The following is a 115564-nucleotide window of genomic DNA, read 5'->3' as shown; positions in this document are numbered from 1 at the left end:
GCTGGGTTCTGGTTTGCTTTGTGACATGGCGTTTGAAGGCTGCAAATGGTCTGGCTGGGATTCTTGTCCGGGGGAAAATATTTCAAGAAATGGGCTATTTTAGTGATGATCTTTCGAATACACAGGCACCAAAGCCCCTCAGCAACACATCTCCTGGGACAACCATACCTTTGGAGCTATCAGTTATCAACTGTCTATGCAACAGTGTTTCTGTCCATCCTAGATAGCAATCGGTTCAACCTAAAACCTTTTGGCACACCTCTAACCAAGACAAAAGCATGTACACGCTATGTGTTCTTTTGCAGGTGGCTATACAGTACATGCATGTGTGCACATAGATATGCAGTCCCAGTCTGGGAATCAGGTTAGCTGCCTGCTGGCAACTGTCCTTAATACAACCAAACATAGGGAGCCCAGCTGGGAAATAATGGAACCTTTATACTTAGACTTGGATGCTGGAGTTTTCCCTTGTTCCCTCGAGAGCATCCTCAGACCCTTAATGGAGCCGCAGATATCAGCTTAAGAACTTTGCTCTTCTTTTTTACACTCTCATGTTGAAATCATCACCCCGTCAGCTCAGCCTGAGATGAAACATCCCTCATACTCCAGCGACACCAGAGTAGCAACCACTGGGAGGAGTGGCTGCTGGATTGTGTGACGTGGTGCTGTGGCTGCCTGAACTACCTCTTCTAAGACTCCTGTGCTCCTCCCAACCTGGAAAATGAGAATAGACACCTAATGCCAGACAGCACTACTCAGAAATGAGCTGCTTTACCCTCTTCTAGAGCAGAGGTCCCCACGCTGTGGGGGGCACCTCACATTCAGGGCGTGCTAAACTGGGACTTGGGCCAACACACGTTGGAACAGGGAGGGAGCACTGTCCAGCTCTGCTTCCATCCCTGCCTCCAGTGATGGCTCAGCCTAGGCCCCCTTTCCCTGTCCACATACCTCTTGGCGCTATGGTCCCGCTCCTGGTGCTGGGCAGCAAGGGTGTGCAGAGAGGGGTTGGGAGACCGTCACTCTGGTGGCTGCTGCACTGAGCCCGGCTGGCCTTGCTACATGCTCTCCTGGTGTCTCAAGTGTTTCTCCAGCCAGTCTGCTGAGTGTTTGGTCACCAACCAGCAAGGCACACTAACCCACAACAGGCTCCAATTTGCCGCCTGCATGGCAGCTAAAACAAGGGGATGGCTTGGACAACTGTAGGGACAAGCCAAGGGCTCCACTTGTGGGGTTTTTTTCCTGCTGAAAACACCCCCACCCTGTAAAGGTTACAGCAGGGTTTAGTCTCCTTCATTTTGTTGATTTCCTGTACAGAAAAAAAACACAGCCCCAAGCGGGGAGGAGAGAGAACGAGCGAGCCAGCCAGCCAGGGAGGCTGAAAAGGATGAGACACCAATCCGCCAAAGAAGAGGCCTCCACTCCAGCCCATGAACAGCAGCCCAGCAGTAACATTTCAGAGAGGCACCAACAATAAGAGCTTGTGAAAAACAGGTGTTGGTGTGTAAACATAGTGTGTTGTGTGTTCAATGTATATCGAGGTATTGGCAGGGATTTACCCTATGGGCTCCACTCCCTTGCCCTGCAGAGTTAGACATTACTGGTACCAAGCCACACCTCAGCAGTGTCTCAGTGGGCAACTGAAGGACTCCAAACCTGGGCCCCAAGCCAGTCTTGTGTTTTTTTCCCCCTCTAACCACCAATATTCCTTCATCCCCCCCAGTAAGGCCGAACTGATTTCCCATATACAACCTCAGCCAGGACCTTACCTGGCACTCTCCAAGAGGGATGTCCTTGCTGTGTAATTGGTTTCCTGGAGACACAAACAGTCCCTTTAAAAAGTTGCAATAACAGACAACTGTCCTGGTATCAAGGGCCCTCGTGTCTTCTACTAGAGAGAGTGACAAAAGGGGTGACAAGTGGCTGGCTGCCACCTGCCATGAGAGGTTGGTGTGATTAAATCCATCCTGTCCCAATTAGGAAACCAGCCACTGTAATTTCATCCTTAGGGAGTACTTGTTTATTCTTTTGATCTCTGTACTTCCTCTCTTGCCCCTTAGAAACCACTCCTCCACAGTGAGAGCAGTTTGCTGTCTATGGTGCTGTTTATACCAAGAACCCTGTCCATACGGGATGGAGGAAGCCAGGGCTGGTGGATTTTCTTTTTTTGTTTTGTTTTTTAAACAATGCCCTCTGTTCAGCAAAGTTTTGAAGGAAACATGGCTGGCTCGTAACAGGAAACAGGAGACACACCAAAACAACTTCATTTTAACCTTCGTTATTCCTCCCAGAGGGACGTGAGGTTTACTGAGAGACAAAGCCATATACTTGTACCAGACCTCTTGTCTGCATTTAGGGTAAGATTAAACACGAGCACCTGTCCTCCTGCCCTGGATACCACCATCCATGAACAATCTCCACCACCCCGAGAGACAACACCCGACCTCCTCACCACACCTGGACCTACAGAATATCATTTCCATTATTTCGTCATAGGCAGGTTTCCTTTTTTATTTAACACTGTTGCTTTCTTGTGTTCCTATTTATAAGCCCAAGCTCCAAGGGGGGAAATAAATGAAGTGCAACAGCTAGTGCCACTTGCCATCTTTATTTTACTATACCTTTGTCAGTCACTCTAGTAATGGTCTTGGGGAACATCAAGTGCATGACACCCCTTTCACTACAGCAAAGCCGACCGTTCCAACCTGTCCAAACCTCTGCTACTAAACTCATTGACTTTCCAGTCGTCTCTCCCCTTCTTGGCTATGCAGTTTGTGCCTTGTGTTTCGTTATTCAAAATTAAGAGGGCAATGCTCAGAACATTCCCAGAAGTGTGGGTATCCAGGCAGGCTGCACACCTGTCATAAGTGGCCATCTGGCTAACTGAAATCATGCTGGATTATGAATATTGCCAGATCTACATACACACTTCTCATGTAATATAGACAGATGCAATAGGAGGTTGGTTGATATAACTTGCCCTGAAACCTGAAAAAGATGAGTTAAACATATACACCATGAGTGGGTGCCCTTCTGTGGGAGAAACACAAATATTTCAGGGGCAACATACCAAAGAAAGACAATATTTAGACCGGTGCAAGGGGGTACTGACAGGCAGAAAGTCATACCAGAAAAATGTGTAGTGAATTCCAGGAAACGGACATTTAAAATTAACATAGTCAGACGTGGCATGGACTACTGTAGGTAGTAATCCTGAACTGTCAGGGTACAGACAGACTCGGTGACCTAACAGGGCTTTTTGCCATCTCCAAAGGATATGAGGGTGTTAATGAATTCTAGGCACACCGCCAGACTGATCTCTCCTTGTTGCTCTGTCTGCGCTTCCCTTTTAGTCTCAGTATATCCTCCTCTTGCACCTTTCCATTCCCTTGTTCATATTAACATGGGCCCAGTCCTGCTGTCTTCACTCAAGAGAGAGCTCCCTAAGCAAAGTTATCATTGTGTTTACAGGGAGACTGCAGGACTGGGTCTAATACGGTTACCTTTATTCTCTCTCTCTCTCTCTCTCTCTCTCTCTCACACACACACACACTCTCCTTCCTTTCTCGTGCTCCATGCGTGTTTTGAGCTCTCTCTCCTCCAGTTATCCCTATCCCTTCTGTCCTTCCCCTTTCATACTGAAAATGCTCTGAATTGCTTTAAAAAGCATCCTTGTGGATCTGCTACCACAAAGTTCTGTCCTCTGCCACGAAGCCCAGTCATTCACCAGGGGGAGATATCGCTGCTGACTGTGCTGAACTAGAAGCAAGAAGGAGACGGGCGTATGAATCGCTGAAAGAGCAGCTACAGCAAGAGGGGTTGAAAACAACGGATACATCTGTAAGCAGCACTTTCTAGAACGCAGCCACACTTCTAGGTGGACCACAAAAAATAAGGCTCCTCTGTCAGCTGAAGCAAAAAAGCACAGTCTACCTACGCTCCTTCCAAAAATGGCATGGCCAAGGTTAAACCCCTCTGGTTACAATATACTCCTGAAGTTTCCCTTCTTTTAGTTATACAGCTTGACAGGCTCATCCACTCATGACTTGTGGGGTGACACCTCTAAAAGAGAGCAGATTTAAACAGCTTCAAGTACCATTGCTTCAATGAGCAGAGTACCTCAGAACTGATCTTTGATGGATGATGCATTTTTTTAATGTGAACTCTGGAGTGGGTCGGCAGTGTTTTACAGGCAAAGCCCTTCTTCATCAGGTTCCAACCCAGGGGCTTGTGGGTGCAGACTCACCTGCCACCTGCATGGCAGGGATCCACCCATAATACACCGAGCCATTTAGCTGTTCTAACACCATTTTCCCCCTATAGTCACCAGGTCTCTTCCTACCTGAGCCTATTGAGCCTGCAGTCCAGTAGTCTCTGACCCCATGCAACATCCTTTCTCTGGCTGCCTAGATCTGTGGCTGATCTCCAGGTGTTGGAGTGCAAGCAGTCCACTTGCTAGAGGTTGCAGTGCACCTCCTCATCCTCCAGCAGTCAGCCCACATACCTGCCTCTGGAATTTCCATTCCTTGCCTCTGACAAAGTGGGTCTTCACTCACAAAAGCTTATGATCCAAAAACTCTGAGGCCGTGTCTACACTAGCCCCAAACTTCGAAATGGCCACGCAAATGGCCATTTTGAAGTTTACTAATGAAGCGCTGAAATGCATATTCGGCGCTTCATTAGCATGCGGGAGGCCGTAGCACTTTGAAATTGACGCGCCTCGCCGCTGCGTGGCTCATCCCCATGGGGCTCCTTTTCGAAAGGACCCCGCCTACTTCGAAGACCCCTTACTCCCATGAGGTGATGGGAATAAGGGGACTTCGAAGTTGGCGGGGTCCTTTCGAAAAGGAGCCCTGTCGGTACCAGCTGCGCGGCGGCGAGCCCCGTCAATTTCAAAGTGCCACGGCTGCCCGCATGCTAATGAAGTGCTGAATATGCATTTCAGCGCTTCATTAGTAAACTTCAAAATGGCCATTTGCGTGGCCATTTCGAAGTTTGGGGCTAGTGTAGATGTAGCCTGTTAGTCTATTAGGTGCCACAGGATTTCTCTTTGTTTTAGCCCAGACCGAGCACATCTCAGGCTTTTTATACTCTGGTTCCAACTGGAGCATGCCCAGCAGAGCAGGAGGGGCGTGCTACCTTGTGCTAGCAAAGATGGGTTAACCCTGGTGTTCCAATTTCAGGCTGATAGAATCATACAGTCACTGGGGGATTGAAAACCAAGTGCCCCTCCATTGTGAGGTGTAAAGCACTCAACTCCTCGATCCTGCCTGTCAGTGGTAGGGGCCCAGGCAGAGACAGGTGCATCCTAGAGGTGAATGCCTGGCTTCGAAGATAGTGTCACCAGGAAGGTTTTGGATTCCTCAACCACGGGATGCTATTCCACAAAGAACTGCCAGGTAAAGATGGTGTTCACCTTTTGAGGAGGGGAAAGACCGTATTTGGACACAGACTGGCTAACCTAGTGAGGAGGGCTTTAAACTAGGTTGGGGGGGGGCAGGGGAGCAAAGCCCACAGGCAAGTGGAGAACATGGAAACCTGGGAGATAGGTCAGAAATGGAAGGCAGCATGGACAACAATGTCAGAGTAAAAAGAGGGTGAGGGTAAAACAGGGAGGCAAGATCAAATCAATATCTTAGATGCTTATATACAATGCAAGAAGTATGGGTAATAAGCAGGAAGAGCTGGAAGTGCTAATAAATAAATACAATTATGACATTGTCGGCATCATGGAAGCTTGGTGGGATAATACACATGATTGGAATGTTGGTATTGAAGGGTACAGCCTGCTTAGGAAGGATAGACAGGGAAGAAAGGGGGAAGGTGTTGCCTTATATATTAAAAATGTACACATTTGGACTGAAGTGGAGATGGACATAGGAGATGGATGTGTTGAGAGGCTCTGGGTTAGACTAAGGGGGTAAAAAACAAGGGTGATGTCCTGCTAGGAGTCTACTACAGGCCACCTACCCAGGTGGAAGAGGTGGATGAGGCTTTTTTTAAACAACTAAAGTCATGCAGGGCCCCGGATTTGGTGGTGATGGGGGACTTCAACTATCCAGATATATGTTGGGAAACTAATACAGCAGGGCACAGACTATCCAGTAAGTTCTTGGATTGTATTGGAAACAATTTTTTATTCCAAAAGTTTGAAAAAGCTACCGGGGGAAGCTGTTCTAGATTTGATTTTAACAAATAGGGAGGAATTGGTAGAGAACTTGAAAGCGGAAGGCAGCTTGGGTGAAAGTGATCATGAAATCATAGAGCTCACAATTCTAAGGAAGGGTAGAACGGAAAACAGCAAAATAGAGATAATGGATTTCAGGAGGGCAGATTTTGGTAAACTCAGAGAGCTGGTAGGTAAGGTCCCATGGGAAGCAAAACTGAGGCAAAAAACAGCTGAGGAGACTTGGCAGTTTTTCAAAGGGACATTATTAAGGACCCAAAAGCAAGCTATCCCGCTGCGTAGAAAAGATAGAAAATATGGCAAAAGACCGCCTTGGCTTAACCAGGAGATCTTGCATGATCTCAAAATAAAAAAGGAATCATATAAAAAATGGAAACAAGGACAAATTACAAAGGATGAATATAGGCAAACAACACAAGCATGCAGGAGCAAGATTAGAAGGGCTAAGGCACAAAATGAGCTCAAACTAGCTAAGGGCATAAAGGGAAACAAGAAGGCTTTTGGTAAATATATTAGAAACAAGAGGAAGACCAGGGACAGGGTAGGGCCATTGCTCAGTGAGGAGGGAGAAACAGTAACAGGGAACTTGGAAATGGCAGAGATGCTTAATAATTCTTTGTTTCGGTCTTCACTGAGAAGTCTGATGAAGGAATGCCCAACACAGTGAATGCTAGTAGGAAAGGGGTAGGGTTAGAAATTGAAATAAAAAAAGAACAAGTTAAAAATCACTTAGGAAAATTAGATGTCTGTAAGTCACCAGGGCCAGATGAAATGCATCCTAGAATACTCAAGGAGCTGATTGAGGAGGTATCTGAGCCTTTATCTATCATCTTTGAAAAATCATGGGAGATGCAAGAGATTCCAGAAGACTAGAAAAGGGCAAATATAGTGCCCATCTATAAAAAGGGGAATAAGAATAACCCAGGAAGCTACAGGCTAGTCAGCTTAACTTCTGTGCCAGGAAAGATAACGGAGCAGGTAATTAAAGAAATAATCTGCAGGCATTTGGAAGGTGGTAAGGTGATAGGGAACAGCCAGCATGAATTTGTAAAGAACAAACCATGTCAAACTAATCTGATAGCTTTCTTTGATAGGGTAACGAGCCTTGGGGATAAGGGAGAAGCAGTGGATGTGGTATACCTAGACTTCAGTAAAGCATTTAACACGGTCTCACATAATATACTTATCAATAAACTATGCAAATACAACTTAGATGGGGCTACTATAAGGTGGGTGAACAACTGGCTGGATAACCGTACCCAGAGAGTAGTTATTAATGGTTTTCAATCCTGCTGGAAAAGTATAACTAGTGGGGTTCCGCAGGTGTCTGTTTTAGGACCGGTTCTGTTCAATATCTTCATTAACAATTTAGATATTGACATAGAAAGTACACTTAAGTTTGCAGATGACACCAAGCTGGGAGGGGTTGCAACTTCTTTGGAGGATAGGGTCATAATTCAAAAGGATCTGGATAAATTGGAGAAATGGACTGAGATAAACAGGATGAAGTTTAATAAGGACAAATGCAAAGTGCTCCACTTAGGAAGGAACAATCAGTGTCACACGTACAGAATGGGAAAGCACTGCCTAGGAATGAGTGCAGCAGAAAGGGATCTAGGGGTTATAGTGGACCACAAGCTAAATACGAGTCAACAGTGTGATGCTGTTGCAAAAGAAGCAAAACATGATTCTAGGATGCATTAACAGGTGTGTTGTGAACAAGACACGAGAAGTCATTCTCAGGCTTTACTCTGCGCTGGTTAGGCCTCAGCTGGAGTATTGTGTCCAGTTCTGGGCACCGCAGTTCAGGAAGGATGTGGAGAAACTGGAGAGGGTCCAGAGGAGAGCAACGAGAATGATCAAAGGTCTAGAGAACATGACCTATGAAGAAAGGCTGAAAGAACTGGGCTTGTTTAGTTTGGAAAAGAGAAGATTGAGGAGGGACATGATAGCAGTCTTCAGGTATCTAAAAGGGTGTCATAAGGCAGAGGAAGGGAACTTGTTCTTCCTTGCCTCTGAGGATAGAACAAGAGGCAATGAACTTAAATTGCAGCAGGGGAGTTTCAGGTTGGACATTAGGAAAAACAAGTGGGGTTCTGCAGGGATCTGTGTTAGGACCGGTTCCGTTCAATGTCTCCATCAATGATTTACATATTGGCATAGAAAGTACGCTTATTAAGTTTGAAGATGATTCCAAGCTGGGAGGGGTTGCAACTGCTTTGGAGGATAGGGTCATAATTCAAAATAATCTGGATAAATTGGAGAAATGGTCTGAGGTAAACAGGATGAAGTTTAATAAGGACAAATGCAAAGTGCTCCACTTGGGAAGGAACAAATCAGTTTCACACATACAGAATGGGGAGAGGCTATCTAGGAATGACTACAGCAGAAGGGGATCTAGGGGTTATAGTGGCCAACAAGCTAAATATGAGTCAACAGTGTGATGCTGTTGCAAAAAAAAAAAGCAAACATGATTCTAGGATGCATTAACAGGTGTGTTGTGAACAAGACATGAGAAGTCATTCTTCCGCTCTACTCTTCGCTGGTTAGGCCTCAGCTGGAGTGTTGTGTCCAGTTCTGGGCACCGCAGTTCAAGAAAGGTGTGGAGAAATTAGAGAGGGTCCAGAAAAGAACAAGAAGAATGATTAAAGGTCTAGAGAATGCAACCTATGAAGAAAGGCTGAAAGAATTGGGCTTGTTTAGTTTGGAAAAGAGAAGATTGAGGGGAGACATGATAACAGTTTTCAGGTATCTAAAAGGGTGTCATAAGGAGGAGGGAGAAAACTTGTTCTTCTTGGCCCCTGAGGATAGAACGAGAGGCAATGGACTTAAACTGCAGCAAGGGAGGTTTAGGTTGGGCATTAGGAAAAAGTTCCTAACTGTCAGGGTGGTCACACAGTGGAATAAATTGCCTGGGGAGGTTGTGGAATCTCCATCGCTGGAGATATTTAAGAACAAGTTAGATAGATGTCTATCAGGGATGATTTAGACAGTACTTGGGTCCTGCCATTGGGGCAAGGAGCTGGACTCAATGGCCTCTCGAGGTCCCTTCCAGTCCTAGTGTTCTATGATTCTATGTTCTAACTGATACATGCTGAGTGATCCCTGATGCTTCAAGGACAGGAGGCAGTCCAAGAAGAGTGGAATCCTACAGACACTGGAGCAGGGCCATTTGGTAAGGGCCAGGAGGTGAAACACTCGCCTTTGGCTTTGCCAGCACATCTCATGGACTCCTTCCTGCTGCTTGACAGACCGTCTCATGCCACTGATGAGCATTCCCATGCTAACCAAGATGCCCCTCTAAAAACCAGGCTCTCTGGTGAAGTGTCTGTGAATTAAGGTGTCTGATCCTACCATCGTGTTGTGTGAGCAGCTCTGGGAATGTCAGTGCTGAGACTAGAGGGTGCTTCAGCAGGTGGAGAAGAGGAGGAAGCAGAAGTGATGAGGCTCAAACAGGGTGATCAGAATGGACATTGCCGTCTCTGGCCAGACTTTGTGAAGGACACAGGAAGGTGTGGGAGGGGAGAAAAAGCATAACTGATCAACTCTGAGCTGCTGGTCAGGAGGATGGTGTCCTGGGAGCTGGCTCCAAACCCAGCCCTGCATCCATATGGAGTTGGTGTGAAGCAAAGGGATCCCTGACTGAAGTCTCCCAATGGTGGGAAATGTCTGTGACTGGAATCATGGAGTTTCTGCTTGTGTTAGCCTCAGATTTCCCACTGAGAGCATGTGCAACCATTTGAGTCCTCAGGAGATAAGCTGCTGATGTTAGGACACATGCAAACTGCTTCTGCACAAAGCGCTCCTGGCCCTGTGACCTTTGCTTGTCTATAGAGTGAACTGTAGTGTTTTTGTCTCACATAAGAACATGGATATATTACCTGGAAATTTAGCATTATCAGTGCCTGCCTGTCACCCGCTTAATACTGTCTTCTTGGGATACGGATTTCCAGGATAGCTAAGGATATACTTCAAGGACAGAGATATAATTCTGAAAGTGATTGATACAGGCAGCATTCTTTCAAAAGCAAAGTATCTTTTTTGTTAATGTAACTAATTGTCCTTCTACAAAGTCATCTAAACTATAGAAATCAGTCACAAATAACCTGTTGCAAATGAAAGAGAATGTAAAGCATAGCACCCAGTTTAAATGATTGTAAGTGAGGTGGCGCTGCTTCAAATGGCCACTTTGTACAAATCACTGCCAGCAGTTCCTAACTTAGAGGTGTAAGTTTTATAGAGAGATACAGACTTCAAACATACTCTTGCATACTACACTACGTGGCATAGGCACTAACTCCTTGGCTGCTCCAGCCCTGGAACACCCACAGGGAAAGAATGATGGGCACTGTGCACTTACCAGCAGCCCCCTTATCTATTTCCCCATTCCCCAGTGCCTCCCACTCACTGGATGGCCCTGCTAATCAGTTACCTATATCAATCAATGGTAACTTCACCAAGTGCTAGCCACAGCTCAGTTGTAGGCTGTTGACATGCATCCTGCAGTTGAGAGTGGTCCAAGTTTCTTGTGTCACATGTTTTCGTTACATCGACACCTCATCTATAACTATATAAAACCCTAAGTCAACTTATACATTTCTTAAACACTATTTCTGAGGGCAGGAAGAACCATTCGAGAGTCCTCCCAACAGAGACTAACTCTGGTGAATCAAGTCCATAGTTTCAACTGCAGTTTTGTCTCATGGGTCTGCCACAAATTGTAAAAACAATGAGACGTCCCATGACACTTTCTAGGTGCATCTGATCAAGTGTCTCTTTGCCCATGAAAGCTTATGCTCCATTAAATGTTAGCTTAACAGGTTCCACAAGACTTCCCATTGTTTCTGTGGATACAGACTGACGCGGCTGCCCCTCTGATATTGCAATTTGTGGCAGGTATCTTCCAATCAAAGTTAATAGATTTGCAAGTGTTTAGGTCAGTCTCTCCTCTACCAACAGCAAAGAAGGTGGTATTTTACCACATTAGCTAATGTGGCAATTTACACATAGTAAAATCTTAATCCGGACAAGGAAGTGGTAAATTTTATCAAATGTTGGCCGGCTCTCTCCTACTGTTCACTTTGACCTGCTAATTCAACTGCCTTGTCCATATCAAGTGATGGGTCACACATCTTAAGCTTGCATGTTTTGCCTAGTAAAGATAAGGCCTGGTCTACTCTAGGGATCAAAGTTGATCACAGATACGCAATTCTAGCTACATCATTGAAGTAGCTAGAATCAACCTGTCAGGACAGACTTTCTTCTCTGGCGAGCATCGATGGACTTGTGCTAACATCTCTTACTCTACACGTCCGTGTGGAGGACCAGGGTCAATGGCCAAAACCAGAGACATCGATTTTGCTGCGTCTTCACATGTGGCAAAATTGATCCCTGAAAGATGGATTGAAGCATGGCAACCCCTACCAGCAAGTAGAGGTATACCCTAAAATTAGAGAAAAACTGACCTTCAATCCATAATATGCTCCTTTTATTGCTACTTTGTGGTGTAGAATGGCAGATTGGTTATTTGTTTTTCAAACTTTTATTTATTCTGTATGCTGAAAAGATCAGCTCCTGACCCTTTCTAACAGAATTGCAGCAATATTAGGAATGGGAAAAGGACATCACAGGAAACCAAACAGTGAGCTGCAGACCTCTGCAGGTGCAGCATTCTTTCAAAAGCAAAATGTCTTTTTTGTTAATGTAACTAATAGTCTTTCTACAAAGTCATCGAAACTATAGAAGTCAGTCACAAATAACCTAGCCACACTAGGAAAAACAGTAACTTCCCATGGTAACTAATAGGGCATATTAGTTATATATTAGCTGGTAAATCAGAGAGGGAGCCAATTCAAGATGCTATATAGCCTGAGACCACAAATTTAGGAGACATAGGTAAAATAAGATTAGCAGAAAAGCAAGAATCTTAATATCACCTCTACACTGAAAGTTCTTTATCTTACCCAGCAGCAATTCTCCATTAGGAATTTTTGGCCACTTAAAATATTCCCAGATTCGGTCACAGGAACATCCAAGAGGCCAGATTAGATTGCAGTAGTCTCTTCTTGACAATCTTTGTGTTCTTTGGAGGAAGGAGGTGGTGCTCAAATGAGTTCGTCAGGATTTAGATATTTGGACTTTGTTGAGTTTTTTGGACTTTGTAGTTTTTACTTTGCACCTGTCATTTGTAAGAAAAAATGGTTGTAGGGATTTTTCATGTGCATTCGAGCTCCTGTGATTAACATATTCCAATATAGTTAAAGAGTAAATCCCTGTAAAAGCTCAGATTCCCATCCTGAGAAGGCAATGTAAATATGCCCAACTCCTTGCCAAATAACTGTAACTTGGATAAGTACGTGGAAGAGTATAAAAGGAGCTTTGCTTTTTTCAGGGGACTGAACGGCAAAAGAGTTTAAGGATTTTCCCCTCAAGATTCCTCCATGAGTGAGGCTGCAGTGGCATGGTGAATCCCAGATGCTTGACTGACTTGCCCTTGTGAATACTTCTTATACCTCACCTTGCATAGGGCCTAACTCCAATTACTGTCTCTCTGCAAAACGAGAGTTCATGGGCTGGGAGAAGTTGAGGCAGAGTGCCATCTTCTTAGCCTCCTCTGTCATCAAAGTGGATGGAGAAATTCAAAGTAGCAGCATGTGGGCAAAGTCCTGAAATTTTTTAAGTTAAAGGAGGGAAAGAAAAACAATGTTTGCTCTTACTCCAAAATAAGTCTGTGGTATGGGGGTAAGGATGCAATCCCAATCTGTTTTTAAGATCAGATCCAGAAACTCTGTTTGACTCCAAACATTTTCAGATGTGTGTTTCCAAATAAACAAACCAAGGAGGTTGTTTTTAACACTCATGCTGCACATGTAAATAAAAAAAGCAGCAGTAGACTTTTCCTGCACAGTTAAGATTAGTTTTCTTCAGAGACAAACTCGTTGTAAGTCAAAGAGTGATCCAAAGAAGAGGTCAAACTGTGTAAAAGGACCCTGAGGTTTCAATGAGACCACTCACATGAGAAAAGATTGCTGGATCAACTTCAATATTTATATCTAGTTATACCAAACAATCAATAAAATTGGTGCCAGTTACTCCACTGGCCAGCTACCTAGAATTTTATTTTGAAGTCTCAACCCCCTGCTCTGAATTAGTGAGAGATCAATTCATATTTAAAACCACATGGATAAAATAACTTCAAATACAGGCAAAACAAAACAAAGTTTATTCTTTAATTAGAATGAAGCCAATCAACAATGGCCCAGTGAACAAGTGCTAGCTATCAAACTACACGACCAAAGTGACTCCATGTATATGAGTTGCCTGAAAAAACATAGCTCCAGAACAGTGCAACAGGATCAGCTTTAAGTATTTGGGTTTTATATAGCTGTTTGAAGATCTCTCTCAAAGCAGGAGATTTTTCAACATTGTTCACTGCCACAAACACTGTTTGGAAAGACGTTATTACTGGCAGTTATTTTAATGACCCATTACAGTGAAGATGTTCAGTTTGTGTACTGTAAAGCAAAAACTTCAAGCAAGTAATACCACTTATAATAAAGCATACAATGCAATAGTACAATTTAAAGCTTTCAAATAGATCAGAGGATTCAGGCTCTTTTGGAAACATCTGCAGCTCATGAGTGTGATAGCCTGTTTGCACAATACCAGTTATTGTGCTGAAATACAGAATAAAACTTTTTGACAGACACATGGTGTGGCATACACAGTAGTTTTCAAACACTGCACTGTACTTCACTAAATTTTGAGTACTATCTTGCAAATGGTTAGGAGTTGCTGATGCCAGCCTCTTTAAAAGATAAATGAAAGCCACTGGTCTCCTGCTATTAACCCTTTAGTTTGGCGGCATCCAGAACTACAGAAAATACCACTCATGTGGCACACAGAATGGTATATGAACATAAACAAAATTTGAAAGAATAAAAAAGTTGCTCTAACAAAATACAAAGTTACATGGTTTATTTGTAACACAGCAGCTCACTCGTACACAGCAACAGAGTTGTCTTAGCTTAGCTATATAAAAGACACATTTACGGACCAAAGTGATGTATTAAATGAACTTTTACAGACCAGTGGGTCTGTTAATATAAAACAAACATAATATCAAAGGCATAACAAAACGCGAAAATATAAAAAGCCTCTGTTGCCTATGGGAAGAATGCGCATGAGAAGTTTATACGTACAACACGACGTGCAGCATGCTAAAATAGATTTTCCTTTTTCAATGCCCACAAACTTCACGCACAGGAAATCCTGTCACTTTTTAAACCAAGACAAAAATACTAGTGATCCTATCCATTGAAAGAAGTAGTTCAGTGTAATAAAAACGGTAAATAAATGAAGAGTAGTAACACCTGATCAACGTAAAAAGATGGGATTAAAAGTTTTAATAAAATGGGATGAACTATATGACAACATACTACAAACATAAAGACCCTTGCCTATTTAATTAGATTAAATGTTCGACTGTATGAAATTTATTCCAATGACTTAGATCAGGGGGTTTTCAACTGTTTGACCCCATTTTAATAGAGCTGCCAGGCTGGTGTCGGCTCTGGGCTCCAGCAAGTCTGAAGCCTGAATTAGCTCCCTTCCCCTGCTGTCTAGGGCTAAGGTTACAGGATGTCCTGCTCAGAACATGAGTCACTGGGCTTCATCTTTGTCCCCTCCCACCCAGGATAGCGGCCTCGGTAGGCTCAGTCTTCACTACTCCTCTTGGGATAGTGTGGTAATTTTTGTTGTCCGAAGGGAGTCCTGACGCAATGAAGTTTGAAAACAGACAACTTAGATTAAGAGCAAAGGAAAAGAAAGTATTGGCAGCTATCAAAATTAAGTGTTTTGCCTTGGTAAGCTTCATGCCAGCAGAAGCAAATGAGGTGCATCTAGCCTCAGAACAAGAGACCCATAAAAAGAATGTGTGTGAATGAGAGATCCTAGACCAGGTTTTATCAAAAGCAGACAAGGAACAGTCTACTAATAAATAGCTTAAAATGAGTCACTGGCCCAGCTAGTGCTCTTCAGCAGAAATGTGCAATTGATTTAATTTATTAATTAATTTCATTTTATACGAGTTTGAGAAATCAGTACAACCTTAACAAAACTGAACAGCCCCAATGGCAGAACACTGAATGCAGACAAATCTGACTACATTTAATTTTTCTTTTAAGAAAATTCTTCAGACAAACAGTGTAGAAAGCATATAAAAACTGATTACTGTTGTAAATTCCTCTATAGAGAACATGTCCCTGGCCATGGGCTGTGAGGTTTGTGTGTGCCTTCCACTACCCTTTACCAGATAGCCTCGAGATGTCAAGCAGTTTTAAATTAAAGATAGGATTTTTATGGACTTGACAGTCTTCCCCACTAATCTGTGTAGGAATAAAATTAAAGTGAACAATGATTTATTTACAAAAAACAGTGTTTAAGTAACCATATAACTCAGGTAAATGCAAGGTATAGGGAGTGACCGTTAGGGTTGCCCGTTGCCTATGCATATTCATAAGCTAATTGCCTATTCATGAGCATCGGTTTGAATTCAGATGCACGGATTGGACCATTTATGATGCTCATGAATATGTAAACGGAATGTGCATCCTGGTTGCCGGGGCAACGCAGGTGCGGACCTGACACCTGTGAGTGTTCAACCAGGTCCGCCCCAGCTCTATAAATTCTGGAGCGCAGCCCGGCTTCGCCAGTCCGTCGGGGAGCAGCGGAGAAGAGGACAACGGACCCAGAAGAGCAAAAAGGACTGAGTTTAGAGCTGGACTCAGCCTTGGCTGAAGATTCGACGAGAAACGCTGAAGCAGACCCGCGTGTCAATCTACGCACCCCAGCCACCGTGGGACGCAGAAGCTTTTTCGAAGAGCTCCGGCTAAGAAGCCTTTTTGAAGAGCTCCAGTGAGGAAGAACTGAGCTGAACTCACTAAAGTCCTCAGATTTTACCTGAGGCAGGCTCGCCAGGCAGACCGCGCCGGCAGGTGCCCTGCCTGGGGAGCCGCACAAGCGGCGGCCTCTGCTGGCCGGCGGCGGAGCCGCTGCCGCTTTTAGCCAGGGGTTTTTGTTAACCAAGCTGGCCTTTTCCCCTGGCCTCCTCTTCTTTTTCCTCTCTATCCTATCTGCCTGCCGCGGCTGCCAGTAAAAAGTGCGCCGTGAGGGCTTCACTTCCTAGGTTCCTGTGGAGACCCTCGGGCCCGGCGCCCGGACTGACAGATCAGGAGGAGGATAGGTATTTAATAACTGCTCTCCACAAATATTAGGGATATTAGCTCAAATCGCTAAAGTTAGGGTTTACATATTGTTAGCATTAGTAATACTAATCCCTTGTTGTTACTATACACAAGGTAGAGTAAATAATAATACGGTTTTAATCGTCTTAAATTGTGGAACCCTGTTCCCAGGGTTCTCATTTGTAAAGCACAGGAGGCGGTCTACTGACCTAGCCGCTTTACCTTTTGCATACATAATATAAGATTAGATAGGGGTTCTAATCTAAAGGGAACCAGAACTGACTGCTCCCCCGCTGGGTAGAGCTCACCCAAGCGGGGGTTGAAACATAGGGGGATAACCCGGTAAAGGGAGAACCCCAATTAGGATTCCACATGTAGTATTAAAATAGAAGAGTAATTAGAAGGGACATCCCATTAAGGGGGTACCCATATTAAGTAAATCCCTACAGGGTTACATTAGACCTCAGACGTTGTTAATGAGTCTTGAGGCGGCCATAGGAGGCAGGTATCCTATTAATATTTATTAATTGTATACATATAAGAAGTCCTAGGGTAGTGGCTATAGCTATTTTTGGAGGCCCCATCTGCCTGGCCAGCAGGGGGAACCTCACCTAGGCAGTAAAAGCATAACAGCTGTTCCCTTGGGTCGCTGGGGGACCTAGGGTCGAACATCACCGGCCATTTTCCTAGAAGGAGAAAAGTGCTCTGAAGGGGGCGGGTGCCCCGAGTAAGAGGAATATAATATTGTATAGTTCCTCCCGAGGCAGGGCAGTAAAGGGGCTCCCTTACTAGGGGGCCCGACATAGGCAGCTCTCGGGAGGCGTCGTATTATAGTCCCTTTAAGCCCAAAAACTACCCATAATTGAGCGTTTGGGACGCTGAGGCGAAGGGAAGCCAGCGCAGTCTTATTTTATTGCGCTGGGGTCTTTTCGGGCAAAAATATCCCATAAATCTGGAAGCCCGTTACCAGACTAAATAACCTGGCATATTATATGTATACATAGAAATTCTGGAAGCCCGTTACCAGACTAAACAACCTGGCATAATTAAATATGTAGAAACGTATTAATATATAACATAAAGAGAAACATAAAGATATATACATATTTAAATGAATACACAAGTACATATATAGCAGAGTAATTATTATCAGTTCTGGTTTATTTCTTTTCCCTTATAGCACACGCACGGAAGAGCACCAAGTTGTGTGTGCCAGTGGAGCCAACGGTAAGTCTAAGAAGGGTACAGTTTAAACGTTGTAACTACAAAAAATACAACAAAGGGGCTATTAGTCAACTAGTCCCAAATCCTGTGCTGAGACTCAGGGAACAGGGAAGGATATAGTTGTAGCTTCTAGAGATATTAAATAGATACATAGTAAAATAAAGTGTGGTAACATAGTAAATAAATAGGAAAGAGAAAACGCTACATTGTAAAAACCTAGCTCTTGTCAGAATAAAAAGAAACTTAGTTGTGGACAGTTGACCCCTTGTCTGTCATCTTTTCTGGGGAACAAACGGGCTCTGTCGCACACCCTGTAAACCCCTTTGGATCAGACACCGTTGACATCGATCCAGGTAGCGGGGTAAAACCTGGGCTGGTGCTTGGTGGCTGGTGGAAAATCTTAGGCAGCCTTATTGGACCCTTGGTTGCCTCTGTATTGGCCACTGGAGCTTGACCTGTGCCAGCCTCTGTAGATCGTTAATTACTATTTAAGACTTCTGATTATACTGGCAGGAAAAAAATCCATGTACTAAATAACCACACTGAATTGCATTAAAGAAGCCTGCAAAATAAAAGAATGGTGCAATCGGAGATTAGTGTAAGCATAATAAATTGGGTCTTTGAAGTAACCCTGTGCCCTGGAGCTACATACCCTCAGTATACTGCTGCTGCCACTTGTAGCTCTGTATTCTAAAGAGTTACTGTCAGACCTCATGGCTACGTCTACGCTAGCCCCAAACTTCGAAATGGCCATGCAAATGGCCATTTTGAAGTTTACTAATGAAGCGCTGAAATGCATATTCAGCGCTTCATTAGCATGCGGGCGGCCGTGGCACTTCGAAATTGACGCGCCTCGCCGCCGTGCGGCTCGTCCCGATGGGGCTCCTTTTTGAAAGGACCCCACCTACTTTGAAGTCCTCTTATTCCCATCAGCTGATGGGAATAAGGAGACTTTGAAGTAGGCGGGGTCCTTTCAAAAAGGAGCCCCGTCGGGGCGAGCCGCACGGCGGCGAGGCGCGTCAATTTCGAAGTGCCACGGCCGCCCGCATGCTAATGAAGCGCTGAATATGCATTTCAGCGCTTCATTAGTAAACTTCGAAATAGCCATTTGCATGGCCATTTCGAAGTTTGGGGCTAGTGTAGACATGGCCTATATAGTATATACTGACAGATTTTGCTATTTCTATACTATGTGACTAACCACTTCCTACCTCCAGTATCAAAGATGCCAAAGGGCAAGCAGTGAGGAGATGTATTGTGGATTTTCTTACAGATAATAAAAGTATTTCTTCAGGAAAAAAGAAAGAGACCTCAGACTCAGCAATATTTTTCTCACTGTAATTTAGCTGAGTGGTTAGAGTAAGGGACCAATAATCAGGGAATCTGGGTTTCTATCCCTTTATCTGCCCCAGAACAGTTAGGTAAATGAGCTCCTTTGTGCCTCCACTTTTCCCTCCATAAAATAAGGAAAAGCATACAATACTTACCTGGCTTTGCAAAGAGGTCCGAGAATTTCAATATGAAAAGCATCTGGTGTTATTTTAACAGTTCAAATACCCAGTGTTATCCAAAAACATTTAAAGCCAAAAGGATGCATGCACAAAAACAAACAACAACTCAGGAAAAAAAAACCTGTTTAATTATGGAAAAATGTGGTGACAAGACAAACTATCCAGACATACATATAAAGACTGCACATTGGAATTTTAAATATTTTGCAAGGTTTTTTTCCCCCCTAAAATGTAAGTAACATTTTCCAAGACAACAAACAATGCTTCTCCACGCAAATCCAATCTTCAACATTAAAATAATTTAGGTATGAAAAATAATCCACTACATTCTCATAACAGTTAACCTCCCTGCGGTTATGCTTAATATTTGTCATCCTTATTATTACTTAACAGGAGTGCTTAATAAAAATTAGGTAGAAAATATTACACTCTATAGCTGAAAATTATTCTGAATTACAATATCTGATAAAAGTCTAGCTACATCTAAGTAAAGTGGATTAGCATATCTCTGAAAAGGATTAACACAAGAAAAAAAAAGGCATGTTGCAAATTCAGTGTCATTTCACTGTTTGATTCTTAGCGATGACAGTATCAAAAATCCAAAGTTAGTAAATCCTAACATTTAAGATACACGTGTAATAGAAGCAGTGTGCAGACTCAAATCACTCTCAGCTATTATAGGTTTCTATTGCACATAGTAGAGACGAGAAAGGATTAGAGTTCTATGCAAGCTGCTAGTTACAATAGACACACCAAGGTCAGTTACCTGTCTTTTTCAGCTGCAGACCTTCAACAGAGCTTTTACAGTTTATAGGTTATGAAGCCCACAGCTTCACAAGGCAAAATTCAAGCTTCTGGACAGCTCAAGTGCAGGACTTGACTGGCAAGGGATCACTTTATTCCAACAAAACACATGGAAAGTAGCCTACAATGAATACTGGCACTACATCCATTCAACCAAGAGAGAACGCTAATATGGACACTCATATGACCACATGAAACATACTGTTATTTCTCTTAAATGGCTGCAGGATCTGAAATTTTTGTAGCACCTTTAATTGCAGAAGCCTTGAAGATGGCGCTAATACAATGGTGGATGCACAAAACACCTAGAAAGGAAAGCTCTACAGCCTCACCTGCAAATGTCTCATTACATTAGCAAATCCCCAAAACTGTTTGTGAACGTTAACAGTTTAATTATTGCTAGGGAAAAAGATCCTTGAGCAAAATGTCATCTCGTAAAGCATCTGAAGTGATTGTATGGGTTCTTCTCAAATGCCAAAGCACAGCTGCTCTGTCAATATGTTCATGGGACCCATAGGACCACCACAGTTTGCTCAGGAGAGCAATCGTTTTAGCAACACAAGTATCTACCCTTCTTTCAGTCAGCAACTGGCATGCCAGATCCCAGTGAATTCAAAGCTCATCATTTTTATGGAGCTTGAACCAGACTGGGATGTACAGGAATTAGGCGAACAGAAAGACACTTGAGTTGTATGATTCCGCTTTTCACTGGGAGTCACTTATCTTCATACATAAGACTGGTGAGACCAGTCTTTTCCTGATCAAAGGGCCATGTCATCTCTACCAACAAGTTTCCACAGACTTGGAAGAGTCAAAGATACATTGGAAAAATGAAATTGTACAGCAAGGAATTCATCAGTTGAGTTAGCAACTATGAAATAATGTGTTACAAGAAAAAAAGTATGGCTTTGATCATGGTACACCCACAATCACCCAAATTTCAAACTCTACAGAGCCAAGGGTCTGGATATACATTTGCATAGTCACCCAACATGAGGGCCCCCATCCTCACAGGGCTTCCGGGTAATAAATATAAAATAAAAACGTTCAACATTTTTGTGACCAGTGATTTGAGCCACTTTAAAAGCCTGACATTCAGTGACATGCCTCTTTTCCTGGAAGTCAAGCTGGTAACAGGGCAAGGGATCTGCAGTATCAGAGGCTATGTGCACATACAGAGATCTTTTGAAAGAAGCCCTGCCGGAAAATCTCTTCCAAAAGAACTTCTTTCCAAAGAGTGCATCTGCACACAAAAAAGCAGATCAAAAGAGTGATCTGCTCTTACAAAAGACAGTGTCCACACAGCCCCTGCTCTCTGGAAAGAATGGGCCAGGGATAGAAAAATCAGGCCCCATGAGGACGCTCTTTCGAAAGAAGGGCCCTGCAGAGCGTCTACACACGTTCTCTTTTGAAAGAAGCTTCCGAAAGATAGCATTCTTCCTGAAACAGGAGTGCAAGAGCGCTTTTGAAAGGTGTGCCACATTCATTCAATTCACTTTCCAAAGAATGCTTTTTGTGTGCAGATGCTCCATGGGATCTTTCCAAAGAGCCCTCTTCTTTCAAAAATTCTTTCATGAGAACTTGCTAGTGTAGATGCAGCCCAAGTAACTTAAGAGGCCCAGCTGATCACATGACTCTCTAGGGGTATGAAAGGAAGGGGAAGCTGAGTCAAAAATGAAAATAAAGGGAAGAGTGTGCGCATTCTCCCCACTCCTGGCTGGCTAAGGCAGGCAAAGCCTCTGGAGATTATTGGCCCAATGTTTTTCAGATGACCTGCTTGTTTCTGTTTTGTGAAGATTATGCCTAAAGGGCCTCAAAAATGTCATGATTTATTTCCAATCCCTTTCTGGAGAAACTCCACATATGCTTACAAACTCCTAGTTGTCTCCAATTAGGCACCCAAAGTCCAGTAACAAACAAATAGCAAGATAAAAGTCAAATAAACTACAGCAATCTTTGAACAAAACACATTGGACATCAAGTTTAGAGTGTTTACCCCATGTACAACTAGTGAAGCTCTGTCAGTCTTCATGTTCTTCAATATAAATCTCATTAATGCTTTTGATGCACATGTCTACTAGGACCGCTTTTTTCTGTTACCCAACCCCAGAGTTTTGCTGTGGTCTCTGGCTATTTCAAAAGAGCACTTCATGTTTAGAAACTGTCACAATGACCAACTGACTGGTAAGTGGCAACTTACCTTATTTAAATTTATAACAGGACCCTTTAGGCTAAAAACAAGTACCACAGCTCAATCCACATAAATCAAGGTGAGCGTAGGAAGCACCTGTTAAGTTATATTGCACTCTAGACAGTTATTTCCCAATTACTAGTCACAAGACCTGGGACTCTCACTCACCTGCGAATATGCTGAGGGGACAAGCAATTAAATTTGATTCAGGAAATACGAGTCCACCACATATAAAAAACAAGAAAGAGAGTTGTGATAAAAAATCATAATCTGTTGAGTTTAAATTATAAATAAAAAGAGGAAACCAAGTTTTATTCTAGGGTCACCTGGGAAAGCAGATTTACAAAGGCATCAGATGAATGTGTGACCACACTTTTTCAAAATGGAGGACCAAGGATGGTTTGTGAAGTCATCAATAAAGCATTTATTAAACCCCACAAAAGTGCCAAACTCATGCTGCCTGAATTGTCATACTGTTTAGTAAGCAATTATCTTTTGACTTCTGATTCACAACTCTGCCTACTTACGTTTCAAAATCCTTCTCAAACCAAAACATGTTGTTCAATTTTGCGTGTGTGTGTGTGTGCTTTTAACAGAAGTGTTGCTGGACTGTAGGTTCTTGCTATGGCGCCCTTATTAAAAGCTGTGTAATGTAGAACTTGCTAGCATGAGGCTCTAACATACTTAAAATTAATTATTTCAACTATCACAAAAACCATCAGAAGATTTAATTTTAAATTTCCTTAAGATTGACAAAAATAAGGCTTTGTTATCACAGTAAATTGTTTGAGAGCTTGTAAGCTTAGAGTTCTGTTCAGAAGTATCCTAGAAAGTAAGAACTTAGATCATATTTGACAGGAATGCAACATAAATACATATGTGCTTGAACGGTTTAAAAATTTCCAGCTTAAAAATCAATTCAGATTACCTTATAAACTACAGAATAAATAACCTCAAAGACTACTGACAAGTCAAGGTACTAGAGTAACTTTTTAAGGAAACAGGTGTATTGATTATGTGCAGATCAGTGATATGATTAAACATAAACCAGAAACTACATGTTAGCATTAATTAAACGTTTGGGTGGGGCAGGGGGAAATCCACTTGCAACTCCCAAATCTCTGCATCCAGAACAGTCCAGCAAAAAGTAAAAACAGCTAGCAGTAAAGACAGTAGTCTAACAAAAACTCAGTTATATAAATACTGATTTTGTAACACATATTTGCCCTGGCCTTGATAAAGAAGTATTTTTCACATCAAAAGGAAAGTCCACATCAAATTTGAAGAAACTAGTGGCAAGTTTACAGTTTCCTTGCTAAAATTGTCTAATGTCTCAATTCAGCAACAACCTGCTTAACTTTAATGCAGTCAGAGAATTTAACACATGCTTGTACCTAAGTATGTTGCTGAACAAGGCCATAAATAAGCTCATAAGCCCCCTCTAACTAATATAAATCTACATAGTTGATTAGTTCCCTCAAGACTTCACTACCATGTAATCTTTTTACTCTCTTTGGTAGGAATGAAAAGGAAAAAAAGGATGGAAGATTGAGAGTAGACAAAGAACACAATTATACACACATTACCAGATTAGAAACAATTCCAACACAAACAAAACTCATCTCCTTGGAATCTCTTGAAAAAGCTGACTGCCCATCTCCATGCACACTTAAATAGCCAAACTACTTCAAGCTAGTTATTTGCTACCATTAAAAACTATGCCACTTCAATGGATTAACAATACAGAAAAAGCACCTTTGCTCTCAAGCAAGTCAATTCTAACATGTTCTGGGTAAGCAGCATCTCAAAGCAGCTACCATTATGAATGCTCTTCAGTGACCTATTCCAAGTGATTCTGCCAGACTGGTATTTTACACCAAAACCCCCAAAACAGTGGACAACTTTCATTTACGTTGGCAGTTTCAACAGAGACAGCCAGGAAGAAATGGGCACTGGGTTTCCCAGCTGAAAAAGTATGAAGCACAGTAGCAGGGCACAGTGGGGAAACTTGCACAGCCACTTAACAGAGTTTGTAGATGAAGGACTTTAATTTCCAGGATTGTTAAACTGGCACCTTTCAGGGGTATTCAATTCAAAGGAAATTTTCAAATAAATGAAAGAAACATTAAGGGTATGTGATAGCAGCAAGTGGCATGAATCAAAGTATCCTGTAAAAAATATAGTCTTACCGATATAACCTAAACTATTTTGAATTGTAGAAGAACAGAACAAATTTCATTATGTCAATCTGAACTCGTTTGAGGCATCTTTATAAATTAAATTAAAACAAGATAATAAAAATTAAGTCCATATAAAAATATTTTATGGAATGCCACAAATGAAGATTATTTCAAAGACTATTGATAATTTAGGTCCTGATCCTGCAATCGTATTGACTAGACTAGGGTAAGTTTCATGAGTAGTTATATAAATTCAGCGGCTGTAGGACTGAGCCCTTACGTTGCCATATTCTTAAAACATTGTGTTTTATTATCTTTGCTAAACTCTTCTTCCTATTAAATACTGAAATAAATCATCCCCAGTGTAAACTTCCTTGAAGATTCTTTTATTGCTAAAGTGCATTACAGTATTTTCATTCCTAAGCAGGTGTGAATCCAGAAAGAAAAGAAGAGCTGGTACAAAACCATACTAATAGCCAACTTGGCCTGGATATTATCAAGCAAAAAGTATCCTTGAGCCTGAAATTTAGGGTTCTTTTTACACAAACCTCAATCAAGCCAACTTCACAATTTATAGCACCTTTGATGGAAACATCTAAAAGGGTGAAATCATGGGCATTTTGCCACTGATTTCTATGTGGCCTGGATTTCACCCAAATGTTTTATCTGGATTGTGAGAATACTTGAAGTGATTTCTGAGATCAAGCCCCTGAAATTCAGTCACCTTTAGGCTGGAAGGCAACAGCTGTTTCATAGTGAACATGAACTCTATGTGACACTTAAGGCCAATAAAAATATAATATAATAAATATAAAAATTTGGCAAGGACACCAAGATTTACATCATTAAAATAAAAGAACAGTTACAATGAGTCAGACCAATGGTCCACCTATTTCCAGTAGCCTGCCTTACAACAGTGACCTGCATAAAGAGATTCAAAGGGAGTGAACATGAAAATTTGAGTAATCCATCCCGTTATTCAGTCCCAGCTTCTGACAGTCGAGAGATTTAGGAATACCCACACATAGGATTACATCCCTGACCATTTTTACTGACAGTTATTTATGGACCTAACCTCCATGAACTTATCCAATTCTTTTTTGAATTTACTTATATATTTGGTCTCAACAAATTCCCCTGGCAAGGAGTTCCATGGGTTGATGGTGTTTTGTGTGAAGAACTTCTGTTTGTTTAAAATCTGCTGCCTATTAATTTCATTGGATGACACCTGCTTCTTGTGTTATGTGAAGGGGTAAATAACACTTCTTGTTCACTCTCTCCACACCATTCATGATTTCATAGATCTCTATCATATACCTCCTCACTTGTCTCTTTTCTAAGATGAGAAGTCCCAGTCTCATTAATCTCTCCTCATATGGCAGACGTTCTATACCTCTAATAATTTTTTCCCTTTTATGAACCTATTTCAATTCAAATATATATATTTTTGAGATGAGGTGACCACACTTGCATGCAACATTTGAGATCTGGGCATACCATGGATTTATATAGAGGAAATAAATTTTGTGTCTTATCTGTTTCTTTCCAAATGGTTCCTAATATTATCAGGTTTTTTTGATTGTGTTGTATACTGTGTAAATGTTCTCAGAGAACAATCCAAAGTGACACCATGATCTCTTCTTTCTTTAGACCCTATCAATTTGTATGTCTACTTGGGATCACTTCTCCAATGTGAGTAACTTTTGATGTATGATGTGAGCACCACAGGTCTCAGTACAGATCTTTGGGGTACCCCCTACTTACCTCTCAATTAGGAAAACAGACCATTTATTCCTACCTTTTGTATTCTCTCTTTTAGCCAGTTACTGATCCATGACAGCACATATTTCTTCAAAATGTATGACGGGAACTACAAAAATAATATTAGGACAGGATCTCTCCTTTAAGTAGTCTCCAAAAGGTAACACAAACTGCACAGCATCAGATTCCCATGCTACTATGCTGAGTCACTGAAGCAAATGCTCAGATGAAGAAAGCACCATCTACTTAAGTTCCAGATAAGACTTAATTGAGCATTCAGGTAGTCCTTCAAAGTTTTTAATCTCAAAGTACGGACCCTAAGAAGCCACTGAGATTGTGAAATTTAATAGAATGAAGGAACACAAAATTTTAGGATTAACTTTAAAAAAAATATTCATTAAGTATCTATCAACATTACATACTTGGGCTACAAATTAACAGACTAAATTCAAGATAAGAAGATGTACACCAGAACAAAAAAGTTAACAACTCTAATTCCATTAGCCTGAGAGTCAGGTGTAAGTTTTCAAGAAAAATTTAGGAGATAGTATGTATAGCACATTCTCTCTGTCATTGTTAATGACCTAGTGCTGTAGATGTCTGTTCGGCTGCACGCTGCACGAAACTCGAGGCAAGGGGATACAATAAAGTTAGAGGGCTGTAAATCAGAAATGGATAAAAGGAAAACTTATACGACACAATTTAACTTCTAATGCACTGCCACAGGATATTGAGGCAAATGGCCCTATAGATTCAAAATACGATTTGACACTTCTAAAAAAGAGCAGAATATGTAAATACACTAGCTAGAATCAACAATACAACTATCAATCTTAATTTGTCAGGATGTAAGGGAATTTTGACTCTCTGAGAAAGTCTGCTCTCTACTGAATTCCCTCTCGCTGACAAGTCCTCTCCACTGCCTCAGGCTAACCTGCTGCAGAGGGAAATTACTTGAGTTGGGGAGGTCAAGCCTGGGCCAGAACTGAGCTCTGGGCAGGTAAGTAGGCTGGCAGCTTAGGTAAGGCAGAGCGAAACCAACCACTGAAGTGGGGTCTGCCTACGCTTACCCAGAGTAACTAAGGGATGACAGGCAAACAGAGGAAGTAGGAGTGAATGGTGGAAGGAGAAGAGAGATGAAACTGCTCTCATTTCCCTTCTATGAATCATCAGGACATGCTCAAGATTTAAAGAACAAATTGCTTATTGTGGCCATTTCAGAGGACATTAGTTTTCAAGTACTGAAACAGGATGCAAAAAAATGTATATGAAACCAACTCTTCTTCCCCAGAGCACTCATGAGCATCTGGTGGACAATCTGCATGTGACACAACCTTTTTTGTTTGAAGAGGGCCAATAAATTCACTCTCTTCAGCAGTCAAACTAACCCAGAACACCAGTTAAAGTAGTGACTCAGCCAATATAGTAATACTTGCCCTTCATATCTTCACTTCTCACTCACTGGCTTCTGCATATTTAATGTACTTCTGCTACACTAAAGGGAATTTCTACTTTATATTTGTCTGCAGTTGTCATTCTAACACATTTTAATTTATGAACAGACAGCCAAGATTTCCCCAAACAGAAGCACTGTAGACCTAAAAGTCACCTGATGCATTGTAACATGACTTTTTCCTAAGAACTGCAAAATGTATACATTCTCCACACATTTATCCTGTTTGAAGTTCACGATATTTTCCAACAAATGTTATATTTTTCCACTTCACAAATAATAAGTTTCACAGTTTTCCCATATGACCACTTTTCATCTAATTTTGGGGGCAATATTTCAAATAGCAAGTTTCCCATTTGTTTTTAAATAAGGACATTGTAAAAATACAAAAGATAGCAGAAACAGATTTTTATTTCCCAGGCTAACTAGGTTTCTGGTTGAATGTGTCCTTTAGACATCAGGCTCTAGACATTTAAAGTACTCTTCATTGACTGCATTGATTTTTCCACAGTGACAGATGGAAATTTGGCTGTACCATATGAATGGCAAGCCTCTCTTCAGTGGTGTCCGAAACAAAGGGGGGTTATTCTTTAACATAGGCCCCCAATACTGCACAGTTTTACAGGTGGTTAACTTCTATGCACATAGGTGGAAGTGTCCACAAGATCAGGTCTTCAGCTTTTCTCAGTTTATGCATCAAAAACTGGGATGCTGAGAGAATGAATAGCTTACAATTATGCTGACATCCTTAAATGAAGTGTTCTATGCAAGTGTTAACTAATATTACTCTAAATCAAATTTTTTAAAAAAATATGCAGGAAGTTCTCACTTTTTTCTTATTTATCCAAAAGATTAATTCTTACAAAATAAATATTCAGGAGGACAAAGGGATATTTTGCTGAGTTTTTGTAAACAAGTTTTGTCTTGTTAAAATCTTACACAATAGCTTTAAAAAAATATTAACATGTCTCACCAACCTCCTGAAGGTGCACCTTCAAATACAGCTGTCATTATAACACATCATAGCTTTAGCTTTGTAGTTAGGACGTTACCAGAACACCTAATCTCTATAGGCCACTCTATGGACTCAAAGTATCACAGGCAATATCTGGAAACTTGGTATAGTACAGCTTCTTGACATTAGTAAGTAACTCAACCAGTTTTACAGAATGCTGTATAATTAAATCTCTCTCCTTGGACAAGTTATCAACTACTTATGAAGTCATCTCCTATTTCTAATTATCCTTCCTTGTTTCTGTTATGCTCCCAGTTAGTTCCATAATATTTAGATTAGCATTGCTTTCCAAAAGCCAGTATTCAACTACAATACAGTAAATTCAAATTGCCAGATTATTGTCTTTTGCAATAAAGATAAGTAACTTTCCAAATTATTTACCACTTTACAACTGATCAAGTTCCAGGTGACTGATATTCTTAGGGCAAATTTACTTGCATGACTGGCTGTCTGGTTTCTTGGTATATTTTCACAAAAATAAAATAAAGTATCTGATAGGCAATGAACATCACATGTTATGAAATTTATTCTCTCACCTCTGGATCAGTGGGAGTTAGGTGTACAAATGGAGAGGTGCACTGATCCCTTAAAATCTTAAAGTAACTAATATGATATATTATTTAGCATTTTGTACAAATCAAACAAAAACAATAAGGTGTATATTAAGAGATGAAAGTTGCAATTCCACAGCATATGTAGTTTTGGATGCACCTGACAAGCACTTTTGGGAATATGAGGAAAATGTCGATTTAAAGCTACAGAGCCCTTCTAAGAACTGTGTATCTCTGCTGTCACTAGTTTAAGAGCTGAACAGCCTAAAAGGATTTATATAACATGATGCTGTGCAGTATGAAACTGAGTGGATTTTCTAAGCACATATTCAGCTACATTAGAACTTGTCTGTTACATCATATTGCTGAGTGAGATGCTATTGACTATCAAAGGAATTCTACAGATTTAGCTGATTTTTATTTGTTCATAAAAAACAGCCTTTAAGATAATACCCTTTCACTGTACAGTTGCGTACTTAAGTGCAATCACAGTACCACCCTATTGACCAAATATAAAACCAAACTAACCAAGCATATTTTGGTAAAGATGTTATACTACCAAACATACCAAAAATGCTTAGTGCTTTTCTTAAGTCTCATACATCACTTTGTTTTTGCAATTTCAAGCGCCCTTATAGGACCCTGTAAGGAAGCTAAGGTGGTTCAGAGGATTTTGGAACAAAGTAGAGACTTTAAAGTGAATGCAGAAGTCATCTTGGGAAAGACTAAGGTGGTGAATTATCGATTAGCTTTATATTTAGACGCATCCCTGGGTTCACTGCTAGGATTGCTCCAGTCATCAGCTTCTGGTGTGGTCTTGTAGTGTCGCCATGCTGACTTATTAAATACCGGAAGTCTTTCAAATGATTCACTAGACAGAGCCTACAAAATGAAAGTAATGGTAAGAAATCATTGCTGAGAAACATATTGTAAACTGCTAGACATGCCGAACAGATTTTTTGTGCACACTATTGTATTCAATAAAAGCTTCAATTATTTAAATTTTACATCTCCCCACACAATATTTGAAAAGCCACTTTGACTACACTTATGACAACCCAGTTCAAAATGGGTTGTCTATACTGCAGTAAAAATCCATGAGAAAGTCCATTTTAAAATGTGCCTTACTGCCACCCCAACTCCCAAAGAAAATAAGAGGGGGAATGGCAGCTGGAAAGAGAATAAAAAGGTGATAAAAGGAACAACAGTTTTACAGAGGAGCCTTCTGTTGTTTTTTAAAAACTATTTTGACCGGTCCCTCCCTTATATTCAGAGGTTACAGACTGCTGTACCTGTTTCAGGAGTCTGATTTGTCTTGCATAACCCCAAGTTTCACTTCACTTAACTGCTTGCTCACAAAAATAAGACATAAAAATTCAAAAAAGATCACAGCACATTAATACTGAAAAATGCTTCCTATCCCACTTCTCATTTTTACCATACAGTCATAAATAATTTGGAATATAAATACTGTACATATATTTCAACATACAGTACATTGAATGGTATAAACAAACCACTGTCTGTATGAAATTTTCATTTCCACTGACTCACTTTTTCTGAAGCTTGTTGTAAAACTAAGCAAATATCTAGACAAGTTGATTTAATACTGCAGTCATGCAGAGGTCTTGTGGAGTGTACACGTACCCTGGTTGAGAACCACTGTTTTATTTGACTCTACAGCTAAAGCCAGATGACTGTGATGCAATCCAGACAAGACCAAGACAGTGGTCTACTCTTGGATGCATAGGTAGCAGATTTTTGGTCCCCCCCACCCCCCATTTATTGCATTTCAGTTCAAATCTATGCCCAGTGGGCACAGTGGCACTGCTGCACCTAAAGGTGGAGCACCCACGGGGACACTTGAAGAACTGCATAGATACTGAGAAAAAATTAAGTGTGAAGTGAACAGTTGACTGCTCTGCCTAAGAATTAATTATATTCAGAGCTGTATCATCTTATGATAGACTCAAGTTTTTACCTTCAAATAAATTACAGCATCAGTGCCCACACCTTCCATCGAATAGAGTTTAAGATCTCCTTGAAAGTATCTTGCATAAAGACGAGAGATTGGCAAACCATATCCAAATCCAGCCTACAAAACAAAGGGTAGTGAGGAAGTTAAAATGAATACATTGTATCAACTACAATTATTTATCAAAACAAACTTAAAGAAAGTTATTCACATTAATTTGCCCTTCAGGCTTCCTTTTGTACCTCAGCCTACATAACATATTGCAACCTGTCTCCATAAAACTTTGTTTAAATATGAGTGAGAAAAATCACTAACAGCAGTAACGAAGGGTCCTTTGGCACCTTATAGACTAACAGAAAAGTTTTGAGCATGAGCTTTCGTGAGCACAGACTCACTTCTTCAGATGCTGGTCTTGGAAATCTGCAGGGCCAGGTATAAATAAGCCAGAGCAAGGGTGGGAATAACAAGGTTAGCTCAGTCAGCAAGGGTGAGGCTTACTATCAGGGGTTGATCTGGAGGTGTGAACACCAAGGGAGGGGAAGCTGCTTTTGTATTTAGCCAGCCAAGACTGTGAATGGCTGGCTAAATACAAAAGCAGCTTCCCCTCCCTTGGTGTTCACAACTCCAGATCAACCGCTGGTAGTAGGCCTCTCCCTTCCTGACTGAGCTAACCTTGTTATTCCCACCCTTGCTCTGGCTTATTTATACCTGGCCCTGCAGATTTCCAAGACCAGCATCTGAAGAAGTGAGTCTGTGCTCACGAAAGCTCATGCTCAAAACTTTTCTGTTAGTCTATACGGTGCCACAGGACCCTTCGTTGCTGTTACAGATCCAGACTAACACGGCTACCCCTCCGATAATTAGCAGCAGTAGGATGTTTTTACCAACATACAAAAATAAGAACTAAATCTTTGTAGATTTACTCATGCATGTTGTTACTCTCTGAAGAACATAATTTAGCAGACCAAACAGTAAGCAGTTTGACAATAAGCTTACAATAAGATGATGCTACGCACAGCTCTCTCATGAGCTTGTGCTGCAATATTCAGCTCATTGCTGGTGGTTCTGAGTATCTTATGACAGTTTATTACCTAGGATTGGAATGTGGAAAAAGCAAGACACAGGCCTACATACTTGACCTGATATAGCAAAGTAGACCAATGACTGTTGATGATATATTACAACATGATGCAACAAAAGACAGAACAGAGGTGTAGGAAAGTAATGACTGCAACTTTACTAAATTATATACAAAATAATAATAGGAAGATACTCCATACTATGGTTAAGAATCATGCTGCAGCATAGTAGCTCTCATACCGAACATTAAGGTCTTAATATATCAGCCACACACTACTTGACAAGGTAAAGACTCCTCATCCATAGGCTTGAAATGGTTACAGACTAATTACACTGGAAACAAGTCAACAGAGCTCTGCTCCTTCAGGACCTTAGTCTCTGAAAATGAGTATCATCATACTGGCAGTCTTCTCTGCCACTGAAGATAAAGGAACAAATTTTTACCTGCAGATGCTAGCTTCTATGACAGTGAGTATGTACTCTCATTACTATGACATCACTTAGTTCCCTTGGAGAAGGCTGATTTGACAATTAACTTAAATTACCTCACGGGGGTAGGGGGGAGAGGGTGAGCTGAAGCACTAGAAGTAGCCTGTCTGTTCAAGGCTGATTAAGAAGGGTACAGGAATGCAGCAAAGGGGAAAGAGGAATAGGGTTAGCTGAGCCCAGTCTGAGCCCAGTCAAAGAAAGACCTTATTTCCTCTCAGGCACTGGGAAAGGGCCAAAGGCACAGGATACACTGCAAACAGCACTGCTGCAAGAGACTGTGAAGGGATTAGTGGAGAGATCAATGAACAGCACAGTGGGATACAAAACAAAGGGGCTATGGTTACACTCACCTGAACTGCCAGCCACTGTATGCAAATGGGTGGTCTCGAAAATGCAAGTGGAGGCTCATTTGCCTATTCGCTTACTGGCAGACCCTGCCACTGGCACAAAAAAAAAAGCTGTGTAAATGTGGTTCTGCCGGCAAAACCCGGCCCCCTTTGTTGGCAGCCTCTTATGCCCGGAAAAAATCAGGAGTAAGAGGCTGCCGACAAAGGGGAGCTTTCACTGGCAGAACCATGTTTACACAGTTTTTTTGTGTGTGCCAGCAGCAGGGTCTGCCAGAGAGTAAATATGCAAATGAGCAGCCACTTGCATTTTCGAGACTGTCCATTTGCATACTGCTGCCAGTGGTGCAGTTCAGTGTAACCACAGCCAGGAAGTCTGAGCAGGTTTCTGTGATACAAGATGGTGGGATCCCTGTTTCAGGCCCCCAATACCTGCCCAGCTGAGGCAGACAAGCAGAATACACATTATTTGTTTGAATTCCCCTATGCTGGCAAGGGCTTTCCACAACAAGAAAGCATTTACAAGCACTATATTGCAACCTACGTTTTTTCAAAATAATGAGCAATGAGAAGCCACCATAAAGTCTGACTGACAGCAAAACTACAAGCGAGACAAACCAAAAGCACAAGGAAAGTACCAAAGTGCTCACTGAATATTCAGCCCCCCATATAATCTTGAGCTTGTGAAGAATCACATCCCACAAACATGAAAAAAAAATACCTGCCCCAACTTCTTCAAAAACTGACTAGAGGGATCACTCACCTCTGTGGCTTCGTAGCAGGCCTGCTCACTGTTTGGGAGGGGCAGTAATGAGGAACAGAAATGTCGTAAGAAACTCTGTACAGGAATTCTAGTACCACTAATTTTGTAACATGTTTCATAAGCAGTCTATTTTATCACTTACACTAGCTAGAAGTTACTAATGAGGTTAGCGTTGTAAACTCTCACTTGAGGCAGGGATGATGTACGTGACTGCTAATTTCCTCACATAGCTCTGAAAAAGGTCAGGGCTGAGGTTCTTTGACAGAAAATCAACAACAGTACAAGCATTGCATTGCAAACTCCATCATAATTTTGCCATGCCTTCTCCTTTTCTTCATCTCCCCGATTTAATATCTTAATTATAAACACAACCATACAGAATTAGGAAAGATGGAAAGGCAATTATTAACTGGGTTCACAGATGGAAAAGACAACCCTGAAAATGACAGGAAATAATTTGCTCACAATAGGCTAGCTCTCATAAAATTTTAACAGGAGCAGAAAATTAGGCAAATCAAAAATAGAGAAATTAAAATACAAAACAACAAAATATGATCAAGAAATGAGTAAAATTTTATCAGGTTCATGGTATGGATTACTTCTGATAATTTTCTAAAGGTGGTGAACATCTTATATCGAGACAAAGTGCTGCAGCAAGCAGAATGAATAGAACCAAGGAGGACTCACTAAACTACTTCCGACATTGGGAACAAATGCGAGGTTTTAACTAGACACACTATGTAAGATTTCTGGGGCAGGCATATGTTATTTGCAAATTAATTAATTGGAAAGGGTTGCAACAACTTTGGAGGATAGAGTCATAATTCAAAATGATCTGGATAAATTGGAGAAATGGTCTGAGGTAAGCAGGATGAAGTTTAATAAGGACAAATGCAAAGTGTTCCACTTGGGAAGGAACAATCAGTTTCACACATACAGAATGGGGAGAGACTGTCTAGGAACGACTACAGCAGAAAGGGATCTAGGGGTTATAGTGGACCACAAGCTAAATATGAGTCAACAGTGTGATGCTGTTGCAAAAAAAGCAAACATGATTCTGGGATGCATTCACAGGTGTGTTGTGAACAAGACACGAGAAGTCATTCTCCCGCTCTACTCTGAGCTGGTTAGGCCTCAGCTGGAGTATTGTGTCCAGGTTCTGGGTACCACAGTTCAAAAAAGATGTGGAGAAACTAGAGAGGGTCCAGAGAAAAGCGACAAGAATGATTAAAGGTCTAGAGAATGTGATATGAAAAAAGGTTGAAAGAATTGGGCTTGTTTAGTTTGCAAAAGAGAAGATTGAGGGGAGACATGATAGCGGTTTTCAGATATCTAAAAGGGAGTTATAAGGAGGAAGGAGAAAACTTGTTCTTCTTGGCCCCTGAGGATAGAACAAGAGGCAATGGACTTAAACTGCAGCAAGGGAGGTTTAGGTTGGATATTCAGAAAAAGTTCCTAACTGTCAGGGCAGTCAAACAGCGGAATAAATTGCCAAGGGAGGTTGTAGAATCTCCATTGCTGGAGATATTTAAGAACAGGTTAGATAGATGTCTATCAGGGATGGTTTAGACAGAACTTGGTCCTGCCATTGGGGCAGCGGGCTGGACTCGATGGCCTCTTGAGGTCCCTTCCAATCCTAGTGTTCTATGATTCATTACCACCACCAGATAGCATGTGACTATGATGAACAGCAGAGCGTTTAAAACATGAAAAGGAAAGTGCCTAACATATAAATTTTTACTTGACATACTCAAAGTTAAAGACTGCATCAGAAACGGTGCAGCACAAAGAAGAAAAGGGGGAATCTAAGATTAGTGGCAAGTGTATTATTGGTGTTAACCAATACTCTTTATGAAATAACACCATACAAGAGGTATACTAGTTAGACTTCTGCAATGATTCTCTCTCTCTCTCTCTCTATATATATATATATATATATATATAAATATATAAAATGATCCATTCTCTCTCTCTGTCCCGTCGCGCCCCCTCCCCCGCCCCATTGCTCTTAAAGGAAGCTACCATGGGATGAACATTTTTGTAAATCTGGGCCCAAAAATACTACTGAAGAGGAATAAAATGACAGATATGACTATTAAAGAGCTAAGACTAAATAAAATGAGTTACCCTGTGACATAACACATTACAAACATTTTGATTTTATTTTCACAAGACAAAGACTTAAAACTGTTTAAACGTCATTTTTAAAAAACGTCAAACTCAATTCCTTTTTACCTGCAGTGCTCTGTAAAAAAAATGGCTTAGCTAACAAGGTACTATTTGGTATATATACAAAACACTACATTCTAATTAATTTAGATTCTAAATATTATTTATATTAATCTGTTTTAAAATGCTGCACTGTACCTGGATATAGTCATTTCCAAGAATACAGTACTCATAACACTCAAAGAAAAGTAATTTCCTACTCCACAGATGAGTTGCTAAAAATGCAGAATCCTAGTTAAGTTTATCCTGATAAGTTTTGCCTACATGGATTTACTGATGCTATCTAATTTCTGCACCAGAAATGTAAAAATGATTTACCTAGAAGAGAGGATAGAGAATGTAAATGTTTGGAAAAAAATATTTTGCCCTGGCCCACAGACACTCACCAAAGGTGCAGCTCTTGTTGGCTCCAAACTAGGCCTAGGTGCTGTTGAGTACATGTAGTTAAACAGTCGATCTATTTTTCTCAGAGGGACACCACCTCCCTGATCACTAATCTATAGGAGAAAAGAACAAACCCTAAGTTTTATCTGAATTCTCATTATCTGCTCAGGAACAGAAAGTTCACAGCATCAAATAGACAAAGCATTATTAATATCTCATGTATAGACATTAATGCAAATGGCATGAGTGCCAGAAACTATATGGAGTACATAATTTAGCCCTAGCAAAATTAAAGATACATTTATTGAAAATGTTACTTGTGAGCATATCTTTGAAAGTCAGTCCCGTTATTTAAAAGTATTAGTTTACCCAGGGCTCTTTTCCCAGAGAATGCTGTGGAACGGCATTCTGTCTCCTTTTTTGCTGGCACCACCATTTTTAAAATGTGGCTAGGCAACTCTGAGCTGCATGTGGCTCTTTAATCAGCCATATGCAGCTACTGCTCCTGTCGCCACTCTCTTCCAGCTCCCAGCAGCCTGCCATGCTGAAGAATGTTTAATTGGTTTAACAGCCAGTTGTGTGGAGAGGCAGCAAGAGCTTGAGTCTGGCAGCGGTCTGGGGTTGCTGAAGGGGTGGGGGAGTGAGACCCTGAGGGCGAGAGGGGGTATGGATTGCCGTTCTTGGGGGGGGGGGGGCGCTAAAATATCAGGTGGAGGAAGAGGGTGTGGTTTGGGGAGGGAGGTTGGTTAAGCCACCTGGGGGGTGCAGGGCAGCAAGAGTTTGAGCCTGGGAGTGAGAGGTGGGAACAGACTGGGGCTACCGGGGAGAGGGGGTTAAGCTACCTGGAGGCAAGAGGGGGTGCGTACTAGGGATTGAGTTCCAGGGGAGGCAGGGGAAGGGGTGTTTTGGAGCTTGAATTTCGGCCTGGGGTGTGTGGGGAGGGGGGCACATTTGAGTTATGGCACCTTTTTCCCTAGAAAATAAAAAAAGCACCGAGTTTACCTTTATGGATAGATCTTCTTTTCCCAATGTGACTAATGTTTTAATTGAGGGACAGCCTTCTTTCCTACCTTCATGTAATTCCACCGTAGCTCTCATTGAGTTCTAAAGTTAAAACAATATGTTTTAGATTCCCATTTATTCTCCACCTCCACTTTACCATAAATACTTTTTGTAACAACAATATATAAATTGCATATGTTTTCACTGTTTTTCTAAAAAACTTTGACTAAAACTGCCCTATATTTGTACACATGCATACAGAAGAGGGTGTATATGAGCAAACTGAAGATATACTTTCCAGCAAGTCAACTGTCAGCTTATTACACTTTTATATTGTAATACTTCACTGAAAGTAAATTAATATTTCTATTGGATACAACACCAGAAAGCACAAAGCAATACAGTAGTAAATCAGAGTTATGAAGACCAGGCTTAGAAACTGACCAATGAACTGAACACACCATTTGGAATTCAGAGAGAGAACAAAAAATTCCACAAACAAACCCTCAAATGCAGTTTAGCACTATGCCCAACATAAACTACTAACGTGATAAAGGGAAAGCAGCATGCTTCTTTCACATAGGAAAATTTCAACGCTGTACAGGTTGAAGCTCTCTAGTTGAACATATACTTGTTCAGCAACATCCATGATCTGGCATGATTTTTGTTAGCTGCATGTCCACTTACCATGGGTGTGACCAAGTTTCCTGCAGTTCCATAAAGTTTATTTACAGTCACCAGTCCTGGCTCTCAGTATTTTGTGCTGTTATTTAGCTGTAATTTATCCCTAAATGTCTTATCAGAGCTATGTAAACTGTGGCATTGTTGGTAATCTGCTAGACAATATTAACCTCCTGTGATTCAGCAAATTCTCTTGTTCACCACCTGTCAGATCCCAAGGGTGCTGGACTAGAGAGGTTTAACCTGTACGAAGTTAATGTTCTGTTATATATATATATATCAAAGTATAACAACATTTTGTTCAGAGTTATCAACATTTCAGAATTACAAACAACATCAATTTCTTGGTATTCGTAACTGAGTTTCTCCAGTAAAGTGAATATAGTAAATTAATTGTACATACCAGGACTACCCACTTCTATTGTACAGGTTAAACCACTCTCAGCCAACACCTTCAGAATCTGACCAGTGCTGGAGAAGAAAATGTGCTGGACCACAGGAGGTCAATATTGTCTAGCAGCATTACCAACACTTACACAGTTTACTGGGTTCTTACAAGACACTGGCTGTGTCTACACTACAAAAATAACTTCGAAGTTGCTTACTTTGAAACAGAGCATCTACACTAACCCTACTTTGAAGTAAGGTACTACTACCATTCTCAGGAATGGGGTAGAGACTTCAAAGTTGGGCTCCCTACTTCAAAGTTAACTTCGAAGTAAGGGAAAATGTGCGTAGACTCTCTGTGGCTACTTTGATGTAGTGCCTAACTTCGAAGTTAACTTCAGAGTGGGTGTGTCTACACTAGCTCCCTACTTCGAAGGGAGCATGGTAAGTAAGGTGTTGGGAGATTATTAATGAAGTGTTGCGGTGCATATGCACCACTTCATTAAGCTAATTCTCCCTGAAGCAAATTCAAAGTGTTAACACTTTGAAGTTGCCCTGGGGGAGAATTAGCTTAATGAAGAGCTGCATATGCACCGCAGCACTTCATTAATAATCTCCCAACACCTTACTTACCATGCTCCCTTCGAAGTAGGGAGCTAGTGTGGACGCACCCAGTTAGTTCCTAGTGTAGATGCACCCATTTAGTGGTAAGTTACAGCTAAATAACAGCACACAACACAGAGCCAGGACCGATGGCCATAAACACGTTTTGTGGGACCACAAGAAACTTGGCCACACAAATGGTAAGTAGTCACCTGGCTAACTAAAATCATGCCAGATTGTGGATGTTGCTGGAGGGACAGTGTTCTGGATTAGAGAGGCTCACCCTGTACAGAAATTAACACTTATTATTTTGATTGATTAAATAAATTACTTTCAAAATGACAATGTGCAATGGAAGTATAATAAAGCCTTGACGTACCTGACCCACTTCAAAACTATTATGTTGCAGTCATTTAATCAATGCAGTTTGCACACTCAGTACAGCACAAATGTAATATTACTTACTGCTACTACTGTGTTTGACTTTTATATTAGTGCACACTACATAATTTTATAGTTGAAAACAAATCTACAGCAACACTTCACAAATTCAGACCAACTCTGTCCTAGAGAAAGTTATGCATCATGAAGCTCATGACAGGACAGGGAAAAGACAGGAGTCAAGTACTTGCACATGAGTATATGCACACTAACGAAGAACACAAAGAAAAACATATTCATTGGACAAATATCACATTGCCTTCTACTGAATAGATTTGTTTTCTTAACTTATACAATGTGCCCAATTATGCATCTCAGGGCATTTGCACTTACTTTTCTCAAAATATACAATTTATGTACTTCAGTGTCTCTCCTATTCTTTCTATTTAGTTTAACTTCTCAGTTCTGAAACTAGTATTTTTTTTAAAAAAGTCATACCAAAAAGAAAATGGTCATGATGAACTCTCCCTCAAGATGAACTTCAAACCATCCAATAAAGCAAAAAAGCTTGAGCAAATTAAAAAAAGGTCTGGTACTGTGCCATGAAGTTTAGTGTTAGAAATTTTATTGCAAGCCATTCTGAGTTAACCAAATGCAGAAACAAGTACAATCCACATCTGAGTCCAAATGAGTGTCTGAAGTCTGTACATTAGGAAAGGGCTTAATGGCTAACTTTAATCACATCACTCCAAACTTTCAAAAACAAAACACAAGAGAACATGAGGAAAAATTATTTTTGCAAATACTATGGCTAAGAAAGCCTTAACTACAACATATAACACTATGGCTATTCAATCCAAGCATTGATAAATCTTTCCTACCTTAAACAACTCAAATAGCATATGAAACAGATGTGAGGGTACATAGACTACTTGAATAGGCTTGTTTGGAGCTTTAGCTAGAAATAAATAAAATTTAAGTTAGTTAAAATATTTTTTCAGCATACTCCCCCTGTGGTATCACAGTTCACGCCATCTACTGTAGTAATCTGAACTTGTAATAAAAACAACTGCATAACTATGTTCTCACTCATTGCATCTGATGAAGCGGGCCTTTGCCCACAAAAGCTTATGCTCCAAAATATATCTGTTAATATATAAGGTGCCACAGGATTTGTTGTTTTTATGTTCTCTCACTTTTCTAGAATGTAAGAGTGGAATTTGGAAGCACACCTCTGAATTAAACACAGAATGCAGACATAGAAGAGAAGCAGAATCAGGCCTGGTAATTACCTACGCCTACATAACTCTAAAGAAAGCAAAACACAGCTGCTGGAAACGATATCTCATTTAGCATGCAGCATTTTTTCCTCAGCATCATGTGCAGAATAAGTGCTCCAGAATGTTAAGTGCACCCATCTCTGGAGTCATTTTAATTAACTCATTAACCCTTTTTTCTGCCCTCGAAGGAAGAATAACGAGGAGGGTAAGGAACGCGACCTCTCTATATATGATCTTTGTATTCTGCTGTAACTCACAACTTAAAATCATATCTATTAACTAAACAGTTAGCCATTATGTTTGTTCTATTTGCTAATATGCTCCCCCCCCGTCCCCAATATTTCCTACAGCACTTAAAAATAAAATGAACTTCCTATTACCATTGAATTCTTCAACTTCCAACTCTGGTGCAACCAGATAGTACTGCTCACACAACATCTTAGCTGTTTCATAAGCATCTGTGAAAGAAAAAATAACAGCATATTTCAATGTCAATTCTGCATTTATGCAAAAAGACTAACAATGGTCTTTCAGTTTCTTAGAATAACAAGATTACATGCAAATATCTGACTTTTTAGGCATTCGTCTAAAAATCTGAAACCAGTGTGCATTTTCATGCTATTTGAAATATATATTCCAGTGTATAACCCTAAAAGGGCAAATTCTCTTAAAAACCACAGCTTTACTATCAGAAGTATTAAATTACATGAGTTGTACAAGTAGAGGCACACAACAGTCATCTTGCTTGAATATTCAGAATAGTCTGATCACATGCTTAACAGCACACAACAGGGCAAAAGTCATCCTTAGAACAAGGGTCAGGTTACAAGATCAGGCAACTCTGGATGCTTTCAGCCAGTGTTTAAGTTTTTGAGACCACAGAACACCAAATAATGTTATTTTTAATGTGGAGCATCTACGAAAATTTTCTTTAAAAATTATTTAAAAAAAGAAGAGCAGTAACTTAATCAGGTATCGTAACAATGAAGAAGGCAACATTGTATCTAGTTTTAATGACAGACAATATATACCATCAGTGTACGATATCAAAAAAGTGTCAGATGCTCACGGCACACTTGCAAGTTGCTCATGGAATGCCAATGTTCCATGGAACGCAGTTTAAGAAACAGTGCTTTATGCAGAGTAGGTGAAACCAGTTAAGTGTAGGATAGCTAATGTTCACTAAGCCTGCCTCCAATTTTTTATTTCGTGCAGATACAATCTAACAGTTTCTCCTATAATCATACTCTTTGTTGCCACAACGTTTCAAATCCTCTGGAAGGAGAGTGTGCTACAATATGTACCATAACCTTGTACTTAAGAGATTTAAACATAGGTACAATCTGACATTCTGTAAAGGCAGAATAGGCCAACCTTAAATTTATATTTATAAAGTTTTTCACCAAAGGTCACTTGTTTTTTCGAGTAAGTGGTGACAGTGAAGGGTTTTGGATATAGGGCCCCTGAATTGGGAAAATACAAAGGCTTCCTGGGAATACCTTGCTGCCATTCAACTAACCACTCTGCTTGCCTCTTGGCCCCTTCATACCCCCAGAAGGGCTGGAGGGACTCAGAGGAAGGAAGAATGGGACAGTAAGGAGCATATGTACCTCCTGCACGCAGCAAAAGAAAGTGGAGGGAAGCCCCAATCTTTGTGCTCTGATCTGGGGGGCTAGGTTAGTGTTAGGAGTCTAAGCACAAATCGCTACAGCAGAAAACAATTGCAGAAGGGTGGAGATGGTAATTAATCTCAAAGGGATGCTCTCAGAAGAATAAAAATATGCACAAAGATGAGTACAAGTCAGATACAATAGCTCTGAGACAGCTTAAATGATGCTTTCATTACAAAGGGTGTTCTCTTCCCAGCCTACCCTCCAAAGGCTACGTCAGCTTCTGTTGTGGAATACCAAACTTCAAGGCAATATAACTGTGCAAGTCGGCTTTGGAACAATTTGAAAAATAAAATCAACTCCTTTTTGGTGGGGGGGCGGGGAGGGAGGAATAGAGGCAGGACTTATTCATGGAACCCACTCTCCAAACGACTCCAAATTCAGAGTGAGTGGTATACACCTCTGGCCACAATATTATAAGCCAGTAGTGCCACTTCAGGTACGGCTGCACCAGGATTTTCTTTTTAGCAGAAGTTACAAAACAAAACAAAAAAAAAACCACTATGAAGTTCTCCTTTGTGTCAGAATATCATTTAAAAATATTTGTGCAGTTTGCCCCATGAGCCATGGGTACTAGTCTCAAAGAACTCATTTAGAAAAGTGAAACTGTTAGGTTTGAACCCTTGATTAGTGTAGGCTTACTGAATTATTGTAGAGACTTGAAATGTGTTTTTTGTGTTTGTATTTATCATGATAAATATAACGTAAATATAAATATAAATGTAAGCTACTATTTTGACTAATGGAAGTAACCTAGTACAGCGCTATGTCAACCTTACACCAGTCCTTGGAACAGAGCTCTCTAACCTGGATGCCTATCATGATGCTCAGCAATCCTTTGATCACACTGACACTGCTGAAAATCACAACTACTTGCTTTTCTTTGATCACACACAGTCCCACTGGTCAGGAATGATATGAGAACATGCACCACAACTACAGCAACTGAAGGCAGCTGTTTACTAAAGACTTTCATCTTTCCTCTATTTAATTATTCCATTTTCCTTGGCAGTTCTAAAATAAATCTGACTAAGCATGTGGATTTCAGAACGGGGCTCTTAATCCAGAAACTCTGTTCTCAGGGAGAAATTTCCCAAAGATGTCTATGCAAAGTCCTGGCTGAAAGCAACTAATGATTCAAGGTCTAGAAAACATGACCGAAGAAAAAATACTTGAGGGTGGGGAGAAACCTTGGGTCTATTTAGTCCAGAGAAGAGAAGACTGAGGACATGGAGACATAACAGTTTTCAAGTACATAAGAAGTGGTCACAAGAAGGCCAGAGAAAAATGATTCACATTAATATCTGAAGATAGTTCATTGCTTCCTGTCCTAACAAAAGGGAGCTTTAGGTTGGACATCAGGAAAAAAATTCCTGTCAGGGCAGTCAAGCACTGGAACAAACTGCCAAGGAAGGCTGAAAAATTTCCATCAATGAAGCAAGTATCAGTGGGGGAGCTGAGTTAGTATGTTTCACAAAAATGAGGAATCTTGTGGTACCTTACAGACTAACAAATTTATTGGGCATAGGCTTTCTTGGACTGAAACACACTTCATCAGGTCAAAGTGGGTTCCAGACCAGGAAAGAATTATGCCCAAATCAATTTGCTTGCCAGTCTGAAATGCCACACTATTACTCATTTTTCCAATCACTGAAGATTTTTAAGAACAGGTTAGAAAAACACTTGTCAGGAAAGATCTAGTTACTATGTAGTACTGCCTTGGGTGCAGGAGACTGGACTAGAAGACTTCTTGAAGTCTGTTCCAGTCCCACGTGTCTACAATTCTATGCACACAATTTACATTTTTTGAAATCTACACAGAGAGGAACTCAAACTTACCGTACACAGGTCTTTTTCAGGTTCACTCGCTACAGCATGACATCTTGAGCCACCTTGTTACTCTGTTAGGTGTCTCCAAACAGCTTATGACAGAGCCCTAATCCTGCTGCAGCTACCAAAATGACTTCATGCAGTTTTTCAGTTTCATCTGAGCTACAATGCAGATCCAACTTTCACCCTGAAAATCTTTAAGAATATTCTTCCCAGAGGGACAATTTGTGCCAGACATCGTTCCCAAACATATACCATGTTCTTGATTTGCTCTCAGTTAGTATGAGAGTGATAAGGTAAGACTCAGGAATATGTACAACATTATAAGAACAATGAAATTCTGGTGTCACTTTTTTGTTTTGGTGGGCTACTTGGGGATTTTTCATATGACCTCAAATTTTGACTCTAGTCTTGCCTGCAAGCCTCCTTAAGACCCTGCATATTTCAACAAACAAGCATGTTGACTTTAGAGCATTGAGAAAAATCAGTAAGCTAGTCTCAACTAGACGTTAAGTTACTTTTTACAAATAGTAAGTTTTCCCCAAAAATACACATTGGGAGGCTGCCTAAACACAAAAACTAAGAGGTTCTAAACGTCTCAAGATTGTTCTTGTTTTATAACCTCACTTCCCTGAAGTGCGTGTTTCTTTATTATAGAGCTTTAGTTAAATAACTGTACAAGAACAGAGGACCACGTATATATTTGACTTCCTTTACAAAAGGACATGAAATAGAATATGTACTTTTAAATACTCTATGGAAGATTATTTAACCACCACAGCAAGCATTATTAAACGTGGTCGTATCCGACTTGAATCTGTTCTTGTAGTACAACCAAGCTATAATTCCATTTTTGTAGTTATATGAACATACCATTAGCTTCACATTTTTGATTCTGAAGTCACTAGAAAGTGTGGTCAAGTAGATAAAATACTTGGATAGGATGTAGGGGATATGCATTCTAGTTCCAATTCTGCCCCTGGACTGCAGGGTGTCCTTCAGCAAGTTTTTACTACAGCTCTGTGTCAGTTCCCAAATGTATAACAGTACAGGTGAAAAATGCTGTAAGAGCAACATATAGTTCATATTATTAGATTCTTTTGATAGTTTTATGGCCTCATTATAAGCAACTGAAAGTTTATAATTTCTTAGAGTTTTTAAAAATAATAAACTGGAAATAAATTTTTTGCATCGGACACCATAACTAGTTATCTGTGTGTAACTGTAAATTGGTGTTTAAAACATAATACAAATGTTAAATTTATCTCCTTACCTTTTACTACCTCAGCCACATTACAGGTAGGGTCAATACTCCCAATATGCTTGGGATGAGCCGGATTAGTATCTCCGCCAAAAAGAAGGGCTAAGGAGAAAAAGAATTGGTAGTTAATTGAATGGCTTGTACATGCAGAACACAGAAAAGTTATATCAGATGCATTGCCAAGATTCAGCACCACACTGAGAAAGGAGACTCCTTCATAACGTCAGTCCCTGATTTAGACTACTCCTCTCTCTCTAGGACAAATACTGACTTCGTTTAGTAATTATATCTTGCAATATCTGATACAACATGAAAAATAAATGCAAAGAGTCCATTCATGTCTAGCCAGAAGACGGAAGGAAAAGTGTCATAGTTCTCAGGATAGATTGGAGTCAATACAGATAGAAATGTACTGTGAAAAGCTCCATTCATATAATTATTTCAGAGCACAGCTGTTGTAATAATGGGGATTTTACAATAAGAAGGTCCCAACAGGTGGGAAGTGTAAATTATATTAGATGTAAAAGGTTTTCATACTTAGCACCCGTTTTCAAAAATAAATTAAAAAGAACTCTACAGGGGTCAAGGGCAAATTACATGAATTTGTCTTAGCCATCTCTTTCAATTTGAGATAAGAGCCATTTGCCCTTAAATCAAGGGAGGGTCACTAGAGGTTATCCAGAGGAGTGTTTCTTAAACTACGTTCCGCGGGTGCGCTGCAAGTGTTTGAAAAAAATACACTGATGGTGTATATTTCTTGTTATTAAAACCAGATACAGTTGTACTTCCTTGTTGCTATGATACCTGATTATAATTACGTTGTTTTGGTTTTGCTGAACATGTTGATGTTCTGCATTAAAAAAATCTTTGTTTGGTGTGCCATGGTCTCAAAAATTTAAGAAACACTGATCTAGACATAGAAATTCTACCAGTTAAATTAAAGGTGTGATGTTAATCTGCTTTAGTTAAACTGCTGCTATGTTACACAAACTAAAACAAGCCAGGTTTAAAAATGGTAGAGGCTGAACCTCTCTAGTCCAGCAAACTCTGGTACAGCGAAATTTGTGGTATGGCATGGTTTCAGTTAGGCCAGATGTTCACTTAACATGGATGTGGCTAAGATTCCTGCTATCTCATAAAAGTTTTACAGCCTCCAGTCCTGGCTCTGAGTGTTCTGTGCTGTTATTTATCACCAATGTACTCCTAAATGTCATCAAACAGTCCAGTAAGCAGTGTAAGTGTTGGTAATGCTGCTAGACTAGATAATACTGATGTCCAGTGGTTCAGCACCAGTCAGATCCCAAGGATGACAGACTAGAGAGGTTCAACATGTACAAGTGTGTAGAACTCAAGCTGAACCGACTAATGAAACCAGTTTAGCATTACAGTTAAAAGGGTGCAACTGGTATGTTTAGAAAAGACAAGACCTGCAAATTCTAATGGGACAAAACCTTTATTTATTATCATCATTTATTTTCTAAGAGGGGTCTTTTCATGTATCTTGCTTTCTTGTTGTTGCTTCTATGTCTGGCATTATTTATTGCCAAATGACTACACTGTTCTATTTAGCTTTGTCATACTAGCGCATTTATCTCCTCTTTCATTTGATGTATTATAAATAAAAGTTACTGGATATACATTTCTTAGCTAAATGTGCTGAATTTAACTTTTTCCCTATCATACGTAGCAGGCTGATGCTTCTATGATGTCACAAACAGCAAAGTACTGGACAGGGAAGGAAACCATAGAGTAGATACATTTCAAGCGATCACAGACTTGATCTTGGCTTTTAAATGTAACAGATACTGGTTACTGGCAGTTATGTGAGTAATTTCTTTCATGCTACAAAATGAATACTTAAACAGTATAAACCTAAGACTCTAATGTGAAGGAAAACCTGAAAATCAGAACTACTATGTTAATTAATAAAGGGAACAATAAAAATTAATATCTCAAGTTAGAAATATAGTCTCTTTAGAAGGCAAGAAAAAAGGTTGGTGAATTAATAGGTGGACAACATAATTTGGGAGAAACTATTTGGCTGTTAAAATATGCATAATGAACAAACACTATTCACACACAACACAAAACTGAAAAGGTAGAAGATGACTTTTGTGTTTGATGGCGAAATATGTATCAAATGGACTACTTGGCAGAGAAGATGTAGCTATTTTAATAGTAGCTAAAAATATCTTAAGTCACCTAGCACAATGAATCAGCTAACAAGATGAAAAAAAATTTTACAGTTGCACCGACAAAATAGAACAGTAGAGCTTTGCTTTCAAATACAGGGCTGCTACTCTGCAAGGGACAGGGGAAAATCTACCATCTTCACCTCAGAATATTGGCGTGAGGAAGGCTAAATCAATGATGACATTTTAGGTTTACAAGCAACAAATAATTACTGAAAAACAAAGCAATTACTTACTGTGCTGGTTAATAAGCATGCGGAAAGAGATGCGGTTGGTGTAGAATCTATCTAGAAAATACTGGATGTTACTGCTAACAAAGGGATCAAAGCCATACTTCTCCTTGTACTCAATCACTCCTTGTGCCATGGTAGGAACCACATCATTGTGTCTGTTCCTTACTTTAATTAAAACATCTAAAAAACTGAAAAAAAACCCCAAAATTAGGAACATAATGTTAGAGTAGAACAAATCTCTGCATCACAATCTACTGTTTTCAAATGTTCATTCACATGTAACACAGTCACTTATTGTTTATCCTCAATGGTCTCTAAACGTTTATCAGAGAAACAGAAGTCCAACTACCTTACTACCTATCACATCACGCTAAAGCAGTAATTCTTCAAGCATGGTCTACAGACCACCTTGCAAGAAGGGCTGTGGTCTCAGCCTCCCCCCACGCGGCAGGGAGCCCATGCTGGCACTCCAGTCCCATGGCGTCCTGCAACCCCCCACCCCCAAGTCCCTGGTGAGGTTACAGTAACAGCACCAGCTTCTCACTGCAAGGGGAAAGGAGCCCAAAGCCTCATAGGCCAGATCCTGCTCACACAGAGAAGTTGATGCTGTCCCCGCCCTCCAGCTGGGGAAATGGTCGCATAGGAAACTGCTCGTGAGAGTGATTTGCCCAAATCACAGCCAAGAGGAGTAGCAGGGAATTGCACGTGGGAGTGCCGTGAAGCACAGGGCAAGCCAAGTACCCCTGCATGCCCCTTGTTCTTACCCCCATTCAGAACCCCATCTCTCTCCCCAGCCCATCTCCCCTCCCCAGCGCATTCCTGTACCTAATCTCCTGACCAGCATTTACCCCTCAGTGCAATCCTGCACCCTCCCTCTCAGCCAGGCCCCCTCACTCCCAACTTACTCCTGCAATCCCCTCCCATCCAGTCCCTGCACCCTCAGCCCCGTCCTATACCCCACTTCCTGTCCAAGATCCTTCACCTCCATCCCATCTCACTCCTCAGCAGCCCCCTCCTGCACACTGAACCCCACATTTTTGGCTCCACCTTACTAGCTCTGGGACCCCAGAAGAGTTAATGGCCTATGGGAAGCCCTTAACCTTGGTCGTCCTTCTCCCCATCCCTGCACTGTGGGGCTGCAGCACAAGGGAGTGAGGTGTCTCAGTTGGGTGCCACATCAGGGAGGGTTTGCGGGTTTTTTTACTTCTCACTTTTGTGTGGCACACAACTAATTTTTCTGTGGGTCACTTGATCCCAATCCAAAAAGGTTCCCTGCTCCTGCCATAAATAAAGACAATGTTGGAACCTTTTGTTTTGGACACACATTAATACTTAGCTTGATCATGTTAGCTTACCAATCTTTGTTTTAAATATACTTAATATCTAAATATATGACCCCTAACATTATAGCTGTATATTTGCGTTTTTATGCTTCGGTAACCTAGTATGCATAAGTTAGTATTTAGACATAAGCAAATGCATTTTGTCATGATGGGTGGTTGGCTGGTGGCCAGTAGAAAGGTTTGCACTGAGAAGGGCAGGCCATGGGCCAAAAAGTTTGAGAACCACTGTGAGCTGTTAATTGGCATTTAATAAAAACATACTCTTGGAAAGATATCGAATCTTCATTTGTCTTCTATACAAGTGCTTCAATTAATACACTGGCAAGTGGATCATTTGAAGACTACAAATCACAGTCTAGAATCCTCAAAATTTCCGTATAAGGTGACGACAATGCATGGCACAGTGCTTCATAGAAAGGGGCATTACTGGTTCTCATAGTCAAAATGGTACCTCCCTGATTTGAACAGTCCCCGTTGCATCCCAATAATAGCCTTGGTATGTGGTTGCTCAAAAGCAGCCACCAGTTGATCTGCATCCACACTCCACCCCAGTGGAAACTTCTCACCTTAACCTCACAGATATTACAGCGTGACATTAGGTTGCTATGACTATGAGAATATTTTCCTTATTTAGACCTAACTTGTCATAAAGACAGTGTGCTTTTAATCTGCCAACCACGTATTCTGCTGTCATTCGACACCTGCTTAGCTTATTGTTCAAGTTTTCCTTACTGCTGTCCGGGCTTCTCATGTGAGGCTTCATGACCGATGAAAGTAATGGGCACTCTGGATCTCCCCAGACACTAGGCATTTCAGCACACCCCACTGGAACCTTCTGATCTGGAAAGAAATCTCCTGCTTGCAGCTTTCTGTAGCGGCTAGTGTTCTTGAAGATGCATGTGTCCAGTGGTGATAAGTGAAATGCCCTTGGTGATCCACAAGTGCTTGCAATATCATAGGGAAGTACATTCTCTATTCACGTACTCCACTGCAAAATGGTTTGGGTCCAAAACTGGGGTATGAGTGCCATCTCTATTGTCCCTTTCCAGTTAAGAAATCCCATCTCCATGTAGCCTTCCAATATTTTCTACACATTTCCAAGAGTCAGGATATTTTGTAGCAGAATATGATTAATAGCCTTGTACACTTGCATTAATGTCACCACAACAGCTGATTTCTCGACTCAACTGATTTCTGACCAAGTGATAGCAGTCTGGCACTGCCAACTTCCACGTAACGATTGCCACAAGCCTCTTTGCTGAGAGGACAGCTCTTATTATAGTGTCCTTGCACTGCAAAGGCAAGCTCTGCACACAGTTCCAGGAAGGTGGCTTTCTGTATCCAAAAGTTCTGCAGCCAAGGCTTGTCATGCCAGACTTGCATAACCATGCAATTTCACTACTTAGTGCTTGTTTCCCAAGCAGAAAAGCAACAATCCGCCACGTCCAGCTGCTCCTTGAATGCTAAAAGTAACCTGGTGTTACATCTTTCCATAGCACACAGCGGGTCAGGCACCTTTAATTCCTATTCAGATTGGGAACCCGTACTTCATGATCATCTATGATGTGTTCATAAAAGTCACCAGAGCAGTACAGGATCCATCCTTTCAGACACAGATGGCGGGTGCACAGTAAACAGGCTATTGAGAAATGGACTATCATGATGGTGTAAGAGCCCTGGGACGCCCAGCCCCTGGCCTAGGGCGGGGCGGCAATCAAAAAAAAGGGTTAACACACCATTGCAATACAATCCAGGCCCAGCCCTCAGTTCAGGGCGGGGCAGCAGTTCACCAGTGTAATACAATGCAGGCCCAGCCCTCAGTCTAGGGCGGGGCAGCACTTCACAACTGCCACACAGTACAGGCCCAGCCCTCAGTTCAGGGCGGGCAGCAGTTCACAGTTGTAACACAATACAGGCCCAGCCCTCAGTTTGGGGCGGGGCAACAGCACAAGGGTTTGAGCACAGGCCCAGCGCAGGCTGTCCCTGTCAAGGAGGGGGTAGGGGGTCGCAGTCCCTCCCACTCCACTGAGACCTGGCCCGGGGACCTGGGGGTCGCTCACACACGACCACGGCAGTGGGGATCCAGGCCGCAACACACTGCCATGGGTTCGGGAGCGTCGTTCCCTGAGCCACTTCCTACCTCTACCTCCACCGGCAGAAGGTCCCAGTCCATCTGGTCAGGGGGTCCCGCGGGGTCGGTCTCCTCCAAATCGTCCACCTTCAGGGGCTCCGGCCAGTCACTCATGTCAATATCATTGGGATAGTCGGGCGGCGGTAGCACGGTGGGCCCGAGGCGATCCTGGGCCTGAGGGCTGCAGGGGTCCGCCGGGACTCTGGGGCAGGCCGCTCCTGGGGCTTCTTCCAAGGCGGGGGGTCTCCGCCGGCGTGAGGGTCCTGGCAGGTCTGGGAAGTCCAGGTAGTCCCCCTGGGGCATCTGGATCCATGGTTGTTCAGAGCCGCTGGAGGCTTGCTCCTCTGGCCCGGCCGGGCGGCGACAGGCCCTCTGCCCTTGGCGCTGGGGAGCTCATGCAGGCGCCTCCTCCCTGCCCGGAGGCCCAGGCTTTAATGGGTCCTGAGCCCTGCCCTTGGCCCTTCTAACCCTGGGCCCCGCCCTCTGGTGTTCTGGCTCCGGGCCCGACCACCAGGGTCTCTGCGCAGTCTCCTCTGCCTCTGAGTCAGCAGGAGGCCATAATGACTCACTACAAATGGGATGTAAAAAAAATTGTGAACCTGCACCGATGATGTGCTAAGATCCATTCTTCCTTTCCACAATTCCTACCAGCAGATGATGGCTGAAGGAGAAGGGTTCAGAAGGAGGGTTGTGTAAGCATACACCGATGATGTGTTTGATCATCAGCATGGTTTACACTGACAAAACTTGGTAGTGTAAACAAGGTCACAGAAGTAGTAAATGTTAGTGACTAATGAGCCTTTCATTCTCTGTAACTTCATAGGGTCTGCTGTATTATAATTTCCTTCTGAAGGTGGTGCTTAGGTGCTAACTGAATCAGTTATTCGCTTGATTTGTCAAATAGAGTTCTTCTGTGCTCATTATAAACCCCAAGAATTTAGTTCAACATTAACACATTAAAAAGAATCCTTAGTTTCGCAGACACAGCTACAACTTGATAGTGTCACCATCTTTGCTTTCTTTTGAAAAGTATGTTGCATTTGTTTCTGTCTGATTCTCAAGGGAGGAAAGAAAAATTACTTTCAGTGTAGTACTGATGGTCATTAATGTCAATGAGAAAAGTGGCAACACTAAAAATTGCTAACTTTTTATGTTTTGAGATTTTTAAAAAAACATTCAAGTCATCCCTTTTAAAAAAGGTGAATCTTTTTCAATGTTTTGTACTTTAAAAGAATCATATGTAAAAGGAAAGTGTGATTCTTTAAATGTCATGTCTTCAGGTCTGCTTTGACAAGATATTAACATTTTTTAATCTTTCAGAATACATGTCTGTTACCTTGCATCAATGCCCTTAAAAAGACTAACCAAAAGTAGACTTCTAAAACTTTTTGGTGCCTAAAGGGGAAGATATTGAAGGACAAAGGAGAAAGCGCTATTGTGTATTTTTTTGCATTTAAAGCAGTGGTGTCCAAAAGGAAGACACCTGACCACCACATCCCCCTGCAGTCAGGCACCCTACCCCTTACCCCCAGTGACTCACTGGAGCTTCCACCTGTGAAAGTGGAAAGAATTACATTGTAAGAGCAAGATGAATTATACTGTAATAATAGTATAAGTTCAAGGAATGCTGTTTGTCCCTGAACAGGAAAGAGAAGATTATGTTAATGTTGTTTGTAGGTATGCAGGATGGATCAGAGTGAAGCAAGGTGTGTCTGGGATAACAGAATAAGGAACATTAGGTGTTAGACAAAGTAATTGAGATAAGCAGGGAGATATGAACAGGAGATTGCTGAGGCCTGATATTGAAACGAAGATACGTGACTAGTCTCATGGGAATCATGTCTGAGTCTTGCACCTTTTGTAATCTTGTTAATTTTGCTTTCTTTTGTCTGTATAAATCAAGGGGTTTGAGCCCTGAATGGCACTCGCATTTTCTGGGTGCATTAGCAGAGCAGCTTTGCTAATAAACAGATTGGTCTGACAAATTTGCGAGTCCCGAGTCTGACTTTGACACACCGGAGCCACCCAGCCCCAAGCCGCGAAACCCCAAGAGCCAGTGCAGTGCAATGCCTTGGACAGTGGCACAGCGGCGCTGGAGGCTCGTGGGGTGGTTCCTTGGGTGCCATGCGGCAACGACAGCTTGGGAGGTTGGGCACTGCATGGCTGGCTCGGGCCACATGGTGGGGCAGCTCCTCGGGTGCCGTGCTGTGAGGCTCTGGTGCACGGTGCCTGAGGAGCTGCCATGCAAGCCCCCAGAGCCAGCCACATGGTAGTTGAACTCCCAACCCATCACACTGCTGCCCGATCTAGTGCACCAGCCCTCTGACTCACATTCGCTATAACATGCTTCCCCGTTCGCCACGCGTGGTGAACAACGAGTGTATTGGACATGGTGGCTCTAGAGACAGAAAAGGGAACAGAAACTGGACGTGTGCTGATACTTATTATTTAAGCATAATCATCCTCAAATTCCTTTTATCTGATACCTTCTCTAAAAACAAACTGTGCTTTTTTTTTTTTTTGGTAATTCTGATTGCCATCTGGTGGTTCTCTTCTGTTTATGCTCACTATCGGTCCACTGACTTCTGCACAATTTTTGAACCAAGCACAATAAGTGAGATCTGTTCTGGGTTAATAGGGAAGAGTGATGTGGAGAAAACGCAATTTTAAATACATTTTTATGGGCCATAACTCACATTACGATGAGGCTTTGAATGTTTACACACAGTTGCACCTAATATATTTCCCTTGGTCGAAGGGAAACAACAGTGAAGGGCAATATAAACTCTCATAGCTTTGTGTAAGTCAAGCTATTATTTCGGAAGCTGTCTGAATTGGAAGAGTGAATGGTGCACCAAGGTGGGCAAGGAGGTTGCAAGAATATGTGAGAGGTGTTTGGGCAGGGCATGGCAGGCAGTTCTGTATTGGCTACAGGGAAGTGCGTACACACGTATTCTGCCTGTAGCATATTTAGAGACATATTTAGGGACTTCAATATCTCCAACTGCGCCTCCATCACTTTTATAATCCCATTCCTGCCCCATTGATATTTGCTCCTGCCTGTCCTCTCTGCCCTGACTTTTTTTTATCATTTTTATTTGAAGTCTTTCTTCACATCCTGCATTCCTGTTTTCCGCCTCTAAGGAACAAAGCACCTCTCAGAACATGTCCCCCCTGTTCCTCATCAGTCACTTTCTTAGCTGGTGGAGGCACTCCGCAAGTGTATCTAGGCGTTTCCCTAAAGGTCAAACCTGCAGAACTACAAGAAACAATAAACCAAAGCATGATTCTTAGTGTACTCACAGCACAAAAGTATCGTAAAACACACCTCTTTTTAACATGAATCAGTTTCTCACCATCCCCTACTAAGCACACAGCTCAGCCAATATAATGGTGTGTTCGGCTGGGGGTCAGAATGTTCAAGATAGGGCAAAGGGTCTATGTGTTTTTTTAAAGGGACTGCTGTAGGTGACTAGAAACAAATTAGTAAATTCTGCCATCATCTTCCACAGGTGTTTGTATGGTGGGGGATCACTGAAACCAGTATCTCACTCCCAAGAACAAGCATGGATGAAAGCACGCATCTCATGCATGGGGCTTAAGACCAAGCTTTTCTGCTGTTTATGTGGCACTTTGGGCCCTGAACAACTGATTGCCAATTGGTGCAGGAAAGTTTTGTTGGCAGAGGTAGTATTGTAGTGTATAAACACCTCCACTGTTTTGTTGGCAAACACTTTTGGAGACAAAACTCTGTAATGTAGACAAGACCTAAAAGCCATTATATAACCTCCCAGATTAAAACTGCAAGGACTCAAAGAGGGCTTTAACTATTTGCAAAATAAAGGGATGGCAATCACATCTCTGGATTCCTTCTGGGGTATTCAGAAGTTTAAATATTCCTGTGATAATCCCAATTACTCAATTGGGGTGGAGAGTGATACCTCTAGTCAGCCCCTTTTTATTTTATTTCATACTATTCCTCAAAGTTAAAAAAAGAAAAAAAAATATTTTATCCATTTCTTAGAACCTTTATTTCCCATTTTCTTATGTTCTTCTGGTCTATTGCATTGCTGGGAAGTACCTGTACTGTAACAGCCTGTATCCATATGCCCCCCCCTTTTACAAGATTATGATGCACCTGGTAAAACTTTGAAAACCCCTAGCTTGCCACTCATTAGTGTCCTAGTACGATGTGTGTGAGCAACACTATGTAAAATGTATAAGATTCTACTGTATGATTCTACTAAACATATGCCAACTCTGCAAAAACAGGCACAAACCAGTACCTCAAACAAACAGCAAACTATTGCCTCAAACAGGTGTCAACAAGAACAAATTGATTATCTGGTAACCATTATTGGGTGGAAAAGAGCTCACTAGCAAGAAATTTACATCTTAGCAAAGATGCATCTCAGACTTTTTGTCTCGTTGGAGGTGATTTTCAAAGAAAAAGAAAACTAAAGAGGAGAACAAAGGCATCAAAAATTCTCTCTTTTCTCCTTGCCCACAGCACCAACAACATTAAAACGGGACGGGGGGGGGGGGGGAGGGGGAGGAGGACCACACTGAATTGGGGGATGGGTCATGGCTGAAAGAAATCCAGCCAACAAGACTGAACCATGTGGCGAGAGAGATCTTTGCTTAGAATTCATTTAGCTTGTTAATAGAGCTGTTCATTAATCATAATTATCTCATGCCATTAACTCCAAAAATTGTGATTAAAATTTATTGTGATTAATCACAGTTATAGCCACAATGTTAAATGATGGAACTGAAATTTATTAAATATTTTGGATGTTTTACCATGTATTCCAAATATATGGATTGCAATTACAACACAGAACACAAAGCATACAATGCTCACTTTATATTATTTTATTACAAACATTTGTACTATAAAAATGAAAGAATCATGGAACACTAGAACTGAAAGGGACCTGAGGAGGTCATTGAGTCCAGGCTCCTGCCCTGATGGGGAGTAGTATATTTCAATTCACCTCATACAAATATTGTAGTGCAATCCCCTTTTCATGAAAGTATGATTTACAATTTTTTTTTGGTTACATAAGTGCATCAAAAAGCAAAACAAAGTAAGATTTGGAGTCTACAAGTCCACTTTATCCTACTCCTTGGGGGAGAACTGTACATCTCCTGCTCTGTATAACACACTTTGCTATATATTTCATGTAATAGCAATCTCAGCGATGAGCCACCACATGTTCATTTTAAGAACAGTTTCACAGCAGACGTCACAAAACACAAGAAAATACCAATATGAAATTTCTAAGACAGCTACAGCACTGAACCCAAGGTTTAAGAATCCGAAGTGCATTCCAAAATCTGAGTGTGATGTGATGTGAAGCATCACCATTGCAGGAACTAATGAACACCAAAAAGGAAAATCAAATTTCTGGTGGTGGCATTTGACTCAAATGATGAAAATAACATGCATCAGTCCACACTGCTTTGGACTGTTATCAAGCAGAATCGGTCATCAACATGAATGCATATGCTCTGAGATGCATGAATGGTAGCTGAAGCATGCAGGGGCATACAAAAGGTTAGCATATCTGGCATGTAAACACCTTCAAATGCCGGCTACAACAGAGCAATGTGAACACTTGTTCTCACTTTCAAGTGGCAATGTAAAAGGAGGAGGAGGAAGCATTATGTTTTGCAAAATGTAAACACACTTGTTTGAGCAGTTAGCTGAACAAGTAGTAGGCCTGGGTGAATTTGTCGGCTCAAGTTTTACCGTTTAATATCTAAACAAAAAGCAGTCAAGTAGCACTTTAAAGACTAGCAAAATGGTTTATCAGGTGAGCTTTCGTGGGACAGACCCACTTCTTCAGACCACAGCCAGACCAGAACAGACTCAATATTTAAGGCACAGAGAACCAAAAACAGTAAGCAAGGAGGACAAGTCAGAAAAAGATAATCAAGGTGAGCAAATCAGAGAGTGCAGGGGTTGGGGGGGAGGTCAAGAATTAGACTGAGCCAAGTATGCAGACAAGCCCCTATAGCGACTCAGAAAGTTCCCATCATGATTTAAACCATGTGTTAATGTGTCAAATGTGAATATAAAAGCCAGCTCGGCTGTTTCCCTTTCCAGAATGGTGCGATAATTGTTCTTTAATAACACACGTACCTTTAGGTCATTGACAGAATGCCCCATTCCATTAAAATGTTGACTAACTGGTTTGTGGATCTGGAGTGTTTTGATGTCTGTTTTGTGCTCATTAATATCTGAATGCATTATTTTTGTGTAGTATACTAGATTGGAAAATTCACTTTCAAGATAAAGAGGCTGCACTACAATTCTTCTATTGGCCAACTAAAAAATACTATTTTTGTTTTGATTTTTTTTACAGTGCAAGTATTTGTAACAAAAAATGAATTCTCTACACTTTGTATTCTGTATTATAAGTGTAATCCATAGATTTGAAAATGTAGATATCCAACTATATTTAAATAAAATACATTCTATTCTAGTTTAAGAGTGCAATTGTGATTAATTTAATTGCTTGACAGCCCTTGTCTTTAAATTATGTATTTTACCTTTTATTTTTTGTAACCAAGTATGCCTTATATGCCTTTATGAGGGAAAGTCTGGGACCAGGAGTTTGCTGGTGTTGACCTGCAGGGTAAATCATGCTACAGCCCTCATGCAGTGATATCTGGGAGAAATTTACATACTGGAGGCTGTGTCTGAGCTGAGCAAAAGTGGCTGTTCCAGCAGTAAACAGTGCAAAAGGGTTCCCCAGGCTTGAGAACTGAGGACACACGACAGTCCAGATTGTACTACGGGTAATGTCACATGCATCTCTCCTAATGAGTAATAATATAACCATTTTCCCTAAAGATCATATCCCCCTCCACCTCACATTGCTGATTGTGAAGGAATGTCCCTCTTTCAAAGTACTTATTCACCATCTATCTAATCAGCATTTCTTAAGTGCCTCTACAAATGGCTCATCTAGTCTTTCAAAATGATATCTTACTTTGCAAAATAAGCAGTAATGGGGAAGCCTAACAGGTATTGCCTAATCTCAAATCTAAAGACTTGTGCAATGAAGGACTGTTCCTATATACTCATCCACCATGCTGATTGGTCAAGCATCCCCTCTTCAAAACTACTTTAATGCTTAAGGCTTCCGAGATTCTTTTAAACACATTAGGTATTTCTGATTACGTATGATCTATAGCCACTGAAATCTGAGACTTAAATGCCAAGAAGAGAAGTTTCAGTCCTCTGCTTCCCAGATGTGAACGATTTTTTTTCTTTTTGAGTTGCAAAGAAATACAGTAACACAAAATCCTATTTTCTCTCTGGCAAATACAGATATAGTGCTACAAGGAAACAAGTTTCTTTGTCTCATATCACAAAACATGCCTGCCTAGAAACCAGATTACTTTAGTGGAACAGAGAACAACTTACATTACAAAGGAATCCTTAATTATTTTTAAAATACAGCTGCTACTCCTCTTATCAAAGATGCTCTACTTCACCCTTGAAGTTATTTCTTCTATGCATTAAAGAAAGACCTAAACTTTTTTAAAAGACGCTAACAACCGGAACATATGTATGGATCCTTCTGAGTTCACCACTTTTCCTTAACCTTGCCATACCCCATGTTTGTCAAGCACACTCCTGATCTTTTCATTTTATACTCCATAAAAGCACTATTTTTTTCAAACCACACTCACCTGACACCAGAATGAAGAAATGTTCCAATATTCTGAGTCACATACTAGTAATCCAGTTTTCAAAAATACTGTATGCTACTTCTCCAAAACCACAATGAGTAGAATGTTAAGTTGCACAGAGCAGGAATGCTTGGAAACCTGGTTGATCCTAGTCAACCTTTTGTGCCTTGGAAGATGAGTACAAAGGCAGCATCAATAAGAATAGTTCTTAAACTTTAAGCGCCTATCCAGACACACTAGCTACATGAAGACAAGCCGAGGTGATGGTAACAGAAGATCTTTAGTAAATCTTCGTAATCAATACATCTGGAGAACTTGACTGGCAAATAACCTGGTCTTTTTAATGAAAAGCCTTTCCCAGCTCCCTTCTCTCTCCTCCTCGTCCTCCCCCTAATGGAGATTACCTAGAAGTAGCCCCTTTGGAGTAAGGATGAAGAGCTCCATAATTTGCAAACAGACTGAAGGTGCACTTTTACCAAAAAAAGTATCAGCCCTAACTTCTCATCCAGCTTCTGTGACAAAAGAATGTCACTATAGCTTTACCAGAGTAAGCATGCTGACTTTCTATAATAGCAATTGTTGAGTAAATCATAACACAAATGACTATGAATTTAGACAACTCATTGGATATATTAACCCCCTTTTCACTTATCTTTATAAACACAAGAGAAGAGTTATGCACCTTCTCTTTCCTGACCATCAAGATATGAATGTGGGTCCATGCTGAGCAACAGAGATGTGAGAGTCTGTTAGTTTTTGTTATATCTATGCTATTGCTAAGTAATTTTATATGATTTGGCGTAACTGATGGGCTCCATATTTAATAATATATTTTTAAAGTGCGTCAAGTGTGCCTACAGCACTGGCTCTCTAAACATCTGTCGTAAACAAAAATAAAAATAAAAATGTTTATTAAACATCTATCATAAACAAAAACAGTCTTTACTTCAACGGCAATGATGAATGAGAAAGAAAGGAGCTAATTTGACTTTCTAATCTGAAGTAGAGTGTTTGGGTACTAGCACTAAGAAAATCAGAATAAGGTTGCAGCTTTTCAGTTTCCTCTGGTCTGAATTTGGCCCAGGAAATCTTTCATCTCAAGGTCAAGAATGTGAATTCAGCTCTGATAGGTAGCAATGAAGGGTTAAATCCTGCACCCATTTTAATCAGTGTCACCAGGGACTCCAGTGGTGACAGGATTTCACCTGACACAATCTTAATTATATGATAAGCGTTCTGTTCCATGTTATAGATCTGTTTAAAATATTAATACATCAACAATATACGTTAAAATACTATAACAGAATACCTGAGCTCAAGAAAACAGAGTACTGAAGCAGGTTTTTTTTTAGTATTAAAAGTGATGTGTACCTTTAGTGTACCTTTCTTTATATATACACACATTTTCTTTTACATACCTGTAATTTAACACATTGTATAGTATTGTAAGTTACGAACTAGCAAAATAAAATGTAGGTTGTTCAAACAATTTTATGTTTACTACAAACTTAGGACTTAACTATGTGAATTTCATATTACGAATTTGATTACGTCTATGCTGCTGCAATAAACAGAAAACTTGGCTCGTAACAGCCCATTTTCTCTCTGCTGGCTTAACTCGTAAAATAAATTACTTACTTATCCAAAACATGAGGATCCTCAGGGCTTTTATTTTCATATTCTAAAAGCTCAAGGAAACTTTGCATGTACCTGAAATATAAAGATGTGTGACATTAAGTACTAGGGTTAAAATATTCAAAGAAAACTAAGTGGCACAGAAGTCTATACAGACAGATCATATCTGGCCCTGGCACTCTTACTAAAGAAATATCAGGATTTACAGAAACCACCCTCTAGTCACTCACTGCACAAAGCAAAACTGATTTCCTCAGGGCTGTTCTCAGGCACACTCAGCAGCAGCTATGTGTGCTCATGTGCCTAAGGATGGCGCTGACCACCATCCACTGGATCCTCTCTGGCCCAGCCCCTCCCCCCCACCGCAGCTCTCTCAGCCATCAGCAGTAGAGCTGCCCTCTCCTGGCTCGCTCCTTCCACCTACATGCGAGTATTGATCAGCTGGCCACTAAGCTGACAGCTCCCTCTTACTGCACTGACTGCAAAGAGGAGTCCTCAGCAGCTCTTTGACAGCCCCAGCGAAGCCTCAAGCTCTGCTATAAGCCACACAATGGGAAGAAATGGTGGAGAGGGACATTAGGGAAGCCACGATGGGTTGGGGGGTGGGGGGGCAACCTCAGGTAACTTATGGAGGACCTCAAAGATGGCCCTGGACTTCCTCTAGAAACTCCACATTAAGAACCTCCTTCAGAACATCATCCATTGCCTTGCAGATCTTACCTGCCCTGCACACTAGCATCCATCATAATAATGGCATCACCACCTGCTTAATGAGGCAATGAGCAACATTCAAGTATTCCTAAAGCATACTGTTAAACTCATCAATTGCCTCCTCAATCTTAACAATTTTACATTTAACCACACTTTGTACAAGCCCTGGAAATAGCCATGGGTACTTGGACGGTTCCCCTAAATATGACAACCTCTTCGTGGGATACCTTGAGGAAGAATTTCCAGAGAAACACACTATGAAACCAACTGTATACCTGAGACAATCTGGTATTTTCACTTATGGACTCCCTCACTGATTTCCAACACAAATTCAATAACCATCAGATATCTATTAAACTCCGTCAAAATCATGTTAGACCATCACTGGCACCCTCAATTAACATGATTTGCTTCAACGATGGAATCCTACTAACAACTGCACACAAGAAATCCACAGATTGCCACATTTACCTTCAGCTCAAATAACTTCCCCAAATACACCAAAAAACAGGCTCCTACGAACTGCCACTCAGATACCACAGAACACACTAAGTGCAGAAAGTCCAGGATAAACACCTTAACACAGTTAAAACTACTCTAACCAAACAAGGCCACTCCTCCAGAGAAGGAGATCAAGTCTTAGAACAGGCCACCATAATACTCCCAGAAAACATCCTTCAAAACCAGGAGAATTCTCTGACTGGTCTAATTTTTTTGACTACCTGGCACAGAGGCCTGGCCTTGAAGTACAGCTATCAGGTGCATGTGGTTACCATGTGGACTACAACAAAGTGATGCATGGATAAACAAACAGAAAGTCCATACCCTTAGATGGGATGAAGTTGTAGCATTAGACACACTTTGGAGTAGAGATACAAGAGTCAGGGCATACCAAATCTACTACTGGGGTAATTCTGCACCAAAAAATGGGAAATTCTGCAATTAAAAAGTAAAAATTCTGCACACAGTATTTTCAAATTCTGTAAAATTCTGTATATTTTGTCAAAATAACATTAAAGCACAAAAATCTCTGTGTGTTTAGCCACCAGATCTCTAAGGGTGTCTCTACACGGGCACAAATCTTCAAAACAGCCATGCTAATGGCCATTTCGAAGATTACTAATGAGGCACTGAACTGAATATTCAGCACCTCATTAGCATTAGGATGCTCGGTGCAGCTACACCGGGGTCCTTTTTGAAGGGACTCCGCACCTTTCGAAATCCCATAAGGGGATTTCGAAAGGTGCAGGGTCCCTTTGAAAAGGACCCCCATGTAGCCGCGCCGAGCCACGCACTTTCGAAAGCGGCACTTTCGAAGCGTCACGGCTGGAAGTGTCCTAATGCTAATGAGGTGCTGAATATTCAGTTCAGCGCCTCATTAGTAATCTGCGAAATATGGCTATTTCGAAGATTTGTCCCAGTGTAGACACAGCCTAAGTCATCTTGAATAAACTAGCGATCCACTAATATGTTGACAACAACAGACTATAGACACTTGCAGCTGACAATATAGAGAAGCTCGGTTTAAAGCAAGATCTTAACTCAGGATGCAAATATTTCTAAACATCCATATCCCTATTCTATTTTCCACACATTAATTCATTTACATATGTCATGTGCTGGCATACAGACTTACTTACCTGTATGTAACGTCTGGCATTGCATGATTTATTTATAGCAATAATACAAGTTTAAACCAGATATTACACAAAATGTAGTACTAATTTATATTGTTTAGGTCTCAAGTTTGAGATAGGAGCAACATTAAATATTTAGCTTATGCTTTACCATCTGAAAAAACGAAAGTTATTAAATTCACATTGAGGTAAAATGCTATTACATACATAAAAATTATAGTCATCTTCACCAAGACACTTCACAGACTATGCAAACATTTTTACGTAAATTTTGTGGATTCATTCTTCTCAGCCACGGACAGCATGAAGAGCTGTGCCTCGTGCAGTATTGCAGAACTTGTTCAAAGCCCAACGAATGTAACCAAGGAAGTTTAAAGACCTTTTTTAGTCCTAAAAAGCTAGGAATAAGGGTTCTTTCAAGAACAGGGTTTATTTTTAAAACAGCCCCATCTACACTGCTTTTCTTCTGTCGAAAGAATCTCTCCCCAAAAGAGATTATACAAATGAAGCACAAGATATGCAAAGCAGTGCCTCATTTGCATTCTTCTTTTGAAGGAGGCATGCAAGTGTAGACATAGCCTATTTTTATAGATATAATTTTGTTCAAGAGGGGAAAATATGTTATACAAATTATTCAAATTAGAGAACTGGATAATAAAATTAATTTTAACATGAACTTACAGACATTTACAGTAGTAGAAATATACTGATTTCTTAATCCACTCTCCATACTTACCAACTTTGAACAAGCCCAACTGAAGGCCTGTTTAGCAAGTTATCAGGCAGCAAATTGACTTCTCTCATGGTATTTGCTAGCCGCACAGGAAGTTCTTTCCTGAGGAACATATATGATGTTTTCTCACATGCATTATCACGTCCTGTTAGAAAAAAATAGAGAATTCTATTGCAACAGACTATGATTTAGAAGTTACAGCTCTAGAATGAAATAAATGTTGATCTTAGAAAATGAAGGCCAATTAAAAGGTCCCAATTAAAAGTCTGGTACTCCTTTGATGTCCCAAGTTCCCTTCTCATTCTTCAAGACACACATTTATCTTTATTTCTGTGGCTCTTTCCCCTCATTCATCTGTCAACACCCCCTCATAAAGCCTTCTTTCCCCATTTCATGTCTTCAGGGTGCACCGGCCTTAAATGGTGCTGCCCCAATTCACTCTTCCAAAATCTATCCAATCAAAGTTTTTTCTCTAATGTTCAAAACCTCTACCCCAGCCACACAAGACAGGAAAAAAATTGCAGGGAAAGAAAAATAATTTACAAGTAATGTTCTCCCATACCAGGAGGCTTATTTTTTTAGTGCTTTTGTTGTAGATGCAATTCCATAATAATTGCAGTTCTACAAAGCTCTTTTCTATAATACCGGCACTTCTTCTCTAGAAAAGCTGCTATTATTGTAGAATGATTTTTGATACAAGGATTACTGATTCACTTTTAAAATCAGTACTAAATAAACCTGCCTACGTAGGATAAAGTACCTACTAACTCTTTGCAGCACTATTACTACTCCATCAAGAATTATAACTCCACTTTTGGGTTTGTGGAGCTTCTATATCAAAGTTGTGATGTACAGACACACAAAAATTATGTTGTATTAGTTGGGGCGGGGGGAAGAGAGAGAGGGGGAGAATGAGAGAAACAAATTTTCTTTGCCAAGTCTCACACTGATAACCTGGCAGATCCAAGGCCATCTTTTGTTTAGGTTAGTTCTACTGCTTGATAATTTGTTATGTATGAAAAAAATACCTAAAAACTAATGCCGGTTTTTTATTCTCAACTATTATCTTTACCTACTTACTCACTCCTCTATTTTCTCGAACATAAATATATAAGATAAAAATAACAACATATAACAAAAATATAAGATCTATGATAAGCAGTGGCTGCAGTAACCTAACCATTTTATGTACTAGCTTTACTTTTACACTTCATATTTTATGCAATCTGGAAAATTTTGGTTGAGATCATCCATAAAAACGTTGCCGGTAATCTGAGTCCAACTAAACATTTCTGAGACCTAAAACGAATACATATATATAACAACAAAAACCTGGGACCCAATTCTGCCCTCAGCTACGCATCTCAATTTCAGTTGTAGTCATGAGTTCAACTGTGCTCCTTTTCACGAGCCCTAATTCTGTAAATTCACATATAGAAGGTACTTCCAAAGTGATGGATAGAAAAAAAAAATCTTAAATTGTAATATTGTTTTGGAAATTTCATTGACTACAACCCCACCATGTCATTTTATGATTACTTTTTAGACTACAAGCCTTCTTTAAACTGTTTAGTATGAGTCTGAGTCTGCCTTTGTCCACTTAAATTCTTTAATCTTTACTTTCCTATAAAGCCTGTTGTACTTAGTAGCAGAAATATCGAAAAAGTCTGGTAAGATCAAGATAGCAACTTTATACAACTGTTAATATTTGCAACGTCCAGCCTAAAAGACGGAGAAGGAAAATTAGTTTCACAGCACAGAATCCATGACACTAAGTTTAGCTCAATAGCTTAAAACTGTTTCATGATTGTGGGAGCACGAGCACCTGGTGGCCGGGCCTCACTCGCAAGGCAGAATGACCATACACTCCATCTTGGAACGCTATCATACAACGGCGGGAAGGTCTGAAGTCAGGCCAGGAGAAAGAAATCAGAAAGTTGACAAGTAGTTGGAGAGTCCCCAAAGAGAACATCCTGACAAGCAGATAGTAAGCCCCCAAAGAGAACAGCTGGGGCTAGTAGCTGGAAGCCCCCCAAAGAGAACATCTTGGTTGTACAACATCAGAGGGTCCCAGGGGAGGTTCAGAAAAAGACCAAGGACAGAGGAAATCTTGTAACATGTTCTGACAGGCCGGGAGGATAGAAAGCCCAAATTAGGTAACAAACGCTTTAATTGGCCAGGTATCGAACCCCCAAGTAAGAAACAGGATAAAAGGTGATTTAGCAGGAATAAGGGGGTGGGCTCCTGGACACAAGGCGGAGGCTAGCAACTTCCAGTCCAGACAGCAGACCCCGGCCTGATCACCCGGACGTCACCACCACGAAAGGTCCCAACCAAGCCGTATCTCTGACTTGAAGGGCCGCTGTAACGTAGTTATTGGTGAGATGTGGGAGCATTGGATGTTATTGGTAAGTCACATGTAATTATATATAGTTATATGTAACCTAGTATTTAGCTTATGCCAAATAAATAACTATCTATCTATCTATCTATATCAAGTGTTAAGTAATTGTAGTTACGAATAAATGAATAAATCACTATTGGTAAATACCACTAGCTGGTCTAGCTGGGTCTGTATAGAGAATTATTGGGACTTAGAACAGCCACAGGGCATTGTGGTGTTCACAATCGGAGTGTTATTGTTCCTGGTACTCATAATACTGTGGAAACCTAGGTTTTAAAGTGAATACACTGAATCACATATTGCTGCTACACTATATCAGGCTGCTATAAAGGTGGGGTGGTTGGTCCTGGGCCACCCGACTCCCCCCACTGTATCACACCCCACGTGCACCCACGGGACCCGGAGTAGATCGGCACATCGTCAATGATCAAAATATTCCTTCTAATCTTATTTCATTTCTAAGGTGGATTTTTAAAACAGACATACTTTACCCACTTTGCTTTAGAAACTAATAACTTTCTGTGCTACCACAAAGTTTAGTTACCATTGCTATAAAAACTGCCTTTCCAATTGTAATAGCAGTACTAAATAGGGAAAACAAAATAAAGTAGGAATTCTGAGCCATCAAAAGTTCACTTTGTAGCTAGCTACTGGTCTACAAAAATTTTTGTGCCATAGCTGGAGAAACCTATGATCAAACCACTTTTGTATGGTAGCATTCTGTGTATCCGTCTTGCCACACATGTAATGGAAGTTGTGACCTGCGAAAATGCCGTATCAGTATATTATCAACATGGATTTTGAGAGAGCTTTTCCAGGAATATTTAGCAGCACATAAGAGAAGGCATAGCAAATACAGCCTGTTAACTTCTAAGAAGCTGAAAGGGGGAATAAGCTAAAATATTCTTTTTGGCTGTCATTTCTGTTCATCCAGTCACCTATAATAGAGCAAGACGATGACAATAGCGGTTAAGTACTTAAGAGAGGGAAAAGGAAAATATTCTCTAGTAGTCACGTGAAGCCAAAAAGTGTTGTCAAGAAACTTTCCTTCTCCACCCCCCAATGCATCACTCCTATAAATGGACTTTGTTGGGCCTGAGGAGGAAGCATTTGTGAACAACACTGACTAAAAATTGTGACTGGCATAGCTAATTCATTTGAGGAGCATGATATTTGCAAAGAATTGGATAACGTTTTTTTTTTTACCATTTTGATAAAGATAACTAAAGTTGTTTTACCACTACTGTAGTGATTGTAAGAAAGAATAGGGTGTGAAGAGACCTCCACTTCACACAGGACCTGACAATGGAAACTAGGCCAATTAACCTAAGGCTGCATGTGGAGTATTATGGTCTAATGGCAAATGATGGCCAGCTAGTGCGAGAAGCTAGGCAGGATCTACAGAGAGGAAGTCAGAGGCCTACAGGAAAGAAACTTGCAGCTGCACTTCTTGATACAGGGACGAAACACAAGAAAGTGCAAAGACAGAGAAGGAAGCAATCCCAGGAAGAAGCAGTAAGTGCTGGGAGAGTAAAAGCCCAGAACTGCTCAAATGAAGGTCCCTGGACTGGAACCTGATGTAAAGGGCAGGCCCAGTTTCTCCTACGTGATGAACAGTACAAAGCAAGTAGTGTGGGAACAGACCAGCTGGGACAGTTTGCTTTAAAGGTCTTGCAGTACGCTGGAAGCGGGGAGAACTATAATGGGACTTGGCTCAAAGGCAAAACTTTAAAGAGGAGAGTGCTGCTGCACCTAGCACAAGAGGCAGAAATAACAGAGGGGAATGACAGACTGACTAACCACAGTAAGGTGTGTCAGGCCAAGTGGTTGTGCCAATTCCCCACATGACCCAAAAGGAGGCGCTGCTAAGTGGCAAGAAGAGCAGTCTTGGACGTATAGGCTGTGTCTACACTAGCCAAAAACTTCGAAATAGCCATGCAAATGGCCATTTCAAAGTTTACTAATGAAGCACTGAAATACATATTCAGCGCCTCATTAGCATGTGGGTGGCCACGGCACTTCGAAATTGAAGTGGCTCGCAGTCGCGCGGCTCGTCCAGACGGGGCTCCTTTTTGAAAGGACCCCGCCCACTTTAAAGCCCCCTTATTCCTATCTACTCATAGGAATAAGGGGACTTCGAAGTAGCCGGGGTCCTTTCGAAAAGGAGCCTCATCTGGGCAAGCCGCATCAATTTCGAAGTGCCGCGGTCGCCCGCATGCTAATGAAGTGCCGAATATGTATTTCAGCGCTTCATTAGTAAACTTCGAAAGGGCCATTTGCATGGCCATTTCGAAGTTTTTGGCTAGTGTAGACGTAGCCATAGAGATATAAGTTTCTACTCTGAAGAAGAGTCTTTAGGAAGCCAGTGACAACCCAAAGATAGTACTGCTGAACAAATCCATCTAAAAATAATTGTACATAAATAAAACTACCTAAAGTGACAGCTGTGAGAATGCTGAGTTACTAAAGCACCACAAAATTTCACTAGCTAAAATGCAAAGCCTACTAAATATCCCTAGGACTAAGTAGCTGCTCCATGCACGTGTACATCAAGAACACATATGTTTGAATTTCATTACCTTGAAGGCATAGTCTAATGCCATGTTCATCCTGTCTTGAGCTATCTGAGCCACAGAAATCTGCAGTTTTACAACTACTGGACTACAGTATTTTGCCCACAATACTAATCACTTTTTTCCTAGTAACAGAGAGGTAGCTGCATTGCCTATATCCTAACAAAACAAAACAGCTGTCACTTTAAAAGGCTAATAAAATAATTTATTACGTGATGAGCTTTCGTGAGGCAGACCCACTTCTTCAGATATGGAGATAGTGCTGTTCTGGAAATGGCATGATGGTTTTATAACACAGATTGAAATAAAAACTGACAAATCGGATACACAGGACACAAGGGGGTGGGGAGGTGAAGGGGAGAGAATTACTAACTGTAAGTGTCCTGTCTGAGATCACTACAAGTATCAAAAATAAGGAAACTGTCTTTATAATGCGTGAGGTAGTTGCTATCTCTATTAAGGCCAAGTGTCAAAGTATCGAATTTGAGCATAAATTCACTTTTTTTCTGTTGAACTACTTTAAGAGCAGGTATATTTTAAAAAAATGAGCAATGTACCAAGAATAAAGTTTTAGCTAAAATATTGTATTTGAGCTTTCCATCAGGAGGTCTTGTAGCTATTCTTTAAGCTACGTTACCAAAAAAAGTCAATTAGCTGTAAGTAGTCAGTAATCAGACTATAAAATTATTCCTGTGAAATCCATCACACCCTCACTATTAGTTGTTGCTTTCTTACCTTCTAACTTTTCTAGTTGCAAATGTATCCCCCTTCCTGTTCCTAGATGCTACAATGGAACCATTTCAAAGACAAATGATACTCCAAGCCTATGCCTACACTAGAGAGTTTTGTAACCAAAACTGGGGTTTTGTCAAAAAAAATCGTGGAAAAACTCGATATAGAATGTGTTTTGTCAACAGGAAATGTTAACAAAAAAGCTGTGTATATGATCTGGGGGACCCTTTTGTCGACAGAGCAGGTCAAAAGATTGATCTGCTTTTAAGCGTAGACACAATCTGTTGACAACAGTTTTGTCGAAACATCTCTTCTGACAGTAACTTCTGTAGATAGATGCTTCCATTGTAGACATAGCCCAAATGAATACAGGGGGTCCACATTATAACTAACTTCACTATAAGTTGTTTCACACACACATTGCTAATTAATTCATGAGAGCAGATTCATCATAAGTCGCACTGATCCGCACTTATGTCGTTTGGGGACCGAGGGTCAAAAGTCAGGAGCTTAGCTAAGCTTTGTGGTAGCTGGGTGACATGAGCTGTAGTGCCCTGGAAGTGAGGCCTGAAGTCATGGTGGGCCAGTGGGCAGCTGTGGGAAGCCAGGAGTCAGGTGGGAGCTGACAGGTAGCTGGGTAAGTTGCAGGTAGCCGGCAGGGAACTAGGATGAGTTGCAGGGAGCCAGCAGGGATCAGCAGGGGACCCACAGGGAGGAGCTGCAGGGGGCCAGTGAGCTGCAGGCAGCCAGCAGGGGAGCCGCTGGCAACTTCAGGGAGCCAGGCAGCAGCTGTGAACAGCTGCAGGCTGACTAGATCTTGGGAGGAGAAGGGGAAAGCCACGGTGGATGATGGCTGCTAGGACCCAGGAGCAGCCAGAAGTTGGGACCTGGAGGCAGGGGCAGGCTGCGTGCCAGGTTGGAGAGAGACAGCAGTGGTACATGCCCTCTCTGTCTGCAACGGGAGTGTCCCATTGCAAGGGAGAACAGCCAGGGTACATCTCTTGCCTGCATTCTCTCCTGCAGAGTCAGCTTGTTCCTCCATTAGTGACACTGAGGCTGCAGGAAGCAGTACTTTGCTGTGCCCCCATAAAAAGTTTTGTACCCCTCCGAGGGGCTGCACCCCCCACTTTGCACATCCCTGCTGTAGCGTGCCACAACATCACACCACAACCCTTTGCACTGTCCTTCCTGTCTGTAAGTTTTGTAGTGAACACACTGCGAGTGCACATACTATATATCTTAATATACTGTACAGTACTGTATTTGTGTAACCTATTTCTATTTATTGTTTTTTGTGGGTTACTGACACACCTTACGTACCACACATGTGAACTGTATGTATTAGGAACATATCTCAAGCTAATTACATTATTTCTTATGGTTTTTAATTCCCCTTTACAAGTTGCATTATTTCATAATGTAACCTGGACTCATAATGAGGACTCCCGTTCTTCTCAAAAATAACTACAGACTACAACTGTCCAAATTACGGATTTTTTTTATTAGTTGACAAACTTATTAAAAAAATTGCTTTAGATTGAAAAAATGTTTTAACTTAGGAATATTTTGATTTCACAAGCTAAAATTTATTTTACTGTTTAAAAATAAAACAATGGAATTCTCAAGTGAAAATTTTTGAATAAAAATGAAATGTTTCACTTAATATTTTTGATATAAAATGTTTTAATATTTTCCTGTGCTTTGATGGTGTCTCATTTTCAAAACCATTTGGTGAAAGTGATACACCTTCACAAAACACATTGGACATATTAATCTGTTTTTTACTACAAAAAGGTTGTCTAAAAATTTGATCAAGCTATACTACTTACCTTTCACTATAATCTAGCTACTGCCTTATCAGCTGTATCCACTACCACTTTTGTTGGTATAACTTGTGTCACCCAGGAGTGTGAAAAAAAGAAAATACCCCTGAGCAACATATTGACAGAAACTCGAATGTGGACAGAGCTATGCCAGTGGGACAGCTTCTCTCACCCACACAGCTACAGCCACTTGCTGAGGTAATTTTATTAAGCTGACAGGAGAATTCTCTACCTTCAGCACAGACCACCGGCACAGCTATACTATTGTAAAATCTCAACCATAGACATGCCATAAAACTAACATTTCTTTTGAGTTTTCACTTCAAGCTTAATATATATCATTTTACTGGATTATAATTATGTGAATAAACAAAACCGCTCTTCGGAAACATCTGTGTCAAAATACACACACAGGTATTTGAAAGCAATGGAAATGCTTACAGACACTATCCTTCTGAGCCTAACTGAGTAATTAGGTCTTTGACTTTCTAAGTATGCCTATTCTCAGATTTCCCATCCTTCCCCAAGAGTTGAAAATTCTGCAGCAATATCCAACAAACCATGTAGCTTCAGAGGCCTGTGTTGTACTTGTCATGGGCTCTAAGTATTTCGCTATAGACAAGAGAGAAACTGAAAGTGTCTTTTGTGACTGTGGCCAACACAACAACTGTCTATAAAAAGAACAAAAAAATACTAGGTTCTGATTAAGGTAAATTCAGCAGCCCAAGATAGGTTAAAACCATTGCTATGCATATGACAACGAAGATCTGCAATTTGAAAATCCCTGAAGCACACTGCAACTGGCACAATCAAGGTCATGCTTTAAGGCTGTCCCATTATAATCAGCTGAACAGCACATAATTCAACATCTGTTCAGAGATAACGTACATTGGCAAGACAGCCCCCAATCAGGCTTTAAAACAATCATTTGAGGATTTTTGTGCTCATTGAAGGCATGTCAGTCAATGGGTAGTCTCCTGGCATCAGTAATTACTGTTTTTAGGGCCCAATGCCTCAAATACTTAAGCATATTTGACTCACATTTGCTTGCAGCAGGTGCCTCTTTAGTTACATATAAGTAAATTCTGCAAATGTATTAGTCATCAACTGTTAGCCACCTAAGTAGCTCGTTATGAAACTACAGTGAACTCTTTCATATGTGGCAGCCTGGGACTGGGAGGTTGCTGAATATTCAAATACTCTGGATAATAGAGAGGTACACTTAGCAACACATAACACTGAAGAAAAACAAGATTAGATATTAAGAAACAAACAAAAATGAATGCAGACTATTTTATTTACTAACAGTAGAATTGTGCACTGTACACATACATATTGTATTTACTGTATTTATCTGTACTTTGCTATACTGTACTTATGGCAAACAACTAACATTTTTATGATGAAAATGCCGGTTATTTGAGAGTTCCAGATGACAGAATGCTAGATATGAAAGTTTACTGCAGTGTTGCTTTCTATAAAATACACTGATTATATAAAATAGGAGTCCTATTTTGGCACGTAATTTATTATATGTAAAAAAAAAACAAAAAACAAAACTTAACATTTTGGCCCCCTCTGGGCATAATAATGTTTTTGTTATGGTTTTCTCTATGCTGCTATTTAAAAAACATTGCTGAAAAAAACAGGAAGGACACAAAAAAGGGAGAAGAGTCTTATTGGTCAATTAAGTGGCACATCTGGTCTCCAACCCATAAATTTCTCATTATGCTAAGGGGAGAGAACAATTTTCATGTAGTCTCCAGAGCTCTAAAGAACTTCTTTGACTTCCAGCTACACAGCCTCAGCAGTTGAGCTGCCATGTATGAAAAAGGAAGGGGAAGGCAGGGAAAGACGAGGAAATAAAGTCTGTCTGACCAGTACTAACTGGGTATGTTTTTCCACACTGAAATCCGCACACAAATGCAAGAAGCATGCCACGTCCCGGTGTTGCTCCTTAGCAGCTCCTTTGCCCATCCAGAACTGCAAAAGGGCATCCACCAAATCTGGGTCAATCTTTTTTCACCATGGAGCTGGCCCCTAATTTAAAGCATATGTTGTTACCTTCAACACTAAAGCAAAAGATAGGATAAGGTGCATTATTTTAAGTAATTACTGCTTAATACAGATATAAAACATGTTTCACAATAAAGACTCTCCAAGATGCTCCCCAAGAACCATCATTTATTAAATTTCACAATCTTTTTAACATGTTCAAACTAAAATGAACCTTTGAAAATAAAATCTCTGAATTTACTGTTGCCTTTGTCAAACTTTTCGTCTTACTGATTAATTTTTCAATATGAAAAAGTATTTTATGTCCAGTCTCCTACAAGAAAGAAATGGTTTCATGGTTTTATTTTTATCACTATAATTAGTCAATACATATACTTCTGGTCACATTTTAGTACCAGTTATGTGGGTGTAAATATGGATTAATTCTATTACAGGTTGAACCTCTCTAGTCTGGCATCCTTGGACATGACTGGTGCCAAACCAGACAATCTGCTGAACGATGGGAGGTCAGTATTGTCTGCAGCATTACCAACACTTCCAACACTTAGTGGTCTCTAAAGAAGACACTGAGGGGTAAATTACGGCTAAATAACAGCACAGAACACTGAGAGCCAGGACTGGTAGCTGTAAACTAACTGTGTAGAACTGTGGCAAACTTGGCCACACCCATTATAAGTGGACATCCAGCTAGCTAAAATCATGCTGGACCACAAATGTTGCCTGATCAAAGAGTGGCGGATTAGAGAGGTTCAACCTGTAGCACCAGAATAACTTTGAAATTACACTGGTGTGGGCGAGATTAGAATTTGACCCTAAATTTACAATGCATTTATGTAGGAGCCCCTTCCAAGGAACTGTATTACAAACAGAGATGTGTAAAATATTAATAAAGATGTGACCACACTTCTACAGCTTTGGATGAAAGGAATAAATAGCAGAGAAAAGAGCTGTCCAATAAAGAAAAAGCCAGGCGAATTGGGAGGGAATATTTTAAACATGGGGGCCATCACTCTTCATATTTTATATATTCCCAAAATGTGCGTGTCAAACATTTTTAACTGAGGTTTCTAAAAAGAGTTTAAGACTTGGCTGGTGTCGAGAGAGAATAAATTATAAGGGTATAGAAAGGCATTCTACATGGAAGGTAAACCACACCATACCATAAACACAGCTCTTGTTATAAATTACAACTCAACAGCCTGCTGTTTTCATACTTGAAGGAATACATCACAAATACAGCTTTATGCTGTCTTGTTAAATTATATAAAAAGTACGTATAGCTCTGAGGAATCGTGATTCCTGCCTGGAAGAGTTAGAAGTGAAGACGATTTTGGCTGACAACCCTTCATGCATACTCAGGATCCCACAAGAGCAGACGCTTTTCTTTTAAATGGAAGCTGAGATTTTGAGCTATCAAGTGACTCCAGGAACTTAATCTCTGGGCACAGACTTATGGTGCTTATGCATTTAACCAGCACTATTTGAGAATCAAGACGCTGAGGGGAGAAATAAGAATGTTTCAGAAATTATATTTTTAAAAATAACTTTTCTGTCACAGTTGAATTTGAAGCCAGAGAAACTGCATGCAACAGGCAACATCCCCACATAACCCTACATATACTCCTCAATCGTCAACTGTAGTACCCCAGTACTCCAGCCTCAGATAAGAAACTGACATCCACGATAAATTATAAGCATGCCGTCTAGTTTGTTTATTCCAATACGTACTGTCCAAAAGTGAGTTGTTTATTAATGAGTGTATTTCTGATCATAGATGTGAGTACAGTTGTTAGCAGCGTGAAGTGATTCATTGTAATTTGTATTATTTCAGTATTGTACTTCTCCAACGCATGCAGAAAGGCAAGTAAATTAAGACACTTATTCTGCATTAATTTTGTTTTTATGGCTCTCACGTGGGAAGCCCCTCCAATCCTGAAAATAAAAATATGGACACATCTCTCAAAGGTGTAGTTGCTGCTGCAGGGAGGATTTGTGATACTGTCCCTACAATTTGCTCGTAGACACAGCATCATGGCACAGACTAGTCCATCTGAGTCTATACACTGCAACAAGTTCTCAGCTTTTAACACCTATCTCACATGCTTTGAATTTGGCCCAAAGGCGTATTTATATCTGATAATGGGTTGATCCTGTGATCGTGTTCCTGTGCCCTGCTAACTGCACAGCATGGTTTTTGGTATACCAGAAGCCTCTCACAGACATACAGGAATGAGGCAATTACAAATGTGTAGTAGGTTTATTTTGATTCTGAGGCAGACTCCATGCTCCCTCCAGATGCTCTGCCGATGCCAGCCTGGGCTTTTCTAGGCACTGAATGATATCATGAAACATTGCTGGAAAAGTATGCTACCAAGCTGACAAAATTTCCTGTGTGTGCTGAGCAGCACATTGTCAACTGCAACAACTAGCAGTCTGGTGCTGGCTGGTACATGACTTCCACCTCCTTCAGGCTGATTGTAAAAGCAAAGCATTTTGAGACACAAGCAAAGTGGTCAACAAAAAGCTGAATGTCCTCAAGCATGTATGCAGTGATCATGCATGCAATGGAAAAAAAAACCACACACACACTACAACTATAATAGAAAGCACTGTTGAGTGCAATCAATCCCATTGGCTTCTGAGCCCCTAGAGCCGTGTCTACACGTGCACGCTACTTCAGAGTAGCGGCGCCAACTTCGAAATAGCGCCCGTCACGGCTACACGTGTTGGGCGCTATTTCGAAGTTAACTTCGACGTTAGGCGGCGAGACGTCGAAGTCGCTAACCCCATGAGGGGATGGAAATAGTGCCCTACTTCAACGTTCAACGTCGAAGTAGGGAATGTGTAGACGATCTGCGTCCCACAACATCGAAATAGCGGGGTCCTCCATGGCGGCCATCAGCTGAGGGGTTGAGAGACACTCTCTCTCCCACCCCTGGGGGGCTCTATGGTCACTGTGTGCAGCAGCCCTCAGCCCAGGGCTTCTGGCTGCTGCTGCTGCAGCTGGGGATCCATGCTGCATGCACAGGGTCTGCAACTAGTTGTCGGCTCTGTGTATCTTGTGCTGTTTAGTGCAACTGTGTCTGGGAGGGGCCCTTTAAGGGAGCGGCTTGCTGTTGAGTCCGCCCTGTGACCGTCTGCAGCTGTTCCTGGCACCCTTATTTCGATGTGTGCTACTTTGGCGTGTAGACGTTCCCTTGCAGCGCCTATTTCGATGTGGTGCTGCCCAACGTCGACGTTGAACGTCGACAGCACCAGCCCTGGAGGACGTGTAGACGCTATTCATCGAAATAGCTTATTTCGATGTCGCTACATCAAAATAAGCTATTTCGATGTAGCATGCATGTGTAGACGTAGCCTAGAAAGGCCAACTTTACTTCCAGGGAAATTCTGTGCCACTACGAACACACAGAACTAATGGACCATGCATTTTCTGCAAAAAATAAAAACAAAAATAAAAATAGCTTCTGCCAGAAAATGACTGCAGTTCTCCCTTTTGCCCACCAGAGGGACACCACTGCAAGCCAGATGGGAAAGAGAAAGAACCTGCAGTCCCTTCTTCACTGCACCTATTAGGCCAGGTCAGGGGATATGGGGAGACACACACCAATGGGCAAAAGAGGACTCCTAAGGGCTAAATGCAGAAGACAGGATGGGGTGAATGACAGGGGGTGCAGAGCCGGGGTGGGGGGTTGGTAAAGGGGCTGAGTGAGAGACGCATGGGGACAGGGATGCAGGGCCACATGGGAACAGGTGGCACAGAGACACCTGGAGACAGCAGTTAAGGGCTAACTGGGGTATGCAGAACCACGTGGGAATGGGGGAGTATATGTCTGAGTTGGGGGAAGGGTCATGTGGACGGGGTATGAGAACACACAGTATATTATATAAATTATTACCCAGAGTTCTGTATTAATTTGCCTAGTAAGGAATCTATTTGTCAAAATACATTTCCTGAATATCTTTTGTCATCTGTACTTTTACACACATTTCATCTGAAAAGTATTTTGAAATAAATTACCAAAATATCAGAGACTGGTGGGATTATACTGAATTATTTTGACAAAATATGAAGAGTTTTGCAGAACTTCAAAATATTGTGTGCAGAATGTTTAGCTTTTGTGTGCATAATTTTAATTTTTGGTGAAGAATCCCACCCCCAGAATATCAACTTGTACCTTACTTTTACACACACATGAATTTTCCTCTTCATTGTTAGCCAGACTCCTAATGTTGGTATAATAGGCAATTAAAGAACTCCTTCTTTTATGTCATTTAGTTCCTTGTTTAATTTTGTTCCTCATATCTTGATTTTGTGTTGACTGGTCATCTTCCCTTACTTGCAACCTCCACTTTTATTATTAGTTTAACACTGACTACTCTAGCCAGCCTGTCCCTGAAAATACTGGTGCCCCTTCTGAGCTAGAGGTGCTGCAAACTACACAGCTCCCTCTCTCCACAGAATATGAACCCAGGTTTATACCACTTACCTAGCCAGGAGCTCATTTTTAGAATATTCTACTTTCTGTCTGTCTCCCTTTTCTTGTGGGACGGGAAGAATTTGAGAAGATTACTTGACCATTCTGCTTCTTCAGCACACTTCTGAGGTTTCCAAAAGTTATCATCCGCAAGATATCCCACAACTGAATGTTATTAATGCCAATATGAGCCATCACCAAAGAGAAGTTACTCACCTGTGTAGTAACGATGGTTCTTCCAGATGTGTCCCCGTGGGTGCTCCACAGTAGGTGTCGGGCTCACCCCGGCGCCGCAGCTCGGAAAATCTTCAGCAGTCTCTGTCGGGTCGTGCATGCGCCGATGCGCATTGGCTCTTCGCACGCTTACGGTCACGTGCGCGATCCGGTCCCCGCCAGTTCCTGATCAACCGCTCCGGACGCCCCTGAAAAACACACAAACAGAGCTCCGAAGTGGGGAGGAACAGGTGGGTAGTGGAGCACCCACGGGGACACATCTCGAAGACCCATTGTTACTACACAGGTGAGTAACTTCTCTTTCTTCTTCGAGTGGTCCCCGTGGGTGCTCCACAGTAGGTGACTACCCAGCAGTAACCCCCCCCCCCCCCCGAAAAAGGAGGTGGGTACCCGATTTATGCGCAGCTTGCCCGTGAAAGGACTGCTGTCGACAGGCGTGTATCCTCATCAAGCATCCTGTGCATGGCGTAGTGCTTGGCGAAGGTGTCATAAGAAGACCACGTCGCCACTCTACAGATATCTCTCAGCGCAATGCCTTTGAAGAAGGCCGTTGACACCGCCATCGCCCTAGTACAGTGGGCTCTTGGTGGAACTGGCAGAGGAGTCTTGCAAATCTCGTAACACAGTCTTATGCAAGACACAATGTGATTTGAAATCCTCTGTGAGGACAGTGCTTCTCCTTTTGACCTGGATGCAATGGACACCAGGAGTCTGTCCGTTTTCCGGAAAGGTTTAGTTCTATCGATGTAGAAGGCCAGTGCCCTTCTTATGTCAAGTAAGTGCAACCATACCTCTTCATTTGAGTTGTGAGGCTTAGGATAGAACGAGGGCAGCACTATTGGTTCGTTGATATGAAAGTCTGAAGAAACCTTCGGAACGAAGGCTGGGTGTAATCGTAAGACCACCGCTTCTTTTGAGAAGATCGTGCAGGGTGGTGTGGACATTATGGCCGTGAGCTCACTCACTCCGCGAGCTGACGTGATTGCCAGGAGGAAAGTCGTTTTAATAGTAAGTAGTCAAAAGGGGACCGTAGCCAATGGTTCAAAGGGCGGTCCCGAGAGGGTGTGTAGAACTAGGTCTAAACTCCATGACAGTGGTATTGGTTTCTGAGGGGGGTACAGATTCACCAACCCCTTTAGGAAACGCGAGACAACAGGATGGGCAAATGTGGTTGATCCATCCTCTTCATGCCGAAACGCTGATATAGCCGCCAGATGCACCTTTATAGAGGATAGCGAAAGTCCGTTTTGTTTGAGTTGTAGCAAATAATCCAGAATCGTAGGTATGGTGGTGTCCTGGGGTATTAGTTGCCTGGAGGAACACCATTCGGAAAAACGCAACCATTTGTGCCGATAAGTCTTTCTGGTGGAAGTTCTCCGACTACATTCAAGGACTTGTTGTACTCCCTCTGAGCATGTAGCCTCTAAGGCGATTAGCCATGCTTGCAGCCGAAGTCTCTTCGGATGCGGGTGCAGTATTGACCCCCGAGCCTGAGTGAGAATGTCCAGTACTGTTGGTAGGGGAAATGGCCGATGTTGAGCCATGCGCAAGAGCAACGGGAACCACGGTTGGCGGTCCCAGGTTGGGACTATGAATATCATGCGTGCTTTCTCCCTTCTGGCCTTCTCCAAGACCTTGTGTATAAGTGTCGTGGGAGGGAACGCATAAAGTAGAGGGCCCTTCCATGGGATCATGAAGGCGTCCCCCAAAGACTCCTGTCCCATGCCCACTCTGGAGCAGTACTGGGGACATTTCTTGTTTTCTCAGGTGGCGAACAAGTCAATTTGGGGAAAACCCCATCTGCAGAACACTTGGTGAAGTAGGTCTGGACAGATCTGCCACTCGTGAGTGGGCGTGAAGTGTCTGCTGAGTTGGTCCGCCTTGACGTTGTGGACCCCCGATAGGTATGAAACTTTTATGATTATACTGTTGACGATGCACCAGTTCCAGAGTCAGACCGCCTCCGCACAAAGCGTACGAGACCTGGCTCCCCCGTCGGTTCACATAAAACATGGTGGTGGTGTTGTCGGTATTCACGCTGACTATTTTTCTGCGCAGATAATTGTGAAAATGCCTGCACGCATTGAACACTGCCCTGAGCTCTAATATGTTTATGTGCAGTGTCTTCTCCGTGGGGGACCATAATCCTTGAGTGGTTTTGTTGTCCATGTGAGCCCCCCATCCCATATGGGAGGCATCTGTTGTAATGAACACAGTAATTTGCGGTTGGCGGAAGGGCACTCATGTCAGGAGATTCTTGGGGTTTCCCAACCATGTTAGCGAGCTTCGTGCCTCTGTTGTAAGTGACACCCTCTTGTGGACGGTGTGCATTGAGGGTTTGTATACGGTTGCCAACCAGTGCTGCTATCCTCGCATATGCAGCCTGGCGTTTTGCACCACAAACGTGGTGGTTGCCATATGCCCCAACAGTTGTAAGCACGTGAGAACTGGAACAGTGGGGCTGTACGTTAGTAGTTGTACGAGAGATTCGATGGCACGAAAACGAGCCTCGGGTAAATACACCCTTGACGTGACTGAGTCTATCCGAGCCCCTATAAACTCTATATTTTGCGTGGGGTCGGTCTTTGACTTTGAGAAATTGATGATGAGGCCCAGTGAGGTAAATGTTTTTGTGGTGATGTGTATCATCCGTAATACCTCCGCCCGGGAAGTTCCCTTTAGCAGGCAATCGTCCAGGTACGGGAAAATGAAAACTCCCTGTCTGTGTAGGTATGCTGACACCACCGCTAAGGTCTTGGTGAAGACTCTGGGTGCTGAAGAGAGTCCGAATGGGAGGACTCTGTACTGGAAAGGATCTGTGCCCACAAGGAACCGGAGGAAACGCCTGTGGGCTGGATGAATTGCGATATGAAAATACGCATCCTGTAAGTCGAGGGCTGCAAACCAATGGCCATGGTCTAGTGCCGTGATTATTGAAGCCATCGTAGTCATTTTGAAGCGCTGTTCGCGTAGGTACTGGTTCAGTGCACGTAGATCCAAAATGGGTCTCCACCATCCTGTCTTCTTTTCCGTCAGGAAATACCTGGAGTAGAACCCTTTGCCTTGAAATTGTTCCGGTACTCTCTCCACCGCCCCTATGAATAGGAGGTGGTCCACCTCCCGCCTTAATTCCGGTAGGTGAGAGGGGTCTCTGAGAAGGGGTGCGGTGGGAGGATTTGGTGGAGGTAAAGACTGGAAGGGGATCGTGTATCCCGTGTTTACAATCTCCAATACCCACTTGTCCAACGTGATGCTTTTCCACTGTGGGTAAAATGGCTTGAGTCGGTGATGGAACATGTACTGAGATTGGCACTGAGGTACGGTCTTGGCTTCGTAGCCCTCGACATACCCGTCAAACTTGCTGTCTTGCACTTTGCCCCGCGGAGGCGTTGCCCTGCTGTGGCCGGCACCTGGGGCCCTTATAATGTGTTTGTTGATGACGTCCCTGATCACACCCCCGTTGAAATTGGGTATGTTGCTGTTGGTAACCATAACGGCGTTGCTGAGGATAAAATTTCTTCCTTCTGAACGGTGGGGTATATATCCCCAAAGTCCGAACTGTCGCTCTGGAATCTTTGCTCGAGTGTAGGACTGAGGTGGTCGACTCAGCAAACAATTTTATTTTGTCGAAGGGGAGGTCTGCAATTTTGACGTGTAACTCCTTTGGAATGCCAGATGTGTGAAGCCATGACTCTCTCCGCATTAGCACTGCAGTGGCCACGGCGCAGGCTGCTGTGTGCGCCACATCCAGTGCAATCTGCACGCCCGCTTGAGAAGCCGCGTAGCCCTCTTGCACAATTGCCTTAAGAATTGGCCTTTTATCCTCCGGAAGGAAGTCCATGAGGGCAGTAAGCTTGGAATAGTTGTCGAAATTGTGATTCGACAAATGAGCGGCATAGTTGGCCATGCGGAGCAACAGAATAGAGAAGGAGTAGGCTTTTCTACCCAGAAGATCCAGTTTCTTTATGTCCTTGTCCAATCCCCCAGATTTGTACTGGGATGATTTGGACCTGTGTTGGGACGATTCAACCGCTAGCGAGTTTGGCTGTGGATGACTAAATAGAAATTAAATACCTTTCGCAGGGACGAAGTACTTTTTGTCCGCTCTTTTGTTGGTAGGAGGAGCGGATGCTGGAGTCTGCCATATATTAGTGGCTGCCTCCATGATTGCATCGTCCAGAGGAATAGCAATTTTAGAAGAAGATGGAGGCCTGAAATTTTTAAGAAGTCTGTGGTGTTTCTCCTGCACCTCCGCCACTTGAATATCTTGGGATTGAGCTACTCGTTTGAACAGCTCCTGGAACTGTTTCAGGTCATCTGGGGGAGAAATGTCTCCAGGGACCATGGCCTCGTCTGGCGAGGATGAGGAGGCATCACTATGGTCTCTCTCCTCCAATTCCTCTGGATCCTGGCTGTATTGATGTGACTGCCTTTGTGGAATTTCGAGGTAGGGTTCAATGTCTTTAGACTCAGCCTCTGATTGGGGAACTCGTGGTGTTCCCCCAGGTGGAAGCAGAACACTGTGGCGTTGAGGGGTGGTCGACGGGGATCCATAGTGAGACGTCGACCTCCTATGCTGACGCCCTGCATAATGATGGCGGTCGTAGCAACAGGGACAGGGGCCCGGCGATGGAGACCTGGATCATGACCCAAGGATGTAAGGGTGGTGCCTGGAATGTCAAGACCTCCGAGATGATACCGACGTACGAGGAGAGCCTCTGTGAGAAGACTCGTAGGGATCTCTGCTAGATGATGGAGAAAAGCGTGCAGACCCCTGGGATGGACTCCGAAGAAAAGGAGAAGGACGTCTGTGGCAGGCTGAAGGTGTTGCTGCCCGTCGAATCTCCGGTGGTGATCGTGGTGACAGAGGCAGCGCAATTACCTCAGGAGAGGGGCTGCAGTGCCTGGTCTTCGTTTTAGCCTTTACCCTCTCGGGTGGTCTTATCGGTGAGCTTGGTACTGGAGCAAGTGTCATGCTGATTTCCACTGCTCTCGGTGCCGTTGTCGCCAGTGCCGTCGATCCCGGTGCCTCTGGGGAAGTCTCGATCGGTGCCGCAGTAGCCGGTGCCGGACTGACTAGTGCCCGCACGGCTCTCGGTGCTGTCTCCCCAGTAGCTGCAGGGCCTTGAGTGGTTGCATGCGCCGCGGCTTTACCAGTGGAGGAAGTCAGTGTGAGCGGGCCCTTTGTTACACTCGTCCCGCTCCCAACAGTAAAGGGCAGGGATCGAGTAGGCGAGGCTCTTCTTTTCTTCTGCGCAGAGGAGGTCAAAGAGGCAGCCTTCCTCTTGTGCGATCCTGAAGAGCCCTCCGCATGCGTTGCCTCCGATGAGGCAGGCTGAAGTGCTTTGTCAACTAGCAGCATCTTCAGCCTCATTTCTCTATCTTTTCTAGCTCTATTAGTCAACTTGGAACAATGGGAGCACTTCTGGGGAACGTGCATCTCCCCGAGGCACCGTATGCATCTGCTATGGCCATCCGAAGCAGGCATGGCCTCCCGGCAAGATTCACGCTTCTTAAAGCCAGGGGATGGCATTGTTAAAACTTAACTCTGAGTCCATAGGTGCTAATAGCACACTTAACAGTCTATTAGGTGATGTTAATAACCGTTGGCCTTTGAAGGCTGACAAACAAAAGCAGCGGGCCCGCCCGGAGGCGGCCGCTGCGGTTTTAAGATAGTCTTTAGCTTTTAACAACTTTTAACAGAGTAACTAACTATAGAACTGCTAACTATGAACTGTTGAAAACTATTAACACGAGAAAAAATAAGATTTATCTGTCTCAGGCGTTGGAGCCGGAGAGGATTCCGTCTGCAGCCGTTAGCGGTTGAGAAGGAACTGGCGGGGACCGGATTGCGCACGTGACCGTAAGTGCGCGAAGAGCCGACGCGCATCGGCGCATGCGCGACCCGACGGAGACTGCTGAAGATTTTCCGAGCTGCGGCGCCGGGGCGAGCCCGACACCTACTGTGGAGCACCCACGGGGACCACTCGAAGAAGAATGGATACTTTCCCGATGACTTCAAAACCCTATCCAAATCTTAGTGTGGTTCTGGGAAAGCACCAAATAACCCTGCCATCTACCTGTCCTTTGTAGTATGTTCTTTTGAGTCTTCTGAGCACTGAGTTCCCAACACAGATCATCTACCTTCCATGGATGATAGGAGAATTCTTTGTGGGCAAACTTAATCTTCTTACAGATTGGACCAAGCTGCTATCTACCGTAAGTTCCATACATCTCTCCATATCCTTTGATCAGACGGATCTTCAAAGGTATCATCAACAGTTTGCATACTGAGGTCCTGGTACTGAATGGAGACTTCAAGCGCTGTGAATTTCCCTTCATCCATCTTCAATCTGGTGACCCGAGCTCATCCATTCTCATCTATCTTCCAACAGTGGGAAAACATTTTGTATTTTAGCAGCCTTTTGAAATGTGGAAGCTGGAAATGTCACCAGCAGCTCTCTCTGTCAACCAGCCAATACCATGCAGATGTCTAACAATCCCATGAATCACAGCATAGGAATGGCAGCCTTATTGTGTGGGGAAGGAGCAAGAATGAAAGGTGGGAAGAACATGAACATGGTGGGTTCCCACCTCAGAAAGACTGCACACCAAAAGATAAACAAGGAGTGCCTCAGCTTATAGACTGTTGGATCTTGCCTATGCTAAGAAAATTTGTAAGCCTCTTTCCGTACCAGTTTAAACCAAAGTGTAAACCCCATACATCTATTTAAATCAGTGGGTCACCTAAGCATGTTGAGATGACACTCTAGTGGAAACACCTATATCTGTCTCCATGTATGGTTTCATTATTGGTAGCACTATTGCAGCTCCACTGCTACTGAAAAATGCTTACGAGCTTTTCTACAGATTGACTTGTGGCAGAAAAAGTGTAGTGGACAGGGAATACAGGTTGGAGCACACCCTGAGTGGTAATAACCCAGACCATGGAATGTTTAAGTTTTTGTACACATGCTTAATGTGGAGATGGTATTTCACAGGAGGCTTCCATTTAAGGCAAGGTTTCTCAGCCCATGGGGTGGCCAGCTTTTGTGGCTCTTATCCCATGCGGCCAGCTGGTCTCACCTGTGTAGTCCAGGCACTGAAATCTCTGGGGTCTCAGTGCCACTCAGGTTTTGCTCAGATAGGCCAAAATTGAGTGACACTGTGACCACACGAGCTCAGTCAATTCCATATATACAAAATTGATCCAGTCAGGGGACTGAGGCCAAACCTGAGCAGCACTGCAACCCCAGAGAGTCAATGCCCCAGAGCAGACAGCCAAACCCAACAAGCCCACCCCACAGGAGCTGCCCCTCTGGGATGAGTGCTAGTAAGGACCTAACTCCCCTGGGGAAAGGCGGGCCTTCCAACACAAGTTTGCAGAAGCAGTGTCCATTCAGTCAAACTGTACTCCCAGCTATCCTTGAACCCTTTGCTGAAGGTAATACAGGCTGCAATGGACTAGTCACTCTCACTATCTTTCTGACTGCCTGAGCCAAAGCATCCGGCAGATATGCTTGTAATCCTAAAATTAACTAAATTCTCATTTGTTTTCATTTTATGGTTTTTAGACTTACTTCTTTACATAAATAAATTTGAACTAGCTGATATTACTTGAAATCTGGTAGGATGATTCCCAGGGTTGAAATGTTAAAACCAGTGATAAGGGATCATAACCCAATTGCCAAGATTGAGTAGGTGAATGAGAAGAGACAATAGCATCACCTGTTTGATGGTCACTGACAATTTGGAAAAAAAATTATCTAGACAATTTCTGGATCGATATCCTACGACATAAAGCACATGATGAGGGATTGCAGCCAAACAGAACCCCCCACCTTTTCTCTACTCCATCTTGTCTCTCCTGGGTGCTTCACAGCACCAAAGGGTTAAAAGAAGCAGCTCAGCCCTGGAATGCCCGAGAGCGCATATGTGCTTATCTCAGGCACAGTCTTTTTGATGCTCCGGAGCAAAGACAATGGGCTAATAAACAGCCAGGCCTAGGACTGCCCTTGGCTAAGTACCATCAGTTGATTCGCCTACACAAACATCCCAGACGGAGAAAAAAATCTCCGGCCCATAAAGAAAGAATGCCCTAAAATCATCTCCACCCCACAGGTGTGAACCAGTCTTGTGAGAACTAGTGTCTCAGACAAGTTAATTCAACTGGCATCTTTTGAGATAAGGAGGAGCGTACGTGACCCAATGGGTATAAAGTAAGAGTCTGGCAGACCCTCTAACTGAGCTCCAATTTCCTCTACCTGCCGGTCAGTAGGGTCTTTGCCTCCCCAAGTCCTAGGAGATGCCCGTTCCCCGTTATTATTGCTTCTTCCAGAGGGACTGAGTGAAAACACTGGCCACGCCATGTTGGTAATGCAGGGGTGAGAATAAGACCTGTTAAGTGTATTGCTTTCCTTTTGTTTTCTTTGTGCATATGCAATACTAGATCTATGAATTGTTATATGCTAGCTATTGGCAACTAAAGAACAAAGTGTAAACCTTGTAATCTTTGTAACAAAGTATAAATCTTGTAAGCTTGCAACAAAGTATATATCTTGTAATCCTAAGAATTAAGTCTCCTTAGTCAATAAATAAGTAACTGGTTAAGTTTTTAACCTGACTCTCCCTGTTACTGTGCAAGCTGAACACAAAACAAAGAACCAAGCTGCTTTTCAGCTGCATTAGCCTGGTCATTGGTGAGAAGGTGCTGACAGCTGAGCACTGAGTCGTGCTGCCTCCATGGAGCAGACTCTCTGGGGTACCCGTCAGCCACCTTGGCTGCCCACTGCGCAGGGACTTTCTCGTCCTAGCAGCTAAAGACTCAGGTGTGGGAAGCTCTCAGTGCAACCGCTGGGGCACCCGTCAGCCTGTCCTGGCTGCCTGCTGCGAAGGGACTGTCTGTCCTAGCAGTTAAAGACTCAGATGAAAATAAGGGCATAGGTGGTACCTCACCTGACCATCGGCTAACAGGGATTAGTTGGTATCTGCTACATACCACCAAATCACACTTAGGAAACAGGATAAAAGGCTTTTTATCTACCTTTCTAGAGGGTGTAGAGGCAGAAAATGGCTTTATGTTCATGGAGGACTTCAATCTGAGTGACATAACTCTGGAAGTTTCATGTTGTCAGAATTCAAACTTCCCTGGAAATTCTAAATATTATAGTTGTCAATATTCTAACTCAAAAAACATTGCATCCATCAGAGGAATTCTATATTAGATTCTGTCTTGACAGATAAAGAGGCATTAGCCACAGAACTAAAATTTAACAGTAATTTAGATTAAAGGGATTATAAACTTGATCAGTTCTGACGTGCAAACAGAATGAAGACCAGACTCGTGATAGATGTACTTTATAGGATGCAGATCCACATTAATCCCAAATGAACTATGGCTTAAATTGAGTTTAGATATTAGCATGAGAAATAAGCTAAAAGCAAGTAATCAAAAAAGAAGAAAATCATAAGAAAAGAGGATAGTTTGTGTTAAACTTGCGGTGATTCTTAAAATATCAGTATTATACTGTTTAAGATTAGGGATGAGGCCACAGAACAAGAAATATTGCTCATTAGGTCATAGGTGCAGTATATATTTAGTTTGTTTAGTTTTTTACAAAGAAATGCTTAGGTCACCAGTTAGGGAGAAATATGGGAAAATGAGATCAAGCCTTGCAGAAAGAAGCCGTATCATTAATCTCGTCTTGATCAGGGCACAGAACAGGGCTTCCTCCACCCTAACTAAAGTCCAATTACCAGCAAAGAGATCAGTTGTTTTGTTTGCTACAGTGAAGGAAAAACCCTTAGTTTTTTCTTCCTGTCAGAGCTTTCCTTAACACAACCCCTCAGCCCTTACCCCCTGAATCACAACACAACGGGAAGGTGCTTCCCACACCTGATTCTTTTCTGAATATTTCAGTCAGTGCCCTTAATTGTAATGGTGGGACATGGAATATAGGCATGTATAAGCTTAGATTTGTGCTTCAAACGTAAACACCAACAAGTGGCCCTTGGACTAATAAAATACTTGGGTGGAAAATGAGTCAGGATACACCTTAAAACCTATTAGGAAAATTATTTCTGACATACTTGGTATTTTCCAGGGGCCAATTTCACTCAGCTTTAAACAATTATGAACAATCAGCTGGGAGGAAGACTGAGTTAGAAAAATGTGAAAGATCACTGGGAATGCTCAAGAATACGTTAAGAGATACCCACAAAGTCACAACTGAAGAAGCAGCAGTGGAATGGGTTACCTAGAGAGGTGGTGACCTTCCATCCTTAGAGGATTTTAGGGCCAGGCTTGACAGAACCCTGGCTGGAATGACTGAGTTGGGACTGATCCTGCTTTGGGGAGGTGGAAAGGGGCAGTGGAGGGGAGGGTGGAGTGCAGGACTTGATAACCCCCTGATATCTTCTATGATTCTCTAAGAATCATTGGTCAAAAACTGATCTAGTGTAGAAGGGAAGCGAAGGAAGCATTTCTTCCCCTTCCCCCTCCTTCTCTTCCCCACCCCCACGTAAACAATGGCTAGCTGACATTTGAATTTGTAAATATTATAGTCATTTTTAAAAGGAGGGAAAGTCTCATCTCTACACCCATCCCGCATTTAATGAGTACTTTACTTATGAGTACTGGCTAAAACGAGGAACATATATACCTACCTTCATTCACTATGTAAGTGAACTTCCCCTGCTTATATGAGTGGGGTCCCTGGCCGGGGGGCGGGCAGACCTGCAGCCGGCTCAGGTCCAGCTGTGGGGTCCCTGGCTGGGGGCTGGAAGACCCACACCTGGAGCCTTCTCCCTCCCTTCTCTCAGACATGCAGCTGTCTGACAGCCCTGCAACTGGTGGAAGAGAGGGAGAAGGCTCTTAGCCTGGTTCCCTCACCTGTAATGGCAGGAACATGAAACTAACCAGCCATGGGATGATGAGTTTGCCAGCCCTGCAAGCCATGGGGAGACTGGAACCAGCCACTTCCACTCTAGGAGCCAGGAAACCGACCAGCCCTGGCGGTTCCTGGCTCCACTCCCCTTGCAGGAAAATTTGAGTTATGCAGGGGTTGCAGGAACAACACCTGCGTAACTCCAGGGTTTACTGTATTAGGCCCTCCAACCCCACTGTCCTCACCCTTGACCAGGTTTTAACTGCTTCACCGGTCCCAAACTGCCTCCAGCCTTAAACCTACCCAGCAGCCCCAAACCTCCTCCAGCCTTACACTCCCCCAGTAGCCCCAAACTGCACCCAGCTTTACACCTCCGCAGCAGCCCCAAACTTCCCCCAGTCAGACAACCCCCCCAAACCCTCAACAACCCCAGTCTTAAACACTCCTCCTCGCACAGCCTCTTCACTGGGGCTGCTAGGCTGGGTGGCTCCCCCAGCACTCCTGCTTCCAGCACTTAAGTGTTAAGGTTTCAGCACCTAGGCATAAGGTAACTGCTGTCCCTAGTGATAGAGATAGCTGCCATCTCCAGCAGTTCTCGCTATTGATAGCTATCTGCCTGAGGCAGCAGTATTAAGAAACTGCAAATGGCTTCTTTAACAGCCACATGCAGCTGGAAACTCCCCAGCTGTCAACCTTTAATAAATTTAATGGGACCCATGTTTGGGTCCCAACCCATAGGTTGGGAATCCCTGCTCTACACACATACACTACATCCTACTTCTGATGCCAAACTATTCAGATACATCAGAAAAATACCTAAACTCAAATGGTTTATGTCAAGTTAAAAGCACTTGGAACAAATTGAAGACTTTTACGTGTATTTTAATGGGAATTTAGTGCCACCTTTATGAGTTTTTGCCTACAAGGAGAACTTTGGGAACTAATTGTACTTGTACAGTTAGGGATGAGTGTACTTTTTAAATGAAAAGTTAAATATTTTCACGAGCCTATATATTTAGACCCTTCTCTGGAACCCCCCCACTCATGCATATGACGAAGCAAGATTTTGCCCATGAAAGCTTATGCTCCAAACTATCTGTTAGTCTATAAGGTGCTACAGGACTTCTTGCTGTTATTGAAGATACAAACTAATTCGGCTACCCCTCTGAAACTTAAATATTTTAGTTAGTTAACCATATTACATATAAATTTAAACACAACTGAATTTAAATTTCATCTCATAGCTGCAGAATCCATCTCAAAATGTAGTAATGCTGAACTATACCCTAACGCAGGCATGAACGAACTTTTTACATCAGGCCCCACTTTTCAGCCCTGAAATTAGCAGGGCCGCCCACTCCAACCTGCCTGATGTAATCCAAAAAATGGAAACTTCAGTTATGTTCATATGAAGAAAAAAAACAGTTTGGCTTATGTAAGAAAATTATGTAGAATGTACGAACTTTATGAACCGATATATAAATGTGATTACACACACATAAAAACAGTAATATATTTCAACAATTTTAATGAGATGGAGAAGCCTGAGACCTAGCAGCCAATCATGTTGTCCCCCACTTGCAAAATTTCACACCCTCCCCCCGGCTTCTTTGCTCACCCATGCCCTAATAAATGGGTCAGCAACCTTTGGGATACAGACCATTAGTTAATCTGCTGGCAGGCCACAAGAACTTTTGTTTACATTGGCTACCCATAGGCGTGGTCCCCCACAGCCCCTGGTGGCCAGGGTTTGCCATTCCCAACCCATGGAATCTGTTGGAAGTGGCGTACAGCACATTCCTGCAGCTTGCATTGCTTCCAGCACACCAGAGGACTACCTTAATGGGCCACATGCCAAAAGTTACTGACCTCTGCCCTAATGTTTCCTTTGTTTGGGATAACTGGCCAAGCCAGTTCAATTGCTAATCTAATAGCACAAAAGGACTTAATTATGGGTTTTTGATAACAAGCTACTTTTCTTGACTGAACTCTAAAATTGCCATAATTGTAGTTACAATTTAGTAAGTTACTGTACAAGCCATCCAAAAAAAATAGTTCGGGCCTGAAGAAGAAATAAAGCAGCCCCTCTTTGAATTAATTCCAATTAAAGAAAAAACATGTCAGGGCATGCACTGATTTCAATGAAAAACAAAACTATTCTGGAGGAATTTAGGGTATGGATTGAGTGTAAAGCTGTCTCAGTGCAAAACTCTATGGTGTTCCAGTCACAAAGATCTGTAATTCATCTAGTCTGCGTACAAAATCAATGTCACACAGAAAGCAAAAACAACAAGTAGCCCTGTGGCACCTTAGAGGCTAACAGATACTTTGGAGAATAAGCTTTTGTGGGCAAAGACCTGCTTCATCAGATGCATGAGAAAAGCAGGAGTTCAGAGTCTGGAGAATTAACAAACATGAAGCTAATGGTTTAAATGAAGGACCCATCCAAGCAGGTACTACAGTGAGGACCCATGATGGGTGAGCAGAGATTTCAATGCTAGAGGAATGCCTTAATATATCACTGAAGAGTGAGAGAACACTGTATCATCTTGAATAATAATAGTTAATAGCATGGTGCAGAGCTACTTACAATAAAAAATTACTTGAATAAAAAGAAGGAGCACAAGTGCAAGATCTAGCTAGCTGGCACCACCAGACACAAGAAGAAACTGAGGATTGGTTGGTCACTCAGCCCCTTTTATGCCCTCATTTAGTGAAGAGGGCAGGGTCAAGGGCATGAAAAGCACAAATGGATACTCCTGGCTAAATTATTCTGATCTCCAGTATACTGGGTTCATACACACCACAAATGAACACATAATTGACTCATGGTTTTTCTGGGACCCCACTCTTTAAATACCCTTCTGAAACCCCCCCATGCATCTGATAAAGTGGGTCTTTGCCCACAAAAGCTTATGCTCCAAAATATCTGTTAGTCTACAAAGTGCCACAGGACTTCTTGTTCTCTGTCCCACGAAAGCTCATCATCTAATAAATCATTTTGTTAGTCTTTAAAGTGCTACATGACTGCTCTTTTGTTTTGTTAGAATGCAGACTAACACAGCTACCTCTCTGTCACTGGTCTATATAAAGTGTATTTCTAAACTACGAAGTATTGTCAGCTTCACTTATATCAAAACCCAAAAGTTGATTAAACCAGTATCTCCCGTAAGTGTCCACACTTGCTCCCACTGTTTACAGGTCATGTCCACTCTGGGGGTAGCAGCATCCATAGCAGGGTCAGCAATCCCTGGCATGGGTGGTAAGAGTAGCACATGAGCCAATTTTCATTGGCACAGGAAACAGGAACTCAGCCCCACACCCTCGCCCATGCAGCAGGGAGCTTGCTCAAAGCCATGCCACCTGTGGATTAACAAAAGATCAGCTAATGCTACCAACACCACCTGAACAGTAAAGGTCTGCTGCTTAATGTATTTACTAATGAAGCTGTTGTAAGTAGAACAGTTAGTAACTTTAAAAAGTATCACCAGCACTCAGGCGATGCACAGAGAGCAAAAGGTCAAATGGCAGCAGTCCACTTCAGAAAGGTTGCTGACCCCAGATCTATAGTGTGAACAATGCACTGTGGGTATATATCCTACAGTGCAGTGTTGTGAGACAATAGAGCTGATCCCTGCGTATCTTGGGATTCACTCTGAGTTCTCCCACAGCCAGAACATATGATGAGATGGCAGTAGAATTTTTACCTTTTTTTTTTTTTGGAAAAATTGTAAGACTTGTCATATTAAGGGCTGCCTTCTTTCTCTGTACAGGCTGAACCTCTCTAATCCGGAACACTCTCATCCAGCAAAAGTCCATAATCCAGCATGATTTTAGTTAGCCAAATGACCACTTACCATTGGCGTGGCCAAGTTTCCTGTGGTCCCATAAAGCCTCCAGTCCTGGCTCTGTGTTCAGTGTAAGAGTATGCTGTTATTTACCCCAAATGTCTTGTAAGAGCCCAGAAAGCAGTGCAACTGTTGGTAACATACTAGACAATATTGAATTCCTGTGGTCCAGATCCCAAGGGTGCCGGACGGGAGGGGTTAAACCTGTAGTAAGAGGCACTGTACAGACTAGTATTCACTGCACTTTTCTCGTTCATGCCTCTTGAATCCAGCTGGTGGCACTGTGGTATTCCAGGGGCTTTTAGCTCTGAAATTCTCTTTCCAGTAGCACTTTGAAAGTGATTAATTCCTTCAGCCACTACAACTTTTATATGGAGCAGTCTGTGCCTCCATGGCCACTGGAGAAGCAGCGGAGGCCCAGGGAGAGAGGGGGAGGTCAATTATGCTGAGCCCCTCTTTTATGAAAATCCATGCCCCTCCAAACACACACACTTTGCACACCCGATGTAGACAAAGCCTCAGAGACAATTAGTGAACCAACAAGAGCTTCTCTCATCAGCTTTGGCGTAAATACTTCCCCTCCCCGAGAGGCAGTAACAATGACAACAGAAGAGTTCCCATCACACAGATCTAGCTACACTGGAAGTTTGTTATTATAACTGCATTAATCAGGGTGGAGGAAAATCCTGACCACCATATTTATAGCAACATGAGCTTGTAGTGTAGAACAGGGAAAAAACAAGCACTCAAAGAAGAACCTTTAAATAACAAAAGTGTTAAATATAATACTTGGAAAATTCACAGAGGGACACAGGACAGCATCAAGGTGAAAAAACCTGTTATTTTAACCAAAAAAGTTAATAAAACAAAAAAACAGTCCTGTAGCACTTTAAAGACAAACAAAATTTATTAGGTGATGAGCTTCTGTGGGACAGACCCAGTTCTTCAGATCTGGAAATTTAGATAAATGTAAATTGACACAACGAGAATTTAACAGAAAGATAGGAAAAATTAAAAGAAAACTGAGGAATCAGCTAAAAAGGACAGAAGGAGGGGGAAACAAAAGAAGGAAAGGGGGGAAGAAAATGACTTATTGAAAGTTAAGTGAGTTGCCTGAGATCGCCATCAATATCAAATATGGGGAAACTGTCCTTGTAATAGTAAAAAAAAAAAAAAAAAAAAAAAGCAGTCCAGTAGCACTTTAAAGATTAACGAAATAATTTACTAGGTGATGAGCTTTCATGGGACAGACCCACTTCTTCAGATCATAGCCGTACCAGAACAGACTCAATATTTAAGGCAGAGAACACCAAAAATAGTAATCAAGGTTGACAAATCAGAAAAATATTATCAAGGTGAGTAAATCACAGAGCGGAGGGGCAGAAGTGGGAGGGGGAAGTCAAGTATTAGATTAAGCCAAGTATGCAAACAGGCCCCTATAATGACCTAAAAAATTCCCATCCTGGCTCAAACCATGTGTTAATGTGTCAAATTTGAATATGAAAGAGTTCAGCAGCCTCTCTTTTGAAATTGTTGTGAAAATTCCTCTTCAGTAAGACGCAAACTTTCAGGTCATTAACAGAATGGCCCACTCCATTAAATTGGTGGCTGACCGGGTTGTGGATTGGGAGTGTTTTTTATGTCTGTCTTGTGCCCAATAATTCTTTGTCTCAAAGACAAAGAATTAACTCTCTACATTTGTCAACTTTGATTACTATTTTTGGTTTTCTGTGCCTTAAATATTGAGTCTGTTCTGGTACGACTATGATCTGAAGAAGTGGGTCTGTCCCACGAAAGCTCATCACCTAATAAATTATTTTGTTAGTCTTTAAAGTGCTACTGGACTGCTTTTTTGTTTTGATAGTATATAAACTAGCACGGCTATCTCTCCATTACTGTCCTTGTAATGCATAAGGTAATTGTTATCTGTGTTGTCTCCCTTTGTAATCTGGTGTTAAAGTCTCTGTTTTAGGATTCAGGTCTTCAGGTCATGAATGCTATGGCCTACTCCACTGAAATGCTCTCCGACAGGTCTGTGCGCATCCAGATGCCTAATGTCTGTTTTGTGTTCACTCATTCTTTAGCAAAGTGATTGCCCAGTTTGTTCAATATACATAGCAGAAGAGCATTGCTGGCACATGATGACATATATAACATTCGTGAAGTACAGGAATATTAGCTCCTGATCATGTAACTGGTGTGGTTTGGTCCAGTGATAGCGTCTCCAGAGTAAATATGTGGACCGAGTTGGCAATGGGGTTTCTTACAGGGGAAAGTTCCAGGATTAATATTTCTGTGGCACGGCCTGTCGTTACTAGTGAAAATTTCCTGAGGTTAGGTAGCTTGTCTGTAGAAAAGGGACAGGTCTCTCACCCAGAGTTCCAAGAACGCAGCATCATGTTCCAGTATAGATTATTGATAACGTGCTGGAGAGGTTTGAATTGGGGGCTATCGGTGATGACAAGTGATGTTCTGTTATTGAGCTTCTTATGCCTATCTAGATGTAGCTGTTTTCTGTGTATTTGTCTGGCCCTGTCAATCTGTTTTTTTTCACTTCCCTGGGTGGGTAACTATATTTTATGAATGCCTGGTGAAGATCTTGAAGTTTTTGGTCTCTCAGTAGGAATAGAGCACATGCAGTTTTATCTAAAGGCTTAACTATAAACGATGGATCGTGTGATGTGTCCTGGATGGAAGCTGAAGGCAGGTAGGTAAGTGTAGCAGTCAGTGGGTTTCTGGTAAAGAGTGGTATTGATTTGGTGATCGGTGATTTGTGCTGTGGTGTCCACGAAATGGATCTCTTGTGTGGAATGGTCAAGGCTGAGACTGATGGTGGGGTGCAGGTTGTTAATGTTGTATATACAAAAGGGTAGTACTTTCCAAATCTAATTTTCATTATTTTTCCATGTCATGTTGTTGTAGCCCTGTTGGTCTCAGGATATGAGAGAGACAAGGTAGGCGAGATACAAATGAGCTCTTGCAGGAAAAAGTTAAAAGATTAAAAAAACAGTAGGTAAACACTTCTGACATCAGGTAAACATCTGACTTCAGTCTTTATACTCAAAGAAAATCTGCTTTCAACACTTTCAAAAGACAAATTTAGGATCTTAAATTCATAATTTTGCTAGACACTAAATTTAATTGACTGAACAGAAAGCGCATTTATGGCTTACTATAATCTGTACCCCACTCACCACACATTTCAAAGAACCATTCGAGGTGAATTACTTATACTGAACAAGCTGTTTCACCTTATGTTTGAGAGACCGGGGGAGAGAGATAATACCTCCTGAGGACCAGCTACTGCTGGTGGGAAAGATAAGTTTTTCAGTCTTACACAGAACTCTGCTTCAGGTCACTTTGCATTCTGCAGTGACACTGAGTTTACACCACAGCACCCATCAGTACAACTGTGATGCTGTAAGACAGCTAGTATAGACATGGACTAAGCTGTTGGAAAACAGTTGTCCCTTCAGCTTAACACTCTTGCCTCCAGAAGACATGCTAGCTATGGTGGTGAGGGAAGTGCTCCGACCATCACAATGCTGTCCACACTGGTGCTTATGTCAGTCAGGATGTGGATTATTCAACTTGAGTGACAAATTATACTGAAGTAATTGGTAGTGTAGACATAGCCTGAGTTAGCTTCCAAACCTGAAGAAAAGCTCTTAGTAAGATCTAAAACCTCCCTCTCTCACATCAACAGAAACTTGTCCAATTAAAGACATTATTTCACCCACTTTGTCTCATTTTTTTTGCTCACACAACCTAGCAATGAAAACAGAGTTGTCGGTTTGACTTTCTGGGTTGCCTGCAGAGGGAAATCCAAGAAAAGTGTAAAAAGAAGCAGCTAAAGAACCATTGTATCAAAGTAATACTTTACTGTTTGGATTGCAAACACAGAACATAGAAATGTTTAAGTCTCAACAAGACATTTTGTATTTTACATTATTTCATTTTATTCCCAACCCCATTTACACAAACCCAATTCTGGAGTTATTAGGGTACCTGACAGTTTCCCTTCAAATAATGAATATTTCTGTTACTGGGAATTTCAGCTAACAGAGATACAGCAGGGTCTACTTTAAAGAAAATAATTCAAAAGAAAAAATGGCTTTGCGCTTTATTTTACATATTTACTATGTGTGAAGAAGGCCTAAAATGTTCTTTTCCCCCTCAGACTTTCCTTACCTTTCATATTAGAAATCAAACCTAAAAGATGACTGAAAGACCACAGTTACCTGGAAAATACAAGAGCCAAAGGAGTGAAAGTTATCTAAACTTATGTCTACACTACTGCAGGAAGTCAAGCTAAGTTACGAACTCCAGCTATGACAGGGTGGATCCGGCCTGCCACACCTTTTAACCTGGCCTGCAGCCCTGCCCTGAAGCACAAAGCAGTGATGCTCAAAGCAGCTAGCTACTCCCTGTCTCTCTAGGTACTACAGCGAATGTAGAGGGGCCTCCCGCTGGGAACAATGGGAGCTGAGACATTTTTCTGGAGGCAGGAGGCTGTGCAGCACAATTTCTGAGCACCCATTGTCCGATTTCCAGCCAACAGGAGATCAGAGATTTTGCAGGTGGCAGACCTCCACCCAAAGCCTCCCCCTCTCCCCACAGCCCAGAGAGCCAGGTGGAATAGCCAGTTGTTTTGAGAGGTCTGAGGCTGCTGGCAGGCAGGGAAGACTGCCTGAGAGTGCTGCTAGGCAGGAGCTACTGAGGTAAGTGCCCTCCCATTCAGAACCTAACTCTGGCACTCCATCCCCTCCAGCACCCCAGCTTCCTCCCAGACTCTGCACCCCTTTCTACACCTCTCCCCATGCCAAAATCCTCCCCTGCACCCCAATAGTCTACCCAAGTCACAGCCCTCCCCCTCCCTCAAACTCCCTCTCAGACCCCACCTTCTCTCCTGCATGCCAGTCTCATACTCTGCACTCCCTTCTGCATCCAGCCTCCACCCCAGACACACATCCATAGAAAAGTGTAGCCCTTGACAACTTACCAAAATCTTGTAGCAGCCCCCAACAAAAATTATTGCCCACCTCTGCACTACTTGCATAATGTGGGGTTTACGCAGCAGGGTTGGGGTCAACAGGAGAAACACTCCCATCAACTTACCTTACTCTTGTTGTCAGGGAGGAAAGTATAGAGGTCAAATGCCAAATGATCAGCAGTCGACTTGGCAGGTGTTCACTAGCATGAACTGTGGAACAGCAGTGAGTTCTGACAACGTATCTCCAGAATTCCTGAAAAGCCTTGGCCCCTGTGCTTGTCTTTGGCTTGTCCAGTTCTTTACAAGGATCTTCAGTGACAGTATGCTACCAAAGATATGGTGCACTGCAAAAGTTGCTAGCCTCCAAAAGCCTAGTAAGGATCCACATCAAGCATCAAGCTATCCATATAACTTCTCTCAGTGTGCTTTAAGACACTGGAGTTCTTGGCCCTAACAGTGCTTATCATCTGACATGGAGAGAATTTTGAGCCCTGAGCAAGAGAGCTTTCCCTGAGGCCACAGTACATGTGACCAAGTACTTGCACTGAACATATTCACTGAAAATGGTTTCTAAAGAAATTTGAAAACAGGCACTGTTTTCACTAACCTAACAGTGGCCTACAATACAGCCTGCTCATTAAGGTATCAGGTCCTGTAACCCAGGGTCACACATGTTGCTGACCTGTTCCTCCACAGACACTTCAGAGTTCACACACGGGAAAGGTGACAAGTGCTCAGAGATGACCAAGTAATACAGTGAGGATGGAGCACTCTGCAAATGCGAAACAAAACTGCAGTCCAGTTGCAGTTTAAAGACCGACAACATAATCTATTAGGTGATGAGTTTTCATGGCCCAGCCCCACTTCTTCAGATAGTGTCCCACAAAAGCTATTAAATTAGTTTGTTAGTCTTTAAAGTGCTACAGCACTGCTGGTTTGTTCTGTTAGAACACAGACTAACACAGCTACCTCTCTGCCACCATTCTGCAAATGCAGCCACTCTGTGCGCCTCACAGTGAGCTGGAGGGCTCGCACCTGAGCTAGCCCGGCTAACTCTCGGCCACGGCTGCGAAGACAGTTCACAGCGACAGAAAAAGCCGCCTCTCTCCCTCCTGCACGCTCAACGTCAGTGGCTCATCGTGGCCCTTCCAGCTCTCAAGGTCCCTCGGTCGTAATACCAGCAACAATCCTGCCCGAGCCAGGCCCCTGAGCGCTTCGCCCAGAGCACGAGCCGGGACCTGCGGACGTCTGGGCAGGCAGGGACACGGGCGCAGCCAGAAACCAGCGCATGAAGCCGCCGTGGCTACGGGGGGAGGCAGGAACCCGGCGCAGAGGGAGCCCGCTCGGCCTCCCGCGGCGGCGGCGGCCCCTCCGAGGCAGAGAGCCCCGCCCAGGAGAGAGCCCCGGCCCCCTGGGCATCGCCCCGCTCGGCGCCCGCACCCCACGCACACGGCCGGCGGAAGGGGGGGGGCTGTGCCCGGGCACCGCCACTCACCGAAGTCGAGGAACTGCTTGATGGAGAGCGGCGAGGGGGAGAAGCGCGAGTAGTGCTCGAGCTGCCTGGGGATGGGGCTCTTCAGCAGCGCCCCGCACAGCCGCATGATGCGCCGCGCCTCGGCCGGGCTAGTGACGAGCGGGGCCAGCAGCGCGGCCGCCCCGCGTCATGCCGGGCAACAGCGAGGCCGGCACCGCCCGCCCCGCCGGCTCAGGGCAGCGAGGGAGCGACGGCACCTGACGCGCGCGGGCACGCGCGCGCATAGCCCGGCAGCCGGCCAGCGCCGGGCACGGGCACGGGCACCGCCGCCGCCACTCCCCGCGCGCATGCGCCAGCCGGCCCGGCCGCCTGGCTCCGGCCAGGGGCGGGGAGGGGAGCGCGGGGAGGTTGACAGGGGAGGGCTGCGGCCGGGACCGCCGGCCTGACGCAGCGGGAGGGAGCGTCGCGCGCACAGGCAGCCTGCCTGTCCCTCGTGCTGCCTGGCACAAGGGGAGAGACTGTCGCGCGCACACGCACACGCACATTCCGAGACGGTCTGTCGCGCACATATGAGAGCAACACCTTCCACGTGACCCTCCTGGGGTCAGTGACACGCGCAGACATCTCCTTCCCCCTGCGGACACCCTTCATGTCGTCCCTCCTGGCACGAGGGGAGAGATTGACACGCACACGCACACGCACACGCACAGCAGCACTGTCCGCGTAGCCCTGCTGGCACCGAGACTAACACACACAGCAACAGCGTCCCCCTTGTGGCACAGGTGGAGAGACTGTCTCACACACACACAGCAATGCCCTTGGTATCCTTCCTGCCACAAGGATATAGACTCACATGTCCCCTTGCCTCTCCCTCCCACATAAAGGCACACACGGTTACAATAGGCCCAGCAACCACACTCATTTCCACACCCAGGGAACCACTAAATGAGAACCCACATAAGGGAAAACACTGTCATCGTAGGCCCGGCAGTCACACTCACACCCACACCCACACCAGGGGAAAATACATGAAAAAACAACAAAATTCTTGTTCTCTCCTTCCCCACCACAGAAGAAAACAGCCTCTGCCACACTGTTCATCCCCACATGGGGAAATAGGAGACATATTCACTGCAAAAAAAATGTGTTTTTTTCAGAGAAGTGGTTAATTGTATGAAATACCAGTTCTGACAAAGCACTATTAGCTTTACCTTGATATAGAGAGTTGTGGTCAACACCAGGTGGCAGTGTGGGTTGACCTCAACTAGCTACATCCAGGTAAAAACTATGTTTCATCTAGATTGATCTTGATTCTGGAGTTAAGCATCTCAATGTAAAATGAACCTCCTTTGCCGTGCAAAAGACAGAGACTGTAAGGGTCTTGTGATCTGCAATTAATGGTGTATTTTAACCCATATTAATCATAGAATCACGGAACACTAGAACTGGAAGGGACTTCAAGGGGTCATCGAGCCCAGTCCCCTGCCCTCACAAGAAGACCAAGTACCATCTAGACCAGGGGTGAGGAAACTTTACGTCAGGCCCCACTGTTTGACCCTGCAATTAGCTGTGGGCCCCCCAACCTATGGGAGGACCACAGGAAGGGATGCGGGGGGTAGCGCTTAGGAAGTGGGTGGGATGTTCGGGAACAGGGTAGTGGGGAGCAGCAGGAGGATGTGAAATGGAGCCAGTAACATGAGAAACCCAAGAGGCAGCAGGAGACCTACGAGATGTGCCAGTGGATCTATACTGCAGAGATGGCCAGGAAGATTGCATTTCTAACGAGAAAGAATTGACAGGACCCCTGGCTAGGCTATTAGAGCCAAAGAATTAAAGTAGCTTGGAAAAATGTGACTTCCACTTAAAACAAACAAGCACAAAACAAAACCCATACCACTGTCAGATCTGATCAGCTTATTGGTAGTCTCAGCCAAGAGGCCAGTGACTGAAAGGGCTAATGGAAACTGACTTCCCTTCTCCACTGGGGCAGGATCCAAGGACATCATACCATCAGATCTGTTTCTGAGCAGTTACCATGTTGTAGCTTTCTATCTGTTAATAAAGTGTTCATTTTAAAAGAAAATAAAAGAAAAAACTCCTCACTGGTATGCCAAGGGATTCCCAGGGGCCAGCATGCATGGTCTGTGGGGACCAATATGACCATCTTTCCAAGCTGGGAACTTGCCAGCTTGGCCCCACTGCTTGACTCAGGGCCTCTGCACGTTCTGATTGCCCAGCGAGGGGGGTGGGGTGTTCCCTTGGCAAAGGCAGCGATGGAGGCCACTTGGGAGGAAGCAGAGGGCTGGGGAGGCAGCAGAAGCCATGGGGGATAGGAGTTGATCATGCTGCATGCCCCCCCTTACAAAACATCGCACTCCCTCTGGGAGTCACGCCCCCACTTTGCACATACCTGATCTAGACCATCCTGATTGATGTCTCTCTAACCTGTTCTTCCTATCTCCAGTGATCCATGGGTAACCCTTGTTAGAATTCTAATATGGATAAGACAAGTTGTAGTTTTTGACTTATATTAGCTGTTCAAAGAAAACTTTCACACACACCCCTTGGTTTGTTGCCTTGACCAGCTTAGATAGATAAAAACTATAACTGCTTCACTAGGACTATAACTTGGCTTCAATAATGTTTTTCCTAATGAAATCACGGCCTACCTCACCTAGTTATACTGCCCATCTCCACACTTAAACATACAGTAATATCCACCTGAAAGACTACACTACAGCAAAATCTGCTTTGAGGGACAGAGAGAAGTCCACATACAGCTCTGACATGTGTCCATGGTAAAGCAATCTCACCACATGCACAAAAGATTAGGATTCTCAAGAACCAAAAAGTGACAAATATTTCTGTTTTTATTAGTCAGTCACACTAATCGAAAAGGCTTTTGAGTACTGGCAGGTCACTGAGTCCAGAGTGACACTATTAACAGCAACTGCACTGATAAGAGTGGTATCTGAGGACTTTATTATCAAAGTAAGCATAAATTAGAGGGCCAGAAGCAAAGGACCAGAAATCTTGAGATGATGTTATGGGGAAGAAAGGGAACAGCCTGATGTAATACAAAAAAGAGAGAAAGGATTTGGGTCATCTGATGTTGTAGAGAGAGAGGAGGTTGGACACACCAGTATACTGACCTATTAAATGAAATGTTGGAGCCTATACCTGGAATTTAAGATGCAGCCTGTTCTTTCACAAAAAATCATAATGTATTGATGTGCAGGGAGAAGACACGGCTATTCGGGCATACCTGCAGAATGAACGACTAGCACAAAGTCAAAACCCTGGTATTCAGCATAATGGATGGCTCAAATAGGAGAGTCAGACCCCCACAGAGAATGGGTAGCTAATATAGTAGACTGGTGTGGGGTTAGTCTAAAAACTAAGAAACTTAAAAACTAGAAACTAAGCCACTCTGCACTGGATGGGAAAGATGAAAGCAAACAGTGAGGGAGGCATCAGACACCAACAGGCGCTGAGCTCGTGGGTGTTGATGATGATGATAAGGGAGAAGACTGCTCCATTTCTAGTCTAACACCCTCTTTTAGAGCCCTCCTATCAAAGGACTATTGTCAGTGTGTGCTGACACAAAGGAAGCATTATCTATGTTATTATGTCACAGGAGTCCACTGTGACCAGTGTCCCTTTGTGTTAGGCACTGTATAAACACCTTCTAAGAAAAAATTCCAGTTGCAAATTGCAAGGACTCTTCATCTAAACAGGTAAGACAGGCAGAGCATGAGAAGAGAAAGGAAGATAATTTGCCTGTGGTCACAAAGCACATCAATGACAGACCTGAGATGGAACCCAGCTGTCTTGGTAGTGTCACATCATCCAAATCAACCTGCCTGTGCCACAATACCTTAGGCTAGCCAAATATTTTTAGAAGTTTCTTTACTTTTTCTTTCTGAAAAGCCACATTCCAAAGCTTCCATTGACTTCAGTCAAATTTTCACCCCAAATCTTAGTGTGCCTACAATAATTTTGTAAGAAATATTTGTTTCAAAGGTAGTTTGTGTCTTTAACCATTTCACCACTTCGCCTTTTGTGTTATTTCTGTGCAGATTTCAGAATTGTTCATATTTTTTCTGGCCTTTGTCACTTCTAGCTGATTTCCTCAATAATGAAATAATTTTAATATCCAAGAGATATTTATGTCTCCCCTCTCCAGGGTATATTTGAATTTTCATATTTGAAAGCAATTTTGGGAGCTACTTGGATTGTGAGGCTGAGGAAGACAAAAAGGCGAGGGAAATGGATGGATGTCATTAAGGCTATGTCTAGATTGCAGGCTTCTGTTGAGAGTCCAGAGGTCTGCCACTCTGGGAGCCTTCTGCTGACATCCCAGTCATCCTCCGTAAGGAAGAAGGAATGTGTTGGTAAAGTGGAGGTTCCTGACAGTTGCCCCTGTGTGGACAGGCCAAATGTCAGGAAAGCCTCTCCTGACAGAATTGTCAGCAGGTGATATGCAAATACACTGTGCAACCTTTTTGCTAGTCTTTAAAGTGCTACTTGACTGCTTTTTGTTTTGATAGTGTATAGACTAGCATGGCTTCCTCTCTGTTACTGTGCAATTTGTGTGTCTTTTGCAGACAAAACTCTTCAATCTTGACATAGCCTAAGCATCCTGAATGGCAATCCATATAGGGATGGCAAGATGTCAGAATAAGGCTACGTCTACACTAGCTGGCTACTTCAAAGTAGCCGGCACAACGTCGAAATAGCACCCGTCGCATCTACACGCGCCGGGTGCTATTTTGATGTTGAAATCAACATTAAGCGGCCAGACGACGAAATCGCTATTCCCATCAGAAGATGGGAAAAGCGCCCTACTTTGACATTGAACGTCGAAGTAGGGTGTGTGTAGACGATCCGTGTACCGCTACTTCGAAACAGCAGAGTCCTCCATGGCGGCAATCAGCTGAGGGGTTGAGACACTCTGTCCAGCCCCTGCGGGGCTCTATGGTCTCTGCACTCAGCGGCTCTTAAAGCTGCAGGGACCCAGAAACCCTGTAGCAGGAAGCTGGCAGCGTGCACGCAGCAGCCCTGCCATGTGGTGTCCCTGCACTGCCAAGCTACGTCTACACGTGAAGCCTACATCGAAGTAGCTTATTTTGATTTGGAGACATTGAAATAGCCTATTTCGATGAATAACGTCTACACGTCCTCCAGGGCCGGCAACGTCGACGTTCAACTTCGACGTTGCGCAGCACCACATCGAAATAGGCGCTGCGAGGGAACGTCTACACACCAAAGTAGCACACATCGAAATAAGGGTGCCAGGAACAGCTGCAGACAGGGTCACAGGGTGGACTAGTGCTTCCGGGGCAACAGCTAGCCGCTCCCTTAAAGGGCCCCTCCCAGACACACTCAGCCTGCACAGCACGCGGTCTGAGAAGCCATAGGCACACAGACCCCGGGCGACGCAGTCATGGACCCCCAGCAGCAGCAGCAGCCAGAGGTCCACCCAGCCCTCCCGGCAGGAGCAGGGCTCGCCCTGATCCATGCCATGCGGGAGGCAGCTGAGCACCTCCTTGCTACACCGGAGGAGGAGCTGCCCCCAGGGCAGCAGGGCTCAACCCCCAACCTTGCAGCACCCCGCCCCACCCCCGCCTCACACGCCGCCGCCTGTGGAGCTACCCCACCAGCACCGACTGGTGGGAGCGGCTGGTGCTTGAGGAGTGGGACGACGACCGCTGGCTCAGGAACTTCAGGATGAGCCGGCAGACATTTATGGAGCTGTGCCAGTGGCTCACCCCCGCACTCAGGCACCAGGACACTGCCATGTGGCGTGCCCTCCCTGTGGAGAAACGGGTCTGCATCGCTGTCTGGAAGCTGGCCACTCCAGATAGCTACCGATCCGTGGGACAGCAGTTTGGTGTCGGCAAGGCCACCGTCGGGGCTGTCCTCATGGAGGTAAGAGGACCCACGGGGGAAGGGCAGGGCAGGGGAGAGGGGCCCGGGCAGAGGAGGGCAGGGCAGGGCAGCGCAGGGCAGGGGAGGGGAGGGCAGGGTGGGGGAGGGCAGGGCAGGGCCACGCACACCCTGCTTACCCCTCATTGGTGCTCTCCAATGTGCTTTCCTTGCAGGTTGTGCGTGCCATCAACGCCATGCTCCTGCACAGGCTCGTGAGGCTGGGGGACCCAGATGCCACCATCGAGGCCTTTGCCACGCTGGGCTTCCCCAATTGCTTTGGGGCTCTGGATGGGACTCACATCCCCATCCGCGCCCTGCATCACAGTGGAGGACGCTACATGAATCGCAAGGGCTACCATTCTGTGGTCCTCCAGGCCTTGGTGGACAGCCGGGGCCGTTTCCAGGACATTTACGTGGGCTGGCCTGGCAGCACCCACGACGCCCAGGTTTTCCGGAACTCGGTCCTGTGCCACCGGCTGGAGCTGGGGACCTACATCCCCCAGCGGGAGATCCCTGTGGGGGACACCACCATGCCCCTCTGCATCATCGCAGATGCGGCGTACCCACTCCGGCCCTGGCTCATGCACCCCTACACGGGCCATCTCTCCGCCAGCCAGGAGCGCTTCAACCAGCGCCTGAACCACACGGGCCAGGTGGTGGAGCGCTCATTTGGCCGCCTGAAAGGACGCTGGAGATGTCTCCTCACACGCCTGGATGCGGGTCCCACCAACATCCCCCAGATTGTGGGTGCCTGCTGCGCCCTGCACAATTTGGTGGAGAGCAAGGGGGAGACCTTTTATCAGGGCTGGGCTGTGGAGGCCGGCAGGGCCGACCTGCAGCCACCCGCTGCCCCCAGTCGCCAGGTGGACCCCGAAGGGACCCGGCTCCAGGAGGACCTGCGGGCCCACTTCGATGATGAGGCCGCGGGGTGAACTCTGCCAGGCCCCCCACTGCCCACCCCTTCCTCCACAACACTCCCTGCCCCTACGCCCACACCACGGAGCACCCCCCCACACACACGCACTTTTCCTGGACAAATGACAGCACGCACTTGTGGCTGAACTTAAAGTGGTTTTTCTTTTAGAACTTTTTTTCTTTAACTATAATTAAAACAAGAACAAACTATATACAAGACCTCTTCTAACAAAAGTATTCTGTACAAATAAAACAATAATAAAAAGGATTGCACATAACGGAGACGTGGTCAATAAAAAGAAAACCAGGGATGATAAGGAAGGGGAGAACTATTTACATGGGGGTGACGGGGCAAAGCGGGGGCACAAATATAAATGAAATGGGTCCATAACAATCCTCTTTTTGGACATATATAACTATATACAAGGGGGGTGTGCCATGTCCCGGGCCCCACGCCCCTAAAGTCCGGCACGGGGTGGGTGGCCGGGAGCCCCGCCACGGCCACAGCCCTGTCCGGGGCTGGCTGGGGGCCGGGCGGACCGGAAGATATGACTGGCGAGTCTCAGCTGGCCTCAGGTGTCCCTCGGCGGTCCAGCCCTCGGTGGTGGGTGGCAGGGCAACGGCGGACGGGACGGCGACGTGTGGAGCAGCAGGTGGTGCGGCGGGTGGAGCAGGCAGGGCGGGCGCAGCGGCGGCCGGCGCGGCATGGGGGGCCAGGCAGTCCACAAGACGGTTGAATGTCTCCATGTAGGCCCCCCATGCCTCTTGGCGCCAGGCCAGCGCCCACTCCTGCAGGTCCAGGCGGCGTTGGTCCACCCGCAGGCGCAGCTCCGCGACCTCCAGCTGCCGACAATGGATGGCCAGCAGCTGGGGGTCCGTCGCCGTCGGGTGCTGTTGCGGGGTCCGCCATCTAGCCCGCCGTGGGGCAGGTCGGTCCTCGGCCGAGGGGCTTGCCTGGAGCGATGGCCCCGGAGGGGAGTCCGGGACCACTGATGCCTCGCCGGCGCTCTCTTCCGGTCCTTCCGATGGTGCAGCTGCGGAACACAGGAGGAGCGGGGGAAGAAGAATGGAGACAGGCATTAGTGTGGGCCCCGAGCCGTGACCCTTGTCCCCCCACCCCTGTGCTGCAGGTTCCCCATCCCTGTCCCCGGGAGATGCTACTGGGATGGATGGGGTTCAGGGGTCCCCCTGCACTGCACCCCGTCCCCTGGCGGGAGTGACTCTCACTTCACTCAGCAGGGTCTGACAGGAGAGGTTTCTTAGGCCACAGATGCCCGGTTTCTCTCGGGAGTGACCGCACAGCAGTCAGAGACAGTCCTTCCAACCCGTACTGGGGAGAAGACCCCAAGGGGTGCCCCTCTGGGGTGTGGCTTTCCCCCTCCTCAGGCTGGCTGCCTTCCAGCTCTCCCTTCCCCTAGCCTCTACCTGCGGCCCCCGCCCCGATTCAAAGCCAGCTCGGCTCCTCCCTCCTCTTTGTTCAGGGCAGAGATGTCACCTGCCAGCTGTAGCCCCAGGATCATCCTTTGCCCCTGGGAGCTATTCAGCTTGTTGCTCATATCTAGCCTGAGTCTCCCTTTTGCACTCCCCCCACTCCATCACATGCTGCTGCTGCTGCTGTTGCTGCTGCTGTTGCTGCGGAGTGTCCCACCCCCTCCTCCCGGGGGACCCTCGAGGTTCCGCTCCCCCCTGCCCCGGGGATGGGCCATGGCACTGTCGTGTGGGGGGTGGGGGCAGGGGCTGATGCACTGCTGTGAGGGACATGGCCCTGCTGTCCTTGGGGCCATGGCCATGTGGGTATGTGGGGGGCCCTGGGCACATATCTATTACCCCTGCCCCTCAACCCCGGGGGTGTACACCAGAGGGGGGTACATACCTGTCGGTCCACTCCCACGGTCCGGAGATCCCTGGGGGGGCGGACACCCGGCTGCTGCTCCGGGAGGGTGGGAGAAGGATCTGCAGCCCGGACTCTGCAGAGGAGGAGCCCCCCATCCTCCTCCTCCTCCCCCTCCTGCCGCGATGTCCCGGGGGTGGGCTCCAGGGGGGGCCCCCAGAGTGCGGGGCTTACCTCCGGGACGGACTCCGGCTGCAGGGCCTGCTGGGGTTCGTCGGCCAAGGTATCAAGGGTGGCCGGAGGGGAGGAGGTGTGCCGGGGGCCCAGGATGTCCCTGAGCTCCCTGTAAAAGAGGCAAGTGACGGGGGCGGCCCCAGATCGGCTGGCCGCATCCCTGGCCCGGGCGTAACCCTGCCGCAGCTCCTTAACCTTACTCCTGACATGGTCAAGAGTGCGGGCAGGGTGACCCCGGGCGGCCAGGCCCTCGGCCAGCCGAGCGAACGCATCCGCGTTCTGCCTCTTGCTCCCCATTACCTGGAGTACCTCCTTCTCGCTCCAGAGCCCCAGCAGGTCCTGCAGCTCGGCCTCTGTCCAGGAGGGGCCCCGCTGCCGCTTGCCAGCCTGGCTGCCGGGCTAGCTGGCCTGGCTGCTCTGGCTCCCCTGGGGGGTGCTGCCCTGGGGGCGCTGGTGGGGCTGCTGGGCAGCCATGGCAGGTGCTGGCCCTGTTCTGGGTGGCTGAGGGACGTGCAGGCTGGCCGTGTGTCTAGGCTGCCACCTGCACGTTCCCTCAGCTTTCTGCACAGGAAGGGAGGGGGAGGGGACCTTTAAGGGGCCGCTCCACATGGCCACCATTGAGCTGAGGGACTGGAGAGAGCGTCTCTCAACCCCTCAGCTGATGGCCGCCATGGAGGACCCCGCAATTTCGACGTTGGGGGACGCGCAACGACTACACGGTCCCTACTTCGACGTTGGACGTCGAAGTAGGGCGCTATTCCTATCTCCTGATGAGGATAGCGGCTTCGACGTCTCGCCGCCTAACGTCGAAGTTATCTTTGAAATAGCGCCCGACACGTGTAGCCCGACACATGTAACTTCGAAGTAGCGTGCACGTGTAGACACGGCTCCAGAGGGACATCACGGCAGCCAGCCAGCCTCCAGAGCGCCCCCATAGCTCCCCCTCCGGGCCATCCCAGGGCTCCCAGGCCTCCAGCTAGCGGGGTAGGAAGCGGAGCCCCTCCTGGACTGATCCTGAGCTTTGAGACCTGCTGGGGCTCTGGGGGGGAGGAGGAGGTGCTGCACATCATGGGGAGCAAGTGGTGGAACACGGAGGCATTCGCCAGGCTGGCCGAGGGCCTGGCTGCCCGGGGTCACCCTGCCCATACTCCTGACCATGTCAGGAGCAAGGTCAAGGAGTTGCGGCAGGGTTACGCCTGGGCCCAAGATTCGGCCAGGTGGTCTGGGGCTGTCCCCGCCGCTTGCCCCTATTACCGGGAGCTCAGGGCTATCCTGGGCCCCCGGGGCACCTCCTTCCCCCCAGCCACCCTTGACACCATGGCCAACAAGACACAGCCGGCCTCGGAGACAGGGTCAGGACCAGAGGCCAGCCCTGCCCCCCGACGCCTACAGCCGGGACCCTCCACCCCAGCCACAGAGTGGTCCAGTGAGGAGGGGGAGCTGGTGCTGGACGTGCCGTCCCACAGCTCCAGCCGGGTGTCTGCCTCATGGGCATCTCTGGAGCCTGGCAGTGCACCATCAGGTATGTACCCCACAGGGCAGAGACTCCCTGAGCATGGGGTGGGGGCACCACTTGACCGGGGGCCCCCCACAACACCCCAGCCTGACATGGCCTGGGCAGTCCACAGCACAGGGACGGTGCCACAGCCACCAGTGCCCAGCAGCACCTCCACCCATGGACAGTGCCATACCCAACCCCCAGTGGGAGAGGAGAGGGGAGGGCCACTGGAGGGGGCCACCCACAGGATCACTGCATGCACCAATGGGGGATGGATGGGGAGGGGACACAGGCCCTTGGGGGGATGGGGGGTGGGCCATGGGGTCAAGACTGGGTTCTCATGGCCTCCCTTCTCCCTTTCCCCCATTTCTGCAGCTGCACCATCTGTCGTCCCCGACAGCCCTCCCAGACCACCGGAGCACCAGCTGTCAGGGACACCGCCTGCCCCAGTCCGGGTCCACTCCTGGGGACGACACCGCCGCACCACCACCACCTACAACCCGGAGGTGGCTGCTGCTCTCCGGCGCCAGGCGGACCTCATGGAGCGGAGGCTCCAATTCGAGGAGCAGGAGGCCGCCTGGTGCCGGGAGGCCTGGCGCGAGTTCATGGCCACCTTTAACCGGGTGGCCGATACCCTTGAGGAGCTGGTGGCCCATCTGCCTCCCCACGATGTCCTCCGTCCTGCCCTCCCCACTGCCCCGCCCGCTGATGTCCTGCCTGCTGTTGTCCCGCCTGCTGCCCCACCCACCAGGTCCTCAGAGCAGGAGCCACCTGGGGCCATGGACCCACCTCGGCCATACCTCCCCGTGCTCCCGGCCCCCAGCCAGCCTCGCCGGGGACCCCGGCTGAGAGGGGGACCGGCCAGCTGGACATGGCGGGGGTCACAGCCTTCTACCCCCGCCCCAGAAAGATGGGCCGATGGGTAGCCTGCCCACATCTCCCCCCTGTAAATAGTTGTCCCCACCCTTGTATATAGTTATTTGTAGTTGACCCCCCCCCCATTATAGTTTGTAGAGCTGTCCCCAGTTGAACATCGTTATTATTTTCATTAATCTGTTCTTTTTGCTAATATTATTATTTATTTGCCAAAGAGAGGTGACATTTTTGTTTTTCTTGTAAATAATGACAGTTTTATTTTTCCCAAAACCTGTGTCCCGTGTGCTTTTGGTGAGGGTGAGGTGTGGGTGCTGGGGCAGGGTGGCCGGGGGTGGGGGGGTCACTCACTGGGCCCTGTGGTGAAAGTACTCCCTTAGGGCCTCCCGGACCCGGACCCCGTCCTGGTGGGCCTGGCAGCTCGGGGCGGCAGCTGGCTGAGGGTAGGCTGTTGCGGCCTCCTGTGCCCAGCCCTGCATGAAGGCCTCCGCCTTGCTTTCCACCAGGTTGTGGAGTGTGCAGCAGGCCCCCCCACAACCTGGGGGGATGTTTGGGACGCCCAGATCTAGGCGTGCCAGGAGGCAATGCCAGCAGCCTTTCAGGCACCCGAAGGCTCGCTTGACCACTTGTCGGGCATGGTTGAGGCGGGTGTTGTCGCGCTCCTGGCGGTCAGAGAGGTGGCCTGTATAGGGCCGCATAAGCCAGGGCTTGCGGGGGGTGGGGTATACCACATCTGCCACAAGGCAGAGGGGTACAGTGGTGGTATGCCCCAGAGGGTGGTATGTAGGTCCCCACTTGCAGTTGGCGGCATAGTCCTGAATTCCCGAAAACATGGGCATCGTGGGTAGAGTCGGGCCAGCCCATGTAGATGTCCTGGAAGCGGCCACGGCTGTCGACCATGGCCTGCAGGACCACAGAGTGGTAGCCCTTCCTGTTGACATAGCGGCCACCGCTGTGATCTGGGGCACAGATGGGGATGTGGGTCCCATCAAGGGCTCCGAAGCAGTTGGGGAATCCCATGGTGGCGAATCCCTCGATGGCTGCCTCCGGGTCCCCAACTCGGACAACCCTCTTCAGCAGCAGGGCATTGAGTGCACGCACCACCTGTGGGGAGGGAACACGGGTGCCTGTGAGGGTTTGCAGAGTGTGACCCCCTCATCCAGGCCCCCCTCACCCAAGCCCCCCTCTTGAGGCCCCCCTCACCCAGGCCCTGCTCACCCAGGCCCCCCTCCCCAGCAGAGAGTTCAGCCCCAGGCCTCCTTACCTCCATGAGGACAGCCCCAACTGTGGCCTTTCCCACTCCAAAGTGCTGGCCCACGGAGCGGTAGCTGTCTGGAGTGGCCAGCTTCCAGACAGCTATTGCGACCCTCTTCTTGACGGGGAGGGCGCGCCGCATGCGGGTGTCACGGTGCCTGAGTGCGGGGGTGAGCCACTGGCAGAGCTCCATGAATGTCTGCCGGCTCATGCAGAAGTTCCACAGCCACTGGTCATCATTCCATTCCCCCATAACCAGGTGCTCCCGCCACTCTGTGCTGGAGGGGTAGCTCCAGAGTCGGTGGGGCACCCGGCAGCAGAGGGCGAGGATGGCCCGATGGTCGGGGGCATCTCCTGGTGCTCCTGGGGAGGGCTCCCATTCCAGAATCTGCTGGGTGGCTGCCCAGGCAACATCTAGAAGGGCGCCTGCTCCGCAGGAGACAGCTTGTAGGGCTTCCAGCTGCTGCTGGAGGTCCCTGTCTGCAGGCTCAAGGTCTGCGAGGCTTGTATCACCAACGCAGGGCTGCTCATGCAGTGCAGGCCAAGTGTGTCTGGGAGGGGCCCTTTAAGGGAGCGGCTTGCAGCTGCCCCGGAAGGGCTAATGTGCTCTGTGACCCGGTTCAAGGGCTTTCCTGGCCCCTTATTTCGAAAGAGGGGACTTGTGTGTGTGGATGCTCCGCGTTTCCCTCTGGGGCGGCTCTTTTCGATGTTCCCCGACGCTACTTCGACATTGAACGTCGACGTTTGCCAGCCCTGGAGGATGTGTAGACGATAATTGTCAAAGTAGCCGATTTCGAAGTTCTTACTTCAAAATAGGCTACTTCGACGTTGTGTCCTAGTGTAGACATAGCCTAACAGATGTTAAGATAGGATGAGGCTTCCACTCAAACTAGATTTGTCCTGTGCACTGAACAGGGACTCCAATCCTGTACACATTCATATGATTAACTCTAATCATGTGCATGTTTGAAGGATCAAGGTGCTAGTGTACCGGAGAAATAGCCTCGTAGAGAATGGGGACTTGATAAGTTCCAGGTGAGGTTATTACAATTTTGCCACTATTCAAATAAAAATAAATTCATTGTATGTTTGTGGATATTCAAATTTTTAAAATGTTACCTTCTTTGTCTTCCTCACAGGGAAAATAAATGTCCATGCATAGTCCAGGAATATTTTTGCTTTATTTTAAAAACTTTAAAGCCAAATCTTTATCCAATTCAAGAAAGCACTTAAGCATATACTTAAATCCTATTGGTTTCAATCAGCCTTAAACACAAATGTAAGTGGGTTTGGGGTTTTTTTAAGAAGAAATACTAAATTAGCAATTTGGGTTCTCACTGTGGAGCTACGTCTACACGGGGATGCTACATCGAAATAGCTCATTTCAATGTAGCGAAATTGAAATAAGCTATTTCGACGAATAGCGTCTACACGTCCTCCAGGGCTGGTGCCAGCACTACATTGAAGTAGGCGCTGCAGGGGAGCGGCTACACGCCAAAGCAGCCCACATCGAAATAAGGGTGCCAGAACAGCTGCAGACAGGGTCACAGGGCGAACTAGCACTTCCGGGGCAACAGCTAGCCGCTCCCTTAAAGGGCCTCTCCCAGATACACACAGCCTGCACAGCACGCGGTCTGCAGAGCCACAGGCATGCACACCCCATCGAAGCAGTATGGACCCCCAGCAGCAGCAGCAGCAGCAGCCGCCAGAGGTCCACACACCCGCCCCTGCAGGAGCAGTGCTTGCCCTGCTCAGTGCTATGCAGGAGGCAGCTGACCACCTTTTATTCGTGGAAGAGGAGTTGCCCCCAGGGGAGGAGGAAGCAGCCCCAGACCTTGCTGCTCTCTGCTCCCCCCCCCCGCCCGCCACACACGCCACCGGCTGTGGAGCCTACCCCACGAGCACAGACTGGTGGGAGCGGCTGGTGCTCGTCAAGTGGGACAACGACCGCTGGCTCCAGAATTTCTGCATGAGCCGTCAGACATTCCTGGAGCTCTGCCAGTGGCTCACCCCTGCCTTATGGCACCAGGACACCTCCATGGGACGTGCCCTAACGGTTGAGAAATGGGTCGGCATCGCTGTCTGGAAGCTGGCCGCTCCAGACAGCTACCGATCCGTAGGTCAGCAGTTTGGCGTGGGCAAGGCTGTCCTCATGGAGGTAAGAGGACCCGGGCAGGGGGGAGGGAGCCCTGGGGTGGAGGGCCAGACACACCCTGCACACCCCTCACTGGAGCTCTCTCATGTCCTTCCCCTGCAGGTCGTCCGTGCAATCAATGCCCTGCTCCTCCACAGGCTCGTGCGGCTTGGGGACCTGGATGCTGCCATCGCGGGGTTTGCCAGCCTGGGCTTCCCAAATTGCTTTGGGGCTCTGGATGGGACCCATATCCCCATCCGTGCCCCGGAGCACAGCGGAGGACGCTTCCTCAACAGGAAGGGCTACCATTCGGTGGTCCTCCAGGCCTTGGTGGACAGCCGGGGCCGCTTCCTGGACATTTATGTTGGCTGGCCTGGCAGCACCCACGACGCCCGGGTGTTCAGAAATTTGGGCCTGTGCTGCCAGCTGGAGGCGGGGACCTACATCCCCAGCGGGAGATCCCTGTGGGGGACACCACCATGCCCCTCTGCATCGTCGCAGATGCGGCATACCCCCTCCGGCCCTGGCTCATGCACCCTGACACGGGCCATCTCACAGCCAGCCAGGAGCAGTTCAACACGCGGTTGAACCATGCACGCCAGGTGGTCGAGCGCCCTTTCGGCCGCCTCAAGGGCACTGGAGGTGTCTCCTCACCCACCTGGATGCGGGCCCCACCAACATCCCCCAGGTTGTGGGCACGTGCAGTGCACTCCACAACCTGGTGGAGAGCAAGGGAGAGGCCTTCTTCCAGGGCTGGGCTGTGGAGGCTGGCAGGGCCGACGTGCAGCCACCTGCTGCCCCCAGTCACCAGGTTGACCCCCAGGGGATCCGGGTCCAGGAGGCCCTGCGGGCCCATTTTGACCAGGCTGCAGGGTGAACGCTGGCAGGCCCCCCACTGCCCCCCGCCATCCTCCACAACACTCCCTGCCCCCACACCCACACCACAGAGCACCCAAGAGCACACACCCCCTGACTTTTCTTGCAAATAAATGGACCTGTTGTTTGAAACCAAACAGTGCAATCTCTTATTCATAAGATATATATATATATATATATATATATATATACACACATAAAAAAGGGGGGAACTATTTACATGGGGGGGCAGGTACCAGAACAGTACAGGGGTCCAACACAAACTATATACAAATAATGGGGGATATGTACAAAGGGAGGGGGGCACGTCCTCGGCCCCGCACCCCTAATGTCCAGCACCTGGAGTTGGAGGGTGCGATCCTCGCCTCAGCCGGAGCCCTGGCCGAGGCTGGGTGGGGGCCAGGCGAACCGGCAGATACGGCTGGCCGGTGTCTCCTGGCCCCAGGTCCCCCTCGGCAGCAGGCCCCAGGGTGGCGGATGGTGGAGGGACGGCAGTCGGAGCGGCGGGCGGAGTGGCGGGCAGAGCGGCGGGCGGCACGGCATGGGGGGTCAGGTGTTCCGCGATGCGCTCGAAGGTCCGCATGAAGGCCCCCCAAGCCTCCTAGCGCCGGGCCAGCGCTCGCTCTTGTAGCTCCAGCCACTGCTCCTCCACACACAGGCACCGCTCTGACGCCTCCAGTTGACGCCGGAGGGTCGCAAGTAGCTGGGGGTCCGTGGCCGTCCTCTGGTGGCTCCGCCATTGGCCTCGTCCTGGTGCT

General features: G+C 44.4%; 1 protein-coding gene across 2 annotated transcripts; it reads right to left on the bottom strand.

The window, feature by feature from the left end:
- Positions 1-19269: 19269 nt before the first annotated feature.
- Positions 19270-99544, bottom strand: PDK3 (pyruvate dehydrogenase kinase 3). Of its 2 annotated transcripts, none has more exons than XM_074994484.1 (11): positions 99282-99544; positions 63803-63944; positions 60722-60793; positions 47906-48090; positions 45490-45579; positions 41097-41174; positions 40318-40394; positions 37385-37486; positions 36385-36495; positions 31100-31213; positions 19270-30000 (listed from the first exon to the last, which is right to left on the bottom strand). In XM_074994484.1, exons 1-11 carry the CDS (start codon positions 99385-99387, stop codon positions 29857-29859), a joined length of 1221 nt encoding a protein of 406 aa, XP_074850585.1. In that variant the 5' UTR covers positions 99388-99544; the 3' UTR covers positions 19270-29856. The 2 variants fall into 2 exon arrangements, with proteins under 2 accessions (XP_074850585.1, XP_074850576.1); XM_074994475.1 differs by lacking the exon at positions 99282-99544 and adding an exon at positions 78042-78215.
- Between the last annotated feature and the right edge of the window lie 16020 nt (positions 99545-115564).

Source organism: Carettochelys insculpta, chromosome 1, assembly GCF_033958435.1.
Source record: "Carettochelys insculpta isolate YL-2023 chromosome 1, ASM3395843v1, whole genome shotgun sequence".
Taxonomy (NCBI): domain Eukaryota; kingdom Metazoa; phylum Chordata; order Testudines; family Carettochelyidae; genus Carettochelys; species Carettochelys insculpta.
The sequence above is the reverse complement of the archived record's forward strand: the minus strand, read 5'-3'. Positions and strand labels throughout refer to the sequence as shown.

Coding starts and splice junctions, on each gene's coding strand:
- PDK3 (XM_074994475.1), bottom strand. CDS start 78,159: ATGCACGACCCGACAGAGACTGCTGAAGATTTTCCGAGCTGCGGCGCC. Junction 48,091..60,721: donor GATCCTCATGTTTTGGATAA/GTAAGTAATTTA, acceptor GTTTTTTTTCAG/TTTTTTAGATGTTTTAATTA. Junction 36,496..37,384: donor AAGAAGATCTATCCATAAAG/GTAAACTCGGTG, acceptor TTTCTCCTATAG/ATTAGTGATCAGGGAGGTGG.